Below are 118,841 nucleotides of genomic sequence, written 5' to 3'. Positions count from 1 at the left end.
GCCGTTTGCTCATAGTACAAACATCTTTGATCGGAAAGACGAGAAATAGAAGCAAATGTTAAGGTCTAATAGAAAGTAAAGGAAGACCTTAAAACAGACTTCATGATCATCACATCATAGCATCTGTCATATTTATAATATCTAGAGCTTCGTCTCTCATATAGGCTATATAGGTATTCATCCTGTCTGTAGGTTTTTGCATATGTTTATACCTGTTCATTTTACATATTGCCTATTTTTAATGTAATGTATGCATAAAAACAAAATACAATGAAAGAATACTATAGCTTCAATAGTCTACAAAATTATCAAGACTTAATCTGTTGTTATCTTCTGGGCATTTTCACTTTAACATTATTAACTTTAAATTGCTCATAATTTAAAACTGCGGTGGGCATTTAGTTAAAAGCTAGAGTGAGTTGCAAATTTCTGTACATTTTTATAATCCAAAAACAATATAAACTGAAAAAACATTTATACTGTGAATATACCGTTCTGTGAAATAAAATGACTCTTTCCGTGGAATAGATTTTTGGTCATTCCGCCCACCCCTACTCAGGAAGTACAATATAAGCACGTTAGTAAGACCTTACGGCAGATCACGTTGGCCAAAACACGAAAAGAACCGCATTTTTTAAAAGATTGCGGGCAAACACAGACATTTGCATCCGGACAGGATTAAATTTCTCAAAGGATCTCTGAGTTTGGCGAAAAACAGTAGGTAAATTGCTCTGGAATGTCGTCCGAGAAAAAAAACACAGACATGGCCGATTCGGACGGGATCAAAAACACAGAGGACCTCTGAGAAACATGATTTTCTCAGAGGTCCCCCTGTAAAACTAATCCCGTCCGAATAGGGCTTTAGTCAAAATCAATATCCTTATTCATAAATATATCCTCATTGGTGTCAAATTATGATCTGACTTTTCTTTGTAAGCTTAGAATTTCTTCTTTTTGTTTACATTGAAGTCCAAAATGGCTTCCATGTAATTTCGCAATATTGAAAAACTACAATAGCAGAGAGGGACAAATGCATTAGCCTACAGCGCTAACGCGTTTTCATTCAGAACACTTGAACCAGCTGAAACGGACAAGGAGAACAGTGATTACATAATGGCTACCGTAGTTGTAAGACACATTTGGAAAAGCGAGGCACTAGAGAGCCCTATCTGTTTGAACGCAAAATACAATACCAGGAATTGTACAATACAAGCTGCACTACTTCCTGAACTTCAGCCAGCTCCTTCTTTCCTGTCAGCCATTATTGGACAAACTGATTAATTCAGGCGTGTCTGATTATTGTTGTTGTGACTACTGAGGTCAGGCACACCTGGATTAATCAGTTTGTTTGTGACTACTGAGGTCAGGCACACCTGGATTATACGCTGCGTCCGAAAACTCAAGGCAGTGACTCGTTGCCTCGCTGCCTCATGAGGAAATGACTTCGGAGGCATGAAGGTAGCTCAGAGAAAGACTTTCGGACACACTTCAAAGGCAGCGTGTCTGAAATTTAAACAGAGAGCGCCTTTGTGATAACTAATCACATATTTGAAAACTACAATACTAATTTCTCGATAGAAATGCAATTCAAATGTGTAAAAGTGAAAATCTCCCTTTATTTACACTAAATTGGTGGTCCAGTCGCGTCCTTGGCCGCCATTTTATTTTTCGAACCCGACCGGGCTCGACCAATCACATTCTTAATGTAAGTCCACGCATAGGTATCTCAAGAGACAGGAAGTAAACCAAACATTGAATTTGGACATGCCTTGATGCCTTCCTGCCTTGGAAAGCTGCCTCAGAAGGCAGCAATTTAGAGTTTTCGGACGCAGCCATAGTTGGCAGACAGGAAACAAGGAGCTGGCTGAAGTTCAGGAAGTAGTGCAGCAGGGCATAAAGCCTATTATGTCCCTTTAAAAAGTTTTCGGTTATATGCAAATAAAACACTTTTTGAAAAGCACAACGTTATTTTATTGCTTTATTTAGCCAAATGTACATCACGTGACCCCATTACCTCGATTATGCGTGTTGCCATTGCATGTTTCTGTGACGAGAATCACGTGATACGTAAATAAGAGGTAAATATAAAATGTGCACAAGGTATTTTTCATTCGATTGAGAAAACACTTCATAAGTTTGACAGACCTGGCTCAGAGCTGCTGCTGGGACAGGGCTCTACAGGAGAACACAGTTTGATTTCTTTTTCGCTTTCTTCTTTTCCACTGGTGTTTTCCTGTTTATCTGTCTAACCAAGTCATAGAAGATCTGTAATACACAGAAGAGATAAGTGAATTTTACGAACACACGACTACTAGGGAATAACTGTCAAGATGCACTTACGTCAAGGACGTTGATCTTTGATTTGGCGGAGGATTCTAAAAAGGCACAGTTGCTCCACTGTCTGGCCAAATTCTGACCTTGTTCCTTCCCCACCACCCTCTCATCCTCCAGATCACATTTATTACCCACTAGAATCATCGGCACCTGAAAAAAAAGAGTTACACAGATTTATCAAGTTAAACAATGAAAATGATAGGAAAGTGTAATGAAACTTGGTGTTATTGTAAAATGCCAGTTTGAATCACATTGCAATAACATTATAACACTAGTTTGCTTATTATCTGTGATTTTTCTCTTGACATACCACACGCGTGCATTTTAGTTTACGATAGGAACATAAGTGTTGCGCTGTTCTGTCATGCAGGTTAATGATAGTGATGAGTTTTGCATGCAAGTGTAACTGTGGTCAGTGATATACAATGGGTTTTACACTTTATTCATACACATTCATGACTTCAATTCATAGGATTGCAAATGTATCAGACTGTAAACGCAAGCTTGTCGCTGCGTTTCAACGTTTAAGATTGATGAACTCTAAGCTGCAAATTAGTATCACATAAAGGCGTGTGGTCAAACAGATGATTGATACATCAAAGAAAGATTGAAAAAAAACTGAAAATAACAGCAACGCAATCTTAATTTGTACAATAATAATAAAAGCAACCGTAACAGTGCAAGCACATCCTTAAAAATTGTTACACTTTAGTATGTGATTATATCCGTTGGCTGCCCAAATGCACAAAAGTCTGCATAAAAATGTTGCATGCTAAAAGTCTAGTTTGACCGCAGTTAGGACATGTTGAGATGGTCACTGGAGTCCCTCAGGGATCAGTGCTTGGTCCACTCCTGTTCTCCATCTACACAACCTCCTTAGGATCTATCATACATGCACATGGCTTCTCCTACCACTGCTATGCTGATGACACCCAGATCTTCTAATTTTACCCAGATGATCCCACTGTAGCAGCACGTATTACAGCCTGCTTAAAAGATATCTTGGCTTGGATGAAGAAACGCCACTTTCAGTTGAAACTAGCCAAAACAGAGCTGCTTGTATTTCCGACACAACCCACACTACACATAACCTATACATTTAACTTGACAACACAACCATTTCTCCAAATCTGCCAGAAACCTCCGTGTAGTCTTTGATGACAAGCTGTCCTTCTCTTATAACATTGCAAAGGCAGTGCAGTTTTGCTTTATACAATATCAGGAGGATTCTGCCATACCTTACGGAGCATGTTGCACAACTTCTGATCCTGGCCCTGGTAATCGCTAGGCTAAAATACCATAATGCTTGCCCTGCTGGCCTTCCTGTACAGTCTACTAAACCACTACAATTGTTTCAGAATGCAGCAGCTTGGCTCATCTTCCAGGAGCCCAAAAGGCTACAAGAGTTCATGTAACATCACTCTTCATTTCTCTCCACTGGCTACCGAATGAAGCGTGTGTCAGGTATAAGGGGTTGTGCACAGCAAAACTTGTAAACGTGGCTCAAATGCCTGGTGGATGCCGAATGCTAGCTGTTTCTTTCAGCTGAGCGCCAGCTTTCTTCAGCTGAGTGCTTTGGTTGCTGTGATACTTCTGCTTTGTTTATCAGTCGTTGTATGATGCGCCAGTTGGTTGTTTGTGATATTTGTCTCTTTGGTGTGCACACCCCATAAGTCACTACTGCTAACTTACAGAACTTTGACTGGGACTTCACACCTGTATACATTCCTACACCCCATCCAGAACCTTACCTTCAACAAATGAGCGGTGCCTTTTGTTACCTTCACAAATGTGCACCAAATCACGTTTCCGCTCATTGCCTCCCTATGACAAATCGCTTTATTGTTTCCTAATCTTTGCAAGTCGATTTGGATAAAAGCGTCTGCTAGATGCCTAAATGTAAATGTTCTAGCTTCTGTTTTTAAACAAGATTGCTCCACGCATAAAGGTCACCAAGACAACCATCTCTTTAGGACAATTTAGAACAGCCTTGCAATACAGTTACTTTTAAAGTCTAATCGTTTAGGCAACCCACTAACTAGTTGATTTTAAAATATGTACTTTGCACATCCCAACAGGTTTTTCTTCTGTAGCTTAAAAGTAGAGCACACAGAGGTCCTCTCTCACTGAACCACTTCACTAGCACCAGGAGCCTACCATGTTTGGACTGGCCACATGGAAAATGTTTCAAATCTAAACAAACCAGAAGAGTTAGTGGTGGGGGCAGGTATTTTAGTAAAGGCCTCTATAGAGGGGTAAAAACCAGGAATGTCCCGAGTCAACTGAAATCGAACAGTAACAAAACAGATCGGAGCCAAGGATACAGAACCGAATGGAGAACGACAGTCTAGAGAAACAACAAACCAACCAACCAACATCCACAATTAATGATGATGACTGTTATTACCCACATCAGACAGCCAATGAGGTTTGTTCAAAATGAGTGGAAAACGAGAAATCGCTCATACTTTCCCAGTGAGAGCAGCTGGCCTAAGATCAACTTAAACTATGAACGTGACCGCAATACACATCTCATCCGTCAATGGATTTGAACCTTCGGCTTATCGACTGGTCCAGCGTGCTGGGAGAAGAGAGGCTGACAAAGGAAGGCCAATCAAAACAAATTCCAGAGTGGTTAACTTCCCAAGGCTAAAGCCTCGTGGGCATGCACTTCACACTACGCTCCAACACACGCACAGGGCTCTCTCCACGTACATGTCCAAAAAAGGATATCCCATTACTGACACAGAGCAGAGGCGAGGCAAGACAGATGGACTTGGGCTGAGGGTGAACGGCTGCAGGGTGTAGACCCATGACAAGACATGTTTTATCAACATGTGACATTTGCTGTGGTTTAGGGCTGGGCGATAAATGTTCATGATGATTTTAACAGCCCGCCCAGCCCTAGCTCTAGTTACCCAGGATAAGGGGAGCAAAATAAAGCTGAACAAGAAAACTAAAACAATAATTCAAGTACACTGAACCGAAATACAAATCAGCACTTTGGCAAAGGAAGTACACACAGGGAGTAAACACTTTGATTTTCTAATGTTATTGACAGAGAGATAATGGCACTTGTGTATGCACCAACCAGGTGCTTTTAGATTGTGATGAAAGACATATAATGGCTTCAGTAAGGCAGTGATTTGTTGAACTAAGCCGGTTAAGTGCATCCATATATCAGCGTCCATTCAAAGGGCTCTCTCCCAAACTTACGTCCTCTGTGTCCTTTACTCGTAGGATCTGCTCCCGTAAGTCCTGCAGGTCGTTGAATGTAGACTGTGCTGTGATGGAGTACACGAGAGCGAAGCCCTGACCGTTCTTCATGTATAGATCCCTCATGGCTGTGAACTGCTCCTGAAGGGAAGCAAACACAACAAAGAGCCTTTAAGTTGATGGTTAAAGCAATAATACAGGCAATGCATTACAGCAATGAGAAGACTGAGGGGTGTTGTCTGAAATATTCCACCTCAAAATAAAATTTTCACATCAGCAAAACATACGTTTTGAGTCATATGAAAGTCGTTCGATGTTTTTACCAATTGAACACAATATAAAAACAGCTCAGAGTGTACAGGTGTGTCATATGTTTATACAAACAATGAATGGACACAATCTGAGAGACAGAGGAGGAAGAAGTGGTGGATGCCTAATGTGCCACCTATAGAGTGGGAGGGTAAAGCGTACTTAAATATAAATACACAAGAAGTGTGTTTTACCCTCCCGCTCTATAGGTGGCACTGTGACACATTAGGCTAATGTGTGCAAAGTCTGTAAAAACCCATCGAAAATAATTTTATAACCCCCACCAAACACCAAAAGAAGATCGCTCACCTGTTTGGCAGAGGCTCTGCGTTAAAGGTGCATTGTGTAACATATTGAAGGATCTCTTGACAGAAATCCAATTTAATATACATAACTATATTATCAGGGGTTTATAAAGACCCTACATCATGAACTGTGTTGTTTTTATTACCTTAGTATGAGCCCTTTTTAACTCCATACACCGCGGGTCCCCTTACATGGAAGTTGCCGTCATGTTTCTACAGTATAGTCGTATGCAAAAGTTTGGGCACCCCTGACAATTTCCATGATTTTCATTTAAAAATATTTTGGAGTTTGGATCAGGAATTTCATTTTGGTGCATTAAAACGAAATTAGACAGGTGCATAAATTTGGGCACCCCAACAGAAAAATCACATCAATGTTTAATAGAGCCTCCTATAGTGTCTGTTTTTTGGATGAATGTATTTTGAACCGTTTCTCCTTACAAAACATCTCCAGTTCAGTTAGGTTTGATGGTTGCAAAGCATGGACAGCTTGCTTCAAATCACCCCACAGATGTTCAATGATATTTAGGTCTGTGGACTGGGATGGTCATTCCAGGACATACAAGAATGTACTTGTTCCTCTACATAAATGCCAGAGTAGATTTTAAGCAGTGTTTTGGGTCGTTGTCTTGTTGAGATATTCAGCCCTGGCGTAACATTAACTTTGTGACTGATTCCTCAACATTATTCTCAAGAATCTGCTGATATTGAGTGGAATCATGCGACCCTCAACTTTAACCAGATTTCCAGTACCAGCACTGGCCACACAGCATGATGGAACCTCCACCAAATTTTACTGTGGGTTTCAAGTGTTTTTCTTGGAACGCTATATTATTTTGCAGCCATGTATAACGCCCCTTGTTATGACCATATATCTCAATCTTTGTTTCCTCAGTCCACAGCACCTTATTCCAAAATGAAGCTGACTTGTCCAAATATGCATTTGCATACCACAAGCGACTCTGTTTGTGACGTGTGTGCAGAAAAGGCTTTTTTTGCATCAAAGTGCAAAGTGAATTGTTGAACAATGCACAGTGACACCACCTGCAGCAAGTTGATGTTGTAGGTTTTTGGAGGTGGTCTGTAGGCTGTTTTTGACCGTTCTCACCATCTTTCGCCTTTTCCTCACCAATATTTAACGTGGCCTGGCCTTAACCAGAGCTGTGCTTGTGGTCTTCCATTTCCTCACTATGTTCCTCACAGTGGACAGTGACAGCATTTATCTCCGCCATATCTTTTTGTAGCCTTCCCCCAAACCATAATGTTGAACAATTTTTGTTTTCAGGTCATTTGAGAGTTGTTTTGAGGCCTCCATGTTGCCACTCTTCAGAGGAGAGTCAAAGAGAACAACTTGCAATTGGCCATCTTAAATATCTTTTATCATAATTGGATGCACCTGTCTATGAAGTCCAAGGCTTAATGAACTCACCAAAACCAATTGTGTGTTTCAATTAATCAGTGCTAAGTATTTACAGGTATTCGAATCAACAAAATGACAAGGGTGCCCAAATTTATGCATCCGTCCAATTTCGTTTTAATGCATATTGCACATCTGCTAATCCAATCAACCTCATTTCACTACTGAAATATTACTGTGTCCTTCAGTTATTTGATATATCAAAATTAAATTGCTGATCCAAACACCCAAATAGCCCTAAATGGACAAACTGCTCTACAGAGCGTGTTTCGTCACTACGTCGTCTCAGACGACGACATGTTTGTCCTGTGGCGGCTACCATATGCGTTTGAAAATTGAGAGGTGAGCTGTTGGTTGCAATGGCTTCACAAGATGTCAATATGTCACTAGGAATCATGGGGATTAGTTTTTTTTATTGCATATATCTGCTTATGGAACTTTCAAAAGTGGATGAAAAATGTTAATTTTTGGGTGAAATATCCTTTTAAAGGTGCCAAAGAATGCATCGAAATAATCTGTTAATTGTTCTCTGATATCCAAATAGAAGGCATGTGGCTTTATTAAGTGGAAAATTATCCAAAAACTTTTTTAGATGTCCATTTACAAACCTAGGATATGCCTTTAGAATGAAATGGTCCATAGAGGGTATGCACGTGACGTCACCTTCAGCGAAAGTGACTGCGGTTACGCCGACAGCTTGCCACCCAACAGGGCGTGCTCAGGCGTGGTCACGTGGAAAAGTGACGTCAATGCATACCCTCTATTATTACCTTATTTGAAAGGGTTATGAATAATAATCAGGCATGAAAACGAGTCAGGGGTGAAAAAGGTGAGAAGGGTGCTCGAGGGGCGATGTGGCCTCTGATGGGGCCGCGAGGTGGGAGGACCCCCCCCAGAATAAATATTATGGGCTCATTAGGGAACATGCTGTAACTTAACTTATTTATTCTTCAGGCATGTGAATGGCCAAGGACAAAAAAGAAGGAAGGAACTCAACATCCCTCCACATGGGCAGAAACAAAATTCCCACCATAACATACATGACCATTATTTCAATTATTTAATTCTGACGGACAATTTAGATTTAAAATGTAAACATTTGACTAGTAACAGAAACCATATTTAATTAAATGGGTTGATAAATGTGGAAAGCTGTAACAAGTAGAATTCCCTTACTATTTTACATCTGCAATAATTTTATTTTGCCATAATCAGACCATCACAAGTCACAAGGCCATACAATTTTAAGTTGGTTTTGCAATAGGGTGGACCTGAAGGCCTACATCTAATTTAAAATGACTTAATTTTACAATATAGTTCTGGTTAAATGAATTACATTATGGTTTTGAGTCATGGGTTGAATAATTTTCAGATAAGCAAAAAAGTGATGTGGGAAACTAAAATAAGAACAAATCAAGACATTACAAGCATATAAAATAGAAAAGAACAAAGTTACAAATAAAGTAAGATCTAACATTATTGATTAGGTAGAAAAACAGTATCAAATTAACATAACACTGTTTTCATACTATAAATTAAATATAATTAATCTTTTTAAAGCTATAAAAGTGATTTCCTTTTGTCTTTTGTAGTTTGATTAACATTATGACTCAAACACAAGCATTTCTTATGAGACGAACTGTCCCTTTAACAACGGAGAAGCGATCTATACACTGACACATGATCAACTTCTCACTTATAATAAACGACTGTTTTTATGAGAATACTTGCAGAGACTGTGGTATTACAATATAGTTTGTGCGTATATCTCCTGTCAAGCCCAAAACAATATGCGTTTGCGTGATTTTTGAGTTTGTGCGCGTATGCGCACTGAAAACAGTTCACTTTAGCATCTTTGTCGCTCAAATAGTCTAAAATCGCTTAAATGTTACTGTAAACGGCAAACTTTCTTATGAACTGTATTAGTAACAGTATGTTCTTATTACAGCATTTCATGCAATATTTTTGCAGTTTCACCATATTTACATTTAAGTACTTACAGCCGTAGACTAGTAGACCAATGTGGAGTACGTCCATAATTCGTTCCAATCCATTCCAACAAAAATCTTTTAGGTCACTTTGCAGTGTCAGTCTATGTAGATATGTTGTTTTAATTGATTGACGCATTAGAATTCTACAATGATAGTTTTACAGCGTTTTGTGTTGACTTTACGTCCCGAAGGCAGTCGCTCTACGCATCTTCAACAAGCTTGTATGACGAAGAACACAGAAATGCGGATGACATCACAGTAGCGCGAGAGCCGTTCGAAAGCAGACTTCCTTATGGCTTCTTGATTCACTATCGTGATACTTTGACGTCACCTGCCTGCCTGTCGGTTTTTGCAGCGCAGCATGAACAAACAAATCTAATGTCTGGGGTACATGTTTGGATGACGGCGAAGGGCGCGTCTTCAAACACCGCGCGCATACCCCCCCCTCCTCCCCAAAAATGTTTTCTCATCGAATCTACATGATTCACGTGGGTCACCTTTTTTGGATTCAAAACGGCGAATTTCGCCGAAAGGTGAGGGATTTTCATGCCTGAATAATGTTGAGCTCTGCTCTGACTGGCTGTTTCACAGAGCAGCTCCACAGTAGCTCTGTGTGTGTGTAAACAAACCTTATGTTAGGCCTGTCGCGATAATGACTAATGACTAGCAATAAATAATAAGTAGCTGATCGCGATTGCCTCTGTAAGTTTTGTCTTCTGTCACGGTTCAAGTGGCACGTGCAGCTCAGGGTCACACACACACACACACGAGATCGACTGATACTCATTTTTTTAAACCGATAACAAATATTTGGATGCTTATGTGCCCGATAACCGATATGCTGAACCAATTTTTATTTACTGTTATACTTCTGATTTTGACATAATTACTACAACACGACTGAACTGAACAAACCCTTATAATAATCATCATAATCATAAATAGAGGGGTCTGCAAGAGTGAAGAATAATATTAATTTAATGAATAATGTAGAAACTATATTCCCAATACATGGACCATTCCAAACACCCCTATCATTTCGTCAGAAATGGACTGGTTCGCGCTAAGGTTGCCAGGTAACGGAGGGGGAGAGAGAAAAGTATAGCGGAGTTGGCTGCACAGTGTACATAGTTTATAGAGTAAAACAGGTGGATTAAGTGCATTTTTTGAGATATAATATCATTGTCTTGACCAGCAACCTTTAGCCTTCAGCAATCCAACTACTATTTAGCAAAGAGATTTTACAAATAATATCACTGACTGGAATACTACATTCAAGAAAGTAACAAACAAAACGGCTTATATATCATTGAATTTCTTAACTGGTAATGTTATTTGATGTCAGAATAATTAATATTTTGTTGTTATAGCTTATGAAATTGCTGTTGACAGCGCTGTTTATCTATGCATTTACTCGCGCATTAACTGTATCAAACTGTGACTGCTTGCAGAGGTAATAAATAATTAATTAATATCCACAGACATTTATTAAGATATTTTAGCAAAATAATGTTTATCTGGTAAATGTTAATATAACTTAGGGTAAATCTTGTTTAAAGTTAGCTACATGTGGTGGCTGTGCTTCAGCCTTTAACCCTGGCATGTGAACAGCATATGAACGTGATTTTACGATGCTAATGATAAGCATAAAAAACAGAAAAACGAATTTAATTTAGCGTTTTTAATTCCACCAAGCATTAATTCACGGCTGTTTTATTCATGCAAAGCTACGTCGTTATTGGGACCGGATTTTATGGATCAGGTGACTCTGTGAGTTCGTCTCTATTCTTGGACAAGCTGCATACATTGCTTTTAATAAATCAACTTATTTAACATAACATACATTAATGCACAAATAAGATGTGTTATATAAATGCCTGCAAATATGCAAAGTAACTCAAAGACCTTTTAATGTCACGTCGCTCTGCCTTCATATTTGCTGTGCACGCTGCTGCTGCTGTGAGCTCCTCTCCTCAGATGCGTCCAGCGCGCAATTCTCAATTCTCTCGTTTATCGGTCAATCCGATATTACAAAACCGATATCCGATCATCGGAAAATGCACAAATATCGGGGAAAATATCGGAAAACAGATATATCGGTCGATCTCTAACACACACACACACCAGACAGTGACAAGAGGAGGTAAATACATCCGACTGGAATTGGTTTCAAAGCTACAACCTGCATTTCCGACATGAATGAGACGTGAGGAGAGGAAATAAACTTAAACGAGCCTGCATTTCTACTCTGTTAAAAAACAGAGGCAATAAAAAGACCTATACAAATAAAAAGTAATCTGAAACATAACAATAGCATTTAGCTTTTAGATCAGAGGTGTAGCTATAATGTTGGGGGCGTACATCCCGATTGTAATGTCACAGTTTGTGTTGTTAAAATTGGTCTGTTATCCAGCGGTCTTTTGTATGCAAAGGTTTACATAAGGAGGAAAAACAATTGTGTTTGAGGCTCACGATGTGTCATTATTACCATGCACAGAACTAGATAATTACAGTTTTACACTATACGGCACCTTTAATTGCAGAAATAACAATAAACCTCTTTCCCACAAAGAACTTTGTTAGTTGAAATTAAAATGTAGCTCATCTAGAGGGATTGTTTAAACATATATCCTTGATCGAACTTTAAAGTTGATGTTCCTTCTGGACATTATAATTAACATCACACTTCTGCTGTTGCGTCCAAGTCAAATAGTTTCGCTATGGGTTTGGGAAAATGTGACTCTTCCATGACCTCAACTCTAAACTCAGAACACAAACAAAAGAAGGGTGTGAATTCTTTATTTGTCCTCTAATCTAGCTGCGGTATGCTGCCAGCTGTTGTTGGCTAAGCTCATAGAGACACAGAGGTGTGGAAACAACAGGGAGGCCGACGGCACTTACTGTTCCCGCTGTGTCCAGTATCTCGAGCATGCATTGCTGGCCGTCCACTTCCACTTGCTGCATGGAAAGAAGGAGAGGAAATTTCAAGACACAAACAACATGGTGTCAACGAGAGACAACATTAGCCACTAAGAAGACAACAGCTACCTTTCTGTAGGAGTCTTCTATTGTGGGGTCATATTTCTCAACGAATATTCCCTGGACGAACTGGACCGTCTACAAGAAACACAGATAGAGTTTAGCTTTTGTGCCTGAAATTTCGACTTGTGAAAATGTGAAGAGGCCTTTACTGCCACAAAACAGTCAGACACATCGAATCGGAGAAAACCAAAGCAATTTGGGATGTAGTCATCAATACCAATCTTTCCTGAGGATCACATCATTGCACCGGAATCTACTTGTTGTGAGGAGGAAGAGATGTACTCACCAGGGCTGATTTGCCCACACCACCTGAGCCGAGCACCACAAGCTTGTATTCACGCATGGCCGGGCCTCTTCACCAAACTCCTCAGCACTCTGAAACAAGATAAGAAGAGAGCATGAGTGTGTTATTGCATTCAGATACATCCCGGTTTGTGCGTGCGGTAGGGAGCGTCCTGGATCAGAGCCCAGGGGTGGGGGAAATCACGAGCATGACCTCTTAAACACAAAGCAGCTGTGGGTTCTGGAAGGAAGTGTATGGTGTGGAGCCAGAACTGAGGCCTGCTGAACCTCTGGGCCTATATGGGTTTAACCCATATCAAAAGGCCTGCACTGATCTGGATACAGCATGAGGGGAAAACTAGATTTCCGACATAAACTCAAGAACTGTTACATAGGAGTTAGTGTTTTTTCGGGCCGATACAGATATTAGGGAGTAAAAAAAGACCGATAACGATATATCGGCCGATATTCTTTATGTGTATATTATAGTTCAGTACACATATACTACAGTATATTATACTAAAGTACTGTACATAGAATACACTATATACTTCAACATAATATACTGTATATGAATAAATACAATGCAATGCAATGATCACTCACATATGTGGTGATCACTCACAAATATGGTGATCCAACACTTATATTGATGTGACAAAAAAGATATGTACTATAGGCAAGAAGTTAACAATAAACTTTATTATCCAAAATTAGTTGGATATCAGTGCACTAAACAGTAAACTTGACTTATTATAAATAACTTTAAAACACAAAGAGAACAAAATACATAAAACTTGCATCATTTGCAGTTTTGACGAGAATAACGTTATAAAGAGAAACTTATGAAGTCATTGATTATTAGCTTTACAGTAAGTTGTGTTCTTCACAAATTAGTTAGCCACTCACAGTTACGAAGACAATGCTTGATGGAGCACATACTAATGTACGCTATGTTTAATGTTGTGCACAACGTTTTTATAACACAAACACAGGGTTCCGTGCAAACTTTAGACTTTAATAAAACTAATGCGTCTTCGCTCCGCCTCTTTTATTTAGCAAGGGTGTAGAGTTGCGCGAGCTTATTGAATCAATTGCTCTGAAATGAGCATGTTACCTAACAACACAAGCAGCAGTAATCTCATATAGTGATATATAAGTGCACAGCTGCGCGTAGTTTAAACGTGTCATTTCTCCGTCTCGCGTCATTTCTCCCGCTTGCGTTTTAACTCGCAAGTCGACAAAGAGACGGATTAAAAACACCAAATGTAAGCGGGAATGCGTCTCTCTTGTCCATTTATAATCCAATCGACCAAAGCGCGTCTTAATACCAGGTGTAAAAATGTTGTGAAGAAGACACTGCGTGACTGCTTCCATGCCACCTGAACTGAGAGCCTGACTGAAGTGAAGGGGGTGGGGGATTGGATGGTGTCACTACAGTGAGTGATCTGGGTCGCCATTAGCAACCAGTATGGCGCACTCTGCTGGACAAACAAGTACTTACATCTTTCAAATGAATTTAATGTGTTCTGTAACAAACGTTCATATCGGCGCATATCTGCGGCTTATACGCCGATACAGATATATCTGCGACATGCTCATATCGGCCGATAAAATTGGCAAAACGATAAATCAGTCGGGCTCTAGTTTTAGATTTAGTCCGAGAGCTTTCTGACCCTCTATTGAAAATCTATGTACGGTATACTGTCCATGTCCAGAAAGGTAATAAAAACATCATCAAAGTAGTCCATGTGAAATCAATGGGTCAGTCAGAATTAGTTAAAGTATTAAAAATACATTTTGGTCCAAAAAGAACAAAAATTACAACTTTATTCAGCATTGTCTTCTTTTCCATGATAATGAGAAACTATTGTTTATCAGTCATACTACTGCACTTAATTAATCAGTGCATGATTCTCTGGGAATTAGGGGTGGGTGATATGATATTATCCTTTATAAAACAGTTCTTTCTGATTCTCGAATCTGATTGGCTAAGAGGCGTGCAATATTCCACTGTTAACGGCACTGTAACCGCTTCAACTTTCGTATTATTCCGCCACCTAGTGAATGGAGGTCCTCTAAACAGGCTCATCTCTGAATGGAGAAACTGCACCCACACACGGACCTGGACACACACACAAACGCGTTGTTTTGAATCACGCTCCGTGTGTCTCATTAGTTCACTAGCTCGTAAATCAGTCTGTGCATCCCAATCGGAAGTTATTATTCCGTCAAAGATCAGCGCTCTTGGATGTTACATTAAACTTAATGGGATTAATGTCTTGTCACGTCGTGTGGACACTTGAAAAGAGGATTGTAAACAATCATTTTCTGGAGCAATATTTCTTATCAGAACCCGAAAACACCGTGAAACTGCAGGTAAGCACCGCAGCTTTTAAATGTGGACATTGATCATTAATTTTATCGTGACGTGACTATTAAAACATGTTATGAGATATCGCCACTGATATATTTATAAGCAGCATGCAAAAACATCTCTCTGACACTTATAAAAAACAGTTTTATATAGTATTGACAAGAACAAAGTTTAATAATAATAGAGTGCTCGTATCGCGTTAAGAGTAAATGGGAACGCAATAGTAACATTATACAAGTATAGTTTTATTAACTTTTACCTCGCGCCAAAACAATAACAACACAAAAGACACTAAATATGAATAAAAAAACAAGTAATAGTTTGATCATGACACCAAATATTGCTGATTTGATCTCATTTTGACGATCAAAAACAAACAAGGCCGACATGAGAGCCAGGGAATCCCTGTCAGAGATTTAGCCCAGAGAGGGCGGTGGTCAGCAGGGCGAGTGAACACTGACGTCCGCTCATGCTTTGGTTCTCATTCGTACCAAATCTCACTAAGCAAACGTTCAAACAGGCGCTATCTTTACTAATCGACTGTAGATTTAAATATAATACATATACATTCTCGACTGAACTAATCTTAAAACTACACTTTGTGACCAAGAAACGGTAATATAAAGAAACGGCTTTCCGTCCATTGAGTTGTTATGAGATTCAAAGCAGCCGAAAGTGTTTCCTGTCATTCTGGCCGCTCTCAAATCCGTGGCGGAAGAAGTAGTTCTCAGACTAAGAGGCTTTTAAAACAACTCCGTTGTTGTTTTCTAGTTTTCGTTTTTCAAACGTGTGCCGTCGAACTGTTGTATAAAAGCAATATTGCTCTCGGAGTCGTGTGATATAGCTCTATATCATCACGGCTGTGATTAGGCCAGAGGCACGAGGCCGTAGGCTATATCACACTCCTACTCGAGCGATATTGCTTAAATATCGACAGTCTTGCAAATATTGGGATGTCGACTGTAACAGTCTGTTACCAAACGATCATCGACAATAACAGGAAACATGACAAATGATAAAGCTAGATAGTAGTATATTTATTTGGCAACTTGTTACTGTACACCAGAGGTTGCGTTAATTAAAGGGTGATTTCTAGGGCTGCCCTCAATTGAAGATTTTCCTAGTCGAGTAGTAGTGGTTTATTTTTGCTGCTTTTCGACTAGTCGCACGTTTATGACATTAGTTTATTATTTAAATATACGGTGAAGGGGGCATCTGAGAAAAAATGTTATGTGTACCATTTCTAACATTATTTAATGTTACAGAGATCTACTGAACCATAATAATGCGCCTTTAAAATACATTAATTAAGTGCTCAGGCAGCCAACAATTTAAATAATTAATAAATGCAAAGCATTGCATTAGTAACAATGTATACTGTACTTTCCGAACTATAAGCCGCAACAGAGTAGAAGCCGCATCATTCAAAAATGCGTCATTAAGACGAAATAACATAAGTCACAGTAGACTATACATGGCGTTTATTTAGAAAATTATTTCACAAAACCCAAGCCGAAAAACAGACATTTAATCTGGAAATGCAAGTTATTCAACTAAACAATAGCAGACAGAACAGCAAGCTGAATAGATGTCTGTACATTAAAGTAATATTATCAGTTATTTAAAATATAAACCATAGCATTAAGAACTTACCTGGAAGGTTGAATAGGCTAAATTAATCAAACAAGCCAACTAGCGTGAAGTTCGCATACTCGTCATTCCACATTACAGAATCCACTGAATTACAAAAATACAGGAGCAGCATATAGCAGACTCTCGCGGCTGTAGACGGTAATGTTGTTTCTTGCCTTGATAATGTCAAAATTAATTCATACTGATTTACAAGGCGCTCCCGACTATAAGACACAGCACCAGCCAAGTTATGAAAAAAAAACGCGCTTATAGACCGAAAAATACGGTAGCTTACACCCTATTCACACGGGATTAGTATTACCTGGTTACCTATAATCGTTTGTTATAATTGCAGAGGTTGTCTGTGATCTTAATCTCATGCAAATCGCTTTAACTTGTGCACTTTGGCTCTCTCTTGGGCACACACTCGGCCTCTATTCTGCACTAGCTTCACTTTTGTAAACTAGGGATGGGCACGGATATTCGAATATTCGAATATTCGATCGGCAATAATAATTTGAATTTAAAAAATGCTATTCGAATGTTTGTTTGTTTTTAATGTGCCACCTTATTTAATGCTTTTTCACTTCATCTATACTCTTTTACAGACTTAAATGTAAGATATTTTTTTTAACTTTTTGTTATAAAGTCTACTTTATTTTGTTAATAACGAGACAGACAGGGAGAACGAAATGAAACGGAGAACATTTATAATATGCGGTGCTCTTTCAAAAATGAACCGGATAACTGCACATGGCTGTTTAAAAACAAAGCTCCGTCTTTGTGAAATCTTGTTAAATTAAGCTAACGTTAGTAACTTTGCACAGTCAACAATAATCTATCGAGCCAGCTTACGTTATTTGTAAAATAATGTTAAATACAGATATTCAATCTTGTTCAATCCGTCTGTTGTTTTTATCCGATAACCATCATCACGTGCAACACGAGGAAGAGTTTTCTCCGCAGCACCGGCATTGTATCTAGTCAGAAGAACGGGCTTTCACCGAAGCAGGTAGGGTAAAGATGGTTTCTTTATTCACAAATACATGTCAAACTAAACTGAGAAGATATTTATATGTTGACTGAGCAGTCGGTTATGTAGATGCGTTTTTTCGTTTGCTCCGGGCTCTTATTTGGAGTCTGTTTAAGGGTTTAAATGATCATAGCCTACTTTGTCAAGTCCGAAACTTTAAACTTCGCAAGTCCTCAAACTTTGCTTAGATTTGGGGTTATTGTATAATATTTGGTATAATATAATGTATGTAAGATCCAACAGTAATGAATTCATACTAACGACCGACTTGAAACTAAGGGTTTGACTGACTCAGATTTCGCTCCGCATGGGGTTTTAACGCCTTTTTTTCTGTAGGATATTTTTTAAGAAGAATTTAAAATATATATATACAATTTACAATGTTTTCAACTTAAAAATAAATACATACATATACATACATAATATAAGTTTAGCTTGTTGTGGATATTTCCTAATTATAAGCCTTCTGTGAAATTATGACAAATAAAAAATACAAAAGACGCATGTCTTAATTAACATAATTTAAATAAACGAATATTCGAATATTCGTTCTTTATGAGCTTAAATATTCGAATAGTAAATTACTGGAAAATGCCCATCCCTATTGTAAACATCTGTGACTCATATAATATTACAATAACGCAAGAGTACTGCTCCATATGCTTTCAAATCATCCTTGCGGTTCATTAATGGTACACACTGATCAGTCAATGTGTAGTCAGCTTAAGTGGAACACATCTGACATTGTCATATATATTGTGATCTTTTGAAAGGCGATTATGATAAATATTTTTACACATCGCCCAGCCCTTATTGCATCACACTATCAGTTAAACTACAAGAACACACCATAACATGGCAAGGCTATATAAGCCTGAACCTTGTCTGAACAGTTTACAGAGTTAATAGTTAACCACAACCGGCTTTTAAAGCAAACAGTCCAGAGTTGCCCTATGAACAAATTTCATTAAGAAAGCAGCCTAAGGGCTCAGTCACACCAAAAGCGCTTTAAACGCTTGCAAACGCAAGGCGCGACGCACTGCCTTTTTTAAAAAAGAGCAGTGCAGCGCGGCTTTTCATATTGCTAAGCAACCACCGAGTCAGCTGCCTTGTCAATCAAATATTGAAGCGTGAGCGCTCTTTTGCTGTTAACTGTCATATTAGCAGAAACTTTAAAAAGAGGGCGCTTGCTCTGACCTTGTTTGAGGATAAGAGGAGCACAAACACGCAGGAGAGAGTGAGCGAGTGGAGTCCGGTTCTTCAAAGCAACTGTAAACTTCCCTCGCCACAACGTAAGGCCCGCCTCTCCCCTCATTCGATTGGACAATGGAAGACGCGAATGACGTCAGGCGCTCCTCCGCTCTCAGCGCTCCTTCAAAAACGCGTGCGCGGCAGGCGGCAGAAAACCGCAAGGCGCTCGGCGCGCATAAACAGCGCGCAAACGCGCCCTGCCCATAGAATATCATTCAAAAAAGGCGCCTGCAACTGCCATAAACGCTTTTGGTGTGACTGAGCCCTAAGTGATCAGAAAACCGGTTCACCATCACTTACTTAGTCAAGCTGTCATTGGCACTTAACACTTTTAGGCTATTCTTCACAAACAACCAACCAACTCTTTTCCAACTGTTGCTGTATCGGTTGAGAATGAATAATACATGTTGGCTAATCCCTTCAGCGTGAAAAGCTGTAACATGGTAACCAATCTGCTGACTTTCACATATTAAACGTGCAGAGCCTCACTCAGGTCTTCTGACATTACATCTCCCAGATCTGTATAATAGCCAGACTGCATGCAACCAAGGGATCTCATCCAGTGCTGTTTGGAGAGGTTCGTAGGTGTTATTGTTTAAATGCTTCGCTCTGCATGCCGACCAATCCTGCAAAACCAGAATCGGAGCAGAGAAATTTCTTCCATTAATGGTAACGGCAGCAAGAAAAGACGATGGGATGCCAAGCTGAGGCCACAGAGAGGAATAATGACCCGAGGTAATGTAGGACTACAACTTAGATGTGATTAGGAGTATTTCAGCAGCAAATGACTTCCAGCCTATGATGCTTGGGGAAAAAACATTTAAAACATGCAAACACATGGAGAAATACAGTGTATGACCGCACCTTTTGGCTCACACGAAACAGCTGCAACTTCAAATAATCAATTCAAATAGGGATGGAAACAAGCAAATTTCCGCATGTAGTCATCAACACCAACTCTCGTTTTTCTAGGACATTCACCCACAAAGAAAAAACAAAACGCGTCTATCTTTCTTTCAAGCATGACATCATTACTTATTTCATTCCAAGGGCTTGTCTTTCCATGTAAGGATGGAGAGGAGAGGCTGTTTCTTGACACAGCAGAAGCGCAGCTGAAACTTCCCCAAACTACTTTTAAAGGCAGACTGAATGGTCTGGAGAACAAAATCATTACTCTGATTAAAGTCTATTGAAGTTGTAAGCTAATAATTTGGCTATGACTGCATGTGAAAGGTCCAGAGAGAAGCTAAAGTCAATGGAGGGTGGGTATGCTGGACAACTCCTGCAACACTCTGGCCAGCTCAAATATTGGACAGAAAGATGGCTTGTTTAAAGGGAAACTTCACCCATTTGCATTAAGCTTTGTATCGTTAGAACCCCAGTCATGTTTTTGGATGGTTGTGCATCATTCCCTCAGTTTCCCCTGAGACGGAAGAAATACTGATTTCAGTGAGGCACTTCCTTCTTTCAATGATGTAAAAATCGTAATTTTGCGTCATTGAAAGAAGGAAATCCTGTATCTTTGTCGAGTGTGAAAGACTACAGACTCCTCATTTTTCCAAGGTGGGGGCTATGGGTGGGACCCACTCACGCTACAGACCTATAACAGATCAGTGGGTGGGACTTACGAAAATATACGAACACAGAAAAAAACGATCAGCCGCCATCTTTATGCTAAGCTAAGCTAAACAGACGTTGTGGAGCGAGCCAGACTTCATGTTACAATAACAGCGGAAGTTAATCAATATTATATGGAAGAGGGTGATTTTGCAAGTGTGTTGCTCTAATCTGCTGTTCATTGCACCTTTATGAGCCACAATACAGCAAAGAGCTGAGGCAGATGGAGGAACAGAAGCCCGAGGAGTAGGCCGGAGCCTGGGCTTCGCCTGAGTAGAGGAGCCCGGGGAAGACACCGCAACCCTCAGCCTCTGCTGCGTAGAGAAGCTTGGACTGACTACTGCCTGTACTCTCGCTGTGTTCTTGCTTTATAACATTTCTGCATCAGATAAGGATATGGACGTTTGTTTGTTTAGCACAGATTGACACTTTTTCGCAACTTTGAGTGACCAAGAGAGAACAGCCGTTTCTCAATCAGAAGGCTGCAGCCTCCAGAGGTCGCAAGACTGTCTTATTTCATAACATTAACAATTATAAAGTTGACTATTATTCTTTGTTAAATAATAATCATATTGTTGTAATATGCTTATGACTTGCAAATGTCTGAAAATAATAAACCAGGCTTGATGACATACAGCCTGCATATGCGACCTCCGGAGGCTGCAGCCTTCGGATTGAGAAACGGCCGTTCTCTCTTGGTCACTCAAAGCTGCGAAAAAGTGCCAATCTGCGCCACCAGTACACCATCAGAACGAGTTTTCAGCCCGGCTGGAAACATTAGAACCCTAAAAAGGTTTCTCACTTGTTGTTTCACGAATGGAAGTGCTCCAATAAACACACAGATATGCGGCGATCCCCTGGGTGCTCCGGGGCTCGGCTCGAGCAGCCACCGAAATGGCCAATCACATGCGCACAGTTGCTTCACATTTACTTCACATGTCGCGTGTAAAACCACATGGAAAACGTGACCGCGCCACTTTCCTCCTCTTCAAAGTGCAAGGGCGTTTCAGAGCATCATTCGTTGCCAAGTAACCTAAGCATTGCTTGATGCTGTGACCCACCGGCGGAGAAAGAATTTGGCGCCTATGAACACGCAGGTTGGTTAAAAACTGTATATCTGATCCTTGTTTACATTTTAATATTTTAAAATATATGTATGCATTATGTTTAAGACCTATGTGCATCAATGTGTACATGCACATATACACATGCACGTATACCCCCACCCAGTAGGGTTGGGCGATATAGCCACAATATTATCTCAGTTATGGGTAAGTTATTGTCACTAATATTTTACACAATTACTCAGTAACTTTGAAAACATGCATTTATTTAACCTTTTTATTAAGTGTTGCAATAGGCTACATGTGTCAAAGCAGTGGTGACTTCGAAGCTACCTCGGACCAGCATCACTCAATTTATATTTTTATCGCAAAATAATTGTTTGACCTTTATTATCTTGTTTTTGTAATTGTTTGATTCAAAAAATTTTTTTCTTTTTTTTATTTTCAACATTACAATATTCAAGGGTCAATGACTTTGATAATGATCCATCCATGCAGAACAATGCAAGGTTGCCTTGTCTAAAGGCCAATTCACACTGATCCAACAAATGCCAACAGATGCGTCTGTTGGCAGTTGTTGGATCCAAATAAATGAGACTTTTGAATGTTGGGGTTGGTTGGAGTTGAACCAGTGTGAATTGGCCTTAATACTTCATAAGTAGAGAGGGCAAGAGACCAGCGCAAGAGACAAGCGTTGTTCCAGCAAACTGCTACTCAGCAATACTTTGTGTTTGTTAACAGATGTGATTATTCCAATTTGTCCTGTGTTATTTCAAAGAATAGTACAGCAGCAAATGCATGAAGAATAAATGCCTCATCTGCATAGAGAAGCAGGCCCGCAGTCAGCAGAGACCTGTAGTCTGGGGCCACAAGTGTGAGTATAAACAAGGCCTTATAGACATGATTACTCAGAGTAAAAAATAAACTCCTTGTCCGTTTGGGGAGATGTGGTGCGGAGACAGATCCAAGTATAAAGAAGACTTTCACTGTCTTGTTTGCCGCACTCGGATGGCTGGTCTGCAACATGTATTCTCAGCATTACTTGCAACTTCCCGTTATCGTTTTATCACCCAGCCCTAGTTTAACACAAAACATATAATGAAAATCGGACTGGGTCCCCACACTGTTAACCCAGAAATTGTCTTTACTCAAACAATCAAGGAAAAATCATTTATATTTTCTGTTTTGAAGCCAAAGCTTAAATTGATTTGTTGATTTAACTGTTAACCTTACAAAATCTATTAAACTAAAACATTCAAGTAAAATGAACTTAAAATTATTAGTTCATGTTGTGAGGAATACCCATAATTCTTTGCTCTTGAATATTGTGATTATTTTCTGCTTTTTCACAAATTAAAAACTGATAAGAACTTTCTCTATTCAAATATGTGTTAATAAAATGTCATATAGGTTCAAGCTCTTATATTATTGATGTTGTTTTGTTGTAAATGATAATTTTGTGAAGTCACCGTTCAGGTGATCAGTGTTTCCGTACATGAACCCTGTTCAAAACATTTTATTGTATTTCTCTCCACTGTACTTACAATGTATGTTAAAACACATTTTTTGTGTGATTCTGTGGAGAATCACGTTTATTCAATGATTGACTTAAAGTCAGTCATTGATTTTTGTTATAATACCATTTATAACATCAAAAGTAATATAAAGTGATAAAAACTAAAGTTATATGCAACGGGTTTCCTCACACATTTCTAGTAATGTCATCTAATCTGGGTTAAGAGTGCAGGAATATTGGAAGAAATTAAAACATTAAGTACATTAAACTTAAAATTAATTGCTATTTCAACCAGGCAAAATCAACTTTTTTAGGGCAACGAGTTTCCATAAATTTTTTAAGTTCAATAAACCTGTATGGGCTTACAGTGCAGTGCTTCTATCAACCTAGAAAATGTGAAAAAGAACAACCCAGTAACTTAGTTTTGATAAACCATTCTCTGCAAGCACGTGAAAAAATAGGTAATTCAAATTTGGCTCTCCTTGTGATGTCAGAAAGGGATCTTATTACAATAATACCGCCCCTTAATCTGCACAATCTAAACTTTTCAGCAACATATAAATGTTGATGTATAAATGTAAAGTAAAAACAGAATGGCAAAGCTTTAATATGATTTTTTTATTGATATTAAATTCATGAATAAAATTGTGTGTTGTTTAATTAGCATGTTTTTGTGTTTTGCGTTGATACCGAAACTGGTACTGAGAACCATGAATTTTTACTGATATTGGTACTGACTACTAAAATTTTTAGTAGGTTCATCAATTCATTTATAATAAATGTTTTATAATGAATGAAGCTCCGCTAGGACCTGCATGACTGTTACATGCACCATATTAAATTGCATGGCATCCTATTTTCATTGCATCGGACCGCACTGCATCGTAAAGGGGTGAATCTGATAGCATCAGCAGCTGCTCATATGTATCTTATCATAGGCTATGCATCGAAATGTGTATTGCATTGGACTCAGTTAGAGATGCACACTCCTTATTGCTAGTACCGAACCACACCGAAAACCGTGACCATAAACCCAGTGTTTCCCCTACAATTATATAAGGGGGGCGCCCCGCGCCAGAGAACAATTTGTTATTTTATTAAACAAACTAAACAGCCCTCAAGTAATATGTTATTTATCTTATTTCCACGATGGCATGTCTTTTCTGTCTGTGTTTGCGCATTTACAATTATCCAATTGAGTGCGCACATTTATATTTTACTGTTCGGCTTAATTTACTGCGCACGCTCTCTCTCGTGTTGTGTGCAGCGCGCGCCTCTCTCTCTCCCATAACTGAAAAGGTATACTTTCTTTTTTGCGTAAACATCAACAGTCACGGATGTTACTGACAGAGAAGACGACTGATCGAGTTTATCATGACTTTCCCACACACACATGCGCGCATAATCTCTCCCTCTCTTACATGCTATATATGCCCGCGCCACGCACGTGTTTTGTCGTAACTGTGTAACAACACATTGTATGCTGTCATATTTCTGAATTTGCGAATGACGCGAATAGGGCGGCGCAATTGCCGCGAAAACACGCACTTTTCCCTTTAGAAACGTCTACGCGCAAGTTGAAAATATGCAGCTCAAGCGAAAAAAAACTCAGAGCAGCTTCTAGAACGCGCACGCAGGATCATTTGACATTGAGGTGTGTGTGTGTGTGTGTGTGTGTGAGTGAAAGAGAGAGAGAAAGAGAGAGGTAAGAATGGTGCCCACGTTGAGAAAACTTAATAGAAGACTAAAGTATGTATGTCACTCATCTAATTACAGTATGTTAACTGGATAACACTGGATATAACTCATGATGTATTTTGATTACACAAATCAAACCTATAGTGATTGTTTTACTAGCTGCTGACCAGCATAGGGAATCTCTATGGCTAATTTCTAAGACATGTTGATGATACAGTACTGTGTGTTGTACATTTTCTTGTTAATTAAGTCTTTTGGGGTAGCCATATGCCTAGAATTATTCAAGGAGCTTGATTCTTTTAACTTCCTTCAAAGTTTGATCAATTGGGCATAATGACATGTGCAACAAATATATATACGGTTTTAAACTCATACACCGTGTGCAGAATTATTAGGCAAGTTGTATTTTTGAGGATTACTTTTGTTATTGTACAACTACAGTGCTCTTGGTCAATTCAAAATGTTAACAAACAATCAAACCTGAACATTTAAGTAGTAAAAGTGAAATTTTGGCTTTCTTAAGAGAATATTTTTATGTACACCATTATTAGGCAATTATTAGTGTGCAGAATTATTAGGCAACTAAATGAAAAACAAAGATTTTACCATCTCACTTGTTTTTTTTCACCTGTTAAAGTGAAAATAAACAAACTCTACATTTACAAATAAACATTTAATAAAAAAATAAAAAATATATAAACTCAGTGACCAAAATAGCCACCCTTCTTTTCGATAACAGTCACAAGCCTTCCATTCACGGATTCAGATAGTTTCTTGATCTGGTTAGAATCAACATTTTGTGCAGACGCAACCACAGCCTCCCAGACACTGTTCAGAGAGGTGTACGGTTTACCTTCACTGTAAATGTCCTGCTTAAGAAGGGATCAAAAGTTCTCAATGGTGTTAAAGTCAGGTGAAGAAGGGGGCCATGTCATTAGTTTTTCATCTTTAATGCCTTTACTGGCCAGCCACTAAGTGGAGTACTTTGATGCATGTGATGAAGCGTTGTCTTGCAAAATAATCAGTCTTCTTGAAAGATGCAAACTTTTTCCTGTACCACTGCTTGAAGAAAGTGAATGTGTCCATAAACGGCAGATAGAGAATGTCTAAAGTTTGGGATCATTACATTATCATTACATTCAGAATCTGAACAGAAAACATCCACTACTGTTTCACCAAGCGTCGATGAAACAAGGTAACGTAGCTTCCGCTGATTTTAATACCATACTGTATTTGTAGCGAAGTCGTTATGCGGTTTGACTAGATATGATGTTTAGCTTTGATGTTTTTAAGTAGTAAACGTATTCACGTTCAATTGCAGGAGAGTATAGCTTAAAAAAGAACCCCTTCACACAGGCATGCACTTTACAGGTGTGTGTACCAAAAAACGCCACCACAGTGCAATCATATATGGGCAACATGTAATCTGACATATTTTGTTCAATAATAATACGCTCTGTCTTATTGGAGTTTAGCATAAGGAAGTTATTCTCTCTCACGCGAGTCAGACCGATCGCGCAATGCATCACATATGCTTAAACTTTTATGTAGCCACGCAACAATAATATCAGCTGCATGTATTCACGGATTCTTAACCTAAAATGCACCGCAATGCAAGTGATGCAAACCAAATGGAGCGTTCTATTGAAAATGAATGTATGTATGTATTTCTGCCACACCAAAATGCAATGAAGCAACTGAACGTCTGACTGGGGTGTCACTCTTCCTCACGCACAGCACGCGTGCACACACAAACACAAACACAGGTGCAAGCGAGCGCACACACAGGTTGTTACCATAGCAAATGGGCTCACCCCAGAAATGATATTTTGTTAGTAGCCTAATGGTAAATGCTGCAGGTGTAGAAATGTACATAAACCAGATATTTACTTTGATGTCCGGGCTAGATTACAGCATGAAAACTGCATATTAATAAATTAAAGTGCTTAATTGTTGGCACTGGCACTTATAAACACTGGGTAAAAATTTAAATAAATAGGCTTATGTTTTGGAGCCAAATACCTCTGGGGTTTTTTAGAAATAAAAGCCAAATGCTTGAACATTTTACAGCCACGTCATTTTCGTTATGCATTATTCAGGGCTCAAAATTAACTTTTTTATTTGGTAGCACTGGTGCTCCCAACTTTAAAGAGTTAGGAGCACCAGCAAAAATGTAGGCGCATCCATCCAAAAATTTAAAAGCACCACAACTACAATGTAAAATGTTAATAGATTTATTTTATTAAAAATAAAACACCACCACCGTGTGCTTTACACATCCTATGGCCAGCATTTAAAAGTTAAGTTGGTCTTCTATTTTATTTTATTTTATGCTGCATAAATTCCTAAATTAATACCCAACTGCTGTTAAAATAGTATAGCAGCAATACTAATTTAACAATTACAGGTAACATGATTAAGATTACATAGAAAATCTAGCAAACACGTAAAACACTGATTAATTGTGACATTACAAAAGATACCCTAATATAGAAGGCTAATATATATGTTGGTATTGATAACTGCATTACCAGGATGCTTTTACTACTAAATAGGCAATGTTTTAAAAAATACAACAAAAACATACCATCAGCATTGTCGTATTCCACAGCAACATGGACCACAAGGATGTTTGTCGAATGTCCATTTACCAGCGCATGCGCACAGCCGCAAATACACCATCAAACACACTTTGACAGACAGGTCGGTGTCTCCATCAATAATAAACACATTTGTCATGACACGTCTTGTGTTTTTGGCACTTTCGCCATGTTTAAGCAAGGTACGTCTGGCGCTTAAAATGTTTTGATTCCGCCATTAACGCCGTTTTACAGGATTTACAGTAAACACAGTAAGTTACATTTTCATAGCGGAGACACTCGAAATCTTTAAGCCACTCTCTCTGAAAGGTTTAACGTCAACTCGTATTTTCCGGTGGTGGAGTTACATTTCCGCGCTTCACGGCAACAAGGAATGACTGACGCTTATATTAGCCAATCTGCGGTCTTCATTAAACGCAAGAACTTAATGGTGAAATTTGATTGGTTATGTATCGTTGGAGAGAACACTGAACCTGGGACAGCGCCAGCACGCAGGATCACAATCAACTCGCCTCACAACAAAATGGGCAGTCGCACAAATGCTCCCAAATATATTTTAAGGTCGCACAGATTAAATTTCGGTCGCATATGCGACCAAAATGGTCGCAATTTCGAGCCCTGATTATTTGTTTTGGTTGTTTAAAAACACACACAAAGTTTTTATCCGATTACTCGATTAATCGACCGATTCAGTCCTAGATTAATCGATTACAAAAAGAATCGATAGCTGCAAACCTATCCGGAAGTGCTTGCGCAACATTACGGACAGTGTGTAAACATTATTGATCACTTATCGAACTATCGTTATCGATTTATCTGTAAAATTTAGATCGGTAAATTATCGTTTTCGAATTATCGCTCAGCACTACAATTTGGATAAATTCGTCTGCTAAATCCCTAAATGTAAATGTGATTAAATAAGCTCAAGTAGCACTGTATATAAAGTTCTGTAGTATAATCTACTGTAGTATGCGTGTAATGTACTATAATATACACAAAGAATATCGGCAGACATATCATTATCTGACTTTTTTACTCCCTAATAATATCTGTATCTGTCAAAAAACAGACTCTAATATGGTCAGACTCAAATATGTCCAATGCGGTCTAATTTGCCCTTAAAAACAAAGATGTCTAACATTGTGTTTGTGCTGTTGCACTCACACACACAGAGTTTAGAAACCTTCTTCAGAACAGCGAATAGCAAGAAGTCTAACAACACTTTGTAAAAACTTGGCTTTCCATCAGTCACCAGTACTGCCCTGCTGCTTTCATTATTGTTCATCCACTCAGTTACAGTTTTAAACAGTTTCATGCTCCTAAACATTGTTACTCATGCAGGAAACAGACTGACTGTACCACAAACGTCTTTAACTGTCCATCCTCATCAACAATTTCTGCATAGACCATCTTAAGGTACACTTTCATTGATATGAGTGAATGAACAAAAATCACTCTGATTGTAGCCATCAAGAACCCAGTCAACAACGAGACGCCAACAAAAACTAAATTCAGAGTCCAGAATCATCAAGTCAGTCTCCAATGGGAATGGGGCAATGGCTTTTCGAATTCAGCATTCTAATATTATCTCCAACTGCGCCACAGGCTTAAACCAAACCCTAAATAAAAACTCATCAAGTATGGGGGCAACTGGAGTGAAGCTACAATACTGTCTGTGACCACTGTATGCAGTCAACTATCAAATGGATTGGTCTTCAACAGACTATGTAAAATCACATCCTTGGAAGTGGGCAAAAAAGTCGTCTGAATGACAAACTCTTAACACTTAAAAGGCAATCACCCGCAATCTATTGCTGTCTCCCGAGAATGCCTTTTCAAGTTAACTCACAATACTGACGAGTCAGGATGAGAAACAGCTAAACTTGCAGTTCTTCAACCTAACCAGCAGCATCATTTCTAGAAATGTGGTCAGACTTCCGTTTCTAAAGATGAAGAAATGAATGTTCATTATCAGCCACCTGCCTGGAGACATGGAGATGTAATGCAATCAGATGAGAAACGTTACAGCAACGCTTGTGATTATGATTAAAAGAACTATTGTCATGCATTAAAACTTAAATTATGACACATCATCGAAGACTAATGAGAAGTGAAAGATCAGTAGCATGGGAGAAAAGCTCACGTGTTAGACCAGAGTGGATTCAAGGGTCTGCTAACTAAACAGATGTTCTTGATAATAATGTTACTAGTAAATAGAAGAGAAAACACTAACAGGGAGATTGGAAAAGACAAGGTCTTATCTGCCATAAAACACATTTCTTTCTCACCCCTTTTCTAATTCACTTTAAACCAACTTACTTGTATTAAAACCACAAATACAAAGAACATCTGGCCTACTTTAAACAAGATGTAAGACTGATTCAAAAACTACAAATAAAGTTTTAACAGGTGCAACCAACAAGCAGCAAACAAAGCATAAAACCCACAGAAATAATAAACAGGAAGCCTCACCCAGACATCATTTCAAAGTAAGATTAGCAAAGGGAACCGAAAACTGCTTTGCTAAACATCGATGTCGAAAAAAAACCCAGTGTGTCTAATCAGCAAAACCCAATTGATCTGTACTAGTGTAAATGACACTTGACTTCGGTTTAGGCTAGACTAGATCAATACCAACTATGATAATAAAGATCAACTGAACATTACGGTTTCATCTCTGCTAAACTTTCTCATTTGTTATCTGAACTATTCTACAACTTAACGTTAAATACGGTCTGTCCGGTAAACTGTATTTAGTCTTGATGTTTACTCCAAATTGAACCAATTGACATAAACAGTAAACGGTACAGTCGTAATTTTGACTTCTTTATAAACGTTACCGAACATAAATCAGTAGTTTTTAGGGAGTTTGTTATGATGAATATTGGTTTATTCTGATTGCTGCTTTCGCTGTGATCAGTCAGATCAGTGCTGCTAATAAGCTAAAACTGTTGAAGCCAACCAAACTACTTAAAATAACTTTGTATTAACTTAAAGACATTAGTCACGATTAGCACATTTGTGTGGATACAAGTAAATAAAATTCAACTTAACCCAAAATAAACTTATTGAAATCCATCTTTATGTATTTCTGAGGTAAATTAGCGGTCCTAAACAGCCCACGTTAGCGCGCGCTCGTTTAGCCACCTACCTTTACACACCCGCCCGATAATAAAAGACAAACTCGAGCGTCAACAGCTGAAGTCACCCTCAATCCTCTTTCTCCTTAGAGGACTGGATCATTACCCGAAACAGCACCTACGGCTTACACAAAAAAGGCGGAAAGACACTGCCGTGCTGCTGCCCTCACTGCGACCTCCCGAGCCGCTCACGTGACACGCCTGTCACTCACTCAGCGCGAGATAGCGCCGCTATTTCATGACAGCTTCCGGTGGAACCATAATGGGTAAATATTAGACAGAACACAGCACTGGGTAAAAATTGACCCAAAGATTTTGACATTATTTTCTGTGCAGGATTCAAGAAATTCTCTGTGCATGTTATGAAATAATGCAAGTAGCCGGATGTGGCATGCTTGTGTACATGTGAATGAGAAATGTCCAGGGTAGAAATTCAACTACACTTGAATAATCTTCTTGATATAAGCAAAATTATGCTGCAAGATTTTTTTTAAACTGCAATTAAGTTCCGTCTTATATGCATGTTACTCTGCAACTTTTTCAAATTCCCAGTTTATTCCCATAAATTTCCGTTAATTCACATATATTTCCGTTCATTCCCATACATTATCATATAAGTTTAATATTGTTGATTTTTATTCACACCTTTAAACATCTATGGCATTGCAAATTATATCAAAACACATGTATTTAATACACTTTAATGTAATGAAAAGTTACATAGTTTTACAAACTATCTAGTTAGGCAATTAATTCCATATAAATGCAGTTTGGTACATTTGTGGCTACGCGGTATCTACGTTTAATGTCCGAACAATATTGTGGCTGGTTTTATTTCAGTCACTTTCTCGTTCTTTCCGTGAGCAACATTTTAGTTTTAGGCTTGACAACGGATACAAATCTGTTTTAATACTAATTTTAATGTAAAATGTTTCTCATGACTTTTACTTTGAAGTTTTGCCATAGCCACATGCTTCCTTTCACGTCGAGTTTCAGCTTGCGGTTACTTCATCGCAGTAAGATGGCGCTGTCTGGAGGGGCGGACAGAGGATCTCACAGCATGGATAAGAGCATAACACTCCCCCCGGATGAAATCTTCCGTAATTTGGAAAACGCCAAGAGGTTCGCTATAGATATAGGTACCATCACTCGTAAACTTGCACTCTTGTTAACTGTGTGCATCGCAGCCAGTCACTTGTGGAGTTTACACGCCTCGGAGTTTTTTTGGGGCAGGGCTGTACGCGAAACTGTTAGCGCGTGCTGCTAATTTGACAGTTCATTCAATAGGCACATGAAATAGCAACATAAACACTGATGCATTCATTGATGCTTGTTGATGTTTATTTGTCAAATGTATTTCTCTGCAAAATCAGCCATGTTTGTAGTTGTTGTTTTAACGTGTTGTTGAGGTTTTGGAAGGTTTACAGATTAATAATAATACTAGTGCAGTGTAAGATAAAGTTAAATGTAACCTATTGATTGCCATGCATACTTGGTAGATTATTTGGTTATTAAATGTAAAGCTAGAAAAAAATGACCTGTCTTACCATCTGACAGGTGGCTCTTTGACAAAACTGGCCTATTACTCCACTGTTCAGCACAAAGTTGCCAAAGTCAGGTCGTTTGATCACTCAAACAAGGTAAGAGTTTCTTATTTGAGCAGGTGTACACATGTGAGCAAAATAATGCTTGTCTTTCAGTAACTACTGCATAACCTCCAATTATACATTTCTGACATTATAGATAAATGCATTATAATATGTAAGATTTTTGTAATAATATCCAAAAAACTACTGGTACAGTGTTATATATTTTTTTCCACAAGTGTACTTGCATTATCCCTGATGTTTTTTAATATCTTTATCACGCAGTTGTCATTGTTGTTGTTTAGCGACCTCTATTGGCAAAAATTACATATTGTGCCTTTAAAGGGCCCATATTATGCAAAATACACTTTTACAAGTTGTTGGACGTTAATGTGTGTCGGCAGTGTGTGAACACAACAACCCTACAATGAAAAAGTTTACACACTCTTATTAATCTCCATGAAACCAGAGCAGTCTCTTTAGACATGATGTTTTGATTCTCTTGTTAAGGTGACATCACAAAAACAAATCTCCGCCCATGGCCACTGACTGACTGGTTAACTTGACCCAAAAGCAGTAGCGTAGCCAGAAAAGAGACTAGGTGTGCATCTGAAAATCTGGGTGTGCCACATTTACTGATGTCTATGGAAGGGAAGCAGAAAAAACAAATCTGTTTTAAATGTAATTTGCCGACGTGTTTTATGCATATATCAGACACACATAGCGGAACTATAAAGTCTAACGATATCCAACTTTATTCTTTTCCCAGTTCAACAGCCACTTATAGCTCGTTATAGTTGTGCGCAGGTCCTACGGCGTAGCCGCGACGGCGTAGGTTCCGCGACGGTTTTCATTTATACTCTTGCGTCGCCGTCCGCGTTGACGTGCAAACACACGCGCAGACCGCTGGTAGGCAGTAACCACAGTAGCAGTGCGAGCATCAATGAAGAAGAAGCTTAGCAAGTTAACCCAAAAATGAAGAAGAAACAGCAACTTGTTGTGTGTGATTTGAAATGACCAGCGATGATGGAAGTAAATAAACAGCGACTTTGGTGCAGTTTGAGTTAAATCACTCCTCAACTTGGCTCATCTTTGTTTTCACCGTCGCAAACGGAAATACCTATGACGCAGTTTTTTCACCTGACGGGAGGGGTTCTGGTGGACCAATCACAGTGCTTGCGGTCTGCGTAGAACTGACGCGCTGTAAAAAATTTGCGAGGTGCACGTCAGGCTACGCAGAACTACGCACGACTATAAATCGGGTTTTACTGTCATGTATTTTGGGAGAAACTGGGCAATTCAGGTGCTGTAAATCCGGTTGACAGGACTCTCTGAACTGCAGTGCTCACTGCTCATCTCGTTATAAATCAAAATAATTTATCAAGGTTTTTAAATGAAGAATCCGAATATCAGATAGTTGACATGGTAAGCAAGGTAGTGAATATTTTTAATAAAAAATGAAAAACAAAATAAAACGAATAGGGTACATCTGTTAGTTATTCTGGCTGCGGTGTGTCACGTGACAATCATGACGTGTCGCCATGGAATATTTCGCGAATATTTTAACTTACGCGTGAAATGGATTTTTAAAAAATATATATATTCTAAGGAAACAACAATAGCCCAGGTTTAGTAAACATTTTTGAGACTATAAAAAATTATCCATTTTGGCACCGGCACACTCTGGCCTGAGACTTATATTACATCTTGTTAAAAAGGTGCTTAATGTTGGCCCTTTATATTACAAAAAAACGTATTGCAACAAAAATTGTTGTTGAAAATATTTTATTTTAATATGATACGTAAGGAATAATTGACTACAGGCCGTTGAATAATAAAAAAAATAATGCACATCCAAAGTGGTAATGCGGCACGACGAGAAGCTGAGCGTTATTTTCAAATAATTCAAAGGACCGGAGTCAATTATTCCGCTTATACCACGGTTACCACAAACATTGCTCTGGTGCCTATTTTTAAGACATTTGACAACTTAGTTGTACGGTTTACTGAAAAATAATCAACACCCATTGAACGTTTCTCAAGCAATTAGAATAAAGCATTTAACAGACCCGTGGTATAAAGTGTTATATTTGTTATAAGATAAATGCAACTACATGATTGTTTTTGCATTAAACTAATTATATAATAAGATCTTTGTCTGGTCATCTCACTAGCTGATGTAGTATTATAATTTTCAATGTACTGCTTCCCAGGAGACAGATGAAGACCATCTTTATGAGATATCTGAACAGGAGGAGATCACTGCTCGACTCCACTTTATTAAGTTTGAGAACGCCTACATTGAAACCTGCCTAGATTTTATAAAGGACCACCTGGTCAACACAGAAACCAAAGTAATCAAAGCCACTGGTGGAGGGGCGTACAAGTTCAAAGACCTTATAGAGAAAAAGTTAAAGCTTAAGTAAGTGAAGTCGTAAAACATATTGGAGACATGAAATGTATTGAGTTTAAGGACTGTATTATTGGTGTGTGATTGTTTCCTTGTTAACTGTATCCCAAATGTCCTTTTCCAGAGTGGACAAAGAGGACGAGATGACTTGTCTGATTAAGGGCTGTAACTTTGTCCTGAAGAACATCCCACATGAGGCTTTTGTGTATGCCAAACATGCTGACTCTGAATTCCGTTTCCAGAATACTCATCCAGATATCTTCCCCTACCTGCTTATTAATATTGGCTCTGGAGTCTCTATAGTGAAGGTATATCCCTACAGCAACTAGGAGTTTGCATACAGTAGGAGGACCTACAGGGCTCCTTAACAATATACACAAAAATTAGCTTGTACTGTGTGAGTTTACAGACCATGTGACTCCTTCATGCTGTTTTTAAAGGTGGAATCAGAGGACAAGTTTGAGCGTATTGGTGGAAGTTCTATTGGTGGTGGTACTTTTTGGGGACTTGGAGCTTTACTCACTAAAACTAAGGTAATGTTTTTTGTGACAGAAATTTTACACTTTAATTACGAATACTTTAATAGTCTAAATTGCTTTAAATTTCCATTCCTATTCTTTTCCGTAGAGGTTTGATGAGTTGTTGCAGTTAGCGTCCAAAGGACAGCACACAAATGTGGATATGCTTGTTAAAGACATTTATGGAGGTGCTTATGGTTCCCTGGGCTTAACTGGAGACCTCATTGCAAGCAGTTTTGGGAAATCTGCCACCACAGATAAAGGTGAAGCAAGAGGGTAAAAATCACACACCTGGTTGTAACAACATGCGGTTTATTATACATCCTATGTTTCTTCCCTAGGAAGAGTCATCTGACCTTTTACCCATTTGGCAGTGTCGGTATTAGTGTGATATGAAGCCAAAGGTCTTTTGTTTCACAAAGATATTCCTGTGGGACATTTTAACACAGAGCCCTCTTTTGAAGGTCTAATTTAAAAGAAACAGGAAGGTTACATTGACTATTTGTGAACTTTACTTTTTATACTTTTAAACAAAATTTTCTTTCTATTTTTTTCACTATTTCAAGTAAAATTGTGAGCATTTTCAAACAAAAAGCATGATTCTTCAGCAAATTTGCACTTAAAGGGATAGTTCACCCAAAAATGAAAATTCTGTCTTTATTTACTCACTCTCATGTTGTTACAGACCTGAATACATTTCTTTGTTGTGGTAAACAGAAAGGAAGATATTTTGATAAATGTTTGTAACCAATTAAATTCAGTTTTATTTATATAGCGCTTTTCATAATTGGTAATTGTTTCAAAGCAGTTTTACATTAATAAAAGCAGGAAAAAGCATAGAAAAATTGACAAATAACATAACATAATACAGATAGCATAAGCAGCAAAATTTGCTGCGGCTAGGAATCAACATTATAAGCAAGTATATTAATAATATAACGTATAGAAGAGGGAAAAAAAAACTCCTGACTTTTAGCCAGGGGAGAAGTCCTAGGAGGGAAAAACCCTTGGGGGATATGTATGTATGTATGTATGTATGTATGTATGTGTGTATGTGTGTATGTATGTATGTATGTAAACGAAAAAAGATTAAGCGGGTTCCACCGGTGGTCGTTGGTCAGGCATCAGCTGGATATCACGTTGAAGGACGGCCAGTAGATCAGAGGTGTGTCGACCTTCACATTTACCGGAACTGGGTCTGTTTGTCTCACAGGGAGAGAGAAACAAAATCCTATTAGCGTAGGGGCCGTTCACATGTAATGCAAGTGTCACACAGAGATGTGGTTTAAATCAGCTTGGTTTCAGACAGGCTAACTATTGCAGCATAAGTATGTTACCCACAGTTGAGGATTAAGAAAATTGGGGGCCCAAGGCGAATGTATCCAAAACATTTGTGGACCCCATTCACTTCCATACTATGTTTGGAAGTAGTATTAGAGATCGCTTATTGTGTCCTTTCTAACCACTGATGTTGGACTGTTTCAATTTACTAAAAACGCTAAATGAATAGGTCGAGAAAGGCATTTTAGATTCTGATGCAGGCTTACTGTGTTGTTTACGGTCATTTTTAGGCACGTCACGTTTAAATATTTGTTGTTTGCTACTTCACCCATACGCATTGTCGTTTATGTTTACCATCTTTTGTGCTAGAAACCCCTTACGTCTCGAACATATATTGCTCAATCCCTCCGGCTGCCACTTTTTCCACATTGGCTGTTTTCAAAAAAATTCCCCACATGTAATGAAGGAGGAGTTGAAAGCTAGTTTACGACTCAAAACTGTTATCCAATCATAGCAGTGGACGTTTACTTTTAAGTCTTCAATGCGGCCTGCCCATCCAAACAGAGCATTGCAAATTTTTTATATTGTTGTTTGAGGTCTAGTTATGAGAGCAAGCAATGTGGCCGATTGGTCAATATAAGGCAAATATAAAAAAAATTATAGTATTAGTAAGTAAGAAACACAAACAATACTGAAACTAAATTTACATTTATTTTGCCTAATATTTATGCAATATTCTCTTCATTAAATTTTTTTAATGTGGTAATAATTACTACTGCTTTAATCCAACAAAAGATTAACATGTATAAAAATAAGAAATTAACACGGCTTTCATGCTGGGCTTTGAATTTAATTGAATAATATTAAAATACCTTATGAAAATCATAATTGTTTAGGGTACTGTATTTGTATTGAATTGGAAATTATTATTTGAAAACATACAATGAATGAATTGCAAGGCTGCATAGAACAGTGCGTTGGGAAACGGCAGGGCCGGAATGAGACTCATTTTCAGCCCTGGACTTTTATGTGTTAGTTAGCCCACTTTAATTCATGACTGACTATATCAAAATAATAAAATAAAATCCTCAGTAGCTTACAAAATCTGCAAAAGTTGACTGTTCTATGCAGCCTTGCAATTCATTGTATTTTTCAAATATATAATTTCCAAAACAATTATGATTTTTTTTCCATAATCTTGCAGCCCTACCATAAGGTATTTTAATATTATTTAATTAAACTTATTAAATAACTACTGAAAGGGAACAAATGTGTTTATGTTCTCCCGTACATTTCAATTTTTAAATAATAGTGGTGGGTCTATACAATACACAAGCAAGTATGCAGGGGAAACGTATGGAAAATTGAAAAATTAGCTTATCTTATTTTTTAGTACTTAGATCATATATATTGCCAGATATGGTATAGGCCTATCTTGTGTCAAAAAATAACTAATATATATATAATGGACTTTACAAATTGTGTTTTACTTGAAAAGACATTATTTATATGAAACTTGCAATAGACGATGAATAATGACTATTTATAGACGATTCATTTTACGTCTGTGACTGTGATTTAAAAAAGTATGATTTGTAGATCCTTTTCCTAGAGGCCTTTCGTATCAAGTCATGCTCGAGTTTATTTTAAATCTAGGCATGCGGCAAGTGCACTTAAATATAGACGCGTCTGAATCTGATCTCTATCTAAAGTCCTTCACAAAAATGCAATTATCTCAGCTTATTGCTCAAAATTTTGTATTTTTGAAGAAACCTACCCATATTTGAGAAGTGATAAAAAGAGAACAAATTAAGGTAGTATGAAACGCTTTTTTTTGGTTGAAAGCAGAGGATCTGTTCTTTCATTTAATATATTGTATGTTTATATATTTAAAAAAAAGAAAATTTTCAGGAAGGCATTAAACTTTTGTGAAAATCATAAAAATGCTGGCGCTGGCTGGCAACTTGAAAAAAAAATGCTGTCGGGAAAAGAGTTGAGCTCAAATTGCACTTAAATGCGCACAGGTTTGCAATCACACATCCCAATACAGTACCCCTTCCTCAAAGAATCATCAGTCTTTATTTATCGATTGATGATTGGTTCTTTTAACTGGAAGGCGGGATTTCCGTCACCAGAGCGGCCTTATTGAGCATTGCATTGTCCCCTTATTTATAGTAATAGCAGTCCTCAATCTTGTTATATACATTATCTGTCTTACGCAAGTCTTACATATTTCAAAGTAACAAAAAATATGTTACAATTTTAATCATTTCTGTGTTACACCATTTATTTATTTATGTGACAACATGTCTAGTGACATTTGCATTATCTTTTCTGCACACATAAGGAAAATTTTTACATAATGAAGTTCTGTGTTAGGCTGGTGTATGTGCCCAATAACGTCATTGTAGCTTTTTTATTAGTTACACATCATTTAACATCGTGTAACGTGGCAAAAATAAAATGTGATTGACTATAACTAAACATGTTAAAGATATTACCAGTGTTTGTGTTGAAGCTCTGGCCTATTAGTTAGGTCATGTGCTACACCTTCACATTTGCCTGTGGCATTTACGTGGGCAACATCTCTTCAAATCTAACCGTGTACTTTCTGAACCAAGTTTCCTATGTTTCTATCCTCCATATACTGTGTGCCAGAAAAGAGGGTAAATTAATTTAATTAGTTTATTATATATCTATTATATATGTCACAGAGTTCTCCAAAGAGGACATGGCAAAGAGCTTACTACACATGATAAGCAATGACATCGGACAGCTGGCCTGCCTTTATGCCAAACTGCATAACCTGACCAGAGTTTATTTCGGAGGATTCTTCATTCGAGGACACCCAGTCACCATGCACACTATTACCTATAGTATCAACTTCTTTACTAAGGTGTCCATCTTACTAATTTTACATATTCTGTTAAATATCAATAACAAGATTGTCAAGGAGAAATAATGAGAAATGTTTTTGTTTTTAGGGTGAGGTGCAGGCTTTGTTTTTGAGACATGAAGGCTATCTGGGTGCTATCGGGGCCTTCTTAAAGGGTGCTGAGGAGGACAGTAAGTTATTGATGGATTGGTAAAATGCAGTGGTTGTAAAAAGTATTAGGACTTTGTTGGACACTTAAACATTAAAATATAATTCAAACATTTAACGATTCTTAAATATCAAACTAAGTCGCATCTGCCAACCGGTGCACCATCTCATTTGAATAGAAAATAGAAATGTTTTTTGGAGCAACTGTATGTACATGTAAAAAAATTTGTATTAATGGCAGCAGTGAGTATAGTGCGTGTTGCTGATGGTTTTTTTTCATGTTTCTTTGTGTAGATCCTAACCAGTATAGTTGGGGTGAGAACTATGCTGGTAGCTCTGGTCTCATGAGTGTTTCTCCAGAACTGAATCCTGTGCAGCGGGCCCGCAGTGGAACAGTAAGTCAGTTAACTATGCTGCTCCATTAGGTCTTTAAAATCTTATATTGTCAGTGGTAGGGCTGTAAAAATAAAATTTTCGAATTTTAAATATTTGTTGAATTTAACCCAAAATGCATATTTAAATGGAAAACCTATGCATTTAAATTTTAGGTGTGTCAGGGCGTGCACACAACGTGATGATGTCGTAGTGGGCGCGTTTTTTTCTTTTAAAGGCCGGAGTACTTTTTATGCATATATGAGGGCGTTTACAGTGTGTGTGACGCAAATTTCAGCATCACGTGTCAACTGCAAACACATGGCTGTAACCACGCATGCTTTGTACTTGCTGGTCATGCATGTGCGAAGAGGAGAAGTGTATATGTAGGAGTGTCGCAAATGCACATGTGTCGAATGCCTGTGTACAAGTCAACTGAAGTGCTCTACTTTTTAAATCTAACCTTAAGACGTCTTTATAATTTAAATCAGGAATGCACTAAAAGGAATAAAATGAAACATTCATCCGAAGGCTGAATACCAAACATATTTTCATTTACTAAATCCAGTATTGGATAGAGATTGTTACTGTAGCAGCTACAGAGTAACTATCATAATTTTACATCGTAACATCACAATAAGAATTGTACTGTCAATACATATTATGTGAAAAATCATTGTAAGTTTGTTGATCTGAACACTTAGATCTGTGCTGTGTGAACACAACATCAAATTGTACTAATGCTGTAACATCTATGACTAACAATTTAGTTTTTAACATTACATGAAACCTTACGTAATGAAATAAAACTTGATTACCTCATCCGTCAACATGATTTCTCGTTCCCATCTGATTGATGGCCATCAGCGGTTGAGTTAAAAACAACAAATCCCATCATTCCACGCTGCTTCAGAGCGTTATTAATCTACGTCAAGGGTGCCCAATCCTGCTTTTGGCATTCATTTTCAAGTGATCCTGAAAACATTGATTAGCTGCTTCAAATGTATTTGATTTGGGTTGAAGCTGAACTTTACGGGACAGTCAATTGCCAGGGTAAGATTGGGCATCCCTGATCTATGTTATAGTTTTGATCGTGTGCCCTCCATGGGCGGATTCTACAAATTGTACCTTTAATTCAGGCTGAGATGGAAAAGGGAATGATGCACACATCAATTTGAGGTGACAGCCTATTATAAATATGAAGATTGTATTATGTCTTCTATTAAGATGAATACTGACATTATTTTGATTAAAATAAACACTTTATGTTTTGTTAGATGTGTTTTGACTATTTATTGTATGTTGTATAATTATATGTCTGGTAGGCTTGCCGTGATAGTCGGTGAAACGGTGATTACCGGTGCTTCAGCCTCTCACCGGTTAGATCACTTGCCCACCGCGACACCGTCTTTTACCGTCGTTTTGATATTTTTGTGTAATTAAATAATTTATTTTCGTTAGAGAGCATAAACACTAACAACTGAATGTGTCTGCTGCCTGAATTAAGCGGAGCTGAACGCGCGTCAAGTCATAGAGCAGCCGGTGTCAGATTTCATTTATTTCTGTCAGTGTGCGAGGCGAGGCGAGCTGATCGACCAGACGATGGCAGAAGCCGCGTGCTTACTCGTTTTTGTTATAATATACATATATGATGTTTAATATAAGCGAGATCGTTTTGTTGTTGTGTTTTTCATCAAGAAAAATACTAAACCCATCATTCAAGCAGCGCTTTATGGAGAAGGAGCCGGTTGCTCTGCTTGGGACTGGCGGGTTCTGTGAGAATTACCTGCGCACATTGACTCAAGCACTTAATTAAACCAGCTGTTGCACTCGCATTGCATGCAAATTCAAACACGATTTAATGCAGCGTACGCAAGCACTGCATTTAAACAGTTGAGTGATTCAAAAGTGAAAGTAAAATGTGCACGTCTGCATGCGCATTTATAAGCCCCTCCCACCCAGTGATACCAGGATCACCGGGTTTGTGACGCGCCGATTAACCTTTGGGAAAATTCTGTCACCGCGGCAAGCCTGATGTGTGATTAATGAAGATATATTAATTAGGGCTGTCAAAATAAACGGGTTAATAACGCGTTAACGCAAATTCATTTTAACGGCACTAATTTTATTAACGCGCGATTAACGCAACACGTAATTTCTGTTTGACCCACAGCTGGATGAATTGAGACGCAGCAAGTGACTGCCGCTGTCTAGATGAGTCGGAGCTTTTCATAAAAATAAGAACATTATGCTCTCGTCTAGCGAATCCAATGCTCTAAATGGTCATTAAACATCTAAAATGATCTTTATCTGCACGTTTTCTGTGAGGTGTACTGTCCCAAATCCATATAAAGCGAAGATGCGTCTTCTTTCACTTTTTAGTTTCGTTTTAAAAAGCATTCAGAAGTTATAGAAAATAGACCGCAGGACTTTCTTGATGTTAAAATAATTATTAAGAGAGATAAAGTTCGGGATCTGATTGATGTTAAAAGAGTTATTAAGAGTGACAAGGCTCAAAAGCGATGTCTGACGCGCATGCACACAAACACACGAGTGCGTGACCCTGATATATACATCTAACACAAAATTACAGGTTTAAAAATATCTGTTTTGACAAGAATCCACGCAGGTATGACCTATAATCTGTTATATCTGAAGTGAATGTTTGGTTAACTGTTAAGGAAAAGTATCTGTTGTGTCATTATATTAAACCCTTGCATTATCCTACAGTCTTAAAGTGGTCTGTCTCAATGTCAAAATTAAACAATAAAAGAAAAACATATAGGTATTGATATTGTTTTTGCTCTGCATTAACAGGTATTTCTGTCATGCTTTGTCAGATTCCAACAATTGTTCCAAATGTTTTGAAGTTTTTTTACAGAGAATGTTAAAATATAAATTACACATTTTTGAACATTTGTTCATCCCAACTCAATTTGCCAGCACAGGTCACAAATGATGCAGCTGCAAACAGAAATGGAGAAAGAACAATGTCTTCTAAAGGCAAAAACATTTATAAAACTATGGCTGATGGTTCTGTTGAAAATCTAAACAGGCTGTTGTAGACATACATTTGCATATAGCATATATATTATCCAAATCCATGCTGATTAGAGCATTAAAAACTTAAAAAGTGTTACATCTAGGTAAATTTAGAACAGATAAATATGTGCGATTAATTTGCGATTAATCGCGAGTTAACTCGTGAAATCATGCGATTAATTGCGATTAAATATTTTTATCTATTGACAGCCCTAATATTAATACAAATATTTTAATAGGGTTCACTGATTAAATTTGCCTGGGGCCCCCACTTAAAGGATTTGTCAATTTTCATAAAGATAATTTACTCACCATCATGTCATCCAATGTGTTGATGTCTTTCTTTGTTCGGTCGAGGAGAAGTTGTGTTTTTTGAGGAGGGCATTCCAGGATTTTTCTCATTTTAATGGACTTTAATAGAGCCCAACACTTAATACTTAATTCAACACATAACAGTTTTTTAGATGGAGTTTCGGAGGACTCTAAACGGTTCCGGACGGGGCGTGGGGGTTTTGTCCAGCGAAACGATTGTCATTTTTGACAGTAAAGATAGAAATATGCACTTTTAAACCACAACTTCTCATCTTCCTCCGGTCCTGTGATGCGCCAGCGCAACCTCACGCAATACGTCATCACGTCAAGAGGTCACTGATGACGTATTGAAACTACACCCCAGTGTTTACAAGTGTGGAGAAAGAGGACCGTTCCGAAGTTGTTGTATGTAGAATGATACAAATTAATATCTTTGTGTTTGTTTATTGTTTAAAATGCTCCGCAAATGTACGTTTCATATATGTATCACGTGACCTCTCTACGTTACTACGCAATTATGTGAGGTCGCTCTGGCACGTCACATGACCGGAGATAGATGAGAACATGTGGTTTAAAAGTGCATATTTTTTATTTTTCTTGTAAAAAATGACAATCGTTTCGCTAGATAAGACCCTTATGCCTCGTTTGGGATCATTTATAGTCCTTTGAAACTGTTAAGTGTTGGAGTCCATTAAAATGAGAAAAATCCTGGAATGTTTTCCTCAAAAAACATAATTTCTTATCAATTGAACAAAGAAAGACATCAACATTTTAGATGACATGGTGGTGAGTAAATTATCTGGATTTTTTTTTTTTTTTAAGAAAATGAACTAATCCTTTAATGTAGCTTCACCTCCTAGTGTGGGACGGTGCGATGATTGACAAGAGCATGGCAGGAAAATCAGAACCGTCTAACAGAACCGTCTAACTAATAAACGCTTTATTTCTATGAATATATTTTAATTTTAAGCATGTTTTGTCATTGTAGGATTTTATTTGTTCTAGAAAGTTTTTGTTATGCACTCCCATCACTCTTCATTGTTACTCTTCTCATCTATGACATGAGACGCAGCGCTAAAGAGTCTATCGCCCTCTGTGATTGTTCATTAAGCAGACAAATACCTATGAACATGATTGTTGTGTTTTTCTTGTACTCTCATACTGTTGTTCAGGGTTTCTTGATTTTAAATAATAAATGAAACTTGTAGTGTTGTATGCTTTCGTGTCTTTCACTGACATCTTTAAATGTTTTCACCAACATGTTTTGCTGCATTTATGAAGCGTGACTGGTTGCTATTTTATTGCGTTATCAAAGACCTCTTTGTTTCGGTAAAATTTATTCAGTCTTATCACTTGAAATTAGTTTTTTGCTATTTTCTGCCGAATAATGTTGGTTGCCGAGCATCCCTAATTTAAATATGTAAAATTATTATTATTATTATTATTATTATTATTATTATTATTAATGCCAATGTATTTTTCAGCTATTTTTACAGCCCTAGTCAATGCCAAGGTAGATTGTGTTCACATAAGAAAAATGGATTTGTGTCTTAAGTGCCTCTATATTCTGATCAATTGTAACAAGAAGGCTATTATTTATCCTTCATTGCCTTTTTGATTTCTCCTTACATTCTAATTTTTTTCTTTTCATTGCTTTCTCTTATCTTTTCCATCCGTCTCCTTCCTCTGTTTCTTTTCCATCAGTTTTCAGTAAGTATTTCTCCATCACAGCTTTTCTTGTGGTTTCCTCTGAACGCACTCAGTTTGCTTTGATAAACGCTCATACTTTCTGTTGATAGCGTTTTTTCCTGAAAACATTAGAAGAGTGTCAGGGGGTTATTTTATTGCTGTGGATGTAAGTGTGTTGTCATGGATATTAATGACTGTGTTACAAATGCATCCTTTTGTGAGTGTATGAAGCACACAACTGATCAATCACAAATCGCTCGGCTGAACCTTCTTTCTTCACTGAGTTTTTGTGCCTGCTCATTTTTGGCCAGTTAAACCACTGAATGGTATAATAAGCACAGAATAAGCACTTATTGTAACTTATAAATTAGGGATGCACTATATTTTTTTGGAGGGTGGGTGATAATTTGCTAAATGATGCGATATAGAATATGCTTAATTTAAATTAAGTATAAATTAAAAAATTTAATTAATCAAAATGTTTTTTACTGGAAAAAGTTTCCACTTCACTGTCTCAGATGTTTGACGCTTGCTACTGTGTGAAATATAACCAATAAGGCATTTTGATTGCACCGTAAGGGATACAGAACGTTTATTTACCTGGGGGCGTATTCCAGAAATGTTCTATCTTAAAGGATTAGTCCATTTTCTTAAAAAAAAAAATCCTGATAATTTACTCACCACAATGTCATCCAAAATGTTAATGTCTTTCTTTGTTCAGTCGAGAAGAAATTTTGTTTTTTGAGGAAAACATTCCAGGATTTTTCTCACTTTAATGGACTTTAATGGACCCCAACACTTAACAGTTTCAAAGGTCTCTAAACGATCCCAAATGAGGCATAAGGGTCATGCCTTATCTAGCAAAACCATTATCAATTTTGGCAAGAAAAATAAAAAATATGCACTTTTAAACCACAACTTCTCTTCTTCCTCCGGCTGTGTGACGAGCCAGCGCGACCTTGCTTAATTGCGTAATGACGTCGAAAGGTCACGTGTTACATGAAACGAACATATGCGGACCATTTTAGACAATAAACTGACACAAAGACATTAATTAGTATAATTCCACATACAACAACGTCGGAACGGTCCTCTTTCTCAACACTTGTAAACACTGGGGCGGAGTTTCGATACGTCATCCGTGACCTCTTCATGTGATGACGTATTATGTGAGGTCATGCTGGCGCGTCACAGGAAGACAGAAGTTGTGGTTTAAAAGTGCATTTTTTTTCTTGTCAAAAATGATAATCGTTTCGCTAGATAAGACCCTTATGCCTCGTTTGAGATCGTTTAGAGTCCTTTGAAACTGCAATTTGAAACTGCATTAAAACTGTTAAGTGTTGGGGTCCATTAAAGTCCTCAGACTGAACAAAGAAAGACATCAACATTTTGGATGACATGGTGGTGAGTAAATTATCTGGATTTTGTTTTTTTAAGAAAATTGACTAATCCTTAAGTCTTAACTTGAGAAATGATTTGTTAAATTAGGATTTTTGCAAATTCATATTACAGAATATGAATTGGGATTGAGGTTGATTTAGGATTCTCATCTTATCTCACCAAATCTTATCTCATCTCTAGGAAATTTTAAATTGCTTTACAATGCAAACGTCCAAAGCATGAACATAGTTATTTATTTAAAGTATATACATTTTGCTATGCCCTCAGCGTCGAGTGGCATTTTTTTTATCGGTGACTTCAGTTAATATTTCAAAATCTGAAGTTATATTTCAGTTTAGTTAGAAGCAGATTTTTATATTGAAGGTTGTAATTTGATTATTTTGTTTTGATAGATGTTTTGTCTCGATATTCTACATTAAAAGTAATGTATTTTTTATTCGGGGTACTTGCATTCATTTGGGGCTACTAAAAACTGAAGGGTGCCTGCCCGAAGGGCTACCAGGTATTTTGAAATTTTGCGAGCCCTGATAAGGTAATGCACTTAGGAAATGTTATTCTGTAATAGTTATTGCCTTAAATGAGATCCTAACTGAAATTATCATGGTTACCAAACAGAAAAGATCTTAAATATACAATCTTTCTGTAATACGCCCCTGGTCTCTTTTGAAACACAAGTAAGAGTCTATTTTATTTTTATCTTCAGGGTGTGACCAAAATGTCTACCAAAGCATTTCATTTCTCAATATGCCTTCACATATAATTGTTCTAACTATAAATGCCATTAGTGCATTATGGGTATTTTCCTCAGTTTTGCTCCTTGATTGTCTCTAGTTTGACATGCTGGAGATGGACCGCCTGGAGAGACAGTTGGTGAACCTGCCCCTGCTTCAGGATCCATCATCTTATATCCCAGACACAGTGGACCTGACTGAGGACAGTTTAGCCAGAGAGTACTGGCTTTACTGCTTTGAAGATGCACTGGATGGGGTGAGGACTTCAGGTTTTGTCTTTTTGGACTTTATGTAGGGTTGCACGATTTTGACAAATCATAGATGTTGATTATTGCCCTTTTGATAGATAGAGTCATAGTATTTGTTTTTATCTTAATTGTAAATGATTAAATTTAAATAAAACAAGCTGACGCTAAAGGATGAACAAATAAATACTGCCACAGCCAACTCACTAGGCTTTTTGTTTATTGTGCAGGTGGTAAAGCGAGCTGTGGCCAGTCAGAGAGACCAGCCTAAGGCTGCCGAGAGGGCTGAGAAGTTTCGGCAAAAGTATCGCCACAAACTCCAAACTCTCCGGCACCAGCCTTTGTAAGAGCTTCATACTTCACAGCTCATCACTGATCCATTTTTCAGCCTGCTTAATGGCGGAGTGCACAATTTTTGAAATCACCTAAACAAACACGCCCCTACTCCAATAGAATCCGGATCTTCTTTTGATAGACCTGCCGCACACATACGCAACCCCGGCAAGGATGTCGGTTAGTACTTACTAACCCCTTACTACTGATTGACTACAAGTGTGTTTTGGTAGTCGGCCCGACTCCCTTTTCCAAAGCGTTTTTCAAACATTGTGCACTCCGCCTTTAAAATATCTACGATTTTTCATCAAGATTTCATTGTAGACATTTGCTGGATACGAGTTTCTCTCTTCTAATGTAGCTTGCCTCTCCTCTAATCTCTAGTGCTTATGGATCCCTCACCGTCCGAAGTCTTTTAGACACAAGAGAACACTGTTTAAATGAGTTCAACTTTCCTGATCCCTACTCTAAGGTTTACATTGAATCATCCTTCACTTTTCCTGTGTTGTTTTAAAATATGGCAGTTTAACACATCACTTACTTAAAGTCATGTAAAATGTTTATCTCAGTCTTTTCAATTTAGTTTTATTTGTAAAGCGTTTTTCATAATTGTTCAAAGCAGTTTTACACAGTTTTTAAGAAAACACAGAAAAGCAAAAAACAACAAAAGCATGGCAGTTTTAAAATATAATTAATAATGGAGTACATGGAGTTATTTAAATGTATTTCCTTATTTAAAAATGTTATTAGTAGTACTCCATTCCAAACTATATTATAAACATGGAGTACATAGATGTATTTAAATTTGTTACTAATATAATACTCCAATTCCAAACTATATCTTAAAATCCTGTCCAGAAATTGAGTACGGGGGTATTCAAAATTATTTCCTGCTAGAATGATGTATTAGAATGATGTAATTGGAACAAAATAATAAAAGCCATATTAATGTAATGTACTAAAGAAAGTCCTAAAGTAAGCTAATGTTAGCAGTCTCTCAGTAAGCAAGCTTGTTTGGCGACAACAGCCAAAAGGTGAAAAAATCCTTTAGGAAGACAGGCATTTTGTCAACTAGGCTATATCGTTGTTATAGCGGGAGAACAAATTCTTGGGGGGGGGGGTTTCCGGTATATCACAAACGGTATGATATTGCCCATCCCTAGAACAGATCAGAAGTCTTTATTCATTGATAAGCTTGAGAACTACATCATTGTGACCCAGAAAACCAGTCGCATGGGTATATTTGTAGAAAAAGCCAAACATACAGTACATTGCATGGGTTATAATCATTGATTTTTCTTTTATATCATTAGTATATTATGTAAAGATCATGTTCCATGATACTTTGTACATTTCCTACTGTAAAAATATCAAAAATATTTGGATGCAGCAAAATCCAGATCAAAATTGGCCTGAAACTCACCAACAAACTTTGCTTTCTTATGGATTTCCCATTCACATTTGGTTTATGTAAAAGCTTAAAACCTTCCCCTTTCAGCGGTAAGCCAGTAGAGAGTGCTAAAACAAACCTTTTTGTTTTTTAATGTGTTGCTAGGACTTAATTAGGGCCCGAGCACCGAGGAGAAGCCCTATTGTTTTTGCTCTGATTTTTTTTTGGGGGGGGGTTCCTTAACATACTCGAAAACTCTTGAAATTTGGCACAGACGTTAGAGTCGTCCGTCATTGGGAATTGGCAAAGGCTGGAACACGGGTGTGGCAGAGGGGCTCTAAAATAGCAATAAAATAGCGTTGTGCCTTTTGAAAAGTGTGTTTTCATTTCAAAACTACTTAAGAACAATTTTCTCCAACTCCGCTTTGACTTTAATCCAGAGATAAAGCGTGAACTCTACGAGATGCTGTCCACAGAGAGGCATTGCCAAGTCCTCTGCTTTTTTTCGAGTTTAGATTTGAGCTACGGTTAAAACTGTCTCCACCAGTTGTTTTTTCTGCGGGTTAAAGATGAAAGGATTTCGTTCATTAGTTATTGATATTTGGGCTGTGAATAGTCATTGGGATGCTTTTGGGTTAGTTTTGAATGTCCATTCAGATGGTTCTGATACGCGAATTTGGCAACCCTGGCTGTGCGCTTGCGCAGACTTTCAGTTTGGATTCTATAGAATGTACATGTAAACGAACATTTTAATCAGATTGCAATGTTTGGGTGCATGTAAACGGTATCGTCGTAACCTTCAATCGTATTAAATTCAATCGGATTGACAAAATTTTGTGCATGTAAACATAGCCATTGCCGTAACATTTACGGAACCCATTCTGTTTGAACAAAAGGCAGAAACAAAGTTGTTAGGTGTGTGCCCACTTATTCACCCACAAATTCCAATGAACCAAAGAATGAACCAAAATCAAATGATCCAGGACAAATCCAGGGACGCATTTTCCATGTATTTTCCATAATCTGTGTGTGAAAATGGCTAATAACGCTTTTAAGCTGCTGTTATGGTGTTTGTTGGAGCTTGGCAAATGTGAACACTAAAAACTGTTGTTGCATTGAGACTCTTAACTACTTTGCATTCATTTTGTGAACTAAATAGTGAGTAGATAATGGCAGGGTTTTGATTTCTGGGTAAATTATTCCTTTAGATTATCATTCAGGTTATTAGAAGGCTGTGGAGGATGAGTTTCTCTGATACTTTGCCTGCAGATCAAGCAAAAGGAGAACGACATGGCCCTGAGATACTATCTGAAAGTTGTGAGGTCAATGGAGGCGCTGAGCTGGGAGCAGAGACAATTCGCTCTGGTCAAAGGTCTATTGGCCGGCAATGTTTTCGACTGGGGAGCCAAAGCCGTGTCAGAGTGAGTGTGCAGATAAAAGGAGATTAATAGACAGCTGCGGTTTGTGAAAAATCAGTTTTCATACAGTTTTTTTTCTTTATCACTCACTATAGTCTTACCTTTACTTCTTTTACAGTGTGCTTGAATCAGATCCAGAATTTGGGTTTGAACAAGCAAAACAGCAGCTACAAGGTATGAAAACTATGGCTTTCATGTAACGTCACAGTAAAAAATGAAAAGTCTTTACCAAACCATCTTTAATTTTTCACATAAAACTTCTCATCACTTCCAGTTCAGGTTATTTGCATGTGCTTCATTAAATATTGAGATGCAGTGTGTAATGCATATGCAGAATGATATATTAAAGTTTTCTTATTTTTTGTCTCACTGATATATATATTAAAGTAGAATAAATGTCACAACTAAAAACAACTAGTTAGGTTAGCTGACTACCTTAAAAGTTTATATGCTGCCTTCATGTGCTATGGTAATTATGGTAAATACCAAAAGCCGAAGTGGAAAATGCACATGAACACCTCCTCGTGTGGTATTTTCCACTGGGCAACTCGTAGAATATTTTGATGCAAAAAGCCTATATAAAATCTATATCAATTTAAGCATACATGCTTTTATTTTCTCAGAGCGGCCATGGCTTGTGGATGCCTACAACCAATGGATTGAGAGATTACGGGTGAGACACAAAACTGACTCGAATGCCGAAATCAATCATATATGTCTGGTATTGCTGTAAAATTATGCAAACATCTTTAAAGTCCTTAGCAAAAATGTAATATATTTATAAAGTCTAATTTATTTTATATAATTAATTTTCAAATAATTGTTCTGGTTTTAAGAATTATTCTAATTCATTTTAGTGAGGATTATGCTTAAATCAACATATTTGGCCAGTGGGGTCACTAAAATAACACATTTGTGACAGAATATCAGAATGAGCAAATTATCGTAGATCAATTATTTATATATTGACAGTCTTCATTAACAGTGTTGGGGAAAGTTACTTTTAAAAGTCATGCATTAAAATATTAAGTTACTCCCCAAAAAAGTAACTCATTGCGTTACTTAGTTACTTTTCATGGAAAGTAATGCTTGCATTACTTTTGCGTTACTTTTTCTTACTTGGCTGAGGCTTGATTTCTTTCAGGCCTTATAGGTGTTTTTTATGATCGCAAAAATGTCAAGCTCTGGCCTGCCATCTCCATTTCTGACTCAAACTATTCCCGCTCAGGCACACAGAGTGCGTAATTCTACGTTAATATGTTCAGTTAAATTCAGTACATTTATTTTATTTTTAAATTGAATTAATAAAATTGAAAAGTAACTCACATTACTTTTATAAAAAAGTAACTCAAATATTAATGTGTACATTTATAAAGTAATGCGTTACTTTACTCGTTACTTCAGAAAAGTAATATTATTATGTAATGCACGTTACTTGTAATGCGTTTTTAATCTGACAAAAAAATGACAGAACTACACCTGTTTGAAGCAGTCAATTCTGAGAAAATTCTAGTTCAAGGTCTTTGAATGTTCAAATGCAAAATCACCCCTTCCATAATTTTAAATCACTGTAAAATAGATTTATCACACACAAAGTCAAAAACAATGCTATAAGAATAATGTATGTTCAACTTTTTTCTTTCTTTTATTGTTTGATTGACATTGAGACGGACAGATTCTACTGTAATTTAATGATCTAATATAATGTTACACATCAGATATTTTTCCCAACAATTAATCGAACATTCACTTAAGACATAACAGATTATATCTGCGTGAATTCTTCTCAAAACAGATATTTTTAAAACTGTAATTCTGCGCAGATGTCTATATATCGGGCTTGCGCATATGTGCATGCTTCAGATCTGTCAGTCAGCGAGGAAGGACGTTTTCACGTCTTATCGCAGTTAATAACTCTTTTAACATAAAAATATAAACCTCAATTTCGACCAAAATTGAAATGTTATAATTACTTTTGGCTGTAGCTCAAAATTACACTGTGCACATTCAGACTTATTTTGTCAGCACGGGCCACATATATACCTGTATGTTCTGTTTAGCTGGTTATTATAGGTATTATAAATGACATATTCTCTCTGTCTCTAAAGTATTGTTGAAAAGTCATGAATGAACACTGTGCCTGCTGGCTTTCTTTTACAGGGTCCTCCTCATAAATGTGCATTATTTTTCGTAGATAATAGTGGAATGGACATTATACTTGGGGTCTTCCCTTTCGTTCGAGAACTACTTTCAAGGGGCACAGAGGTAAGACACCAATAATGGTTTTCTATTTTGTTAAATTTTAGTTACGCATGTGAGCTTTTCGACTTTTTAGGTGGTACTTGCCAGCAACTCAGGCCCCGCTTTGAATGATGTCACGAACAGTGAGTTGCTTATCTTAACTGAGAGAATTGCAGCGTTGGACCCTGTCATTCAGTAAGTGTTTATCCTTATTACTAAAATTTAGATAAAATTGATGCTAAGAATCGGCAGATACTGTAAATAAAATTACGATAATTTTATGATCACTTACGCTATTGTTTTGTGACTCTATGTAGACGTATGAGAAACAAGTGACTAAAAGGTTCTGTTAACCAATAGTATAGACCTCAAACTTCTTAAACATGATAAAACTATACATAATCTGAGCGCTTCACTGGCGCCCTGGGCGAGCTGTAAATTACTTGTGTGCCAGGTAATGGGAACAACTCACTCACTAGTTTAAAACCCCTCACATAACAACCTCTCTACTGCAAGAAAAAGTCTCTGCTGCTCGCATTGCAAGCTCTCTCTCATGCAAGAAAAAGCATGCTGCTTAGTTTTGCAAGTGCATGTTATTTGTTAATGTTAATGTGAAACGATGATAATAATAATAATAACAAAGTTATTAATTTTTGTATATTTAATAATTTAAAAGATGGTAAAACAAGCCAACTATTGTCATGAAGGCTTGAGTTTTCAGTCAAATTATCTACCGGGGGGTTGGCAGGCAAGAACGCAGCAATTTACATTGGGCTCTCCACGGAGAAGCAGCACAACTCTTAAAAGAAGAAAATTAAAATCTGAACAAAAAACTACACTAAAAACTAAAACTACTTCTGGGCACTTGCGCTTAGGGGTGTGCAGCGGAGTTAGTATTTGTATCTGTATTTGTAACGATCTTAAAATTATTTGTTTCTGCATTTGTATTCGTATGGAACCGGAAGGGGGCGGGTCTTAAGCCGGAAGTTTGTCAAATTACATGAAAAAATTAAATGCTAGAAGGGAAAAATGTCTTCTGTATGAGTGGTTCAGAAAATGACAGAGGCACGAGTGTATAATAAACCAATAATAAACCAAAATAAATCCAAATGCTTTACCTCAAAGATCAAAATATTGGGACCGGTACCTTCACACTTTATTAACACCAACAACTTGATCCCTTTATGAGCCAAAAGCCACAAACGGTTAAGTGCCAAAACGGTATTTACGTACAAAAAAAGACAAGGACCTGACAACACTGCAAGACCGGAGCAGCCTCACAAAAGCGTACAATACACAACGCCAAGACGGAGGTTTATTGCAAAGCACGATGCTGTTAAATTATTTTGGTCAAAGCTGTGAGTCGTAAGCACGTGAGACGGCAGGACGTTACTGTGGTTATTTCTGTGTCAATCATCACGTCTTGTGGTTCCGTACAGACATGAAACGAACCTTTAGGAGATTAGTTTGCAGTGTGTACGAGACCATTGTTTCCCCTCACTGGGGACAGTGTAAATCTTGTGATGCCAACTTACTTCTACCATAACACAGGCCACTCTTGCAAATATCTACTCTGTATACTCTGACTCCACCATTAGCAAACAAACACATTGCTTGATTTTAGACTGTCTGTTTTGTGCTTGGTCTTACTCATTAATCGCAATGATTGTCATTAATTAATCATGGGGCACACACATCGTTATTATTATAAAAATATGATTAATCGTGCAACCCAAAGGTGCATACGTTTGGCACAAAATTCAAATGTAGAAGCATAGCCCAGGATGCGTAATCAGAGTTTACTGTTAAGTTAGTGCCTTTCGTGTAGGGATGTCCCGATCAGATATGCTCTATCGGTATCGGGTCCGATCCGGGCTTTTTGGCTGGATCAGACATCGGATCAAGGACCGACAACATGACCGATCCAATTCCGATATGTGCGTTAGCCGTGGTTGTTACTGCTATTAAAAGGACAACGTATTATAAAAGCACCATAAACGTTTTATGCAGTATATTCAAAGTCTTTTTATACACTCAGTAGCTTCATGTGAAGGAACAAACGCACATGTAAAGATCTTAAAGTTTACAGAAACACTGTAACTTACTCGCAAACTGAGTTAATAATCCACTGGTGAAGCAGATGGATGAAACGCGTCATTCACACACGCACACACACACAAGATAACTGTAGGCTACTTTAAAGATCTGATTTTATAAAGTCTCAGTAAGCCGTTAGATGGATGCAATTCACTTTGTGCTGAGCACACCATGCATCTAATCTCTTTGTGTTTTAACAGTCATAAACTTTCCATTGCAAGGATTCCCATGAGAGGATGATTCAAGGGCATCAATTCTGCACCCAGAATGCCCATAAACAACCAGAAAGCCCAGCATATGACTTAGGCGCATCAATTCTGCACCGGGAATGTGCATAAAAAGTCTGGTCAAACACATAATTCCCAAAATAACCATCTGCACACTAAAGCTTTTTTACTATGATTGTTTTACGCAATTAAGAAAAAAATATTTAGCATACTTAATTGATCAAACTTACCTATTATATGTTCTCCTAAACACTGCCATGATTCATATTTACTAATGTTTCCTGTAACTTGTAAATCATTTGAAATTATTGATTTTAACATTTAAAATAATACTAGATGTAACAGAAAGCACTATACACATTTAATTACAATAGTATCGGGCAGATATTGATATCGGCTGATATACAGAATTCTGGTATCGGAATCGGAAAAGAAAAAGTGGGATCGGGACATCCCTACTTGCATGTATTTTGTGAATGTAAGCGTCTTTTTTTTATCATAAACGATTTTGACGCGTGTGCAGCAGGCACTTATTTTGACAAAACACATGATGCACATGGTTCACATGACGCAACAAGCACATAATTTGAAAACACAAGCGACACTCCAAACACATATTTTAAATTTGCGCCCCTCGGATGAGCAGTCACAAGCTGCCACTGGTATTAAACAAATCACTCACTTCTAAACATCCGAGCAAAGGAAAATGACGCTCTCTTGCCCTCCAGCGGGGAGTTTCTCCAAGTACGTGACGAGACATGAAAACTATCAATAGTTGATAGTATCTACAATCAGCACAACGATTTTTAAGTCTGGACACATACAAAACAATGTGATGTTTGTATTTACAGAAACACCATTCCCTGTCTGTAATCTCTTAATTTGTTTTGGGGTGTTTGAGAAGTTTCTGAGTGGAAAACTTGGCCAAGCAATAACAAATAACAACAAACAGTTGAGTGCAGGGGCCTGTACCATGAAAATGGTTAAACAAACTCAGGGTTACAAAATTAGTTTCAAGTTGACAAAACCATGCCAGTGTGAACAGGCCTTGTGGGTTCAAGCTATTGTCATGGTACCCAAAACCCAGGATTTGCACAACCTAATCCTAAACTTACCTGGCTAACTAAACTGGCTTCATGGTATAGGCCCCATGACTAAAAGCTTGTTTATTTATACATTTCATTTAATTTATGCATTTATTTTGTAATTGTAAATTTAGTTTAGTTTAAACATACATATTTATTTACTAGCTACATATTTTGTTAATTTGTGTGCTTTAGGCAATGTTCTGCTCAAGAGGAGGAGACAAATTTCAGTCTTGTGTTTACAATTATTTAATAACCAGAAGTCCAGAGTAATGCACTTTTAACAAGTTTCATGCTTATATTAAAGGCAAAGATCACTATTTTAAAAGCTGTTATACAAAACTCATAGCACTAACATGTTTTACTGATAGTAAACAGTAAAAGAAATCTTTCTCCTTCACCACGGCAACACGTAAACACAAACAATTTTTCATAGCGTTAAAGGATTATTCCACTTTCAAGAAAAAATCCTGATAATTTACTCACCCCCATGTAATCCAAGATGTTTGTTTTTCTTTGTTCAGTCAAGAAGAAATTAAGATTTTTTTTAGGTAAACATTCCTATACTTACTGTATGTATACACTCACCTAAAGGATTATTAGGAACACCTGTTCAATTTCTCATGAATGCAATGGTGTAATGGTGTGGGGGATGTTTTCTTGCCACATTTTAGGCCCCTTAGTGCCAATTGGTCATCGTTTAAATGCCATGGCCTACCTGAGCATTGTTTCTGACCATGTCCATCCCTTTATGACCACCATGTACTCATCCTCTGATGGCTACTTCCAGCAGGATAATGCACCATGTCACAAAGCTCAAATAATTTCAAATTGGTTTCTTGAACATGACAATGAGTTCACTGTACTAAAATGGCCCCCACATTCACCAGATCTCAATCCAATAGAGCATCTTTGGAATGTGGTGGAACGGGAGCTTCGTGCCCTGGATGTGCATCCCACAAATCTCCATCAACAGCAAGATGCTATCCTACCAATATGGGCCAACATTTCTAAAGAATGATATGGGCAGATCGTTTTGTATGTGTAAGGAGCCTGGCTGCAGAGTTTTGGATATATTGCAATCTTTGAAGGGATTTGGTGGGGAGACCAAGGAAGAGTGAGTTACAGTAATCTAGGCGGGACATGACGAAGGAGTGAACCAGAGTCTGTGCATCACTAATAGAAAGGAAGGGTCGAAGGCGGTCAATGTTACGGAGGTGAAAGAAGGCAGTTTTAGTGATTTTATATGATGATCAAAACTGAGAGTGGAGTCAAATATAATACCAAGGTTTTTGACAATCACGGTAGGGTGAACAGGTGAATCATCAATATTAAGGGTGAAAGTGTAGTGTTTGGAGATCATGCTTTTAGGGCCAGTCAGCAGAATTTCAGTTTTATCCGTGTTGAGTTTAAGAAAGTTGTTTTGCATCCATGTTTTTAAGTCAGAAAGGCAGTCAGTGAGCGAGTGCGGGGGGGATCAGAGGGTAAAGTGGTGGTAAGATAGAGTTGAATGTCATCTGCATAGCAGTGGAAATTTAGACCGTGGCTACGAATAATATGACCAAGAGGGAAGATGTATATGAGAAAGAGGAGTGGCCCGGGAACCGAACCCTGAGGGACACCAAGAGTAACTGAAGACTCGGAAGACTTATGTGAACCAAGTGGTACAAATTGCTTCCTGTTTGTGAGGTAAGATTGAAAGCAATTTAGGGCTGTGCCAGAAACACTAATAGCAGACAGACGGGAGATTAAGACATTGTGATTTATTGTATCAAAAGCAGCACTAAGATTGAGAAGGATGAGAATATTAAGTGAGCCGGAGTTCACAGACAGAACAAGATCGTTAACTATGCGTAGTAGGGCAGTCTCTGTACTATGACACGGGCGGAAACCAGATTGAAAAGGCTCATACAGGTTGTGATGGTTTAGAAAAGTGTGAAGTTGTGAGGCCACCACTTTTTCTAATACCTTAGCCAGAAAGGGGAGGTTGGAGATAGGACGGTAGTTTAACAGTGATGTAGGGTCGGAATTTGGTTTTTTGAGTGGGTGTAATTACAGCGGTTTTGAGTGCAGCAGGGACGTCACCAGAATTGAGACAGGCATTTATAATCAGTGTAATGGGTAATGGGCTTGTAAACACTGGAGCTGTAGTTTCACATATGTCATGCGTGACCTTTTGACGTGATTTCTTAATACGTAAGGGGATGCTAGTGCAAGACAAGAAGCTAGTGCAAGACAAGAAGTTGTGTTTTAAAAGTACTTTTTTATTTTTTAGGCAAAGATGATGATCGTTTTGCTAGATAAGACCTTTATGCCTCAGTTGGGATCGTTTAGAGACCTTTGAACTGTTGAGGTCCACTAAAGTCCACTATATGGAGAGAAATCCTGGAATGTTTTCCTCAAAAAAACACTTTCTTTTTATAAAAGTGGAGTATTCCTTTAATATGAAGCATTTCTTAAAGTTCTTTTAAGAATTCAGACAAACATGTTTCCCCAGGCCAGAACAGCATAAGTAACATGACTTTAAAATACTACATGATTAAGAAAAATGTTTAGTCTCAATGACCACAAAGTAGTATTGATTTTTGGTGCAAGATTATCGATAAAGTGCCACAAGGTAAAATACTGCAATACTTTAAAATAGCCCCTTTCTCTCCTCCTCCAACATAACATGACAATAAAACGTTTAATTTAATTTTGTTTTCCATTCTCCAGGGCTGCGGTCAGAGAAGACAGACTTGCATTGGTGCAGAATGGTTCGAGCTCCCCTTGTTTAGACTTGAGGTACACACTGTTTTCTGTTATTTGTAGGCTAAAGCATACATTTATTAATGTGTATTGTCAAGTCTTGTCTGTCTGAAGCGATATCCTTTCATTTGTTCTTCATCTAAAAGTCGCCTGGACAAAGTCCTGGCCACAGTTGTCAGGGAACGTGGCACAGATTTGGTGATCATCGAAGGAATGGGCAGGGCCATCCACACAAACTACTACGCCATGCTCAGCTGTGAGAGCCTTAAACTTGCCGTCATCAAGAACTCCTGGCTGGCCGAGCGTCTCGGAGGAAAACTCTTCAGCGTGGTTTTCAAATACGAAGTCCCTGATAAATCCCAAGGATATCATTAGGATAATAAAGGGGTTTTGATGGGTAAAATCGGAAGCCTTTAAAATGCAAAATGTGATCATTGGTTCTTTGTCTTTCTACCCGAGATACACATGATGATTGTATTCAGGTGTTGGGGGGACTGGACTTTTTTTTAATCAAAATCAATAATAAGGGGGCGGTCGTGTGTGCCTGCTCTGAAATTGAATGTTCGTGTCTGCCGTCGCCTCCCTTATAGCAATTAGATGACAGCTGTGGGTTTTTTTCTCATGATGAAATTAAATTTTATTGTTCTCAGGATTCTGTTGCTGTCGACTGACACTCCTGGTGGATTTAGAATGGAAGGGAATGGCAAATTTAACATTTGTGAATGGTTTTGAATCAGGTCTTAAATCTACCGAGACAAATAGTTTGTAAAATTATGCATTTAAGGTTGCAAAATTCTGGGAAATATGGAAACTTTCCATGGAAATTACACAGGATTATATGGGAATTGTGCTAATGCTAATGAGGAAGCTTATGTTTGTATGTGATACAGTTTATATAAATTACCCCAAAATCACCTTCCTTAATTCCTTAAGTTCCCAATTTTGAATATTTTCAAAATTCCATAGCTTTGCAACCCTATTTGCATTTAAGAAATGTGTCTCGTTTTATTGTTTCTTTTGAAGCACCGCAGGATTATTTGTCTTTGTCTTTTCATCTAGCAGTCCGCTGTCAAATGAAACGCGTATGTTGCTAATTATTTAGCTCACTGTAACACTAAAGTATATCTCATCCAGCTGGCATTGTATTTTATTTAGCAAGTGCCACTGTTCCCATGACAACTTTTGTAGTGACAATGATTTTGCGCTCTTTTGATACATCAAGCTTTTTCTGCTGTGGAGGCGTAAAGCCAATTTTTTATGCATTTATGCCTTGAGCGTGCAAAGAACAGTGGTAACCCATCTGAAGTGAACTGAACTGCGTTCTTTTTACAAAGCAGTTGGCGTTTGGACAAGCGATAAAACAACTTATGTGATCCCGTGTTTTTTTTACCATCTGGATGTCATATAAGTAGTGTTGCAGTTAAATGTATAGAAAAACAAAAAAGTATTTTAATGGGATTTGCACCTATTAACACTAGATGTCAGTGTTGTATTATAACAAGACCTCTACGAAAAGTGATTTGATGAGGGATCATGTTAAAGCGAGGGTTTTAATCTGAATTTGTGAGGTGTTATGGTGCCAGAATTTTTTGAAAGGAAACAGTATGCAGTGCCTGCTTCAGATATTACCACATTTATCCTCATGTCTAAGCGGGTCTCGCTTTCTGCCATCTGTGGCGATCTTTGTAATCTAAAATCCATTTCAGGGTTGTACAGCACAGCATTGCCTCAATATTATTCCTGAGAGAGAAAGAGTGTGTGTGTGTGTGTAAGAGAAAGAAATATCCATTCATAGTATTGTCCTGTGTTTTTAGGTATAACACAATCATCTGTTTGTGGGCACTAAGAGTCAAAGCACAGTATTTTCAGGGCTATGTTACACAGTAAGAAGCACACATTGCCTTGTGTGTGTTGGTTATATATGTGTTGTCCAGATAAAACGTGTATAAAATGTCACACATTTTCAGTATTGTAAGCACAGTGTGTACATTATTCTGTCAAAAGGTTTTGGATTTATAGTCTAAAATGTGTGTCAGACAATTGTTTGGAAATGGCCATTATAAACAAAGCTAATCTGATGCCTTGTGGAAAGTTGACTCTCTCTCACTCTCTCAGACTGAAGCTGTCCTCGGTTATCTGGTTTACTAAAGCATTCTTTTTTTGTGAAATTTTGTAAAGTCCAATGTAAATATAATGTAAGCATGTACATACAATTTACTGTTAATTTGCATATCTTGACACGTACTTGAGATGCTCAGTATTTTACAAAAATATGCTCACTTGACAATCATATGTAATTCTGTTAAATATATTTTACAATGTCTACACTGAGTTGGGGTCTTTGTTTTTTCTGCATTTTTCCAATAATAAAATACCATATAGCAGCTTTACTGTAACGCATTTTGTTTGAAAACAGGTATTTTGAACAATAAAAATGAACAATCCAATGAATTTGCAGTGGATAAAGTAGTCTCTATGTGACAAAGGTTTTGAGGGGAAATCAGCTGAAAGTCAGAGCAAGTTATTTACTGAATTGTGCACAATAAGATTAGGATGAATGTGACGTCACTGTCGCTGCCATTTTTGTATCCGGTCACAGTTGCGCGCCCTGTTTTAGTCTATGGTCACAGCAGCCACAACTAGAGGAAGATCAATAAAACACTCCCAGACGGTTTACAACAAGATTACAATATACCCGGGATATGTTGTGCTGTTGGCTGTTACAACAGTTGTCAGAGAAACCCAAACTACAATTTTATTCTGTTCCCATGGAGTTAGATCGGCTGAATAAAGGATTGGCTTCAATCAGATGTGACCACTAAGAATAACATAAATGCTTGTGTAATATTAAATTAATAGTAAAAAGTTCTCAAGTAATTAAATAATTACCAAGTAAACTGTCGATGATAAAATAAGAACAGAGAAACTAATGAAAAATTGATAAATATAACGTCAAGATACAGGTGCAGATAGTGCTTTAAATGTGCAGTGTGTAATTTTGAGAAGGATCTCTTGACAAAACTATATTATCAGGGGTGTATAAAGACCTTACATAATGAAACGTTATGTTTTATTATCTTAGAACTAGACCTTTTTATCTACATACACTGAGGGTCCCCTTACATGGAAGTCGCCATTTTGCGCCGCCAATTTTCTACAGAAGCCCTTAAAGGCGGAGTCCACGATGTTTGAAAAACGCTTTGGAAAAGGAGACGGGCCGACTACCAAAACACACTTATAGCCAATCAGCAGTAAGGAGCGTGTCTACTTACCAACATCCTTGCCGGGTTGCGTATGTGTGGGGCGGGTCTATCAACAGAAGGTTGAGATTCTATTGGGGTAGGGGCGTGTTTGTTTAGGTGATTTCAAATATCAACATTGGCTTTCAAACATCGTGGACTCTGCCTTTAAGTTGTCTCTGACGATGCATGTTTGTCTGGTGGTGGCTACCGTAGCTTCTCTATGTGTTTCAAAAGCGAGGGGTGAGCAGTGTACTAAGCCATTGGTTGCAATTCGCAACCCTACCACTAGATGCCGCTAAAATTTACACACTGCACATTTAAGTACTTTTTTTTTATTAACACATACAGCAGTCCCTTTAAAGTCCTACAGTAATGCATGGATTCAATAGCCATACGTACGTCCTAAACTACTTTTCCCTAAACAGTTCACTTTGCAGCAGACTTTCTTTTGCGTCCCAGCAACTTATTATAAGGACTACAGAACAATAAACTGAATTACATTATGATATTGCTTCACCAGATCCTTGGCATTTATATGAGAGAGCAGGTGTGCCAAGCAGGTTTCACAAAGACTTTTCACGTGGGTATCCTCTTGAAAATAATGCATTATAACATACCATTTTTATTTAAGAATTATAGTAGAGATAATGGTGTTATGTGTGCTCATTCACTGTTAACTGTGGGGTGTAGGGTTGTTATGGTAACGCGGTACAGAGTGCTAGAGAGGAGGATTGTTCATGGGTGCTGGTAAATTAAAGCCAAAAATGTTCACCAAGTTGTCCAACCTAGAAAATGTGAGAAAGATCAACCCAGTAACTTAGTTTGGGTAAGCCATTTACTGCAAACATGTAAAAATTGGGTCGTTCAGATTTCGCCTGTTTTGTGAGGTAGGTAGCAAGGCCAATTACAATAATACCGCCCCATTTATCTGCACTATCCAACCACAGCACTGCCATTTTGTGCAGAGAGAAAGAGAGAGAAAAGAAGGAATTGACAACACAATTGAGTTTCAATTACAACAAACCACCATCATTGTGATCAGTGTTTGAATTTCATCCGCTCATTTGCATTTTAAAGGACACACCCAAAAATGGCACACTTTTGCTCAGGCCTACAAATTTGCAATTTTAACATGCTATAATAAATTATATGTGGAGTATTTTGAGCTAAAACTTCACATACACACTCTGGGGACAACAAATACTTATTTTACATCTTAAATAAACCTCATAATATGACACCTTTAAAAGAAAAAGAAAACTCTACCATGTTATATAAGATTTTGATCATACCCACCCTACATCGTGCCCTAGCTTTCAGGCTGGTAATAGCGGAGTAATAGCGAGTGTTTCCAAAAGTCAAGAAGAATTTAATCATCATCTTAACAATGACAGGTGCAGTGATTTACACAGGAAAACGATTCAGGAAACTGAGTGGCAGTACACATCATTGTAAGCAAAAAATTGTCTCCTGATTTCGTTTCAGGTAATGGGCCGAGACAGTCAACAATAATGTGCTCACCAAAAACAGGAACGGGAGACAGGGGAGCAGGTGGAATCTGCTGATTCGGCTGTCCCACGCTGATTCGACTGTTCGTGGGCTAAACTTGATATCCTGCAAACATTTTTTTTTTAATTCTTGCAGCAAAATTAATTTGCGCAAGGTTTTGAAATCATTAACTTTGCTAGCACATACACCACTTCTCTTAAACAATTTTTCCCTTTTCTCTGGCAAACTCCACAAAGGTCTGACTGGATGTTTATAGTGCTGTCTATATGCCATATGCACGAAGAATAGCAGCTTTTACAGTATCATACTTCAGACTGTCTTTTAAAGAGAATGTAGAACAGACCTCCTGAGCTTTACCAATCAGTTGACACTGTGACAACAGAGACCAAACATCTTTCATCCAATGGAGGAAAAGCTCAATGCACTCAAATGGACTGAAATAGAGTCACAAACAACATAAGTATCAACGAACAAGTGACTCAAGTGACATCAGATTTTTACAAATCCATTAATCCTATTAACATTTCTGGAAATTCATTTTAGTTCTGAACACTAATTGAAGATTTAGCATAACTTTAGACTTTTTTACCTTCTCATATAAAATGTAAACACGTCAGACGTTGTTGAGTCAGAACTTCAGAAGCAAGGTGATGTGTGAAGGGACACAACAGAAAGGAATAAAATATGACACCCACCTATATTTCTGCCGCTGCTTAATTAGACACAGTAGTCCAGAAACGCGGCTTTTTTCATATTTTAGGAACACATTTAGTGTTTGAATTGATGCGTGGTTGAATCAAACACATGTACTGCAGTGCATGTGCATGCTGAACCGTGGGAGGATGATAGGACAGTTCGATTCTTTACTGAGAACCATTGCACCCCTATAAAGTACTGTAAGAGTGATTAGAAATCACTTTGCTATCGCTGTTTTTTGATATCACACGAAATTAACACTGCATGAACTCAAGCAAAACCAATTTTAAACACCTCCATGCAACATCATTGCTATAGAAACCAATGCAGCTATTAGAAAACAAAAAGGCGCCATAGAACACAAATCGGATCTGAACAGTTGTGATACACAGTGTGGACAGCAATACGGCAGATAAGGCAAATGCCTGGGGCTCTGCATATTGGCCTGATCATTTAAACAATCCGAAATGTATGTATTAATAATACGTAACACAACCACATGTCTACATCCCCCTTATGCTGGGTACACACCAAAAGACTTTTTACATCTTATAAGATTTTCAAAATGTGATAGATAGACCACAAACATGAGGACAAAAAAATCCTAGATTTAACCGTTTTGCTCCTATAATGTGTGGTATGCCATGATATCTCAAAGACAGCACACCACACACGAACAGATTTTCAACCAGAGTCTCGACTTTGAACACAGGAAATCTCGCAAAACCTTGCGAGACTTTAAAATAAGCATGGCAGATGACATATAGGAAGAAATTTTAATGATTGTGTTTGGAACGATTTTCACAGAAAATTCAAGGGGAAAAAAGGGTTTGGGTGAAGTCGTGGAGACAGCGGGAACATGGTCTGTACAAGTTCACTTTGCATCAACTTTACTTTGTGCTGCTTCCGTCTTCCATCATCTTGCTTCCTGATTGGATAATGTTACGTTTCACGTGATAATCTCAAAAGCGTGCGCGCGTTTGTCCTCGGGGGGTCCCCCACACATCAGGATTTCTGATCATAAATATTAAACATGTTTAATATTTAATAACATGGGAAATAGCTAGGATTGTCTGAAGGGGGGAAATCAGCCCCAAATCAGCCCGATTATCTTTTTGTGGGGCCCCCTCTTGTATGCTCTTGATGCTTTTGCAGCCTGTTTTAAGGCGTAGCATATTAAATTCACATTACTGTAGAAAATGCATGATTTGAAACATAAAGAGGATTTATCCGTCTGGCAGCCAGAAAGAAAGAAGTAGCACGAAGAGAAGGAATGACGAGATGATGATGACTTACTGTAAGGATAATAATGACTCATACTTTAGATGTCAATTTCATATTCATTTCGCTACATGTAATTATTTGCTAGATGAAATACTGGTAAAATAATAACTGGTTAGCTAGGGTTAGCAGCAGCATGTATTATAGTGTAAGCAGGTATTAATTCAGGCTGAAATGAAAAAGGCGGTACCGGGAATGATGCACACATAAATTTGAGGTGACAGCATATTATAAATATAAAGATTGTATTGTACCTCAAAGCTTATGTTGTGTCTTCTTTTAAGATAAATACTGACATTATTTGGATTAAAATAAACACTTTATGTTCTGTTAGATGTGTTTTGACTATTTATTGTGTGTTGTATAATTATGTCTGGTTAATGAAGATATATTAAGAAAAATATTTTAATAGGGCATCACTGATTAAATTTGCCTGGGGCCCCCACTTAATGTAGCTTCCCCTCTGGTGGACAGTCAGTCATTCAAATTAGACATGCACAAAAATCGGACTTAAACTGACAGTGTGAACATAGTCAAATGACACAGGATGTTACAGAAAGCTTTCGCTTTTTTGATCTATGTTTTCTCTACAGCACATTTACTGAGATTGTTTTAAGAAAAACTGTAAGTAGCCTATGTTTGCATACTGTAACCAGGTTGTTACCCCAGGAACCCACCAAACATGGAACGTCTGGGAGATGTTTAGATCATGTCTGTATAACGTCCGTTAATTTAGACCCGCTTTTAAACATCTGTGTGGACATTACTCTTGCACCCCTTTTGAATGTCCATGGACGTGCTAAAAAGGTTCAGTGTATGAACATCTGTTTGGTTCACCTTATGGGCGTCTGTGGACGTGCAGTACAGGTTCAACGTATGAACGTCAGACTACAACCCCTTATAGACATCTGTGAACATGGAAAACAGGGTCAGTGACTAGACGTCACCCTTGCACCTCTTTTGGATGTCCGTAAATGTGCTAAAAAGGTTCAGTGTATCAACGTCTGTTTGGTTCACCTTATGGGCATCTGTGGACATGCAGTACAGGTTCAGTGTATGAACGTCAGACTACAACCCCTTATAGACAGCATGATAATTGCACAGGTGTGACTTAAGCTGGCCACAATAAAAGCCTTGGCTCTCCGGCACCCTAGGTCAGGGCTATTCAAATCTTACCCTGGAGGGCCGGAGCACTGCATAGTTTAGCTCCAACTCTAATCAAACTTATCCACCTGTGATTGTCTAGTAATCATGAAGACCTTGATTAGCTTGCTCAGGTGTGTTTGATCAGGGTTGGAGCTAAACTCTGCAGTGCTCCGGCCCTCCAGGGTAAGATTTGAATAGCACTGCCCTAGGTGTTTTTCAATGTCAAGGATACTTCCTTGGCAAAACTGGTCTTTCCAAGTCACTTTCTTCAGAGGCTAGGCGAGGCTCCTCTTTAGCATTTGGAGAACACGTAAATGGAACAAGCTAGCAAGTGCATGTCATTACGTCAGTGAAAATGTGTGCTTTCGGCGCTGATTGCATAGGATTGTGGGTGATTTGAGAGTGCGAATGATACAAATTTGCATCCTTTCCTGTATATGGGATATTTTTTGAACGAAGGACTCATTCCTTATTTGAAATTCAGTGGATCCTCGACATTGGAACAGTCTTTCTGCACGATGGCTCCTTCCACTTCTTCATGGCTTCTCATGTATCTCCCTGATCAAGGTCCCATCCAGGACTGCATTCATCTTCCTCCTCCTGGCAATCCATCGGCCTCCAGAACCCCCTCCTACTCTTCATGGCCCAAGGTCGCAGGGATCGTCTGCCCTCACTCTCCAGACTACATTACCCATAATCTTTTGCACCCCCTCAACCACCATCTTTGATTATCGTCTTCACCTGTTCACCATTACTCGGACTCTATATAGACTCACCATTGTCTTTATTCATTGTCAGTTCTCATCTGTTATCTGTATTTACCCTTAATCTACAAAAGTTATGTTAGGTGTTACCAGTCACTGTCCTCCTCATCTTTCATACACATTTCACGAGTTCACACTTACAAATAACTCAGAACAGGGTTATTAATATGCGTACTTGGCATGCTGTCCGAGGAGAGGGCTCTGAGCTCGTTAATGGCCTTGCGGAGAGAGGGTTCCGGGCTCACCCTTAGGCCTGATCCCAGAACAACCCCCCCCGTTCTGGTTAGTAGGGTGACTAGGCATTCGTGCGGAGAATGGGAGGTGGAGGGATGCTGAAACTATCGAGGAATGAGGGTGAGTTGATTTACAGTCTATATAGGTTTCTGTTGATGCCGATCAGGTGGACACCTGATTGCTGATTGTTGACAGCTGGTCGTAGTTGAGGTGATTAGGTTGATTATTTGAACGGGTTCCTCCTGAACTTTGTTGATAAAATATCATATTGTGACCCATATAACGAGATGTCTCTACACGCCTATAGTTCTTGGATATATTCATGTCAGCCAAGGGGATAGGTATTATTTAAAATTTTAAAGCAGTAGATGTGCACACTGTCATCCAGTACCTGAAAAAGTGTTGATGTCCAAAACCTTGTGTAATATATTTGGTGGTAAGACCGGATTGAACTGTGGCCTTAAGAAAATGGTACACCTGATTAAACATTTTATGAATGTCTTTTAGATGTCTGCAAAGACATCGAAAAATCCTGTAAGGATGTCACTTGGATTTCAATAATGAACATTTTAAAAAACATCCTTTAAAAGATGTCTTTTGAACGTTTAACAAGCATGTTGGTAGGATGTCTAATTTCAACACAAAAAAGACGCCTAGAAAAGACGTTGCATGAACGTTCTCTCTGGCTCCCCAGTAAATGTCTGTTAAACGTTCAACAAGCATGTCAATAGGACGTCTAATTTCAACACAAAAGAAGATGTCTAAAAAAGACGTTGCAAAAACTTTTATTCTGGATACTCAGTGGACGTCTTTTAAACGTTCAACAAGCATGTCAGTAGGACGTCTAATTTCAACACAAAAAAGATGTCTAAAAAAGACATTGCAAATTCTGGCTACTCAGTGGACGTCTTTTAAACCTTAGACAAAGACGTTATAATGACATCTTTTGGACTTGTTTTGTTTGTAATATTTGATAACCAGCTCTTTTATAATTTATACATTTTTTCACCTGAAGTGAAAAAGAAGAAGTAAATTAAGTTAAGTTCTTTAGTTGATAACATTTGATTTTAATAGTCGAGATTATAAACTGCACCCCGTGATTCTCTTTAAAAGCTGATGCAATCATTTGCATTAGCTATCATTTTGTCGTAGGCCGTTTGCTTGTTTATTAGTTCAGTATAATTTTTCTCCTGAGATGTCAGATGTTTGCAGGGAACTAATATGCTGGCAGGAGTTATGCTTATATTTTAAATTCTTATTTTTTTTCCTGAGGAGAAAATGTGGGAAAACCTGTTTGTAACGAATGCGGGTCTCTGATTGATTTGACCATTTTCTTCCCATAGCCTATATATGAATTGTAAAGCTAACACTATAAAAATGCTATTAATGAAATGTAAATGAAGTCAACCCTTAAAATTGTAGTTTAATTACCTTCTCTGAGAGTGATCACCAGGTAATTCCGTCGTTTTATAATGTCGTCGGTTTTTTTTTTTTTTTTGTATAAAAGTAGTGAGATTTGCGCGGTAAACCCGATTTGTGATCATCATCACTGACATCAGCTCTCACAGCGGCGCGCATCGGGGAGCGCGCTTGAGTCTCTCTCTCAGAGCGCGAGAACAGCTCAGCGTCTATGGTCCGCTTCTTCACGCGTCTCCTGCTCAACGGATTAAAACACGGTATGATACCTGCTCTTATATTCAGTCATAAATTATTGTTACCTATTTCGTGTTTGTTTGCGTTTGACTGGTTTTCTTTGGTTACTGGTTAGTAGACCTAAAAGAAACCACAACTTTTACCTCTCCTCCTATTCCAGTCCGTCTTTACATCAGTATTATTTGTATTTCTATTATACAAAATAGTAAACAATAGTTATTTCTTGGACAAATGGTGTCGATTACAATTTGGCCTTGAAATTTAACCATTGCAAAACGTATTTTGTCACAAATATAAATGGATAACATACCATAATACACAATTTCTTCTAAATGCTTTAAGTTATTTTTAATTGCTATTCATTTATCATCTATTTTCCAATTAACAAAATCGTTTTTTACTATTTTTAATAAACACTTTTTTTATTAGTAATATAAAAGTAGTACACTTAAAATGCGTCTCAAGCCACTGTGTACTGAGAAGAGCAAAAGAAAAAATTATTTCCCCCTTATGTTCATAATTGTATGTCTTGAATTGAAGGGCAGCTTGTTATGAAAGCTGCAATTACAGATGAATTTCAATTTGACACTAAATGCAGCTTTTGAGTTTCACTCATCATTATACATCTGTAGTGTGATGTCTGACTTTAAGGATTGATTGGAAACCAATGTTGGGTCTGGTATGTTGTCTTGGTATATCAAAACTTGTCAGATCTAACTTGCGTCTAAAGACAGATTTATATAACATTTATACGTTGTTATTTTATATCTATCTATTAATGTGTAAGTGTAAAGTTTGTAGGGATGTTACATAGAAAAACTGTAATTTTAGGAATGCAGAACACATTATTTCCAATGCATATTTAGTTTTGGCATTAATGAATGCTGTTGGTAGCTCCTGCAGTTGCAAAGCTCTGAAACGGTGCTATAATAAATGTATGCATATTTCTTTCATCCTAAATGTGTTTGGCACTATTTCTAAGATCATATTCGTTTTTGCTTGCTAATTCAGAATCTGTTCCAATTAAAAGAAGCACACTTCTGAAGAACTGATGTTTTAAAGACGATACATATATTGATTTGACCAGCCAGTAACAAGACATCGATTACATCTCCACGCAATGCTGAATGAATGTGAAATAAGTAATCAATAGCCACAGTGAAATGACCTTCTGCTGATTCTGGTTTGGGGGGTGATTGTCAAAAGAGTATAGACACTACAAATGTAGACCATCCCTAAAACACCTCCAATCTCTCCGGCTATTAAGAGACCCTAAAGCAGATCAATAAAGACCTTTGTGTGATTTGTGCTCCTGCTGGTTAACTGGAGGCCGGTCTTTGTGGGGTACTGGAGACAGCTGGTCTATTGCTCCACAAATGAGACATTGTCCCTTTCGATAGTTTGTACGGAAATTGCTTTGACTTAACATAGACGTTTCCTTGTAAACTAGTTTTATATTTGATGTCATATGGTGCAGTTCTTCACGTTCACCTATTATTGTTGTCTTCACACCTCAGGAAGTGCATGTAATGACTGTGTGCATGTGCGTTGGTGTGTTTTTTGGGACGGGATGAAGGAGGTTCCCCTGCTGTGTGGATGAGGAGCATTCTGCCAGGACGCTTAGCTAGAAGATAAGACACATTGCAGGGAGCCAGTTATGATGTTAAGAGACAAACATGATAGGCTATTTGATTGAGCCGCACATGCGTTGTGCCCGCAGCAGACAAGATCTCCTCCTCAGCTCTCTTGGCACCAGATGGGTCCTCCTTATGGCAATTTTAACACTTACGCTGTTGTTACCCGCTTTGTGTCCTTGACACTTCTAGAGCTGCCAAAACGAACAATGTGAGGTGTGAAATTGTTGAAAGTGTTTGTGAAGACGTGTGTAGATGGGCTTATTTTCTTCTTATGAAACATTCTTTTGTTTGCTTTTCTTAATTTTAGGGAGCTATACATAAAATCTTTATATTTCGCCCCAGCTTTTCTCAGATTCTCAGAGCAATATTGAAAAGATGCAATTTGCAAAGCTAGGCACTTGTTTAATTCCTCTAATTGATCTTAGTCAGATATAATGCGCTTTAAAAGATCAACACTCCCAACAGTGCATTATGTGACTGCATTAACCTTTTTATTAAAAACAAGTTATGTAAGGAATAATTGATTACGGTCAGTTGAATTATTTGAAAATAATGCACACCCAAGGTGGTAATGCGTCACGACACAAAGCTGAGGTGCATTATTTTCAAATAATTTATAGGGCTGGTGTCAATTATCCCGCTTATACCACGGTTACCACAGACATTCATCTGGTAGTTACTTTAAGACGTTTGACAGGTCAGGTGTGTGTTTATCGAAAAATAATGCATAACCGTGGAACATTTCTCAACCAATGAACATAAAACATTCAGCAGCCCTGTGGTGTAAATGACAAACAACGTTTGTTTTCCTTTTTAATCTAAGATAAACTTATTTCTGACTGTGATTTTGTTTTATTAAAGAAGTGTTTTTGTCTTTTCGTATGAAGTCTAAATATTTGCAAAATTACGTACAATGCTGATGGAAAGGTCGCAAACCCTCCAGACATGGTCATTGTTTTGTGTAAAAAATTAAAATACCCGTTTCAAATGTACATCCAAACTTAAATTTGTAAAGTAGACGTTCTAAATGATGGTCACAAACAATAAGAAGATATTTTGTCATTATTTACAAAAGTGATTTACAATATCTCACTGAAATTTTGTCTTGTACATAAGTTTTTAAACCGTTTTATTTAGTAGCTTTTGGCACCTCCTTATGCAGCCATTACTTCAAACTAAACATCTTCAACCAATGACCAGTCTCTTAGGGCCCGTCCCAATACCTCCCCTTCCCCTACATTTTTGCCCAAACCCTCGTTTTTGCATGTGCACATGTAGGGATAGGGCGTCCCATTACTTTAGGGAGCAAGACGGAGTGCTATTTTCCCCTTAGAATCAACCCTCAAAATGTAGTCAGGGCCGATGCAGGCTTAAAACGAAGTGGGAGATGAAATTACCCAGGATACCTTGCGAGCTGGTGAAACTTCTCGACCAAGATGGCAGACACCGCTGGAAAAGAACAACTATATTTTCGCAAATAAGCATGTTAAAATTCTGGAAATTGTTGGAATATGTTAGTTTGAACACGAGTTTTGTGTTTGTGAAGTTTTGAACACTAATGTTAGAAAATATTTCACAAAGCTATCTGACGACTTCTCGTGACTGCTTCGAGAGAGTCTGCCCAGATAGCATGCAACCATTGAAACAATGTTGGGAATCGTTGATTTGTCAATGTTGATGCCATTGAGTCAATATCAGGTTTGCACCCTCCATTGGTATTGAAAAGGTATTGAGGTGTCAACGAATCACCATTATCGTGATCAGTGTTTACTTTAGTTGGGCCGTTTACTCTTGTGTTTTAATGTTAAGTTTTCTTTGCCTGTTATACATCTGCTATTGCAAAGAAAACAAAGATTTAATGTTATCAAACAGTTTAATTATTGTAGATATACCTAAATAATATTAATGAAATACTGTTAAGGTTGTGCAAGAAATGGATATTACAGTACTAGTTGGAGACAGTGTCAGGTCTGTTATTTTGAGGATTATAAAAACACATTACGTGTTAAAATATATATAAAAACACATTAAAGGTTAATTAAAGGACTACTGAATCTACCTCTGACATCATGAATCATCTATGAATCTCATCAATGGTGACGATCAACAAAAGAAAGCTTCATGCTGCAATGCATGCTGGGTATCATCGTAGTACTAAACTAATTTATAACTCCCAGCATGCATTGCAGTTGATCGTTTAATCTGAATTTGTTTGATGATTGTCACCATTGTTGAGATTTGTAGGATGAATAATGATGTCTGAATGTGTCAGCATATTTTCTGTTTATCTTGTCACAATGGATTTACAAACCAGAACAATTATAATGGTCAAATATGGATCGACATAATCATGTAAAGCCACTTAATTTCATATCATCTTCAGATCTTCGCAAAAAGCAATCAGTGTCAACTGAACTTTGAAACACATCTTTGTTTTCCAGTGCACATGCGTTTCTACATAAACACACACAAATACTAAAAAAGAAAAGAAAGATTTAACTTAGTGAATGTCAAGAGTCAAGGACCGAACTAAAGCAAACACTGATCACGATAATGGTGGTTTGCGGAAATTTCAATATTTTTTCAATATTAATGGAGGTTGCATTGATTCAATGCAATAAACATTGACAAACCAACTGTTTTTAACATGATTTCAATGGTTTGCATGCTATCTGGGTGTCCATCATATATACATCTGATCTGGGAAGTTTTGTCAGTATTCAGGATGTGCGTTCCGGCGTTCATGTGAACTCGTATTACCCGGGCTTATGGAGAGTTCAATCATATTAATAATAATCCCGCTACACATGACGTAGGTGAGCACATTCGCTATGCTACTTTTCATATAGTGGTGTTCCAATTCATAGGGAACGATTTGAATCCCCACTTCCCTTGTTTAGGAAACTTTACTTTTGAGGGCACTCAAAACCAAGTGGAAGTTTTAAGTGGGTAGAAATGGGATGGGGCCTTACATCTGCCTTTTGGGATTTTTGTCCACTCCTGGACATCTGGCATGTACCACCCACTTCAGGTCTAGCCACAACATTTAGATTAGATTAAGGTCCGGACTTCGATTAGGCCACTCAAGAGTATGAATCTTCTTTCATTTTACCCCTTTCCTTGGTGGTTTTGCTCAAATGCTTTGAGTTGTTATTTTGTTGCATCACCCAGCCCAACTTCAGCTCCCTGACTGATGGCAGGAGATTCTCATCAAAAATGTATTGATAGGCCCGGGAATTCAAATATTCCTGGATAATTGGAGTCGTCCAGGCCCAGAGGCAGAAAATCAGCCACAGGCCTTTACATTTCCACCACATGCATAGCTGCTGGAAGAAGGTTCTTTTCTTGGAATTCAGTGTTTTGGACTGATCTGTCCAGAGAATTGACTTCTAAAAGGCCTCCGGTTTGTCAAAAAGCTATTTATCATAGTAGAAATAGGTAGCTTTGGTGTTAGAAACCCTCCCATGAATGTCATGTCTGTTTAGTTTTCATCTGATTGTAAACACATGAACATTTACCCCGTGCTGAAGGAGAGGTCTGCCCTTTACCTCATTTATTACTTTTCTGGTGCTTTCTGAACAATAGTTTCGAGAGACAATAGAGTTGTGGTATGTTGAATGCCCTCCATTTGTAGATGATTTGTTTTACATGGAATGGCAAGAGGTGGAATCTAGTGGAAAAGGTCTTATTGCCTTTCCCAGGCTTATGGGCTATCGCCACCTTCTTTCTGATGTCCTTGGATATCTCCTTTCTTCCTGGCATTGTTTGTCTTTTTGGGTACACCTTGGTTATTTTGGGGCCATTTTTGCCTTTATTTGACCGACAGTATGAAATGAGAGGACAGGAAACTACAGGCTGAAGAAAGTGGATTGCCAAAATATTTCGAGCTGTGAATCAACCTCAGGTCAGGGAAAGCGCGTCAGTGCCATATGTCGGAGCACTGCCCATTACACCACCAGCTTCCTTTTTCTTTTAATCAGTGTTGCCCAACCACTTTCCTAAGGATGGCTAATTTGATTGGTCTACTTAATTGACTATTTAAGCACCCAAATGTGTTTGGGGTTGCAGCTGGGTGTTCACTTACTTTTGCACATAAACTAATTCCATCTTTTATGTGAGTGATTGTTATTGGATAACTAGTTGACTATTTGACCCATCCCATAATTAGTCCCACTGGACATAAGTGTCCATCTTTATTAGCTCTCTAAATCATGGAGGCAGCTTTTTAATGCATCATTGGCTCCAAAACAAAGTGAACTGTCTACAGGCAATATTTAAAACAAGGGTGAACACCAAAAGTAGTCAGGTTTTGGTAATACCAGCATGACAGCAATATAGTAATGTTGATTTACAGTAATACCTTTTACTGTAAATGTGTATGACACGGTCACACAAGATGCTGCCTATGCAAAGTATTGGTCGCTTATGAATTTCCTGTTCTGTTTTTTCCTTTAAAAGTCACCTCTTCACTTAGGCAGTAGATGACAAGGCGACTCACTGGGCTTTTTAAGAGACCCAGGAACTTAGATAGAGATGCCCCATCATCAATGGTTATGCTTGTCTGTGCATTTTGGCAAATTTGTTGGGTGTGAAATTGACCCCCTAGATTCCTTTATGTCAGAATCTAGCCAACTCCAGCCAACTGCTGCTCCGAAGGTCTACGCACCAAACATAACCCACTCCTAAACATTTATACTGTGCAAACTTAAACTATGGTAGACCTACATGTGTTTCTCAAAATAGAAACCAATTAGAGTTTGTCAGTTATAAGTGAGAAAAAGTTTTCCATGCACCATATGTGGTCTATAATCACCTCATTCAGCATCAAAAAGCTCTAGCGAAGTTCTAACCTCCTTAAATCTTCCAGATGAGGAGATATAGATAGAGAAAAAGCTTCATCCTTTTATGCTTTGAAAAGCTTTTTTTTGTTCTGGTTACTGGAGGTAGCAGGGGTGTAACAGATGGCTCATGGAGCCCCAGATCTCAGCAGGTGGAGATGTTGAAGACCTCACAGTGAAAGCTCTATCTCTTCTCTTGAGATGTCAGTGAGTTCATTAGTGTGCCCCGCATCTCTTTCAAACTTGAGCACAATATCATCCAAGCGGCTTGCGGAGGCTTTTATCAGTTATTCACACAGTAGTGGGATCTTAAGTGTCTGTACACCATGTTGCGCTCACGCTTACCCTCTGTGTGGCAACTTCACTGCCTCGCTGTCTTTCTCTCTTTCTGTTTTCCTTTTATTCTCTCTCCGATCTGTCTTCACTGAATTTCCAGCGACAACCTCAGCTCCATGCTGTGACCCTTTGCTGAATATCATATATAATCTAAACTTGCCTGCTGTTGCTCTCTCAAATGCCAGACGCGTTACAGCGTGAATCCACTGAGAGCTCTGTTTGTTATCAGCTATACTATGTCTCTATATCACAGATGAATGCGTGTTTGGTTAAGGCTTGTGTTTGTGATTGTCTTTTTTTGGTCACCAGAACGTAGGAGACACATTTGATTGTTCCGGTCAAACAAGCTTGGAATTTAAATTAAACATGATATCAGGATGTTTTAAATTTCAAGATTTATTGTAATAATTTAGCCCTTGATCCTTTCTGCTGTAACATATAATAGTTATTATGCTACTAAATAATTAGTGATGCTAAGCAATTCCAGCATTTTGGATGTGACATTTGCAGTTAAAACTTAAAAAAAAAATTCTCAGAGAATGTATTTATTACCAGTATATTAAACCATCTGTTTCTATTTTTCTAAACCCTGATAATAGAGTCCAGACAACAGAATTATATTGTATACAGGTTGCCTGTTGGGATTTACATGTGTTATGGAAGTGACAAAAAAAGACAAGTTTTTGTGAAACAACATACTTTGTCGGAAAACCAGAAGCAATAAAAACCAAATGTGAAAGTGACAGCTCTTCAAAGAACAAATAATATTTGTTTTAATTTTCATGTTCACATTTATGAGGAAAAAAAACAATGTTAAGGATGTGACATTTCTTCAATATAGATGCAGTGTTGGGTAAGTTACTCAAGAAAAGTAATTAATTACTAGTTACTAATTACATCTTCAATCATGTAATTAGATTACTTTACAAATTACTCTCTTCATAAAGTATTTAATTACTTATTACTAATTACTTTCTAAATCCTATTAGTACATGATACAAAGATAGGTTTGAAATGGCTCGAAGAAATAATAAATGAAAGTATACAATTATTCTGGTCCCACTTTAGGGTCCAATTTTCTCTATTAACTAACTATTAACTACTTTTGCCTCAATATACTCCAACTACTGCTTATTAATACTAAAGTAGTTGTTAATTTTAAGTATTGGTAGAAATGGGGAGGGTTAACGAGGTTTTGCAGAATCAGGCATTAATATGTGCTATTAAGTATTAATAAACAGCCAACATCTCATTAATATGAATCAACCAGTTAATAGTGAGAATTGTAAACTAAAATCATGTTAAATCCACTATTGTATTTTAGTATACATAATTGTTTTATAGTCCATACACAGTATTAAGTTACATCAGAAGTAACTGTAATTAGATTACAATAAAAATAAGAGTAATCCCTTACTTTACTTTTTCAAGGGAAAAGTAATTAAATTAAAGTAACTAATTACTTAGTAACTAGTTACACCCAAAACTGTATAGATGTAACAATTCTGAAATCTGCACTTACCTAAGTATGGATACTTATTTGAAAATAATTTTGAAAACTTAAACAAAGACCTTGCATTGTTAAAAAAGCCACCAAATATTGACATCTGAGACATCAGTGGTTAAAAACCTTTGGTAAAAACTTTTTACATTGAAAAAGGAACCTGAGCCATATCTAGAAACTACAATTTCATGAAGACTTTGGTGAGGAGCAGTAAGGGGTTGTGCACACCAAAACTTTTAAACACGGCTGAAAACGCCTGGAGGACACTGATTGCCAGCTGTTTTTTCAGCTGAGTGCCAGCTTTCTTCAGCCGAGCTCTTTGGTAGCTGTGGTACTTGAGCTGTGAGCCGGTTGGTTAATGTGATACTTGTCCTGCCCCTCCTCCAATGTGATTGGACGGTTGTGTGAGAACTGACATTGACAAGCGGAGCTTTTCACCCAAAGTTGAATCTCTTTCAACTCTCGACGCTCAGCGCCAAGCATGGAAAAAGTTTTTAGCGCAGAAGAAAAGCGCTAGCTGCTGGCTTGTTTGAAAAATGCATAGCTTCCATTGGGAACAATTGAAAACATGCGCCGGCCGCGGGCGTAAAAGCTTTGGTGTGCATGCCCCTAACCACCTACTGAATAATAATAATTGTTTTGTTCTGATAAACACGAAGGAACATATTTTGAGAAAGGTTTGTAACCAAACCGTTCGTGGACCCCATTTACTTCCATAGTAGGAAAAATAATACTATGGAAGTAAATTAGGTCCATAAACGGTTTGGTTACAAACATTTCTCAAAATATCTTGTGTGTTCATCAGAACAAAGACATTTATTCAGGTTTGTAACAACACGAGTGTGGGTAAGTGACAGAATTTTCATTTTTGGGTGAACTATCCCTTTAAGACAATTAAAAACTGCTAAGAGTCAAAATATTTGTGATAATTTAATTAAAAATTACTTTATAGACATTTCTATGTGTCTGAAGGTGTTAAATATGTATACACTGGTTTTTAAAATAATGAAGATTTTTTTTAGAAAATCAAAACCTGTTTTGTCCCCGATCTAAAGAATCACTGTAATTTATTTATGTAGGGCCACCAGCCCCTTGCAAATAAGTATCTCAGTAAATTACCATAAAACTCCAGTATTGTGGTTAAAACATGGCAGTGTACCCTACTGAAAAATCCAGCTAAGACCAGCATAAGCTGGTAGCTGGTTTTAGTTGATTTAAGATGGTTTACGGTGGTTCTCCCAGCCTGACAAAGCTGGTCATGCTGGTGGGTCAGCTGGTCTTCCAGCCTGACCAGCTAAGTCCAGCTAGACCAACTTAAAAAGTGACCAAAACACAGCTAGACCAGCTTGCTACACTAGCAAAACCAGCTTCCTACACCAGCAAAACCAGCTAAAACCAAGCTGGAGACCAGCTAAAACCAGGTCTTAGCTGGATTTTTCAGTAGGGTATGACTTTTTGTTGAATGTTTTGTTGATGTTTTTAATTTTGTGACATTTACATTTATGTAGCAGTGTTGTTTTTGGCAGCCCTTTTAGTTTTAGTCTTATTCTTTTGAAAGAAAATGCTTTTTAGTTTTAGTTTTATTCTTAGTCTTTTGGACGAAAATGCTTTTTAGTTTTACTCTCATTTTAGTCACTTATAAACTTAATAGTTTTAGTCAAGTTTTAGTCGACGAAAACACAAAAAGGTTTTAGTCAAGTTTAAGTCAATTTTAGTCTTTAACAAATTAATTTAGGTTAAAAAGTGTGGTGTATTTAATACTATTAAAATGTGCATTAAGGTTGTCCCTGAGGGCTTGCCGTTGTGCCTTCTGCGCATGTCATAACAAAAAAGTTGAGCCTGATATACCCTCATGTTGAGTTTGTGTGTTACGCTGAGACTTCGCTTATAAAGTTGAGAAACGCGTGCCTTGCCTTGTTATTTAAATACACCACAAAAAGTATTGGAAATGGGCTTAGGTTTGAGAAGTAGATACATGTAAAACCTTAAGCTTAACATGAAATGTGTCACAAGCCGAATGTCGAGTAAAATTGAATGTATATGATATGTTAAGCTTTAAAAAAATATTAGCGTGATGAGCCTTCAGGTGCCGCTTGATTTTGGTTGTATTCTTCCCTCCTAGTTTGTGGCCACATTTACCGTCGTCTCCCAATATGCATTCCGTTTTTTTTCTGAAGGATTATACTGAAAGTATGTCCATAAATCATCTCGTAGTTTCCGTTTATTGGCGTCACTGCCACGGTCCTTCAAACTCGCCACAGCCGCAGGTGTGTTGTTGTTGTGTGAAATCTGGTGCACGTGCGCGGCATGGCGGCAGCCGGATGGTGGGCGTACCCAAAACAAGGATAGGAAGCGGCAGCATTGCTGATACTTTGTAGCTAAAAACAGACAGATTTCACGCAAAATAGGCAGAAATTACATGCATCATGAACATCAGTCTTATAATCATTTTCGTTCTGTCTCGTCAACGAAAACTCGAAAGCGCCTCGTCATGTTTGCGTCACATTAGAGCCATTTTTAGCTAGTCATCGTCACGTTATCATCATAAAAAAAAGGTGCGTCAACGAAATCATTTCGTTATCGTCATCGTTGACGAAAACAACACTGCTATGTAGTTGCTTCTGTGACTTCATTTTAGTTTAGGCTACAGTAAGTATCACTCCAGTTTTTTTCCATAAACAGTGAGGCATAAATGCATAATCTTTGTCAGCATGTTATTAATGTTGGCCCAAAGCCATCAGTGAATTCTGACCTCGTTCGTGTTCATCCTGTGTTCATCATACTTGTAATTCACTTCTTAAACCAGTATTTTTAAAAGGTCCTGTTCACACATGATCTCTTAACAGTAATTTACCAGTAAAATCTGGTAGATCTTGTAGTAACCTTACAGAGTCTTTTGTTTTGACCGAGGCCTTTATAAAAACTGTAAATCCTGTAATGATAAACAGCTATTGTAAAACAAATAGGTTAGCCAATAGCTGTACTATCGATTTTGCCCAGCCCGGCATCTTTATAAATCATGCATTGGATACATTAGACTCCCAACAATCCCCCCCCAACATCTTTCCCCTCATCATTTTACAGTCAACAATTCACTTTAAATCTAAGTGCTGGGCTTTTGCCAGCAACTCATGATTCATGTCATCTATGTTGCCAATTTAATTGATGTGGGGTCTTTGTGGTTAATATCATACCAAGCCCAGCAGGATGGGTGGCCCTAAAACCTCGCTAACATCAAAGGTCCACCTGTTAGACAACAGAATTTGTGTCCATTCTGTGTGGACTGCAATCAGTGTCTCAATTTTTAAGAACGTTTTAGGGAGCTTTATTTTATGGTCTTACCTGTATGTTTTCTCAGTACTTCATTCCTGTTTAATACTGTAATTGTTTTTAATGTTTTTTGTGCGGTAAGTGAAAGGGGCTTTCTAACACGCTTGTCATACTAACAAAGTCTTCGAGGGAGTGAGCATACTGAATAGAGACCAGCAATTATCTAAAAACCAAAGCTCAGCAGTCGCTCCGATCTCTCTCTCTGGTTGTGAATAGCACCCAGCACATAGTACTCACTGATACGGTTCAAAAGCAGTCGGTGTGTGTTTCCCAAGAAGTTCCCGCAATCTCGAAACAAATTTCCTTTGGCAGCAGCTTCGCTTTCTGGTTTCATGTGCAATTTCCTTCACTTAGCCTATGTGGACGAGCTTTTAAATAGCCAGCAATAAACACCCTCAGCTAGCAACCCTAAACAACAACCTCTGCAGGGTCTGAAGTGCGTTTGCGGCCATGATAAGGCCCGTCCAGCTATCGACCCACACACGAGCAGTAGCTCAATATCCCATCCCCATTGATTTACCATACACCACCGTCTTCACTGGACAGAGCGGCTGCCTAAATGGGTTGCCAGGGTGATCAACTACTTCTGGGCACACTGGAGAAAGTCTCAGAAGCCTAAATATTCAGATGCTGACATCAACACAATGAAAACACAATCCTTAGCCCATAAAAGCGAGTGCAGTAAATCAATATAAGCACTAATTGATACCAAAGTCATGTCGAGTGGTGGCACAAAATGCACCCACAATGTTATACCAATCTGAAATTTTTATGGACACATCAACTGAAGAATCATCTCTGAGGCTAACCAACTCTTTTAGTCTATGCTTGCGCAACAAAAACCTTTCCCAACTGTGTCAAGAATCAGATAGATAGAGAATCAGTCACATCCCTACTGAAAAATCCAGCCAAAACCAGCACAAGCTGGTAGCTGGCCCCAGCTGGTTCAAGGTGGCTCACACTGGTCCCCCCAGCCTGACAAAGCTGGTCATGCTGGTGGGCCAGCTGGTATTCCAGCCTGACCAGCTCAGTCCAGCTAGACCAGCTTAAAATGTGACCAAAACACAGCTAGACCAGCTTGCTACACCAGCAAAACCAGCTAAAACCAAGGTGGAGACCAGTTAAAGCCAGCTCACCAGCTTATGCTGGTCTTAACTGGATTTTTCAGTAGGGATAACAAATGCAGATTGCTTTGCATTTAGTTTTCACCGTCTATGCACTGCAAAAAATGATTTTCACGAAAAAAAAAAAAAGTATTTTTGTCTTGTTTTCAGTAAAAAAATATCTAAAAAAAAAATCTTAAATTAAGATGCTTTTTCTTGATGAGCAAAACGACCCAATAAAAAAAAGTAGTTTTTAGACCAAAAATATCAAATTTAAGTGATTTTGTGCATAAAACAAGCAAAAATCTGTCAATGGGGTAGGCAAATTTTTCTTGTATTTTTCTTGAATTAAGTGTTTAAGAAAAATGTTCAAGATTTTTTTGCTTACCCGCATTGGCAGATTTTTTTGCAGATTTTTATCGAAAACTGTATGCAAAATATGAACAATTTCATTTTAATTTTCAGGGTGTTAATGCATCCCTCCTATCAAATAGAAAAATTAAATGAAATTGATGATTCGACATTTCATTTTCACTACAATCTCGAGGCAAGACTGTCAATATTAAAAAATGAATGAAATTGAAAAAATATTGATTTTTGTCAGTATTATGAGTTTTTATTATTATTAGTTTAATTAAAATTGGCAGAAAAAATCTTTCATAGCTTCTAGCCATTTTTTGCCAAAATAACTTGTCAGATGTCTGATATTATGTAAGAAAATTCAACAGTGGTGTTGGTTTCATTTATTTAATTTGTTTCTAATGTATTTCATTTATTTTTTAGGCTGTGGTTAGACATCTGTAAAATTTTTGCAGACAGACCACATTTTGCCTTGTTTAAGCTGTGTTTGGACAACTATTAGATGTCTTTTTTGTCTTTATTGCTCAGTGATTATATTTTTGTATATTTCACATGTTTTTCCACTGTTTTTTCCCAATGTCCTATTTTGTTTCTTTCTTTTCTCCTGTTTCTTTTTCAGTAAAGCTGTTTGGCCACAGTGCAATTACAAAAAGCTTTATAGAAGTACAATTGAACTGAATTTATTCATGTAAAAGGACAAATAAATATTACATTTCCCAATGTTTATTCCGACGCTTTTCACACAGCATAGCAAATTTCCATAATGGCTTAAAGCTAAATGAACTGTGCAATTAGCTACACAAAAACAAGACTGCTACAGATTAACTTTTAGTTTTATTTGAAACCTGGGTGCATTTATGTGTTGTACTATCCCAAGTTGGTTGCTCAATATAAAGCATCACATATCTCTGGTTTCACCAGGACCCTTTCCTTGTTAAGTTTTGTTTATTATAGTGAGCTTGAGTCATTATACCTGAATCACAGCACTCAGATACCAATTAAAAGGCAGTCGTGGTGAATGATAGAGCTGCAGTCTGAGTTTTATCTTCTTAATTTGCTCTCCAGCCCCAAACAGCAACACAAGTTCTGTTCTCCTCTGATAATTCTTCACAGATCTCCACTGAAGTGTCTAGAAATGTGTAGCTTTGTTCAATGCGTTGGTGTCAATCCCTCAATGCTTAAAGGATAAGAACACTGAGCCACAGAGAATGTAGTTTGGTTACACTGGCTAAATGAGTTGTATTTTTTGGCACCATTACACTTTACATTTACAATACATACAAGCTAAGTTGTCTAGTCAGAATTGAATAAAGACTTTCCAACAAACAAGCACAGAAGAGCTCTGATAAATTCAACGTGTTGATTCCCATTCGTAAACATTCTGACACAACTCGAAGGCATTTTCAATCTTCAAGTAAAAGCCCATGTCTTAAAGTTAACATGCCGATATGAGTGGCTCAGGTCCCACTCGGTGTGAATGTAGGCATAGATGGCAGTTTCAACAGCTCTCTGGGTCCAAAGACAGAATCTGTAGGAGAGATTTACTGAGGATGAGAGGAGACCAAAGATGATCAAAGTGAGACCCATGTCGCTGATTTGCATGGTGAGATGGATGTTGAGAAGCTCTACTTTGATTTGCCACCTGAGGACAGATTCTTCTCTTTGGATCCTCTTATTCTTGCCCAGTGGGGATACAGACATGATATTTAGTCTGGCAGGTTTTCACAGCACATTTAGGATGCCTTTGAGCTTTTGTTTTTTCATGTCAGAGGAAAGCAAAACTATGCTTTAAATATTCAAATATGTTCTGGTTTGAGGTGTCCTTTTTAGTTCAAAGTTTTAAATAATAAACACATGGCTAAAATTATTATACACATCTTGAAAGTTTGGGCCATAACATCCAAAATCAGTTTGAATAGGCTGGTGAAAACATAGTCCAACACTGAGGTGTGAGGTTAAACATATATAAAGATAGAAAGAAGGAACCATTTGTGCAATAGGAAGTTTTTTTTGGATGTAAATGTTTATTTATAAAAGCATACAGCCAGACAAGAAAAAAAACTTTAAGCAATCTTACTTTTAAATATTGTATCTATCTGTCTGTCGTAACATCGTTTGCCTTTCGTTTCTGATCTGACCTGGTCTTACCCTAACCAGCAGGTGGCGCTGTGTTTAAAGATGGTGGCTCCAGGCTGGTATCTCCTTTTAGCCCTGCTCCTCATCGCACTCTGCTCTGACATCCCAGTTGCAAATGCCAAAAGGAGTCTGATCCAGTCTTCCACCTCCAACACAGATTCTGAAACCGGACTAACACGCGGCAGTCACAGAAGGAGACATGGATCGCGTGAGGAACAGGATAGTGCTAGGTTGCTCCCCCGGAGGCCAGTGGCTCAGCCGGAGGATGATGGGCCCGGTGTGGAGGGTCTGAGTCCTGTGAGGTTGGAGATGGGACCTGGAAACCGGAAGAAAGCAGGTGGTCAGGATGTCAAGGGTCCCGCTCATATGCAAAGAGGAAGTCATTTACCAGAGGGGGAGTTCACACGTAAAGGCAGGAGACACGGTCATAGACATCCTGCTGAAAATAGGAAGCATGGAGGCAGAAAAGACAAAAGCCGAACTAAAGGTACTAGAGATCAGAGTGAGGCTTAATTTGAGCCTGGTTTAGACTAAACACGATTGTTTCTTCCTTCTTATTTAAACCTCGTGCATGCAAAAGACCTCTGGAAAACATAACACCAACTGTGACGATACAGTCATGATGTACGCCCCAACATAAAATTACACATTAAATTAAGTTCAATGTTGTTACAACGCTAAGTTTTGACTGTTGAGCTAGTGGTATATTCTAGTTAATGCTATAGACCCTTTTACAGCGTATGTGATCAAATAGCCTGCGCGCGCATTTGGGCAACAGAAGTGGTGTTATTGCCCATTGGTTCTAACATGTTAGCAACTCAGAAAGTTTCCCAGCATCAAAATGTTTGGTTGTTGCGTTTGGTTGCACTAATATAATATACTAATATATATGTATATATATGTATCTGGCAACTTTATTTTAGGCCATCTGCTAACGTCTTCTATCCACTCCACTATAGTACACAGATCTGGTAGCTGTGTTGAAAAAGCTGATAAAGTCAACTTATTAAAATAACTTTCTTTGTCTGTGTTGTTTCATTACTGATTCTTGCCATACTTCCGTTGCCAAAATGCGCGCGTATACGCTGCCACGTCATCATTGTGTACAAACAGTAAAAGGGTCTATATGCTAACGTTTAGGCTGAAGTTCTACTATTGACGTTATAGTTACGTCTTGCAGGTCCATACTGAAAAACACAAACATACCACTCAGAAACGTCCATTAACAATCTCCAAACAATTGATTATTCCTCAAAATCTGTATCTTCGTCTGATACAGTCTCAAACATAAGATCTGTTTACACACACACAGAGCTACTGAAAGAGCTTCTCTGAGAATCAGCCAATCAGAGCAGAGCTCAACATTATTATTCATGATCCTTCCAAATAGGGCAAAATTAGACCATTTCATTTCAAGGGCAAATCCTTGGGTTGTAAATGGACATGTAAAAACATTTCTGGATAATTTTGCACTTATGATGAAAATGTGACTTTTTCCATGTTTAAGTCCTATAATTGAGTCCCAGCTGCTTCTATCAACTTAGAAAATGTGAAAAAAGTAACTTGGTTTGGTACAAGCATGTAACAAATAGGTCATTGAAATCTGGCACCCCTTGTGATGTCAGAAGGGGATAATACCGCCACCTTAATCTGCACTCTCCAACCATGCCACTGTCATTTAGCGCAGAGATCAGCTCATTTGCATTTAAAAGGACACACCCAAAAAAGCAACACATTTTTGCTCACACCTACAAAGTGTCAATTTTAACATGTTATAATAAATTATTTATAAGGTATTTTTAACTAGAACTTCAAATGCATACTCTGGGGACACCAAAGATTTATTTGACATCTTAAAAAAGTCTTGTGAAATGTCCCCTTTAATAAAGCCACAATGCCTTCTATGTAAATATCTGAATACAATTTAACATATTATTTAATGCATTCTTTGACACCTTTTATGTTTAAATGTAACATATATACGACATTACCACCCCCTTTTACATTAAAAAGATGACAAATTTATGACTGATTCAAGATCTTAAGAGATTTTATCTAGGACGTGATTAGAAATTAAAAATTATGTGTTGTACACCAGTAGAGAGCCTAATCTCTAAAAAAATGCTGTTTTTTTTATCCACAGCTGGGTAAAATACGGATAAACCCAAATTAGCTATGTTGATTTATTTTAACTGAAAATGGAGGGGTGTTTAAACCATAGACTGTAAAAAATATAAACATAGTGTCTGTGACGTCATCCATTGGTTTCTGAAGATTGTTTTTGAAGCTTAAAGTAGGCGGTGCCTGCAGTTGCCATCTTGGCCGCACGTCACCGCGCATCACTCGTGGATTTGCGAAAATGGGTAAAAAGGCAGGACGTGGGTGACCGCCTAGCTTGACTCTAGTGACAGCAGTGGCTGTTCAAACTCAAGTGGCCAGCCTCAAGTGGCCAGTCGATGAATTGCAGTTTAAATCACTTCCGTATTGGCTTCATCAGAGAGATCGGAAAGTTGCTCCTTGTTTTAAACCCATGGTTGGGTCAAATATGGATATGTTCTTGATTATTTCCCAGCAAACAATTTTGAGTTTAAAACACAATCCAGACGTCTAGGCTAAAACAAGGCAAAATTTGGGCTGACAGTAAACATTTTATAGATGTGTAACCATAGCAGTAAAATAAATGAAATTAAATGAATTCATTTAAACATCTTTTAATCACTGTTGACTTTACATGATGGACCATCAGACATCTTACAGGTGCCTACAGGGCCGGTTCTAGATATTTGGAGGCCCTAGGCAAAATTTATGTTGGAGGCCCCTCACGCCCCTCTAATTTTCAGAATAATCTGAGAAAGTGTTTTTCTACCCTGTAAGAAATCAAAGCAACTGTAAACCTCCGTCACCACAACGAAAGGCCCGCCTCTCTCCTCATTCGATTTGACAATGGAAAGACGTGAATGACGTTGGGCGCTTTTCCGCTCAGCGCTCCTTCAAAAGCGCGTGCTGCAGCCGGTGGCAAAAACCGCAAGGCATTCGTCGCATAAACAGCGCGCAAACGCTCCCTGCCCATAGAATATCATTCAAAAAAGGTGCCTACAACTGCCATAAACGCGTTTGGTGCAATCAGCCCCTTACTGAACCAATACACAGTATAAAGTTATCTATTAGACTATGGATATATTCATATATTTTTCAATACCTTTTTATACATTAAATATCCATAATAACGCCAGTTTTGTTTGCTGTTTGACTTTAAATACAAACTTTTTTAACTTGACTATTTTAATAGTCAGCTCCCCACGCGATACTATCGTGCACACGCATTCAAAGTGTCTAAACAGAGTCAGCAGTGCTCAAGTTTGATGTGTCTTGAAATGACATTGATAAACAGAACAAAGCTAAGATTATTTTTTAAATGCATTATTTTAAAATACCTGCATCATGTGCTGAACTGTCTTTGCATGCCGCTTTTGGTAAGCAGGAAAAGCAGGTGATAGCCGCTTTCAGCATCACTCAAAGTGGGTCAGCTGCAGAGATTTGAATGCTGTTCATCTAGGGTTCTTTAACTTCATGAGGCGCTGCAAGAACCGACAGGTGGATGATATCAAAGCACCGCGAGAGCGAATCGAGAAATCATACAGTGGGTTTGCTTATCAATCGTTCTCACGTTACTTTGATGTCAAACGCCTGCGGTTCTTGCGGCGCTGCATAAAGTTGAACTCACCTCAAAACTGTATTTATTGCTGTCGGACTAGCGCACATGGATTTAGTAGTTATGGAGGCCCCCCTCCAAGCTTGAGGCCCTAGGGATTTGCCTACTCTGCCAATAGCTAGCGCCGGCCCTGGGTGCCTAAACGACAATCAAATTATTTTGGCTAGAAGTGGGTTATTCATAGTTGGACTAAATAAATGTACAAAAAACAATACCTAAATATTCACCTGCACATCCTGGGTGGCATAAGCAGAGTTTTTATCCTTGAAATAATGAATCAAGAATATAGGTTGACCTTAAATTCATACTTAAAAAGACAATTGGGTCATTTTAGATGTCAACTCTTGATTTTAACAATCCAAGGTTTGATACATGCTAAGGATCTAGACTGGTAAAGTGCCAGAGAGAGTTTATATCTCTTTAAGTTGCCATTTGGGGATGTTTACCAGGCCAACTATAAAATGTATTCAGCACTAACCATAGTCTTTCTCTCTCGCTTTTCTATCCTAGGGGTTTTCGATGACCCTGAGCCACAATTAGACTCCTTGTTGAAGGACATGAATGCTTTTGAGGATGGTACCGACACCTCCCTGCCCAATCACAGCAATTCCCCGCCCACCGAAGCTTTCTCCCTTGTGTCCTCCATCTTGGTAACCACGGCAATCCACGAGCATCCCCCAACGTTTCCCCCGGCCTCTACAAAACCCCAGGTACCCAGGACAGCAGGAGAGTCCTTGAATATTAAGATCTATTGTGTTATTCAGAGTTGTTAGATTTCTGGTGCTGGTTTGTTAATTGTTGACGTTCATATGAACTTAAGACATATAAGTGGCTAAAACTAATTTTTTCGCATTATTGACTAAATGTAAATCTACTTGCTTGATTTATGTAAATCTACTAGCTTGATTTATCTTATTTTTTTGCTTAACTGCATCTTGCTTGTACACCTCCCACCACCCTCATTTTATTTCCAAACAGTCAATAGCTTTGCTTTCTGACACTTTTGCTGCTACCAACTTACGTTAAAGCGCCTCTAGTCTTTTTCCATTCTGTCATTTTGTTGTAAGATCACAAAATGAACATCTTCATTTTAACCACACACCCTGGTCGATACAGATACTGAACTGCTGTTTGGAGCCAGCGGCGAGGATACTTGTCATCCTCGCGGTATGCAGCGCTTCATAACACAGATTTATTTACCTGTGCCGCTCTTATTACTGAGTGCCGCCCTGGGCCGGATCCTACACAAGTTCAATTACCCAGCTCCCTCTGCACTGGGGAGGAGGAGGGGAGCTGTCACCAGCTCGAGTGTGGGGTGAGATGTTGCTCGCCCATCCTCCTGCTCCTCTTTCTCCAAGCCATCTGTTCTCTTATTTACTCCTCCCTAAATATCTTTCTAACACTCTCATTTCTAATTCACTTGGAAGGCATTAATAGGCCTGGATACCTACTATAATAAACTAGATTTGCATTTTCATAAGCAAATAACATTACTTGAGACAGTGTCTTTTAATGATGTTGAAATTAAAAAATCGGCACGCCATTGTGACGAGATAGAGGATATTCTATATGAGACAGTCTTTCAGCTTGGCACAGTTAAAAATAATCTGATTGGGCTATTACCAGGAGTTATGAAATACTTAATTAACATAATTTATCAATGCAAACTTCATACAGAAAAACCCACTGAACCAGCTGGGGCTCAAACTGGGGATCTTCTTACCGTGAGGCAACAGTGTTAAGGGCCGTTCATACTTTAACGATAACTATAACGTTAACTGTAACGATAGCTATAACTTTGTTAATTCACTTGCGCACATCACTTACCTTCAATGGCATTAACTAATATTGCATATTTCCGCCAATAAAAACTTTTGTTTACATGTCACTGAATGTGTAAATATGCTGTTCTTGTTGCATTTACAGCAGCTATAACCAGCAGATGTCCTTAAAGGTGCAGTGTGTAAATTTTAGCGGAATCTAGTGGTGAGGTTGCGTATTGCAACCAACCGCTCAGTCCACTACTCATCCCTCGCTGTTAAAAACACATAGAGAATCTACGCTAGCTGCCACCGGACAAACATGTTATCGTCGGAGGCAACTTAGTAAAAAAGTTTGTCCGTTAAGGGCTTCTGTAGAAACATGGCGGCACAAAATGGCGACTTCCATTTAAGGGGACCCTCGGTGTATGTAGATAAAAACGCCTCACTCTAAGGTAATAAACACATAACAGTTCATTATGAAAGGTCTTTATACACCCCTGATAATATTGTTTTTTATATTATTTAGCATTTCGGTCAAGAGATCCTTCAAAAAAAAATTACACACTGCAGCTTTAACATTGCGTAACTCTAAACAGTGAATCTAGTAGTTTGTGTAATCTAATTTCTTACATGTACACTGGACCTGATAGTGAAACAAAAGAGTGTGTTTACACTGATGTCTCTAAACAAGCCAGAAAAACTGCCCGTTTAAAATATCAACATCTAGTTAAAAGTGAAACTGTTTGTGCAGAAAATTTGAGTGGAAGATTTTTAAGGAATTTCAATCCCTTTCAAGCAACGTAACAATAAACCAATCTGCCCATGAGTTTTCAGTGTGTGTGTGTGTGTGTGTACAGGATCGAGCACTATGCCCACTCAGGCTATTAAGTGATTTGTAAGCACAATGGCCAGACTGCTTGTGATGCAGTTTAAGATCTCGGGTCTTTAGAGAACTAAAACCATCATAATCTCTCACGCCGCTACTCAAACGCTGCTATAGATCTGAGCTCATGACATACAGTAAAGTCCCATAGACAGTCCTAATTAAATTTCAATAAGTAACAGCACAAAGACGTATCTTTAGTTAATCTAACTGCCACTCTTGCAGACATTGACCTTGAATATTAATATTATTTTTTAACATAAAGGAAATTTTCATAGAGGAATATCATTTGCATTCTAACAGGAAATTAGGAGCATGCACAATCCCCAAATGTGATGAAAAAGACATTTTTAAACCGCTTGCACACACAAATAGTTTGGTGTATTGTCTCTTGTAGGTTGAGGCTGTCATTACTCTGTTTTATTCTTCTGTGCTCTTCTCATTCATCTCCCAGTGGATCGCTGTCCTCAATGTTGACTTGTACAGCGTCAGTAGTAGCAGTGATTCTCTAGCATGCTGGCAAACATACTGTAGTGTAATGATTGATGCAGACTTCACTGTATGATATGTTAAAGGGTCATACACACTACAAACGATAACAGTAAATATAATTCAACCTATAATAACGGTACAGTTACAGAGATGCATTTAGATTACCTGCTGTTGCTTTACGTTTTGCGAAGAAACATAACGTTTTGGGTTATGATTGTAGCATTTATTGACAATGTCTAACTACCTACAAATAAAAAAGTTGGTTCAACTTAAAAAAGTAAGTTACCTGGTTGGCTTCAAAATTTTGATTCAACTAACAAATATTTGTTTATAAACAATTGTTAAGTTGAACCAACACATCTTTTTTTACAGTGTACAATTACAAAACAATCCATGGAATAAGTTTCGTCAGCAGATTTTTTTATTTGAACCAGCAGGTGGTGCTGTCACCAAAACTGAAGGTATTATGAGATCATAGTAGCAATGACACCTTCTGATTTAAACAAAACACATTTGTTTGTTTTACACCATTTGTTGGAATATGGATTCACGCAGTAATTTAGTAATTAAAGCAACACCAAAAAGTTTTTTTACCTTAAAATAACATTTCCAAAAAAGTTTCAGTCGTTCATCCACTCGAAACAGGGTGAACGGCACTTTCACATTCGCTTTGCAGCCCTCTATCGGCCAAAACCGCACTAAAGAAGTTTCCAACCGTCGTGTCGCGGTCCTGTAGTTCGAGTGAAAACTACAAAAGCTTGATTTACGGCAGACCTACAATCCAATCAGAGCCAGCTATGCTGCAGTATTTACGACAGTGGTAATGGACAATTCCGCTTCTAACCTGTAGGGGGAGCAAAGAGCAAAAACTCTTTAATGTTGCTTTAACCATTGTATACACTGTCAGAAAAAATGTCAAAATATGTACTCTAGCTGTCACTGGGGCAGTACCATTTCAAAAAGTGCATCTTTGCACTTCAGAGCTTATATTAGTACCTCAGATTTATACCTAATGATGCATCACAGGTTTTAAATAAACACCTCACTATACAATGATGTCAAGCAGATGAAGCGGAATAAACCAGTTTATTGTGTGAATCTTTTAGCTGTTTATCTGTAAGTCATATTGAACTGTTGTCTTGTTTAGAAGCCGGGTCGAGGGAAGACTCAGGGTGAAGTGATGCCGACTCTGGACATGACACTCTTTGATTGGACAGATTATGAAGATATGAAGCCGGCAGACACCTGGCCATCCAACAAAAAGAAAGGTTTGAAGGCATCTGCTCGTAGTGTTATAATGTTTGACAGTATGTATGATTATAATAGATATAATAATAATAGAAAATAAACGGCGCGGGTTGACAAACGTCATGTGACTCAAAAGTGAAATGTGTATTACAACTTACCAGGTTGCCCAATGTAACTTAACATTGAAATAGCTCGTGCTTCACGCCTCTACCGTGGCTGGTGTAAACGCAGCATGAGACTAAATTATGTGCATTCTTATTCCTGTTTGTTGAACAGAAGGCCTTTGTCTAACGCAACACTTTTGTTTTTGCCCACATTTTTCATTAGCTGAACTCAAAGATCTAAGACTTTTTCTATGTACACCAAAGGTCTATTTCTTTCAAATAGTGTTCACAAATCTGTCTTAATCTGTTTTAGTGAGCACTTCTCCTTTGCCGAGATAATCCATCCACCTTACAGGTTTTGTGACGGATGACAGTGTTAACGCTCCCGGTACTTCTCACTCACCTGCATACTAACTACATTTCCCATAATGCACCGCGACCCGCTTATTACTCACCAGCTGTAGCGTATCAGCGGGTCTATTGGGACTCTGCCACTCTAACTTCGCGAAGTCTTGTTTGCCCCTAGCAGCATTTCTAAGCGTTTCCTTGTGTCTACCCGTGTTTTCTTTTCTGGTGTTTATATTGGACTGTTTATTGGATTATTGCTGTTTGTCGCCTCACCCGACATTGGGCCGGAATATTGATTACGACTGCTTTCTGCCTGCCCTGATCTTGGACTTTGTAACATATATGATTGATATCTGCCTGCCCCGACCTTGGATTGTGTTTACGTTAATGCTTATCTGGATTTGCCACCGCTCCAGCACCACTTCCGCCTTCACCTCCACCCGCATCCATACCCTCGGCCTCAGCTACACCCCGTCTGGCTTTCCCCGAAAAGTTTAATGGCAACCCTGACAAATGTTAAGGCTTCCTTATGCATTGTGAGCTCTTTATCGCCCAGCAACTAACCCTATACAACACGGAGGTCGGTAAGATTTCTTTATTATGTTCTTTACTTACCGGAAGAGCTCTGGAGTGGGCAACGGCATTATGGTCAGCAGGAAGTTTTAACCAATGCACTTATGATGAGTTTCAAAGAACCATGCAAGCTGTTTTCGAACATCCAGCTGGAGGTCGAGACCCAGGAGAACAGCTTCTAAATCTTCGACAAGGACGCCGCATAGCAGCTGAATATGCACTCACTTTCCGTACTCTCGCCGCTCTAACTAACTGGGTAGAGGATACTCTGAAAAGCCTATTCCGTCAAGGTTTAAGTCATGAGTTACAGTCTACAGCAGCTGGATATGCACTCACTTTCCGTATTCTCGCCACTCAAACTAACTGGGTAGAGGATACGTTGAAAAGCCTATTTCGCCAAGGATTAAGTCATGAGTTACAGTCTTAGTTAGCCTGCCGGGACGAGGGGAGGAGTTTCGACGAATTTGTCTCAATGGCCATTCGCATTGACAATTTAGTGCGCATCAGAAGACCGGTGCAAGGATTTGATGTCCCTGTCTCATCTTCCCCTGATGTTTGTGAGCCTATGCAGGTGGGGCGAGCATGACTCACGGTGGAGGAAAGAGAACGTCGATTTCGAGAACGTCTGTGTCTGTACTGTGGGGAAGCTGGTCATGTTCTTGCTGTCTGTCCCACACGACCATCACAAACACGCCTTGGAAGGGTGAGTGCATCTATTTCCACTGCTGCTTTCGAATGTATGGAAGTACCCGTTACCTTGTCATGGCAGAATACCACCATACCTTCTAAAGCACTACTTGACTCCGGGGCTGCTGGAAACTTTATTGATTCAGGTCTAGTCAAATCTCACAGCATTTCTGTAACCCCTTGTGTACTTCCTCTTTCCATCGCAGTGCTAGACGGACGGCCGCTGGGCTCCGGTCGAGTCACCCATATTACCAAAAACATTACTCTCATCACTAATTCCGATCAAATCGAAGAAATCACCTTCTATGTCATCTCATCTCCTCACAACCCTATCATTTTGGGATTTCCCTGGCTCCATCAACACAACCTTCTTGTCTCTTGAAAGGAAAAGCTTATTCTCAAATGGAGTGATGAGTGTTTGACTTCCTGCTTGAGTAAAACCCCCGAAATTCCTGTATGTATTTCCCAAATCAGCTCCGTAACCACTTTACCAGACAATGTTCCCCATGAGTATCTAGATCTGGCTATTGCATTCAGCAAAACCAAGGCTACACAATTACCACCTCACCGCCCCAGCGATTGTGCCATCGAACTACTACCCAATACTGTACCACCTAGGGGGTGCATCTTTCCCCTATCTGAACCCGAACAAAAGGCCATGAAGAAATACATCGAGGAAGAGTTGGAGAAGGGATTCATTCGTCACTCTACATCACCAGCATCAGCAGGGTTTTTCTTCGTGGGCAAGAAAGATGGTGGTTTGCGCCCTTGTATAGATTATCGTGAACTTAACGACATCACTGTGAAATTCCGCTACCCTCTACCTCTAGTACCAGCTGCTCTTGAACAACTATGCAGCGCCAAGATCTACAGTAAGTTGGATTTACGCAATGCCTACAACTTAATTCATATTCGGGAGGGAGATGAGTGGAAAACAGCATTCTCTACCAGTGATGGTCACTATGAATATTTGGTTATGCCCTTCGGGCTTTCTAACAGTCCTTCCGTGTTCCAGTCATTTATTAATGATTTTTTTTGGTGACAGTCTATGTATCCTGACGTAAGCTCTGTTATCAATGCTTGCACTGTCTGTGCGACCAGCAAAACCCCTCATCAGAACCCGGCAGGTCTCCTCCAACCCCTTGTGATCCCACAAAGACCTTGGTCCCGCATCGCTGTCTGGTAACACTGTGGTACTGTCATTGTCACAAAAAACAACATGACTGGTGTCGCTTCCTACCTCGGGCGGAATATGCACAGAATTCCCTGAAAAAAACCACCACGGGCCTCTCTCCCTTTCAATGTGTCCTTGGGTATCAACCTCCTATATTCCCCTGGGGCGAAGAACTCGCAGACATTCCAGCCATAGACGCCTGGTTCTTACGCAGCCAAGAAACCTGGGAACAAGCACACGTTCACCTGTCACGAGCCATCAAAAGACTCAAGGACAAAGCAGATCGCCACAGATGCCTAGAACCCAGTTACGAACCCGGTCAACTCGTATGGCTCTCAACCAGAGATTTGAAACTTCATCTCCCCTGGAAGAAACTGAGTCCCAGGTATGTTGGCCCTTTTAAAATCATTAAACAAATCAATCATTTGTCTCACTGTTTACAACTCCCTCCTAATTACCGCATCTCTCCCACTTTCCATGTGTCTCTGCTCAAACCTGCTGAGGATCCGGGAGCGGCTGTAGAGTCCAGGAGAGCAGGCCCCCCTCCCATTGTGGTTTAGGGTGAAGAGGCCTACCTGGTCAGCGAGCTGCTGGACTCCAGACGGCAGGGCTCCAACCTTTAATACCTCATCAACTGGGAGGGATACGGTCCCGAGGAGAGGTCTTGGGAAAACAGCAGCAACATCTTGGATCTCAACCTCATCCATGACTTCCGCAGACTACATCCGGACAAACCGGCCCCTCGCCCCCGAGGTCGTCCCCGAAAGTCCCCGTCTGAAGCCGCTCGCGGGGGGGGGGACTGTGACGGATGACAGTGTTAACGCTCCCGGTACTTCTCACTCACCTGCATACTAACTACATTTCCCATAATGCACCGCGACCCACTGATTACTCACCAGCTGTAGCGTATCAGCGGGTCCATTTAACCTGGGACTCTGCCATTCTAACTTCGCGAAGTATTGTTTGCCCCTAGCAGCATTTCTGAGCGTTTCCTTGTGTTTACCCGCGTTTGCTTTTCTGGTGTTTATATTGGACTGTTTCTTGGATTATTGCTGTTTGCCGCCTGCCCCGACATTGGACTGGGATATCGATTACGACTGCTTTCTGCCTGCCCTGATCTTGGACTGTGTAACGTATATGATTGATATCTGCCTGCCCCGACCTTGGATTGTGTTTACGTTACTGCTTATCTGGATTTACCCTCTGATTACTTACTGTTTGTTGTGTGATTTCGACAATAAAAAGTTGAAAATGGAACCTAACATGTCTGATTCGTCACAGGAGTGGCATATCAAGATGCTGATTTAAAAGCATTATTATTTCAAAGGTGTGCCTTAGGCTGGCCACAATAAAAGGCTACTCTAAAATGTGCCGTTTTACCACACAGCACAATGCCACAGATGTCGCAAGTTTTAAAGGAGCGTGCAATTGGCATGCTGACGGCAGGAATGTCCACCAGAGCTGATGCCTGTAAATTGAATGTTAATTTTTCTACAATAAGCCATATTAAAAGGCATTTTACATAAAGAGAATTTAGCAGCACATCCAACTGGCCTCACATCCGCAGATCGTGTGTAACCACACCAGCCCAGGACTTCCACATCCAGCATCTTCACCTCCAAGATCGTTTGAAACCAGCCACCCGGACAGCTGCGCAACAGTCAGTTTGCATATGCAAATCATTTCTGTCATAAACCATCTTAGAGAAGCTCATCTGCATGCTTGTCATCCTCATCAGAGTCTCGACTTGACTGTAGTTTGTTGTCGTATCCAACTTGAGTGAGTGAATGCTCACATTTGATGACATCTGGCACTTTGGAGAGGTGTTCTCTTCATGGATGAATCCCGGTTTTCACTGTACATGGCAGATGGCAGACAGCCTGTATGGTGTTGTGTGGGTAAGTGGTTTGCTGATGTCAACGTTGTGGATCTGAGTGGCCCATGGTGACAGTGAGGTTATGGTATAGGCAGGCATATGTTATAGACAATGAACAGTTGCATTTTATTGATGGCATTTTGAATGCACAAAGATACCGTGATGAGATTCTGAGATCCATTGTTGTGCCATTCATCCACAAACATCACCTCATGTTGCAGCATGATAATGCACATCCCCATGTTGCAAGGATCTATACACAATTCCTGGAAGCGGAAAACATCCCAGTTCTTGCATGGCCAGCATACTCACCGGTCCGGACATGTCACCTATTGAGCATGTTTGGGATGCTCTAGACCGGCGTATACAACAGCGTGTTCAAGTTCCTGCCAATATCCAGCAACGTCGCACAGCTATTGAAGAGAAGAGTATCAACATTTCACAGGCCACAATCAACAACCTGATCAACTATATGCGAAGTAGATGTGTTGCACTGCATGAGGCAAATGGTTTTAGACCCCCCTCCCGGCCCTTTTAGAGTGGCCTTTTATTGTGGCCAGCCTAAGGCACACCTGAGCAATAATAATGCTAATCAGCCTCTTGATATGCCACACCCGTGAGGTAGATGGATTATCTCAGCAAAGGAGAAGTGCTCACTAACACAGGTTAAGATGGATTTGTGAACAATATTTAACAGAAATAGACCTTTTGTGTACATTCAGCTCATGAAAAATGGAGGCAAAAACAAAAGTGTTGCAATTATGTATGCATGTGTGTATATATTAATATAATCTAGATTCTCTTCCTGCATAGATAAACGGCGCAACAAATACAAGAGCAGCGGTAATACAACACTTGATGCTGTTGAACCATGTGACCACCATCTTGATTGTTTGTCAGGTCAGTGCACCTCTATAATTGTTTAACATTACCCATTTACAAGCATTTATTTGGCACACATCGCAGTGTTTACTGTATGTCTGATGTACTGTAGGTTCCTGCTGTGACCTCAGAGAACACGAGTGCAGACCTCACAACCGTGGACTGAACAACAAGTGTTTCGATGACTGCATGTGTGAGGAGGGTAAGTGTCACTGCTGTTACAGAGTTCTGCATAATAAATACATTTATTTGAATGTTTTAACCAACCTAATTTATTTAGTTTATTTCAAAAGAACAAACAAAACAAGATAGATTTTAAATTTTATTTATATTTTACTTTATATTTTAGCTTTATTTTGCTCCGGCACTTCCAGGCCTCATACTGTTGGCGCTGTTTATTCTTATTCTACGTACACACCAAACGCGGGGCATCGCGTTCCCCGCTCCAGATTACTCGGAGGATTTAACTTTGTGTCATGCTGATTTTTCCGCTCAAGTTGAATATTTTCAACTTGGGCGAAGACGTGTTTGAGGGGAATTGTGCGTTTTTCGTTGCAAATGCACCACCCATATCACGTCATTCGCATCGCCACATGCGAGGATGCATCTGATCGCGTCTTTGCATTGACCTTGTATGTAATCTGCTCGCACAAATTGTTGAATTTGCATCTGGTGTGAACCCACAGTTAAACTGTCATGACGTATTGTTCTGCGTTTCTGCAGTTGGTTAGTATTGTATTTTTTAGATCAGTAAAATGCTTTTTTGTAAAAAAAATGCCTATAAAGTAACAAAAAAATCCAAATTTTATTAATGTAATGCTAGACAAATTAAAAAAATTATATATATGGTTACACTTACATGAACAAACCCAACCGCTGGGTTATAAACAATTAGTATTGTTATTGTTTACTACTGTATAATCTGCATCCTTGTAAGATTCACCCAGATACTTTATTCAAATCTTTTAGGTTTGCGTTGTTACGCTAAGTTTCACCGCAAGCGACGAGTGACCCGAAGACGGGGTCGCTGTGTGGAGCCAGAATCAGCCAACAACGACCAAGGAGCTTTTATCACCATCTGACATGTAGATGAACCTTCCACAATCTCCTATGAACTGAAACATGAACTGGGTCTATCCTGATCAACAGTGGGTCCATCAAAGCCACAGTATAAATGTAAATATGCTGTGGATGTAAATGTGAATGCAATGGATGTCACAAGTTACATATGCAACTGTTTGTAAGTGTTGCCTGTACTGTATAGATTAACTTGTGTCTGGAAGAAAAGAGGTTTTTGTTTACTGATCAACGTTACACTACTGTCAATAACTACTGCTACTCTCATATTGTAATTAAGGCTGTTAAATTATGTTAAAACCCATGAACCATGCATAAATTATCTTTTTTTTTTACACTTTACAATGTTTTTGTTAATATTGGTGACTAAAAAAAGACTAATGAATGCTGTTGAAGTATTGTTCATTCATGGCTAACAACAGAAATGAGCGGTCCCCAAATTGCTGTCATGTTTCACAAACTGCTCTACAGAGTGTTTTGTCACTGCCTTGTTCCAGACAATGACATGTTTGTCCTGTGGCAGCTACCATAGCTTCTCAAACGGGAAGGGTGAGCTGTGGACTGAGCTGTTGGTTGCAATTCGCTATCTCACCGCTAGTTTGCAATCTACACAGTGCACCTTTAACATAAACTATGATGAATAAATCCTAAAGTATTGTTCATTCATGGAGGTAGCCAGCTATGAGGTCACAGATTTCATATAAAAAAATACATTTGAAATTCTAAATTTGAAGACTAATTATTTTTAAAATAAAATGCCAAATATGTTAACACCCCAAGCGCAAAACAGTAAAGTTAATATCAACTGAACATAAGCATTAGGAATTATGTTATTTTTTTAACCTTTGACAAAGTCATCCTGAAAACATTCATAAGAGCAATAAACAAAGTTCTTGTTTAGTATCTTGTAAAGTTCTTGTTCATATAATATTGCTTATTAAAATTATTACAATAATAAGCATTGTTGCATTAAAAATAAATAAATAATCAACACTGATTCAACAGTGCACCCCTCAAGTGTAAAAGGTCAAAAAGGTTAGGACAGAATACATTAAAAATAAAATATACTTGAATGTACTAAAACTACACTAGCAAGTACATTTTTAAGTTATGTAAAGTTATGCTATACATATACAAATAAAAGTAACTTTTTTCTTTAGTGGTACTTCAATGCACCTGAAAAACTAAAAATACCAGTAATACTTAAATAAATGGTGTATCAAAATAGCACAGTTAACGCGGGATTTCCACCAACTGCTGAGCAGCTGCAGATCGGCTCCGCTGCGTTACGGCTTCGCACTCCGCCAATACCCACCAGTTCCATATTTGTTGCTGAAGTGACGAGGATCCATGTCTCGCAAATTCACGTGATGATCGCGTGATATCTAGTTCTGTCTCCGGCCATTATGACGTCAAACTATGACGTCTTGCTGGACCAGCTCAGATTAGGCTTGTTTGAGATGAGCAAATTCTGCGCAGAATCGATTACCGGTGATCCGCGAAAGATGCATGTCGGTTAGAAAAGTGTCCGACTTACGTCCGACTTGCTCTGATGTCACGCTGACGTTGCAAAATAACTCTCGCAATGGAGAGGCGGACTCGTCGGATTCTACAGCCGAGCGCAGTTGCTCTCCACCGACTGCGTTGACGAAAACACGATGGGAAAAGACTTGCTGACGACACAGCTTAATGCTCATTGGCCAGGTTATGTCAGCTGATGACTTGTTAATTCTAAATACTCTAATTCCTGTAGTAGTTTTTATATTAATTCAATTGTTCTTTACTATGACATTTATATTTTTTATGAATTCCTGTTAACTTCTGTATTGGTGTTGATTTATTTGTACTGTGAGCTGTTTATATTTCACACAACAGAAACGAATTTGTATTACCACTAGGTTTATTCATCCCAACATTTACTAAGTAACCTTTTCCAGTAACGAACAGTTCACCTTCGTTGATTCTCCTTATAAACATCTTTATGTAAATTAATTTATTGGTATTTAAGTTGCATCTATTTAATCCGCGATAAAATACGCGAACGTGATCTCTGCCTATGCTGACGTTTGTAGTCGACCGGACTGCGAGATTGGTGAAGTGTCTGACTTAAAAGCTCTTTTTTCACTCCTCCCCTTACTGCAGCCGTCTGCTCTCGTCTGAATTTCAGGCAAGGCAAGCTGCATCTCAAACAAGCTTATTACAACACGAGATCTCGGGAATTCAGGTATGATCACGCAATATAGTCATGGGTCCACCCTGCGGAGCTGTCTGGCATCCGGCAAAAATAGAAGCTCTGCGTATTTGTTCTGGAGGGCTGCGGATGGCCGGAGCTGTGACGGATTCGGAACGCAGTCAGTGGAAATTCACACATTGACTTGAATGGAATCCGATTGACTCTGCCGCCGTTCCGCAGCAGATCCTGACCCTGGATTTCCACCGACTGCGGAGCGGCTGCAGATCGGCTCCGCTGCGTTACGGCTCCGTACTCGGCCGTCCGTCAATACCCACCGGATCCGTATTTGTTGCAGAGCGGCTGCGTTCTGAAGTGACGAGGACCCGTGAGTTCTTGCAAATTCACATTAAGATCGCGCGATATCTAGTTCTGTCTCCGCCCATTATGACGTTGAATTATGACGTTATTACAAACCAGTCGTTCCGCAGTCAGTGGAAATTGAGGGTCAGCCGCTCCACAGTCGGAGGAAATCCAGCGTAAGTGTGTTCATTGTTAATACATATTAACTAACGCATAAACGATCTCAACAAATACAACTTTACTGTAAAGTGTTACCTATATTTTCTAATCTGAGCAACTAAGAACCTTCTTCATGTTCTGGCAAGGCCTTATTCAGCAAAATCAAATTCATCCCCAGGAACATTCAGACACAACCAGAATGACATTTAACTTGACACAGCAGTAATCTTGGTGCCAAATATGCTCATCTGCATGTCTTCATACTGTACACCAACAATAACAAATAACAAAGACAGACAAGAATGCATTCTGTCAACCTTAGTATAACACAAACTACTCTTTAGTGTTTTCATCTGCCACAATAATGTAAAGTCTTCCTTTTCTCACAGAAAATATTCATCCACATTTACTTAGATTGAATAATCATCCTATCATGTAATTAATTTCATTATAATTGATTGACAGCCATAATTATAATAGATGTTTACTAGTGTTTTTTTTTTTTTTGTAATATATGCTTTATTTATTCTAGTAGTGAACTGCTGGTGATGTTATGTTAAAGTGGGACGTGTGCAGCTGTGTGTCCTCCTGACAGAATGATGGATGGATGAATGAGTGTTTGTGATGGACAGCAGAGAGATGGATGATCCTTCTTTATGGTCTGACACTCCTGTGTGTCACTGTCCTGATTGAACGCTTTAATTGAGTTTTATGTTAGCAGGGCTATAGAAACGCCCTTTAGTCCTTAAAAGCTTCATTCTGTCACCTTGTTTTCCGCTTGAGACTTTTCAAGCTCCACAAAATGTCAATTATTTTTAACTGAAATGCCAGAAATAAACTTCTTTAAGGACAACTGGACACAGTTCTTTCACAGATGTTGTTGAACAATCTCTCATTCTGTCTCTATCTCTATCTTCCTCTTTGGGGTGGTTTCCTGGACAGGGATTATCTTAAGCCAGGACTAGGCCTTAGTTTAATTAGGAAATATAACTAGTTTTAACAAACATGCCTTACTAAAAACATTACTTGTGTGCATTTTGAGACAAACAAAGGGCATTGATGTATTTTAAGATATATCAGTGCAAGTTGTTTTTAGTGCGAATAAGGGGTTTAGCGCAGCGCGGTAGACTCTTTTCCGCCATGTAGTTCGCGCGAATGGCACGAATTTGAAAAATTTGAAGTGTGGCGGAAAAACGCGCCGCATTAACCAATCGGGAGCTTGCTCTAATAGTGACGTAATTACATGACGCGAATATCCGCGTGAATGTCTCAATGACTAGAATTTCATGTGCGGCTTTCATGCGAGTAAACTCAAAATGTTCAAGCGGGAAACTAGACGCAGTAAACGCAAATTTGACGCCTCAAACGTGGCTGGTGTGAACCCACGGTAAGACTTACTAAGTCATTATTAAAGATCCCCCAAATGGTCCCCCAAAGAAATTGACATAAAACAATCTAATACTTACATTTTTGATTTAAAAAAACATTGCTGTTGGTTAGTAGTCTTATTTTTATTAGTTTAAGAACCAGTGCTTTTTACATTATGTAAAATGATTTTATGTAGAAAACAATAAATGAACAGTAAAACATTAACAGTAAAATATCCCTACAAATGTTTAAGCTTCGGTAAACATCTTTGTTTTCAGGCTTGTTCATTAAGGAACCGTTCACCAGAAATTATTATTATCCCATAATTTACTCCCATTGATGCCATTCTAAATGTACATGACTTCCTTTCTTCAGCCGAACACATTTGGAGTTATATTAAATAATATTCTGGCTCTTCCTAGCCTTGTAATGACATTGAATAGTACCTGTGACGTTGACACAATTTAAATTTTTAAAGCTGGAAGACGAAAATAGAAAGAAACTAAAATTTACCTACTGTTAGAATTAACAGATACTAACATTGTCTTTTATTGTGTACAACACAATCATTCATGTTAACATCTCAGAAAATGTTGTTTAGTATTTCATGACCCTTTAAATATACTAAAATATGAAACTTTAACCCCCGGTTTCACAGACAAAGCTTAAGGCTAGTCCTAGGCTAAAACACATGTTTGAATTGTCTTAACTTAAAATAACTTGGCCTGACAGATTTATGCCAGTACTTTGTTAATTTGTCTCAAGATAGACACCAATAACCTATTTATCTAAAGCATGTTTATAAAAGATGCTTAAACATCTAAATTTAACTAAACACTAGTCCTGGCTTTGGCTAAGCATCGTCTGTAAACCAGACCTATGTGTTTGGCTAAAGAAGGGAAGTCATGTAGACCTAGCATTGCATTAAAGGCAGGATAGCCAGGAATTATCTAAAAAAACTTTTTTACAAATATGTTTAAACTGTCTTTATATATCAATACATAAGTAAAATGTAAGTACTCTGAAAAAGAGAGTATAAAAATCGAGTGTCGGTAGACCTCTTACCACTGTTTTAAGCACAGCTCATTTTTCCATTCACTCCACCCCTCCTTTCTGGGTTTCTTCTAAAGCCACGCCCCCAAAACACATGAACGCACGACACCGACAGCTTTGCTAGGAGAAGGATTTACCTCAGACAAGCGGAGAGGTAGGAGCGCGGTGCATGTAATAACATCATATCACAATCACATGTAATAATAAACTTAACTTTATCACTATGAATATAAACAGATAGGATGCCTTTTAGTACTCACTATTAAGCCAGTGTTTTGTATGGAAGAGTTTCCGTGATAAAAGCATTGTTGACTCTGATGAGGACTACACTCCGCAGACAATACCGCTACTGCATCATCGACTTGAGGAAAAGCCACACGATATTTACTCTCGTTTGATTGCTTCGTTTATTCCTTTTTTTTGCCTTGTTTGCCTTCGCTGACTGGATATGCACTTTCTGTGAGTTGTGAATGCACTTTCTCTGCCATACTTTTGCTCTTCCTAGAGTGCCTCGTGCACGTTCAAATCAATCAAGTGTGGACAGATCCCATAGCAACAGGGGTGGTGCCATGGTCGCGAGAGAGAGTGATATTCGCGCAAGCTAATCATTTGTTTCGTCCCGAATGGAAATAATTAGCTGTGTTTAAAACAGTCGTGAGAGGTCTACAGACACTCGAGTCCCACACTCTCTTTTTCAGAGTACCCACATTTAAATGATGTATTTGTATATAAAGACAGTTTAAACAAATTTGTAAAAAAGTTTCTTAGATAATTCCTGCCTATCCTGCCTTTAAGATGAGCAAATTAAACTTTTTTTGTGAACTATTCCTTTAAGATATGACAGCAGTTTCTCTGGATACATGACCCAAATCTTATTAACTGACAAGTTTTTATCTTATAAATAAAAATGTTTTGTCCAGAAAAATTTAACTCTTTAATTAAGAAAACAGAATTTTTGTTTTCCGGTAAATACATCGGCATGGTTCAAAATCAATGCAAATATTCACTCTTGTCTTGTCTTGTGGGTAGACCTTTAGTTTGTTTTAAATGTCATACAGATATGAAGGTTTGAGGTGTATTAGCAAAAGCACCATCACTACACCTCTGCCCGAGTCCTTAAACCCTTTATCAATGAAATGCCACCATCTTTATCTGATGTGAGGAGGCCGCTGTGTTTTTTCTTTATTACTCAAACCGTGGGGCTACAGGGGAGATAGTGTAGTGTGGAGATGCGGCTTGTCACTGAATCTGAGTCCTCAGGCAGCATTTGATGAATTCGTAAAGTTTCCCCAAGAAGAGATCTCAAAAATTCACAGGCGTGTCCTCTAAACTGACTAATAGTCTAAAGCTTCGTCTCTGACCCGGGGCTGGAACGCTTTCTGCCTGCAGATCAGGTGACTTTGTCCTCTCTGGCTTTGTTTCTTTTTGTTTATTTATCTTTCCACTTTGTGTATTCTGTGTCACACTTCCCCCTGAGTTCCTGTTTTTACTTACCTTTAATTTATGACCCTACATAAAGTAATACATTTTCAAAGAGCGCTATGGTCCTAACAGATGCTGGGAGGTGTTGAAGTGGCCCTATAGTGCAAACACTGGGAGCGCTGGCCGCTGGGTCTCTTGATTTATACCATGTAAGCTTAAACAAGGGCTTTTTGCTACAGGCAATGCAAGTTGACCACTAGAGTCAACAGGTCTTATAGTACAAACAATACATACTGACATTTTGGAGCAACATTTTAAACAACCAATCAAATTGCAGAATAAGGTATAGTGTCAGTGTTAGGTTCAGGTTTATGACTGGGTTAGGGGCTAGCATACAGTATCACTTTAATCAACCTATTAATTCCCTCTGAATATATATATATATATATATATATATATATATATATATATATATATATATATATATATATATATATATATATATATATATATATATATATATATATATATATATATATTAGTGGTTAGTTCAGATCCAAAACCCTCTAAGTGCATCTGATATGTTTTTATCAGTTATCTTAATCATTATCTTTTACTGCAAAACCCTTTAATTGCATTTATACTTTTTTGACAAAAACCTTACTTCTTTGAATAAGACATAGTAAACAATTGCAAAATCACTACAGATGCAACAGGAAACATTTCAAATTATAAAAGAGCTGTAATAATTTTAATTGTAAAAATTAAGAAACTGAAGCACACTGTAAGGGACCAAGCAGCCAGAGGCAAAAGAACACATGTTTTCCAAAACAAAGGTTTATTCAAGGTCAAACCCATAAAAAATTGCAAATTAAATTTGAATAAAGAAATCCAAATCTGTGCTAACATAAACCAAACAAACAAAACCAACCAAACAAACAAACAAAACCAACCAAAACAAAACAAACCCCAAAACAGACCACAAAACAAAACAAAACTTAAAAAAAAAAAAACTTAACACCAGAGTTCTAACCTGAACAAAAAAACCCCACTCAAATGACACATGAGGGAACTTGTATACACACCGGACTAGTCCATTACACACACACACGGGATAACACAAAACACAATTTAAATAGATTTAAATTAATCAATTTTACAAAAAATGTAAACCAATCAAATATGTTAAATAACACAATTCAAATACTTTATCAAAATAGACCATTATCCAATATACAAATTATATCAGATGAAATCAACAAACCATCCTATATTCTCCCCATCTAATTTTCAACATGGAATACCCCAGGAACTTAAAAGACGGTCTTTGTTGCCAGCCGGTCCTTTATAGACACGGACTTCCACACAGCACTAAGTAGCGCCCCGTCTCCAGGGTAGTGATGCAAAGTCTGATTCATTTCCGCGAACCGGCTCTTTTCGGACAGTTCGGCTCATTGAACCGGTTAAAAAACCGATTCACCGGTTCCTGACGTCATCAAGAAATGACATCACTGCGCATTTACTGTATCAATGAAACATTCAAATAAAGTCGTTTGTGTCAACACATTAAAACATTTTTTAAAAAGTTGTTTTTGTGAAGGCATAGCTGATTTATTGCCTTTCATTCACAAGAAGTTAGTAATGTTTGTGGTCACAGTAATCACGGATGATAAATAATAAATGCCAGATACAACTGACCAGTTTTGACAAGCCTACAACTTGAATAAGACACTGATGCACAATTGCGGATGTGTACGTATAAATAATAAATAGACTTGTGTGTTAAACCTTAAACAACTACAATATGATTTGCATGCACAATAAATCATACCAAAACTAAAGCTTTTTAATAAAACAAGCATATCAAGAAACTAATAAAAAAAGAAACTTCGCGCATCAGGCTCATTCAAAGCCTCTGTGATTCACACGCAGTGTCAGCACTCATCCGTCAGAATCGCCGGCAATCCTCGCCTGGGCAATCATCGACAAACTTCGTTCGGTTCTTTTTGAGTCCGACGTGCTATTTCGGCTGTGCGTCATCAACCCGGAACCTATGCCCAAAACTAAAGTTTGATTCAGTTCGATTTGTGAACCGGATCGACCGGTTACTTCCTGAGAACCGGCTCAAAAGAACGATTCGTTCAAGAACCTAACATCACTACATCAGGGTTCTAAATTAACTTTTTTGATCACCAGCCAATGTGGCTGGTAACTTTCTAAAGTTACCAGCCAATCAGCATTTCCACTAGCCAATTTTTCCACTAGAAATTATGAGTGCCACTGAATGCATTTGATAATTTTATTAACATTGTTGGCATGGAAACACATAAAGTGAGGCTTCTTCCAACAAGGCTCTCTTCAATACGACCTGTCTTGGCAGTATTAATTAACGTTAGGTTCTGTGATGACTTTCGGGCACTCTCATGGTCCTTTACTGCCTCAACTTTAAAATTATTAGTTCCCACCACGAAATTGTTCATTTCATTTTTTTTTTGCGTACATGCGACAATCCTGACAAAACATGACAACATTTTTGTGATCAAACACAAGCTTTCTTTGTTTCTCTGTCTATATCCTTGCCTCCTCTTGCTCCCAAAAGTCTCCCTCATCTTTATCATACCTAACATTATTAACATGTTTGGAGGCATAATGACAGCAGAGAAATGTTTTCAACATTATACAATGATAGCAATGATTAATAACTTATTTTTACAAGAATATTTTTACAATATTTTAAGAAACCAGTCATTTTATAACTGCTATACTAAAATAATCTTAGTCATAGTTACTGCTAACTGTTTATAGTGTCCTAGAGTTAAATATATATAAAGTCTCCAGGGCAGGGGTAGTGGACGAGGCTTGGGGAAAGGAGCAAAGGCAGCTAGTTCAAGGTGAGGTGAGGGCTGCGGTTTAGGAGGAAAGGTCCAGCAAAGCTGTGGGAATGGCACGTCAGGGTACCTGGACTAGATGGGAACAAGCTGTGGAGAGAAAGATCACTTGGGCTGAACTTTGGTGGTCAGAGCCACACCGCATCAAGTTCCTGGTGCAGGCAGTCTACAACGTCCTCCCCAGCCCATCCAACCTGTATACCTGGGTTCTAGTCGATACACCAGGATGTCTTGTGCCAAAGAAAGGGAACTCTTGAGCATATCTTGAGCTGCTGCCCAAGAGCTTTGGGGGAAGCCCAGTACCGCTGGAGGCATGACCAGGTGCTCAAAACAATTGCAGAGAGCATCCAGGCTACCATCAACAACTGCTGGAAGCCAAAGCACTCCAAGCTAACCATCAGCTTCATTAGGGCTGGAGAGAAACCAGAAAGATCTGCCAGGGTAACATCAGGGCTTCTGAACACCGCACAGGACTGGCAGCTGAAAGTGGACTTGTGCAGACAACTTAAGTTCCCCCATCATGTCGTCAACACCACCTTGAGACCTGACATTGTCTTGGTATCTGAGGCAACAAAGACCCTGGTCATGTTGGAGCTCACTGTGCCATGGGAAGATCGAATGGAGGAAGCTTTCGAGCGGAAAAGGGCAAAATATGAAGGCCTCGTCAACAACTCCCATAACCAGCGTTGGAAGGCAAGGTGCTTACCTGTGGAGGTGGGGTGCAGAGGCTTTGCAGGGCAGTCCCTCTACAGGGTATACACTGCACTTGGCATCACATGTAACAGAAGAAGAAGGGCTAGCTGCAATAGCACAGAGGCTGCAGAGAAATCTTCGAGGTGGCTCTGGATCAAAAGAGCAGATCCGTGGACAAATGCTACTAGGGCACAAGCTGAGGCTTGATCAACCTCAACAGGGTCACCTGAAGGAGGGTGTCTGATGTTTTGAAAGACCCGAAACACCCAATGAGATCAGGAACATCACTGATGATGTGCCCTAGCTTAGCATCAAATGATGTATCATTACACGGGGGCGCAAACTATACAAACTATGACTCTTTAGCATGCAACCCTTGAAGAGCTAAAAAATATTGCGTTTTTTTGTCACCGTTTCATGCATGTAGGTCCAGAAAGTGGTTTTTGACAAGTACATTTATACATTTTTCTTATGCGTTGTGTTTCTTGTATCATGTGTTACAGTACTGATTAATCTACAGGTTGTTTAGTGCTCTAACACAGTGGTTCTCAAACTTTTTCAGTGTGCGGCCCCCCTTGTGTATGGTGCATTCCTTCACGGCCCCCCCAAAAAAATTTATAAAAAATTTTTTTAAAACCTAACATTTTAATTAGATAAAACATATTAAAGTATACAAAGCAGTGCTGTTGGTTAGTAGCCTTATTTTTTTAGGTTTAATTACACAAAATGAATGATACATTTATGTATTTTATAAAATATAATAAAAGTAAATGGGGTTTAAATGTCCACATCGGGACAAAAGTAAAACGTATTACTTTTGTCCCTTGCTATATGTTTAAAAATGTATATTAGGCTAATTAGATTTATTGTACTTTTCATTTTGTTCATACTGTTCATTTTTTTATTCTCAACAATTCAAGTTTGTACTGTCGGGTTGCTTTTGAAACATTTGATGAAGCTGAAATTTAAAATGAAAATGTAACTTAATTATTTTTGCAAAGATAAATGACAATATATGTTTGCAGTTACATATAAACAAGATAATAGTCATGCATATTTACTAAAAACAAGTGAAGAGTTTCGTTGCAAAACGAGATAACTCCGTTTTTTACATTTTTCAGAAATCTCGTTTTTTGGTTGTGCATTCCAATTAATATCAATTCAACTGCAGTTGGTTTGTTTTGATTTAAATCTTCATAACTTAGAAAATACAGCTAAGCAGCACCATAAAACAAAATAATAACATGATAACATAATAATAAACATGTTTTGACAAAAATGTTAAAAACAGAGTTATCTCGTTTTGCAGCGAATTTCTTCAAGTGTAACACAAAAATCTATCTTGTTCTGTTGTGTTACTTTTGACCCACTTGTGTGTGTTACTTTCGTCCCAGCTGATAGGGTCAAACGTAACAATGTGCTACTTATGTTCAAAGTGAAATTATACTGAAATCATTTCACTGTACATTTGTTCAAACTTCAAGTTATTGACCACAGCAAAAATATGTCTCTGAATCATAGCTTTAAAAATGATGTTTTTGTACTTTCACCCCTACATTACGTGCAGAGAGCATTCAGTTTTATATCATTATCTAATTTTAATGGTGTTGGCATTTAGCGGCATTCGCATCTGAGATCTTCATATATTTCAGTGACAGGAATGTTGTTTCAGTAGCCTACTAACAAAAGATGGATACATTTTATAGTTAAATTTTCCCAGATTGGACCATTACTGTACATTGTTGCACATACGTCGAAAATATGTAATCCTGTCTATGTAATCCAGGTTAAAGTCTAAAAATCTAATTTGGAGCAATTAAGTTTAATTTTCCCTTACTCAGTCAATATTTCAGATATCAAGATTATATTTTCACAGAAAGTTCATTACATGCAAATAAAAAGGACTTTAGCTGGGTTTTTACAAGCAGGGTTAAAAATATGTTTTTCCCAGTTAAAGGTGCTGTGTGTTGATTTTTTTGTGGCATCTAGTGGTGAGGTTGTGAATTCGGTCAGTGACTCGGTCCACCACTCCCCCCTCTGTTTCGAAATGCACAGAGAAGCTACGGGGGCTGCCGCGGGACGGGCATGTCGTCGTCTGGGACAATGTAGTGACGAACCGTTTGTCCGTTTAGGGCCACTGTAGAAACATGAAGGCGACTTTCATGTAAGGGGACCTGCATATATGTACATAAAAATGTCTCATTCTAAGGTAATAAAAAACAACAGTTCATTATGTAAGGTCTTTATACACCACTGATAATATAATTATGTATATTATATTGCATTTCGGTCAAGAGATCCTTCTAAACGTTACACCTTTAAGACTATCCTAGTAAGCACTCTACTGAACTGAAAACTATTGAAAATCGATGCCCGAAAAGAAAAAAATCGAAAGACATATTACCTTTCACCAACACCAATTTAACTACACCCTTGAAAAAACACCCAGCATGCTGTTGTGCCTTTAAAGCAGAGTTGATTTATTTTTAAAACAGTCTCATGCTGGGCTCGGCCGGTCTTTAGGAATGATAAATCACATTCACACACACATTTCGGCCGGACAAACACTATCAGTGCATGAGCTGCCTACTAGTGCATGAACAGCCAGTAAAGTGTGAGGGGAAGTGAAATATATCCTTTATACACTACTGTTAGAATACACTTGAGTAGACATCATCCAATGAAAGATAAGGAGACATCAATATTTGTGACTCAGTCTGTGAAAACTCAGCAAGTCATTTTTTTTTACTGCTTTCTAAAATCATCCATACATAATGTAACGAACATTCTGTGAAATACTGACTTAGTGAGGTGATGTCAAAGATAAGAATCAATGTGAAATCAATGAATTAATAATCAGATTATAAAACTTTAAAATGGGCACTGATCAGGAAGTTGACCAATCTTAATCGCAAGTTCAACTTAAGTTTCCTAAAATTTCCCACACTGAAACTCAAAAACCAGTTAGCATCGTTGGTCGCTGTGTTCCCTTACTGGAAATCACGTGATCTTTTCTGAATCTCTCCAACCAACTTAAAGGGACATTTCACTTTTTTGAAAATATACTCATTTTCCAGCTCCCCTAGAGTTAAACATTTGATTTTTACTGTTTTGGAATCCATTCAGCTGATCTCCGGGTCTGGCGCTAGCACTTTTAGCATAGCTTAGCATAATTCATTGAATCTGATTAGACTATTAGAATCACAAATAAACAAGTAGTTTCAATATTTTTCCTATTTAAAACTTGACTCTTCTGTAGTTACATCGTGTATTAAGACCGACAGAAAATTAAAAGTTGCGATTTTGTAGGCAGATATGTCTAGGACTATACTCTCATTCTGGTGTATTAATCAAGGACTTTGCTGTCGTAACATGGCTGCAGCAGGCGTAGTGATATTACACACTGCCGAAAATAGTCCCGTGCTATTGAAAGTAACCATAATCACTGATTATTATGCCAGTTTGAGAGTATAGTTAGCCATATCTGCCTAAAAAATCACAGCTTTTAATTTTCTGTCGGTCATAGTACTGTACATGATGCAACTACAGAAGAGTCAAGTTTTAAACAGGAAAAATATCAAAACTTTCATTTTTAGGTTATTTTTTAGCGCTATGCTAATGGTCTAATCAGATTCAATGGATTGTGCTAAGCTATGCTAAAAGTGGTAGCATCCAGTGTTCGAATTGAGGGGGGTCTGGGGGTCCCGGACAGGGTGTATATGTGAACAAACCAAGTGATCTCAGACCCCCCTAAAAGGACCCAGAAGTGAACCAAACTCAGACCACGTCAGGAGGTGGTCTGAGTACAGTTCGCTTTTGGGTTCTTTTGTGGTTCGATTTCTTTTTGATATGTGATATCAATGAGGTCCCGGTCCGCTTTGCGTGTCGTTTAGACATTGTATCAAAATCAACTGCTGCACAGAAAGCTGGGATCTGAGTTCTTATGAAGTTGTGATGTGAACAAGAAATGGTCTGAGATCACTTCAGTTCTGAAGAGGACCAAAAAAAGAACTGGGTCCTCTTTTGAGTCCACTATATTGTGAACACCAAAAGGACTGAGGTCACATTCAGCTAGTTCCTTTTCTGGTTCACTTTAAGTGAACTGGGTTTGGTTCTTTTAAAATGAACTATATGTGAAAACATCCTGAATTTACAGCGTACATATTTGTAACAACAGAGTACCTCTACAGTACGTACTTGAAGTTATAAGGGAACAATATTTTAAGTTTGTGGTAATAAGTGGGTAAGAATATATGGAAAATTATTCCCTAAGTATTTCATAACTACAGGGTACCTATTGTAATATTACGTGGTATGTATGACTTACGTCTATGGGTTATATGGTCTATGTGTAATATGCTACTTACCTGATGAAGTGTTTTGTATAGCCTACAGTTGATGTCTACAAGCCACGTCGGCAAATAAAATTTATAAAACGGTTAGTTCCAATCCTTGATTCTGATTGGTCAATAGGTGTGCTTTATTCACAATAAAGCACTGCTATGACCACTTCACCCAACGGTTCTATTTAATATCACTGCGCCCTTAGCAACACCCTTAGCAACACATAAACATATAATGAGACAAAGTCTGAGAGCAGTTTGTTGTTTTTATTTGAGCTTCCATGTTGTTGTTTGCTTCAGGGACTATTTTTTCTAGCGGAAGGAATGCTTTTATTGATTTAACTTCATGAAAGTTGCACTAATTTTTTTTTACTTTAATATTGTGTGGTAACCGTTTTATAAAAGCAATAAGGTACCTTATTGCTTAAATAACACACAATAAAAATAATAGCAACTTGTACCTCTTTGATCTGTATATGTATACATGAGTTACCAGGTAACTCTTATATTTGCGGGCTGTAAATTCAATTGGGGCTTATTCCCCGCTTGTTCTGTGTATGTACCAGGTAACTCTCTATTTGCGGGCTGTAAACTAAAGTGGTGCTTTGTTCACCTCTTGTTATAAATGTTATAGGGTAAATACCATAAACATACAGAATATTGTTATTTTTATTTTAAAACAACTTATTTCAAAACATCTTTAAAACACTATAATTAAGCCAACACTTAATGTTTATTATCACATAACTTTTATTTCAAATAAAAAGTCATGACAATTTTTCATTGTTTTTGCGGATTGGCTTCCTCTGTTGGTGTTCTTGTCCACTCAGATGATGAGTTGATGTCGTCTCACAAATGCTGTTCTGCATTACATATAAAAAACATAAATGAAAGCCTTAAGTAAATATTTCTTCACTGTGCCTTGACAGAAACAGAGTTTCTGTGTCCTTAACTGTGCCCAAGCCCCTGTACACGAAATATACAGTACTGATTCACAACCAAGGGAGCTAGAGAAGAGAATAAGACACACAGTTGGTCTTCACAGACATGATTACATACAGTATGATTCAAGTAACAGGGAAATTTACAGTATTGCACAAGTATTGTAACACATCCGCAGATTCTTCCTTGTTTTAACACGTGCCCTGTGTACCAGCATACATTTGGTGTAAATTGTGTGGTAAATATTTAGGGAAGAAAGTGTAATGTTTGCAAAAGTCACAGTTATAATGCTAGGATGGTTTTTGTGGTTGTAAGAGCGTCGCTGTGTGGTTGCGTTAAGTGTTCTGAGTAATGTTAAGTATATTGTGATGCAGTAAGTGTGTTCTGGTGGGGTGCGTACTGTCTCAAATCAAAGGAGCTCATGCCTAAGTCTCATAGAAATAGCTCGGCCCCTCTTTCAGTGGAGGTCTATGGGAGGTTTTCTCTTGCTTTCTATAACTTACCAAGCATAAAAATAAATCACTTATAAAACGTGTTCCTCTAGCATTGCATTATCAGCACAAAGGTCATGAGTTCAGTTTTCAGGAAACACACATAAAGATACTAATAACTTGGTATAAGCACGCCATTGCCTCCATTTGACAAATAGCTTAAGTGTTTTCTAATCTTTGTAAGTCGCTTTGGATAAAAGCATCTACTTAATCCACAAATGTAAATGTATATCGTGAATGTATTTTAAGTCATTTTGGATAGTAAACGTAAAACAATGCATAAGAAGTCACAGGATTTGAGATGTGTGTTATAATAGTAAACAAGCAACAGTAATTACATTTAAAAACTGTTACTCACAGGTCATAGATCACACAGCCTGTAATAACTTTTTATGCATCATAATAAGTCTTTTGTCTATAGGAGGCTAACAGAGTTCAGAGGTCAGAAAGATGGACCCTTCTGCCAGATGACTTTTAAACAACAAAGAGACTCATTACCCAGAGGACGTCAGAAAGCCTCCTCTAAACTCAATGATTCAATTCGAGTCATCCGTCTGACTTAAATAGTGCCATATGTTTGTAATGAACTGTCAGTGTTGTTATTAACATCACAGAGCACAGTTGGCTAATTGGACAAATAGCGTGATCTATCAAATACAGCATTGTTGCCTTTGCTCATTTCTAGTCAATAAGCTTTTGTTCGTGTATGTGCATGTGTGCAGGGGCATTTCACAAATTATTAATGAGCGACGGCTATATTTGATTTAGGTATTATGAATGAGCCCGGGGGGTAAAATACATTTATAATGCACACTTAGTCAGTTTTATTCAGTTGATGTAGTCAGATGGTCGATCTGATTGCTATCTGATTTGCATATGCATGTTTTATACACTATAAGCCATAGTAATATATTTCTGCAAAACGTATTTAAGTCCAATCTAGTATTCCAATCTTGTGTGTAAGCAAGAAAGTATTGATCAGTATTTTCGGTTCAATCATTTAGTCAGTCACCTCCATGTTAAAATGCCCACTAAGTGTTTTGGTCTATATAGCTAATTTTGCCCTTCATGAAAACTGTGAGGGGGGTGAATTTTTTGTAACTCATCCGTTTAAATTATATTAAGCCTTTAAGTTTTGCGTAATTAAGGGCGTGGCCGCTTGAGTGATGGGTGAACTGCCACAGCTGTCTCTAGAGTCGTGCTAGGTGGGCGTGGTTACAGCAACCAGTCACCTCAGCTTCACCCATGTCCCGCCTCTTTACCAATTTTTGGGTATCCATGAGTCCGTGGGCCAAGATTGTGACGGCAGGCAACACCTACTTTAAGCTTAAAAAATGCTCTTCACAAACCTTTGGGTGACGTCACAGACACTATGTCAATCTTTTTTTTACCGTCTGTGATTTAGCCCAAAGCACTCACTGTCTCTTAAGGTAATCATTTTATTTTAAAGGTACAGACATGAAAACAGTGTGTTTTTACCCCTACCCAAATAGGGGAGTTTTGGACATGTTATACACTCTAAAAATGGCTGGGTTATTTTTGCCCCATAATGGGTAAATATTGGACAGAACATGTGCTGGGTTCAAAATTGACCCAATGCTGGGTTATTTTAACCCAACTGCTGGGTTATTACACCCCATTGTTGCATAACAACAACCCAACATTGGGTCATTTTTAACCCAGCACTTGTTCTGTCCAATATTTACCCACATAAATAACCCAGCCATTTTTAGAGTGTAATAAATGATTTGTGAGGTATTTTAAGCTAAAACTTCAGTGAAGTGAAAGTGACTGCCGCTGTGTGTTTCTGGTCTCTTTCAATGAGGTTGTTAGGAGGCATGTCTAAATTTGATTGTCATGAACAAATGAGTACCATCCACGAGAGTCAGATGACGTGAACTCTCCTGCTTCGTTCTCATTGGTAGTCGCCCCCAAAAGTTGCTCATAATTTGCATAAAGTTAAACTTTTCTCAACTTTGTCGCGTGACTGGACACGCCCCATCGGTCACTGTCGCTGGAAGTCGGCAAGCCTTTATGAAATCAATGAGATCAGGTCGCTATGCTACTGCTAGTCTGAATGCAGCTTAAGGTATCCTCCAGGCCTCTGCATCCAGCTGCAATTATTCCGGCATCCCTCCTCCTCCCCATCTCCTCATTCACTGCTCTCTTTCTTCCTTTGTTCAGTTCTGTTGCAGGGGAGTTGAACTTGGTTAAACTTGGGTTGAACCAGCCTCAGGTTCACTCTTTCTGAAGGTTCAGAGCTAAGGTGCAGAGCTCCCTTCAAGGACAGCAAGGCAAGTTCATCTATTAATCATTAAGACTGAATGCACAGGTGTACTAGTGAAGTTGAATTTGGTTTTTCAGTACAAACAATGAGGACATTGAATAGACCATTTACACAAAAAAACGGAAATACGTCAACAAAGTGTAAACGCAGTTCCGGTATATACTTTGTTGTTGTTGTAGAAATGGAAGCTAGGGTGTTTTCGACTCTCCTGACTTCTCTTCCGAAGTTCACCAGCGCCGATGTGGTGAAAAGTGTGGAGAAACATTCGTCCACTAAAGGAAATAAACTGGATAAAGGATATAAATTCTTCCACGAAGAGTTTATCCACAATTACACAATTACCAAGGTAAGTAACATTAAAGAAGTAATTGCTATAGCTAGCTTTAGCTACAAAACCGGTTATAACTTCGTTTACGTTAATTGTAAATCTTAGGTATTGTGAATTTGTAATATAAGATTTAACACATCGCAGTGAATATTGTAGTGTATGTTTAAGTAAGATGGCATGAGATAAACATAACCAGTAAAGTTGGTGTAGCTGCTGTACTTGTTTCTCGTTAGTAATGTTTCTCGTTAGTTACAGTATATCTACACTATAAGTATATATCTGTTATTACCTAGTACTTATCTAGAGATAGATAATAATTACCAAGCATGTAACACTGGTAAGTACAGTAATGATACCAGTTAATTACCATGTAGATACATAAAAGTAAGTACCACACATTTGTCGCTAAGTACAACTTATTTACCATATATGTACAAGGTAAGTACACGTACTGCTACCATTATTTTTATAACACCTGAAATGCTTGTAGGACTATTCTGCATTAGCCTGACGTTGTCATACTCAATTCTAGTCAGAATTTGAGTCTGATACCGCTCCATTGAGCTATAATTATGAGGCGTGTCTCAACCGAAAAAGGCCTCTGCACTCAATTGGATAGACCTACGACCAATCAGAGCAACGGAGTGTGTGACGTACGTTACGTCTTTTGCAGCCTGACCAAACTGCTAGTTATTTCGCTACAATGACACTAACATTGTGATTATACTAAGTCTGAGTTAGCAACGTACATCA

The 118,841-nt window shown here is 38.3% G+C and overlaps 3 protein-coding genes across 7 annotated transcripts; 2 read left to right on the top strand and 1 right to left on the bottom strand.

Annotated features, from left to right (window-relative positions):
* Nucleotides 1-2,145: 2,145 nt before the first annotated feature.
* rap1ab (RAP1A, member of RAS oncogene family b) lies at nucleotides 2,146-31,033 on the bottom strand. The gene is made up of 7 exons (XM_055185225.2): nucleotides 30,836-31,033; nucleotides 12,901-12,989; nucleotides 12,621-12,689; nucleotides 12,474-12,530; nucleotides 5,551-5,691; nucleotides 2,341-2,484; nucleotides 2,146-2,265 (listed from the first exon to the last, which is right to left on the bottom strand). The coding sequence occupies exons 2-7, from the start codon at nucleotides 12,955-12,957 to the stop codon at nucleotides 2,176-2,178; spliced, it is 558 nt and encodes a 185-aa protein (XP_055041200.1). The 5' UTR covers nucleotides 12,958-12,989; nucleotides 30,836-31,033; the 3' UTR covers nucleotides 2,146-2,175.
* A 757-nt stretch (nucleotides 31,034-31,790) lies between these two features.
* pank4 (pantothenate kinase 4 (inactive)) lies at nucleotides 31,791-61,383 on the top strand. Of its 3 annotated transcripts, none has more exons than XM_055185221.2 (19): nucleotides 31,791-31,946; nucleotides 32,382-32,464; nucleotides 34,624-34,832; nucleotides 34,945-35,128; nucleotides 35,261-35,353; nucleotides 35,448-35,601; nucleotides 39,334-39,515; nucleotides 39,604-39,685; nucleotides 39,957-40,057; nucleotides 47,310-47,465; nucleotides 47,685-47,797; nucleotides 48,172-48,259; nucleotides 50,447-50,598; nucleotides 50,714-50,769; nucleotides 51,219-51,268; nucleotides 52,756-52,860; nucleotides 52,931-53,031; nucleotides 58,961-59,029; nucleotides 59,140-61,383. In XM_055185221.2, exons 1-19 carry the CDS (start codon nucleotides 31,913-31,915, stop codon nucleotides 59,366-59,368), a joined length of 2,241 nt encoding a protein of 746 aa, XP_055041196.1. In that variant the 5' UTR covers nucleotides 31,791-31,912; the 3' UTR covers nucleotides 59,369-61,383. The 3 variants fall into 3 exon arrangements, 2 of the variants coding, with proteins under 2 accessions (XP_055041196.1, XP_055041195.1); XM_055185220.2 differs by having other exon boundaries at nucleotides 31,805-31,963; XR_008638890.2 differs by lacking the exon at nucleotides 59,140-61,383 and having other exon boundaries at nucleotides 31,805-31,963; nucleotides 52,790-52,860; nucleotides 58,961-59,035.
* Nucleotides 61,384-69,396: 8,013 nt separating this feature from the next.
* draxina (dorsal inhibitory axon guidance protein a) lies at nucleotides 69,397-99,900 on the top strand. Of its 3 annotated transcripts, none has more exons than XM_055184554.2 (7): nucleotides 69,397-69,541; nucleotides 84,784-85,249; nucleotides 88,985-89,184; nucleotides 92,763-92,880; nucleotides 98,436-98,522; nucleotides 98,617-98,706; nucleotides 99,474-99,900. In XM_055184554.2, exons 2-7 carry the CDS (start codon nucleotides 84,805-84,807, stop codon nucleotides 99,584-99,586), a joined length of 1,053 nt encoding a protein of 350 aa, XP_055040529.2. In that variant the 5' UTR covers nucleotides 69,397-69,541; nucleotides 84,784-84,804; the 3' UTR covers nucleotides 99,587-99,900. The 3 variants fall into 3 exon arrangements, with proteins under 3 accessions (XP_055040529.2, XP_055040527.2, XP_055040528.2); XM_055184552.2 differs by having other exon boundaries at nucleotides 92,760-92,880; XM_055184553.2 differs by having other exon boundaries at nucleotides 69,403-69,541; nucleotides 84,787-85,249; nucleotides 92,760-92,880.
* The last annotated feature ends 18,941 nt before the right edge of the window (nucleotides 99,901-118,841 follow it).

Source organism: Misgurnus anguillicaudatus, chromosome 14 (genome assembly GCF_027580225.2).
Source record: "Misgurnus anguillicaudatus chromosome 14, ASM2758022v2, whole genome shotgun sequence".
In the NCBI taxonomy this organism is placed as follows: Eukaryota; Metazoa; Chordata; class Actinopteri; order Cypriniformes; family Cobitidae; genus Misgurnus; species Misgurnus anguillicaudatus.
Note: the sequence above shows the minus strand (reverse complement) of the source record. Positions and strands in the feature narration are given on the sequence as shown.

Bases quoted from the DNA above. Each gene is read 5' to 3' on its own strand.
- rap1ab (XM_055185225.2), bottom strand. From the start codon at position 12,957: ATGCGTGAATACAAGCTTGTGGTGCTCGGCTCAGGTGGTGTGGGCAAA. The intron at 5,692-12,473 runs GTAAGTGCCGTC...GCTTCCCTTCAG, and splicing joins TACTGGACACAGCGGGAACA to GAGCAGTTCACAGCCATGAG. The intron at 2,485-5,550 runs GTAAGTTTGGGA...CTTTTTTTTCAG, and splicing joins GAGTAAAGGACACAGAGGAC to GTGCCGATGATTCTAGTGGG.
- pank4 (XM_055185220.2), top strand. From the start codon at position 31,846: ATGGCGCTGTCTGGAGGGGCGGACAGAGGATCTCACAGCATGGATAAG. The intron at 31,964-32,381 runs GTACCATCACTC...ACCATCTGACAG, and splicing joins GAGGTTCGCTATAGATATAG to GTGGCTCTTTGACAAAACTG. The intron at 32,465-34,623 runs GTAAGAGTTTCT...ACTGCTTCCCAG, and splicing joins CGTTTGATCACTCAAACAAG to GAGACAGATGAAGACCATCT.
- draxina (XM_055184552.2), top strand. From the start codon at position 84,805: ATGGTGGCTCCAGGCTGGTATCTCCTTTTAGCCCTGCTCCTCATCGCA. The intron at 85,250-88,984 runs GTACTAGAGATC...TTTCTATCCTAG, and splicing joins AGACAAAAGCCGAACTAAAG to GGGTTTTCGATGACCCTGAG. The intron at 98,707-99,473 runs GTAAGTGTCACT...CAAATCTTTTAG, and splicing joins TGACTGCATGTGTGAGGAGG to GTTTGCGTTGTTACGCTAAG.